This window comes from Muntiacus reevesi, chromosome 5, assembly GCF_963930625.1.
Source record: "Muntiacus reevesi chromosome 5, mMunRee1.1, whole genome shotgun sequence".
Lineage (NCBI taxonomy): Eukaryota > Metazoa > Chordata > Mammalia > Artiodactyla > Cervidae > Muntiacus > Muntiacus reevesi.
This window is the reverse complement of record NC_089253.1, coordinates 79367442-79511620: the sequence shown is the minus strand read 5'-3', so window position 1 is coordinate 79511620 and position 144179 is coordinate 79367442. Positions and strand designations below refer to the sequence as shown.

At 41.3% G+C, this 144179-nt stretch overlaps 2 protein-coding genes and 1 long non-coding RNA gene across 4 annotated transcripts; 1 reads left to right on the top strand and 2 right to left on the bottom strand.

The window, feature by feature from the left end:
- Positions 1-66439: 66439 nt before the first annotated feature.
- On the top strand, positions 66440-94491 carry SPMIP3 (sperm microtubule inner protein 3). Of its 2 annotated transcripts, none has more exons than XM_065935606.1 (4): positions 66440-66495; positions 75284-75379; positions 81149-81225; positions 92219-94491. In XM_065935606.1, exons 1-4 carry the CDS (start codon positions 66440-66442, stop codon positions 92308-92310), a joined length of 321 nt encoding a protein of 106 aa, XP_065791678.1. In that variant the 3' UTR covers positions 92311-94491. The 2 variants fall into 2 exon arrangements, with proteins under 2 accessions (XP_065791678.1, XP_065791677.1); XM_065935605.1 differs by having other exon boundaries at positions 81053-81225.
- LOC136169788 (uncharacterized) lies at positions 84450-89053 on the bottom strand. Its single transcript, XR_010663437.1, has 2 exons — positions 88780-89053; positions 84450-84745 (listed from the first exon to the last, which is right to left on the bottom strand). It is a non-coding gene; the product is annotated as an uncharacterized lncRNA (long non-coding RNA).
- A 322-nt stretch (positions 94492-94813) lies between the features above and the next one.
- ADSS2 (adenylosuccinate synthase 2) lies at positions 94814-126894 on the bottom strand. The gene is made up of 13 exons (XM_065935604.1): positions 126609-126894; positions 113185-113287; positions 112314-112382; positions 110368-110418; positions 109409-109475; positions 109017-109124; positions 107917-107998; positions 105086-105212; positions 103744-103898; positions 102491-102615; positions 101173-101270; positions 97276-97425; positions 94814-95961 (listed from the first exon to the last, which is right to left on the bottom strand). The coding sequence occupies exons 1-13, from the start codon at positions 126789-126791 to the stop codon at positions 95909-95911; spliced, it is 1371 nt and encodes a 456-aa protein (XP_065791676.1). The 5' UTR covers positions 126792-126894; the 3' UTR covers positions 94814-95908.
- Between the last annotated feature and the right edge of the window lie 17285 nt (positions 126895-144179).

Sequence of the window (144179 nt, the reverse complement as noted above, 5' to 3'; positions counted from 1 at the left end):
GAGTACCTTTCCTATGAACTGGGAATTTAGACTGTCTTACTGGGAGGTTTGTTGATGTAATCATCAGAACAAATCCATAAACAATATTTTTAGAAAGACATTTTTTAAAATCACAAGCACACAAGGAAACCAAGGGTATGCTCTTAATGACTTAGAAATTATGCCAAATCCTCAAAACCCAGGTGGCAGGTAAGGATGGAATTAAAGGAGGAAGCTACAGTAGGAGGCAGGACGGTGAGAAGACAGGGCCCCCAGGTGGAGTCCCCTGCTGGTGCTGCCCGCCAAGTGCACAGGGCAGGCCTGGGGAGCCATCACTGTGCCTGCTGTGGGGTAGCCTTGGGGGGCTCATGAGCTGGGACATTTAGGTTTGAAAGGTGTACCCCTGAAAAGGAGGGAGCCCTTTTGACACATCACCTCACAGCATGCCTCCCCCTCTCCAGTTCCCAGGCCCAGGCGGCACAGGCAACATGAGGAAATCCTGAGTGCAGTTTTGACCCCCAACCAGGAGACACCGACTACATGAGAAAAAACCAACCCCATGGGCGAGAGACATCAAGCTCAACCAACAGAACTGACACTGGTGGACCCCAAGGAGGCATCCTTCGGAGGAGACAAAGGGCTGGGCAACTGACATTCAAAAAAAGACCCAGGGAGGCCTGCTCCCTCCACTTTGCATCAGTAATTGCTGACGTGTCCACAGAACATTTCCTGCCCTACACAGTTGGGTTCATTTTCTGTGTCCCAGAGCTGGCCTCAGAATGCTCGAATCCTCAGGACCTACAGGCTCCACAATTTCTTCATGAATGAGGTCCCCATCATGTGTCTTTTCCCCTGGGATTTGGTCTGGGTTCCAGTCTTTCAATGTTTTTGTCCTTAAAAACTTTTACTGGTCTCACAGGGTCTCTGATGTCTGGAAACACATCTGAACCTTCATAAACACCTTCTGAATGAAGTGCACCACTTAGGCACTTAAGGGCACCAACGTGCCTCTTGAGTTCCATCCTTGCCTCCAGAAGGTTCATTCTGCCAGCCTTCATCATTTTGCAACTGAGCGACTGAACTCATAATTTTCTAGAGATTCATTTTTAATTATTAGGATTGTTGTTTTGTTTCTAGGTCACGTCCAACTCTTCTTACGACCCCATGGACTGTAACCTGCCAGGCTCCTCTGTCCATGGAATTTTCTAGGCAGAATACTAGAATAGGTAGCCATTTCCTTTTCCAGGGGATCTTCCCAACCCAGTGATTGAACCCACATCTCCTGCACTGTCACACAGATTCTTTACCACTGAGCCACCAGGAAAGCACAATAAATAAGTAAATAAAAATAAATATTTATAAAAGCAAAACTTAGTATGAGGAACTATCCAGTCATTCTGTAGTTCATATCCATTTTAATACATTTATCAGTCATAGAAGTAACAGATTTCTAGAAGCATCTACAGTTGGTCCTACAGCTACACTAATAGATGGTTCTTCTGAAGAGAAGAGTTGAGGCACACCAGTAATGTGATGTGTCTGCTGAGTCACCTGGGCAAGGCTGGGGGCACGGGACAGGGGAGGAGGCTGAAGGTTAAGGGCATGGTTTAGGAGGAGAAGAGAATCTCTACTGATTTTGCATTTTCTAATCATTTCTAATGAATCATTCTCAGGTTATTTATAGGCAAATGGTAGCCCAGGCCTAGGCCCTTGGACTAAGTCAGTTGTTCACATCAAAATGGTGACTTTCAAGTCTGGCACTGTAAACAAATACTTGTGCTGTTATTTATATTCTTTTTGTTGTTGTTGAAACTAATAGCTGGCTCTTTATTATTTTTTTCTTGACAATTTCTTATTAAGTACTGTGGATGTACATTATGTAAGTTTCAGGTGTACAACATAGTGATTCATAATTTCTAAAGGTTATGTTCCATTTATAGTTATTATAAAATATTGGCTATAGTCCCTGTGCTGTACAATATGTCCTTGCAGTTTATTTACTTCATAGAGTAGTTTGTACCTCTTAATCCCCTCCCATCTCCTTACTGGTAACCACTAGTTTGTTCTCTGTATTTGTGAGTCTGTTCCTTTTTTTTATACTCACTCAATTCAGTTCAGTCACTCAGTCGTGTCCAACTCTCTGCACCCCATGGACTGTAGCACACTAGGCCTCCCTGTCCGTCACCAACTCACAGAATTTACTCAAACTCACGTCCATTGAGTCAGTGATGCCATCCAACCACCTCATCCTCTGTTGTCCCCTTCTCCTCCTGCATTCAATCTTTTCCAGCATCAAGGTCTTCTCTAATGAGTCAGCTCTTCGCATCAGGTGGCCAAAGTATTGGAGTTTCACCTTCAGCGTAAGTTCTTCCATTAAACACTCAGGACTGATCTCCTTTAGGATGGACTGGTTGGATCTCCTTGCAGTCCAAGGGACTCTCAAGAGTCTTGCCCAACACCACATTTCAAAAGCATCAATTCTTCAGTGCTCAGCTTTCTTTATAGTCCAACTCTCACATCTATACATGACTACTGGAAAAACCATAGCCTTGACTAGATGGAACTTACATTCACTAGTTTGTTGTGTTTTTTGGATTCCACTTATAAGAGATATCATACAGTATTTGTCTTTCTCTGTCTGATTTATTTCACTTAACATAATGCCTTCAAAGTCCATCCATGTTATCACAAATGACAGAATTTCTTTCCTTTTATGGCTGAGTTGTATTCCATTGTAAGACATATATATGTATATATATACACATATATGTATATATACACATATGCATATCATGTCTTCTTTACCCATTCATCTATTGATGGATACTTAGATTGCTCCCATATCTTGGCAATTGTAAATAGTGCTGCTCTGAACATTGGATTCATGTATCTTTTCAAATTATTGTTTTTATTTGTTTTTTCAGATATATACCCAGGAGTGGAATTGCTTGGTATCATATGGCAGCTCTATTTTTAGTTTTTTGAGTAACCTCCATGCTGCTTACCACGGTGGCTGTACCAGTTTACGTTTACACCAACATTGTATGAAGGTTCCCTTTCCTCCACAGCCTCACCAACATTTGCTGTATCGTTGTTGACGATAGCCATTCTGACTGGTGTGATGTGATATCTTAGTCTTGTTTTAATTTCTAAGATGATTAACAATGTGGACCATCTTTTCAAGTGCCTGTTGGCCATCTGCATGTGTTTGGGGAAATGGCTACACAGGTCTTCTGTCCATTTTTTAAATTATAGTTTTTTTATATTGAGTTGTATTGCACTTTATATATTTTGGATATTAACCCCTCATTGGTCAGATCACTTGCAAATGTTTTCTCCCATTCGGTAGGTTGTCTTTTTGTTTTGTTGATGGTTCCCTTTGCTGTGCAAGAGCTTTTACGTTTAATTAGGTCCCATTTGTTTATTTTTGCTTTTACTTCCTTTGATTTAAGAAACAGATCCCAAAATATATTGCCTTGATTTATGTCAAAGAGGGTTCTGCCCATGTTTTTCTTTAGGGGCTTTATGGTTTCCAGTCTTACATTTGGTCTTTAATCCAATTTGAGCTTATTTTTGTATATGACATTAGAGAATGTCCTAATTTCACTCTTTTACACATGGCTGTCCAGTTTTCACAGCACCACTTATTGAAGAGATGGCCATTTCTCAGTTGTATACTCTTGCCCCCTTTTGTTGTAGATTAATTTACCATGAGCACATGAGTTTCTCTATGGGCTTTATATCTTGCTCCCTTGGTCTATATTTCTGTTTATGTGCCAGCACCATGCTGCTTTATTGCTGTAGCTTTGTAGCGTGGTCTAAAGTCAGGGAGTGTGAGTCCTCCAGCTTGATTCTTCGTTTTCAAGATATGTTTGCTATTTGAGGTCTTCAGTGATTCCATACAGATTTCAAAATGACTTTTTCTAGTTCTATGTTATTTATATGTATTATCCCACATCTAATTCTAGGCTTTAAACATCTTTCAATGCCTACTTTTTATACCATTCAACTCAGTCACTCCCCTGGAACATTCCAATCTCTTCTACATATAAGAATTCACTGCTGGCACTAGAATTCCTCTATGGCTGAGAACTGTCTTTGCTGAGATGATTACTTAGGTAGAAGATGAGCCCCACTCTTAAGGCCTCGTGCCATACCAATAATAATAAGGTCACAGCACTGCATGACAGATAGGGAAGACTGCACCAGGATGAACAGAATAAGGGGGGAGGGAAGGGACAGCCCAGTGGCACCATCAAGGACCCCCAAATCTTCAGCAATATCTTCTAAACACATCACAGTTTTGTCTGAATGATTTTCTCCTGTGAAAAGCAGAGAAGGAGCTGAGTCCCTTGTCAGGGTAAATGTGGTCAGGACTGAGGCAGCCCAGAGGAAGGCCAGACCTGGAACAGAGGAGGCCAGGGGACCCAGACCCCCCCTGTTAGCAGCAACCTCGATGATGTCTTCAGCCTCCACTAGCTTCAGAATTAGCAGTTTTCAGACCATTTCACCTGGACAGCCTTAACGGTCCAGGTGATGTCTGAGATGTCCATGATGTCTTAGATGTGGATAGGAATCTGTGTGCAAGGATGATAATCACCAAATTACATATAATACTGGGAATTTGGAAACTTGAATATACAATAGGAATCTGGTTATAGAAACAAAGAGAGAGCCAAGTGAGGAAATAATTTACGGACATTAAAAATTATATTTTCAAAGTCTATTTAATCACATGGAAACGTTCCTGCTCTAATATCGGAACAGAAAAAAATCCAAAATGTCATTGTTGTTATTAGTTTGAGTTTGTTTTGTTTTAATAAGTGGTCTTTGAAAAAAAAGGACTAAAATTTTAACACAGATTGTTCCAGAGTTTGTTGGATTACAAGTGACTTTTCTTTTGTCACTTTCTTTGTTTTACTTCCACATGATTTTCAAACTCTCCATAATGAGCAAAGTAATGTCACAATCAGAAAAAATCAACATCACTTTTGAAGCGTGGGAGTAGAGTTTGTTTGCATTAAGTGGTTTACTTGGCAGACACAAGAGAGATGAGCAAGAGGAATGCTGCCCTTAAGTGGTACTTGGTCTTGATTTATTTATTTTGGTTTAGGTAGAGACAGCATTTGTTTAGCAGAGATGAGAAGGACCTAGCCGCTTTTAGGAGAGCTTCAGGGTTGTCGGGGGTGGAAACACACACACACACATACACACACACACACACAGAGAAAAGAAAACGCCACAGTAGCTCCAGGTTCAACCCCTGGGTTAGGAAGAGTCCCTGGAGGAGGAAATGGCAACCCGCTCCAGTATTCTTGCCTGGGAAATCCCATGGACAGAGTAGCCTGGCAGGCTACAGTCCATGGGGTCACAAAGAGTCAAACACGACTTAGCGAAAGAGCCTGTGTGAACCATTTAGGGAGCCTAAGTTATACTGATTATAATAACCAAGTAAGAAATGACTGGCTGTTCTGTTGCTCTTTAACTGTGAGACTTTGGGCAAGTAGTCTCTGGGCCTGAGTTCTCACCTATATTATATAAAATAAAGGGATTAGGAAAGGTGATGTCTCGGCCCTTGCCTCTCTGGAGAGCCTGGGTTGGCCCTAGGCCATACGCCCTAACAGGGCGCATCTTAATTCTAGACACAGGATCTTGTTGAGTGGCTCTGCGTTCACCTTTCGCGACTTTTCCAAGTTTCCTCCCTCCTGGCATCAGCCTGGTTTGGCCTCCTCCTGCCGATGCGTGCGGCTCGGTGACGGCAGCTGAGCTGGGAGCAGAGCCCCATGCCAGCCGCCACCTTCCAAGAGGCCGCGTCTTGCCGACTACTTCCTGAGCTGCCCGCTGACCTCGCCTCACAGCTGCCTCCACCGTGCAGTCCTCCTGGCAGCCCTCATCACGACCGCAGCTGTGGCCTGCCGCCCGCCTCCCCACCGGGCTCTCAGACGCCTCGGGAGGGGTCAGTTGGCCCTGGCGCCTTTGCCATTGGGAGTCCTGGCACCCGCCCTTGAGAGCGCAGTGCGCTGTCGTGCCCTGGGGCCTTCAAAGGTGCCTCGCCCAGATGAGTCCCACAGGGCGGATAATCTCACCTCTTTTCACAAACGGGGAGCTGCGGTGGAGAAACTGCCTTGTCTTCCAAGAGGGAACAAAGACAGCGGATCAGCCAGGGCAGAAGCGAAGCCTCGGCACTCTCCCAGAGCAGCGTAGGCTTTCGTAATCGGTCATGCGTCTTTTACCTTTTGAAACTTTGTCGGATTTATATATAGCCTCCATCTTGTCCCTCCGAACTCGGCAGGGCTCACCATCAGTCACTGGGCTGAACACCTGGAACTCTGTGGGGATTATCATTAGAAGGATGCGAGGCCAGGTGTGGTTTTGGACCGGAGACCTATTGGAAGAGGGAGGATTTCTCACTTTCCAAGTTTGCTCTGCTCAAGTTAAAACAATTAACCTCCTTTCCCCTTCAAACAACTGTTCTCCGCAGCTCTGTACTAGCAAGATGCAAGCGGAAGACACTGTCAAAAGTGGACTGCGCCCTTCAAAATCTTCAGATTAAAAGGTAGATTAGATTGTCCCCAGGGCTTCTTCCTGCCACCACTGCCCTCTTTTCTCCACTAATTTCACCACTCCCTTCTGGACCTTACACCTCCTGAGAACAGGAATTTTCTCTAACGCTTTTGGTCGTGAAGAGATTGTAGCCAAGGGGAGCCTGGCCAAAGTCAGGCCCCCACATCGGGCCCCACACTCACCTCAGAGTTTGCCAGGCCTGCCCGCAGGGAGGAAGGACAGATGGCAAGGTTATTCCCACCCACCTGGGGTCTTAGCTCTCTTAACTGATGTAGCTGTCAGCACACTATTCCCCTTCTTGGGCTGCAAAATCTCCCAGGACACACACACACTCAAAAACTCTTGGAAACATTAATATTTTCAGGAAATCACACACCACCTTCTTACATTATGCTGATATTATATTACACAGCTAGCATGAATTGAATGCTTATTCCATTCTGGGCACTGTGCTGGCTGATTTTTATGCCCTAATGACTTCATTTAATCCTCACGATAATCCTATGAGGAGGTTTGTGGGATGAATCTAAGGCTTGTGAACTGAAGTGAATTATCCATGTCACCCAGTCAGGGAGGGGCAAAACCAGGACTTGAAACCTGGTCTCATCCGACAAGTGAGCTTTTCAGCCATCATCCAAGATCCTCTCCATGATGCAGGGGCTCAACTACAGGTGTCAAAGCATTGCTGGTCTGGTGAGGTAGTCCTGGCCAGTCTTGGCCCTTCCATCCCCAAGAGGGAAGCTGACCCTCACCCCTCTCACATAGCCTGGCCTTTTCCTGAGCTTACAGACCTGGACATGAAGATCCACCACTTTCAACCATTGCCCAGTTCTGGGCTTTCAGGTTATGGGAAATAATAGATCACAAAAAATGAACTCATCATCTTGCAAAAATGATCTAACTTAGTCATTCCCTCGTGGGTCAGATGGTAAAGAATCTCCCTGCAATGTGGGAGACCTGGGTTCAATCCCTGGGTTGGGAAGACCCCCTGGAGAAGGTCATGGCAATCCACTCCAGTATTCTTGCCTGGAGAATCCCCATGAGCAGAGGAACCTGGTGGGCTACAGTCCATGGGGTCACAGTCAGATACGACCGAGTGACTAAGCACAGCACACACAGTCATTTTCAAGTTTGGCAGCACAAGTCACAACTGCAGAAACTTTTTAAATCCTGCAGACCAGGTTCAACCCCACACCAATTAAATCAACTTTAAATTGGAACCAACTAGCATTTTTAATAATATTTTTTCAAACAAGCGCAAATTTACAAAACAGTTGGAAGTTGCTCTGGACTGAATGTCTGTGGTCTCACAAATTCATCTGTTGAAACCCTAACCCCCAGTATGATGGTAACCAGGAGGTGGGACCTTTGGGGTAATTAGGTCATGAGGGTGTAGCCTTCATGAATGGGATTAGTGCCCTTGTAAGAAGAGACATGTGGACTTGTTTCCTCTTTCTGCTCTCTGTGAATGAGGATACAGTCACCTGCCAACCGGAAAGCAAGCCTTCACCAAGAACTTGACAGTGCTGGCACCCGGGCCCTGGACTTCCAGCCTCCAGAACTGTGAGACATGGATTTCTGCTGATTAAGCTGCCCAGTCTGTGGTACCTTATTATAGCAGCCTGAACTAAGATACAAATACAATCCAAAAAATTCCTTCCTGAACCAACTGAGAGTAATTTGCCAACCTGGTGCACCACCTTCCCCAAACATTTTAGTGTGTTTCCCACAAACAAAAGACTTCATCCTATATAACCTCAATAGTGAAGTGAAGTCGCTCAGTCGCATCCAATTCAATAGAAAACCCTAAATCAGGATATTAATGTTGTTATAGCTCTATTAACTAGTCCTCAGATTTCATTCACATTTCACGAGCTGTCCAAATAACATTCTTTACAGGAAAGGGTCCAATTCAGAATCATGAGTTACAGCTATTGGTCAGCTGTCTTTAGTTTTCTTCAGTCTGGAAAATTCCTCAGCCTTTCCTTGACCTTCATGACCTTGACACTTCTGAAGATTATTTTGTAGGATGTCTTTCAGCTTGGATCTGTCCAACATTTCCTTACGAAGGGATCCGGTTCATTCTTCTTTGACAAGAATGTCACAGAAATGATGCTGTGTTCTCATTGCATCCTTTTGGGTGGTCCACTGTTTATTTTCCTGTTACCGATGACATTTGCTTTGATCATTTAATTAAGATGGTGTCTGCCAGACTTCTCTGCTGTAAAAGAACTCTTTTTCCTTTTGTAAATTAATTAGCATTTTGTGATGAGAGGCAAGAGGTGAGCTGCATATTGAGAGACTAACTGTCGGTTACTTTTACATCTCCTCAGGTGATTTCAGAGCGCAACCAGCTTGGAGAATCAGTGGCCTAACTTTTTCTTGTGAATACAGCATCAGCAAAGACAGGGGGCCTTTGTGACATGAGCTAAGAAGAGCCAACTGTATTAGTTAACACTTATTGAGGCCTATGTGCCATCCACTGTGCTAGTTACTTTATATGCATCATCACTGTCATTATAGCAGCTTATAGTTATTATTACCCATTCATTTGATAAATTCCTACTGAGAACTAACTGTGAGCCAAACACTCTTCTAGGTTCTTGAAATATAGCTGTGCACAAGAGACACAAAAATCCCTTTTCTTAAACTTATGTCAAGAAAAGAAAGACTGTAAGGCATGTAGAAATACACTTACCACAACACTTGATATATTATGTTCCCTTCAGTCCTAGCAAAGATGATGATGGACACTAGGATTTGGGGAGAATCATACTGAGTTAACAAAATGCCACTTTATACACATCAAGTTGGCAAAAATGAGAAAGCCAGACTATATCAAATACTGGTAAAGGATGTGGGGAAATGTGACCTTTGAACATTGTTGGTTCAAAGGTAGCCAGTGAGTCATTTCCAAGGGCATTTTCTACATGTATTCCTAGAACCCCAGAAAGCCACCTTTGGGTTTATACACTGGAGAAACCATCACAACTTCACAAAGGACATGTGTGTGAAGAGCTTCACACAGACTTGGATGCTGTCACAGAGTTGGAGGCAACTAGGGGCCCTTACCGGGGAAGTGAACAAGCAACATATGTTACAGGTATTCGGTGAAATACTTTGCAGTAGACAGAAAAAATTACCCAGACTACATAAAACATGTATAATTCTCAAAATCATACTGTTAAGCTCAAAATGAAAGAAACAGAATATTTATAGCACAACACTTATAAGAATTTTAAAACAGCACACAAAACAACACTCTGTATTATCAAGGATATCTCCACACACATATGTGTGATGGAAGGGGGGCTGGAAGGAGATGCATTAAATATATGTCTAGGTATGCACAGAGGGGAAGGGGAGGAAGAGGGTAATGGGACTGGAGCTGGGAGACTGAGTGAGAAAATAATAACTAGTTAAACAATAAAAGAGACTTGTCAGGACAATTCCTTATATCCTATGAATTTATGAGTGTGATCAGTTTGATTCTGTGGCTGACTTCATTCTGCCTGGAAGCAAACTAAAAGACAGTGTATGAATATCTTTCAAAAAATGTTATATAAGCACTCCAGAAAGAGCTCTCTTTCACCCAACCCTCTTCAAACCCAACTTCACAGAAGAAGCAGAGTCTCTGAAACAGACTGACAACATTTTACATCAAGCTGGCCTCATGAAATCAGGCCTGCATCAATGCTCACCCTGAACCAACCCAGGACCCCTAACACATGTTTTCCATGATGCCCTCCTCCAGTGACAGAGGGCCAGGAAAGAGAAAAGAGTTGCCCAGATCAGGAAATTGATCTTGGCTCTGCAACTTACTGGCTGTGAGAGCTTGATCAGGATGTTCACCTTCTTCAGATTGTTCCTCATCTCTCAAAATGGGAATCACACCAGCTATCTGAAAGGGCTGTTTGCAGAAATAAAGGAGATTCTGTATGAAGGAACATGGCCATGGCCCCCCTCCCTCCCTCTGGAGAACCTCAGTGGGACCTGAAGTCTCTTGTCCATAATTCTAAACATCCCCCAAATAGGCTCACAGTTGGAAGTGATGGGGATACACTCCCTCAGTCTCCTCGCTCTGGGCCATGTGGAGGTCAGAACAATGGCCTTCCACACGTGGCAGGGTGGTGGCTCCATCATGCATGGGCCCAAGGTAGGTGTGGGCAGCGAGCTCCCAGAGGAGGACTGTTCAGGGTGGCAGAGCCTTTTCTGAGCTGTTTGTCTCAAATGACTGGGCATTTCCTTTCCTGCATCTTCCTCAAAATAAATGACACTGCTTTTTACCTGTGCTGGAAGGCCTCTTGAGTTCTTCCTCCTGCCTCACTCCAAGTCTAATCACCAGCTCAGTCCTATTCATCCTTCCCCCGGGAGCCTCTCCGAGCCGCCTGGACCCCTTCCTGGGGACCTGTGAACTGGCAAGCTCTCAGCATCTTTTCTCCAGGAAGGCTGCGATAGCGTCTTGTTTTATCTCCCTGCCTCCCCCAGCCCCATCCTCCAGGCAAGAAGGAACCTTCTGACATGTGGTCTAATGTCTTCTTTACTACTCCAAATTCTCACAGGTTGCTCTAGACAAGCCCAGTTCACATCACTGCCTTCCCTCTCCCCTGCCCCAGTCTCACTGGATTTCTTCCCCTGGGAACTTGCCAAGGCCCTTGGCTTCACCCATCCATCCTGTGCCGGCTCTCCAGCTCACTTTGTGTGGCTGATCCTTGCTGGCTTTGGAAGCTCAGCCCTGCTCTACAGATTGGCCTTTTCTGATCACCCACTCTAAGGCCTCCTTACCACCCCACTGAGTCCCAAGGATGCCCCTGCTCATGGCTTTCAAGACATTTATCACAATCCTAGTTTGCTTTCAGCGTTCTTTAGTCCCTTTTTTACAGAACTTCTTTCTCCAGAATCTGGCAGGGTGCCAGAGACATAGTAAATCCTTGTGTGTGGGCGCGCTTAGTCATGTCCAACTCTTTGCAACACCATGGACTATAGCCCACCATGTTTCTCTGCCTAAGAGATTTCCCAGGCAAGAATACCGAAGTGGGTTGCCATTTCCTATCCCAGGGGATCTTCCAAACCCAGGGATTGAACCCCCATCTCCTATGTCTCCTGCATTGGCAGGCAGATTCTTTACCACTCAAAGTGAAAGTGAAGTCGTTCAGTCATGTCCGACTCTTTGCGACCCCATGTTGCCTACCAGGCTCCTCTATCCATGGAATTTTCTAGGCAAGAGTGCTGGAGTGGATTGCCATTTTCTTCTCCAGGGGATCTTCCCAACCCAGGGATCAAACCCAGGTCTCCCGCATTGCGGGCAGATGCTTTACCGTCTGAGCCACCAGGGAATCCTACTCTTGACCACTGGTGCCACTCAAAATACCAACATGGCCTCCTCAAAATTCATGTCCACCTGGAACCTCAGAATGTGGCCTTATTAGTCAAATCCACCTTACTTGCCTTCACTAATCAAGGTCATTTTAAGACTTGCACGTCCTGCAAGTAGCCCATAGCCTAAACAACAAGATATTTGCCCGAGGGACTTCCTTGGTGGCCCAGTGTCTAAGGCTCCATGCTCCCAATGCAGGGGACCCAGATTGAACCACTGGTCTGGGAATTACATCCCACATGCCACAACGAAGACCCTGCGTACCACCACTGAGACCTGGCACAGCCAAATAAAGCTTAAAATATATTTAAAAAAAAAAAAAAAGTTTGCCCAAGTTGTTATATAGGGACTTAGAGTCAGCAGCATCTAGTTGGAGCTGAGCTGGTTGAGACTGGATAGAACCATCAACCCTTCAACTGGGCATGTGCAACTTGGTACCCCTGTGAGTGTGCGTGAGCAGAATGATCACCCCTTTATCCAGTCACCTTTCCCGAACTTCAGCCTGCGCTGCTTCTTTACTCCTTGTCCCATAAGCACCCCAAGCTCCTTGCCTCCTAGGAGGTAAATTTGAAATGTTTTCTCCCATCTCCTCACATGGCTGCCTTACAAATAAGCTCACTCTTTGCTGCAAACTTCGGTATCTCTCTGTCTTGGTTTGCCGTGCCTTGCGCAAAATGAACCTGGTTCAGTAACACTTGGCTATATCCAGTCTGGGATCTTAGTTTGTTTGCACTAGGTCTGGTGAGCCTTTGTATTAGTTTTCCAGGGTGGCTGTAACAAATTATCATAAATTTAGCAGCTTAAAACTATACAAATCTGTCCTAGTTCTCTTGGTTAGAATCTCAACTCAGGTCTCACTGGATGAAAATCAATCATTGACTAGGCAAGTCTCTAGGAGAAAATCTATTTGCTTGCCTTTTCCTGTATTTCTTGCCTCGTGATCCCTCTTTTCTTCAGCCAAGAAGGGTCTGGTGGAGTCTTCTTCATATTGTATCCCTCTGACACTAACACTCCTCCCTCCCTCTTCCACTTGCAAGGACCCACCCAGGTAATTCAGGATAATCATCTTATTTTAAAAGTCAGCTGATTAATAACCTTAATCACATCTGCTACCTCAATTCCCCTCTGCCACTTAAACAGTAACAGTAATGTGTTTACAGTTTCCAGTGATTAGGGGGTCAACATCCTCAGGAAGCCATTTATTATGCTGCCTACCACACCTGGGAAACCAGATAAAATGGGAATGTCAACTATACTGCCAGGCAACTTTGCTTATGTTAAAATTGTCCCCTGATTGGTAAATCACCTAAGGACTAGGAGGAGCTATGAACCGATTATAAACAACTGAGTTGGGCATCATATCTTGGGCAAAGGGGGAATCCATTTCTTTGCCTTCCCCAGAATCTAGAGGTCATGACACGTCTTCAAGGCAAGCAGCGTGGCATCTCTCTGACTCAGCTTCTGTCGTCACATCTCTGACCACAGCTGGGAGGGGACAGTTATTCCACCTACCGCAGCCTTCCAATACCTCATGCCCCCTCTGTGGTCCAGAAGTGGAGGAGGCAAACCACGGCTCGCCCACACTGCTGGCCTCTGAGAGGACTTTGAGATATGCTCCCTTCCCTGCGCTGGGTGCAAGTCTGTGGTTCCTGGGCAACCTTGACCTCTGGCTATCCTCAGTGCTTCAAATTACCTGTGGAGGAGGTTGCCCCCTGGGAAGCCAGGTTTCCATTCTAGCCTTCAAGGGAAGGAGGAAGGTCTCTTATAACTTCAACAGTCTCTTATAACTGCAACAATATCCACAAGGCTTCCCCTGACTTTTCATCCAGATTTCCAGATTACAGAACATGTTTAGCCTGGGGAACCTCCCTAAACTCAGAGATCTGGTGGTCACCTACCTTCTCCCTAACGCACCTTTCCTGCCCCACCTGTCAGACCTGACTTGTTTGTAAAGCCATCACTTGTATCATGAATCTCTCTTCTTGACAACGTGCTTGGTGTCTGAGCCTCTGTTTCCTGGTCCTAAACACCCACTCACCATTGACCTGAGCCCCAGGACTCCAGACTCCCAGGAATCCATCCATGCACCGGTGCATTCAATCAGTATTTCTGAGTATGAAATCACAGCCAGGCACCACACAGAACAGAGCAGGTACAAACTCAACATGGAGCTTACAGTCTAGTCGGGGAAAGGTTGTTAAACTAACACAAGAAAAATAGAATTACTAAAGGTGAGGAGCTGTATGAAGCCAGTAAAGGATGCCATAAGAAAAAGAATGGGAAGAGTCTGCCTGCCATGCAGGAGACCTGAGTTCTATCCCTGGGTTGGGAAGATCCCCTGGAGGAAAGAAGGGCTACCCACTCCAGTATTCTGGCCTAGAGAATTTCATGGACTGTATGGTCCATGGGGTCACAAAGAGTCAGACGCGACTGAGCGACTTTCACTTTCAAAGGAGAAAGAGATGGCATCTCTGAGGAAAAGACATTGACACTGAGACAGAGGGTTGTGAATAAAGTGATGGAAAAGAGAGAGAAAATCAAGTGCAAAGGCCAGATCCCTCAGTCTTTCTCAACCAGGTTAAGCGTCTTGGATTTCATCCTAAGTTCAGGAAAGTCATTGTGGGGTTATTAAGCCAAGAAGAGGAAGAACATTATCTAATTTATATTTTACAAAGATCACTAGAGCTGATTGGAGAAGAGGCTAGTGCAGGTGGCAGTGGAACCAGGGGTCCCTTCTGTAAGCCCAGGATAATGGGGGGGTGACTTCACAGCTGCTATTTATGAGTTTTATGCCTTCATCCATCTTCACTTTGCTTTGTGATAGTGTTGAAAACCACTAAGTTTCTTCCCAGGTTAAAAAAAGGCAGGGACAGAAGTATGAACCCACTTCCCATTAACGGTCTGAACAGCTGCTGAAACACCTCCGGCTACAGTTAAAGATTCCAAATTGTGAACAGGTGAGACCAGTTCACAGGTGGTCTTTTCTGACCCAGTGAATGGTAATTTCAGTAGGTTGGCATCAACCCACCTAACAGGCAAAAGTCTAGTAGTGGGAGGGTCAAAAGGCCAAACAAAGGTTCTGGAAGAGGAACTTGGCACAACTACGAGTTTGCTCAACCAGGGAATTTATTAGGATGACTTCACAACTAAATCTGTGTTTCTACACAACAGGGGAGCCTCTTAAACTCCATGAAATAGTTTTTGAGTTTTAGAAGCACGTTTTTCTAGGACTTACCTGTGACCTTTCTGGTTACAAAGACGTTGAGCCGGGGCCCTGGTGTGCTGTTCCTCACCTACAGACTCACACATGTCCAGCTCCCAGAGCACAACAGTCAACCTCACTGAAAAACAGGGTCCAAACTGGAGGTACAAACTCTCTTCTGGCCTGAAGTCAGGACACAGGTGTGGCACTTTTGGAGACTGGCTTTGCCAGACAGAGGCTCTGGTTGGCTCTCCAGTCCCACCCATGAGCACCATGGAGCCCAGCACGGTCTTAATGATCATCTACTGGTTATTAATCATAGCTGCATACTAGATCTTTAAAATTATCCATATGAGATTCTGGAAAAGGCATAACTATGGACACAGTAAAAAGATCATTGGTTGCCTGGACTTCAAGGGGAGGTAAGGATGAATAGTGGAGTACAGAAGATTATGGGGGTGAAACTACTTTGTATGATACTATGATGATGGATACATCTCATCACACATTTGTCCAAATGCATAGAACATACAACAGCAAGACTGAACCCTGATGGAAGCCATGGACTCTGAGTGATTATGATGTGCCTCTGTAGGTCCATCAATTATAATAAATGTACCATCTAGTGGGGGTGTTAATGGTAGGGGAGGCTATGCATGTGTGGGGGCAGGAAGATACGGGATAACTCTGTATCTTCCTCTCAATTTTGCTGTGGACCTAAAACTGTTCCCAAAAATAAATTATATTTTTTAAAAAGTACTTTAAAAACTATTCTCGCTTATTATATGGTATATCCAGATGATGGAGTATTGTGTGTGTGAGTCACTCAGCCATGTCTGACTGTTTGTGATCCCATGGACTGTAGCCCTCCAGATTCCTCTGTCCATGGAATTCTCCAAGCAAGAATACAGGAGTGGATTGCCATGCCCTTCTCCAGAGGATCTTCCCAACCCAGGGATTGAACTCACATTTACTGCATTGCATATGGATTCTTTACTGACACATGCTACAATATGGAAAATACTTGAAACCCTTATGCTAGGAGAAAGAAGCCAATCCCAAAGGGCCATGTATTATATGATTTCATTTATGAAATGCCCAGGATAAGCAAATATATAGAGACAGAAAGTAGATTAGTAGTTGCTTAGGGTTTAGTGGAGAGGGAACTAAGAGTGACTGCTAATGGGTACATGGGTTTCTCTTGGGGGTGAAAAATGTTATAAAATTAGAGGTGGTTATACAATGCTGTGCATATCCTAAAACCCACCGAATCATACACTCTCAAAGGGTAGACTTGTTTTGGCATATGTACGATATCTCCACAAAGTTGTTAAAACACATCCACACCTGTGCCCTGTCCTAGCCCATTACTTCAGACTGTCTGGGGAGGAAGCCCAGGCAGCAGTGGATTTTTAAAACTCCCGAGATGATTCTAATTTCTAGTAAAAGCTGAGAACCACTGGTCTAGCCTAACCCTCTAGGAAGCGGCCGAGGACCCTGGGGTGGGAAGCTGTAGTGACTCCTACTCTCGCTTTGCCGGGTCAGCAGTAGGACCTAGGCGGCACAACCCTCCCTCCTCTGTACTCAGTCTCCAGGTTAAATGCAGAACAGATGGGGGTCTGCCTGACACTCCAAACTCCGTGCTCCCTGGCCTTCCTACCCCCGACAATGGTTCTTAAACTGATCTCTTTCCAAAGAACCCAAACCGCCTCATTTGTCAGTATTTCTCTTCTAATCCACTGCTGCCTCCTTTGCTCTGATTTCTGGGTCATTTCTCTAGCTGCTCTGCAGACTTCACAGCTCCCTATTCTGAAGGCCTACTTGTCCTGTTGCCTTCCAGTTAATTTCCTACCTATTATGAATTTGCATGTACGTTTAATACAGAGAATCATTTCTGTCTTCAGCTGTAAGGTTCTACCCATTCTATCTTTACAGTCAGAGAGGAGGAGCTATTCATCACAGGGGTCCCATTTGGCAACCAAGTGTAATCGGCTATTCATAACTTCCATTTTGAGCTAGATGACTGTTTAAACTTTAAGGGATCTTCACTACAAGTTAACATCCAGGGTGAGAATATAAAAAGCTTGTAGCATGTCATTTTTAGGAATCACTACTGTTAGGAAATTAGGAATGTGTTGCAAGCAAGGCTTTATCAGATAGCTTAAGAGAAAAAATAAAAAAGGCAAAGTCAAGCATTTTCAAAAAGAGGGTTTTTAAAAGTTTTTTAAATGTACAATTTTGTATATAATTTGATTGATAAAATTTGTGGACTTTTGTGTGTTCTGAGCACTGTTACTTGTAATACTTCTCAGTTGAAGAAAGTAATGGGGTTATTTTCATTTATATCTGTTTCCTTTCTCCCCTTTTAGATTTTTGACTTTTAAAGGTCAAGGGTCTTCTCATTCATCTGTTCATCTGACACCCCCCAACACACACATCCCCCACTGGAATCTGGTGCGGAATTGGGCTCAACGTGTTTCTAACAAGCTCAGAGCAGTGATCATCAAATGGAAATAGGGATGTAGGTGATGGGCTTAGAAACAGCACAATCAACCTATTTCTTATTGTTATATTACAAACTATATCTACTCAACAAATACTTACTGAGTTCTTACTCCGTACCAAGCACGGTTGTAGGATAAAGCTGGACAAAGCTGACAAATCTCTGGAGACACTTTCACTCTATTGAAAGTAAACCTCCACATGTGAGCTGGTAGGGACGTGAGGAATGAATGCTGGGGGAAATCAGAGAAATAAAAATAAAGATACTTACACCATTTCTGTCACTTCCTCCGTACTAAATTCATAGTTTCCTTTTTCTCTGGAAATTGAGACCAGAAAAAAAAGATTGAGGAAAAAAATTCTAGAATCTGAATGGTCATGTGAAGTTCCCATTTCACTTTCACATAATTTACATCATTTAATCTCACAGCCCCGAGGAATAGATGCATTATTCCCCTTCATAGTTAAAGAAGATAAGACTCAGAGAGGACATGTGATGTGCCCACAGTCACACAGCCCATGACATGCAGAGCTGGACCCAGTTCCCCAGGTCACCAGCATCCTGGTCTTGTGTCTTCACACTTTATCACCCAGGTTCCCAGGGAAACACAGAAGTCTGGGGCAGTTGGAGGTGTGGGAAAGGGTAAGTATCTTGGCCTGAACACTGAAGTATTGCTCTCAGAAGTGGCAGCGAGAGTAAGTATGAATGCAAAAGCAGGCCGGGGCCTGGCCACCCAGGCCATGAAGGATGGCTTTGCACTCATCTGGAGGAGGGTGTGCCCCAGCATAAACATTAGGAGCACCCCTTTCACCATCAGAAGTGTCAGGGACTTCCCTGGTGGTCCAGTAGTTGGGAGTCCAGCTGCCAATGCAGGGGACACAGGTTCAGTCCCTGCTCCAGGAAGATTCCACACGCCAAGGGCAAGTAAGCCTGTGCGCCACAACTACCAAGCCCGCACCCTGAAGCCTGTGCTCCACAACAAGAGAAGCCACTGGAATGAGAAGCCTGTGCGCTGCAAGAAAGAGCAGATCCCACTTGCCGCAGCTAGAGAAAGCCCACAAACAGTAGTGAAAACCCAGCTCAGCCAAAAATAAAGTTACTCTCATTTCTCCCCCTGCCCCCAACTCTGGAGAGCCCAGAGGTAGTAGAGTGAGCTGAGCAACAGGAAAAACTGCACTTCCCCTAAGGCTGCCGGTCAAGCCTCAGCTTTATATCTGCTGGAAGACGAAGCTCTGACTTTACATTCAAAACTGAAACTATCCCAATTACTGAAAGCTTGGGACTTTCAAGACTGAAGAAGTTATAGGCTTTGCCCAAAAGATTGTCCAGGAGTAGAAAAAGAATATCTGACCAAATGTATTTGAATGCAGTGATAGGAAAAAAATAATAATAATTTTTCTTCTGGTCATAAAACAGCAAGTGTCTAGAAAGGGGGGAAAGGATGTTCTTGAGTTACTTTAGTGAAAAATAACAACAAAAAAACACCCAGGATGATAAAGTGTATGGCCACTGCTACAGTCCAAATGTCTGTGTCCCCCCCAAAATGCACATATTGAAATCCTAACCCCTAAAGTGATGGCATTAGGAGATGGGGTCTTTGGGAGGTAATTAGGTCTTGAGGGTGGAGCCTTCATCGGTGCGATTAGTGCCCTTACACAAGAGATCCCAGACAGCCCCCTCACTTCTACCATGAGAGGCACAGTGAGAATGCAACAGCTATGAACCAGGGAGTGGGGTCTCAACCTCACTCAACCATGCCGGTGCCTTAATCTTGGCCTTCCAGCTCCTGAACTGTGGGAAATAAGTTTCTGCTGTGTATAAACTACCCAGTCTGTGGTATTTTGCTGTCGCTGCTAGAATACACTAAGAAAACCACTCCGTCTCTCAGCATGGAGGTGGGAATGAGACCTCAGCAACTGTCTTGTTTCGCTGGCTCTTGCCCTGACACCCTTAATTAGAGGCTATCTGACTTTGCCAAAGCCTCTCAATGTTTGTGGGGTCCTTGGAGTTTGTTTTATGTGTTCACAGGGTCCCCTCCTGTCCTTTGGCCGTGGCCCTTAATTGTTGGCTGCCCATGAAGGTCGGTGAGGGCTGCTACCAGACGCGTCACAGGTGTTGTGCATGCCTGGAGGTATACACCCCCACCCCCAGCCTGTGTCACATTTCATTACCTACATAGTGAGTCCTGAGTCTTGTGTGAAAGTAGAGCCTGCAATTTCTGCCTGCAGTGCCCTTCTGCAAAGACACAAAGACATGGTCATCAGAGCTTCCTCTTCATGCTCATTGTTTTTGTTGCTTCAACTCTTTTCCCCAGACTTAAACAACCTCCTCCTTCTACTCTAGCGTCTTCCATCATCCTGCTTGCTCAGACAAGACTGAATCTCAGCTTGATCTCAAGCCCAGACCACTGACAGTCTGGCTTTATTCAGCAGACAACAGGAAGCCTCTGATGGGCTTTGAGCAGAAGAGAAACCTCATCATTAAGAAGATTCATCTTGGCAGTAGTTCCGCAAATGAACTGGTGGGGGAGAGAAACTGCTCTTGCTTTTATCCCAGGGCGGATCCACTTCAGGATGACGGCACTCTGGTGCCACCTGGAGGCAGTCAGCCTCAATTACAGAAGCAGTTTCCTGAGAGCAGAGCTCTGAAGCCAGATTTGCACATCAGAAAGTCACAAAGTAACTTTTCAGCGCTGCCGGGAAATAGGCCTGTTTGTTCAAACAGGGCTAAAAGGAACAAAGTCTCGAGGATGAGGCTATGCTGGAGGCTCTAGGAACCATCTAGGCCTCCGTGCCTTCCTCCAAGGAGGCTGATTTATAAGGAGATTCTTGAGTTACTTCAGTGCTGAAGCCTCCCAGGATGGGCTGTAGACACACACCCCCAGCCCCTTACAACAGATTTGCAAATCAACATCTTTGCCAAAATAAAGGGTGGTCCTTGCTCAGCGGAAGGAAGAGGACTCACTCTTGTTTCAAGTGACACGTTCATTCCAGGTGGCTGGGCTCGCTTCCTTTAGAAGTCCTCACCCACACTGGAAAGAGAAAGTGTCTTGGAGGAAGACAGTAAAGAGGCTGTTATGGGGAGGGTGTTAGTGGAGAGCCCGCCCTGTGAGCCTGCACAGGTTTTTCCAGTAACTGTTTTTTTCCCCTAATGGCCCTGTGATTGATTTACAGCACAACCCAGGAAGTAAGTAACAAAGAGGGAATACTAGGATTGTAATGAAGCAGTTTCGAGAAGGGAGACTAGACCTGAATCTTTGAATCCCTGATTCTTTCTGCCCGAACCCACTGAATTACATACTTCAGTATATAATTCTTGTAATATTACGTAATTTGTTTCGCCTCTCTTTCAAAACAATTTCTTGTTCCTTATCAATTTTCTCCAGGTTACTGAGTCATGGAAGTTTTTTATGGCTAAAATTTCTTTTGCTATTAGCGCTATCTCCTTTTTCATAGCAATGTTTTCTTAAGAAAGTGTTTCATTGTAGACAAACAAGGTCATTTCTCTGAGTCTTTGCCAAGACTGCACTGGACTTTGGCTTCTGAAGAATAGGAACTTACAAGCAGCCTGAAATCAGTCATCCTGATTTGTGCAAGGTGAAAAGGAAAACTAAATTACTCACATAATACTCAAGCAGCCCTGTAAGGTTTATATTGTCATGTGCATTTGAAAGGTGATGAAATAGATATCAGAGAATACTTTGCCCAAAGACACAAAACTAGACAGCTGAAGAAGTAGGATTTTTAATTCTAGGGCTGCCTGATTTCAGAGCCAACTTGTTATCTACAGCATAGGAGTTTAGGCAGAGGAAATCCCAAAGTGCTAAAGACGGTAGTGTGAATCCTAAGGACGAAAGGAAAATGCGCTGGGTCTCAGGGCCCACGGGGAGGGGCTATGTTGAGGGAACCCCAGTGCTGGTGGTCCAAGAGAAGAGGTATTGGGGACAGAGAAAGTCTGGGCCCAGGAGGGTAACAGTCAGATCTGGGGTGGCCCCAATGGCAAATGATGAGAAAGAAGCCCTGGGAAGGATTTTGCCTGCAGTGTCAGTGCCTTACGTCTGCCACTGAGGTTCGCTCCACCCCTTTCTTCTCTTTTCTTCTGTCTGGTCTCACACCAGTCCACTTTCTTCTTCTATCAGTTTTACTTCATTGTGGATATCATGGTGGAGTCAGGGGAAATTCAGGCCTCTCTTCTGACTGAGCATAACGTAATGCCTTTCCCTTCCTCCTTTCATTAAGGGCAAAACATGCTATAAAATCAAAGTTCACCTTCTGCAACTGGCTTCCAGGAGAGTTATCTTTTCTGTGTTTTTCTTTTAAACTGTTTTCAAGTTTTCTCTTCCCTCCTGTCCTCTCTCAGAGGCCTTAGTGTTGAGGGACTGAGCTGTATGGAGGTGGGGGTAGGGAGCTGTCTCCCATGAAGGCTGGGATGAGCTTGGAATGGATTACACTGAGCAAATGAGTAACTTGAGCAAGTGAGTAAACGTAGGAAGGGCAGTGAGAACCAGGCTGGAGAGATGACAGGAGGTGAAAAGGAAAGACTGAAAAGGAACTTGTTGAGGTATTGGATTATAACTGGAAGTATAGTATAAGTTCATAGTTTTTAAATATATAAACATAAAAATATAAACCTGCATACATAAATATAGAAGATATATACAGATATATAGAGGGAGATACACAAAGACATATAAACAAATTCTAGCCCTGTCAGCTGAGAGGGCCCATGAATTATAGCATCCCAGTAACTGTGAGCATATGGACCATCTAACATTGATTTCTCCCTACCATTCTTCACTAAAAAGAACCAGGAATAAAATAAGCCTGGAACATGTTCTTATGCCAGAAAGTAACGAGATGCTTAAAGAATGATTAGGACATGTCAAAAGGACATAGGAACAAGCTGAAGTAGTTCCAACTGGCGAAATCTGGGACAATCTAAACATCAAAATGATATGCTAATATCTTACTTTCATTTATTAAATAAAATAGGAATCTATATTGATAAATGAATAAATAAGTTAATGGGAAAGCTCTTTCTTATAGTAGACTGCCAAGCTGTAAATGGAAACAAAATGATGAAGATAGAAAACCATCATATGACACCATTGTGGTGATTTATTCAGGTAAGTGTCAACAATGAATGCAAAACTGATTAGTGGAGGTTGATAAGGACTAGGATCTTGGTATCTCAGAAAATCTCCCCACAAAATGCTTACCATTACTAAAGATAAAGTAGTAACTTGATGAGAAATCTGGAAGATGCCTGCACAACCAAGCTATCAAGATCAATGTCCCATGGCTAGACAGGATGACATCTTATGCCATAATATGTAAAGTCCAGCTTCTCTTCCATGGTGTTGCTGCCAAGAATGAATAGTGAGGTCTGACCAAAAGGAAATATCGAATAGAACCATATCTGTGGACATCTTACAGAATAAAAGGCCTGTACTCTTTAAAACCAAAGGACATTGTCAACAGAGAATGGATAAAGAAGATGTGGTACATATATACAATGAAATATTGCTCAGCTTTTAAAAAGAATGAAATAGGAGAAACATACCGTATTCATGGATTGGAAGAATCAATATTGTCAAAATGGCTATACTACCCAAAGCAATCTATAGATTCAATGCAATCCCTATCAAGCTACCAATGGTATTTTTCACAGAACTAGAACAAATAATTTCACAATTTGTATGGAAATACAAAAAACCTCGAATAGCCAAAGCAATCTTGAGAAAGAAGAATGGAACTGGAGGAATCAACCTGCCTGACTTCAGACTCTACTACAAAGCCACAATCATCAAGACAGTATGGTACTGGCACAAAGACAGAAATATAGATCAATGGAACAGAATAGAAAGCCCAGAGATAAATCCTATGGACACCTTATCTTCAACAAAGGAGGCAAGGATATACAATGAAAAAAAGACAAGCTCTTTAACAAGTGGTGCTGGGAAAACTGGTCAACCACTTGTAAAAGAATGAGACTAGAACACTTTCTAACACCATACACAAAAATAAACTCAAAATGGATTAAAGATCTAAATGTAAGACCAGAAACTATAAAACTCCTAGAGGAGAACATAGGCAAACCACTCTCCGACATGAATCACAGCAGGATCCTCTATGACCCACCTCCCAGAATATTGGAAATAAAAGCAAAAATAAACAAATGGGACCAAATGAAACTTAAAAGCTATTGCACAACAAAGGAAACTATAAGCAAGGTGAAAAGACAGCCCTCAGATTGGGAGAAAATAATAGCAAATGAAGCAACAGACAAAGGATTAATCTCAAAAATATACAAGCAACTCCTGAAGCTCAATTCCAGAAAAATAAATGACCCAATAAAAAAATGGGCCAGAGAACTAAACAGACATTTCTCCAAGGGGGATGTACAGATGGCTAACAAACACATGAAAAGATGCTCAACATCACTCATTATCAGAGAAATGCAAATCAAAATCACAGTGAGGTACCATTACACGCCAGTCAGGATGGCTGCTATCCAAAAGTCTACAAGCAATAAATGCTGGAGAGGGTGTGGAGAAAACGGAACACTCTTACACTGTTGGTGGAAATGCAAACTAGTACAGCCACTATGGAGAACAGTGTGGAGATTTCTTAAAAAACAGGAAATAGAACTGCCATATGACCCAGCAATCCCACTTCTGGGCATACACACCAAGGAAACCAGATTTGAAAGAGACACGTGCACCCCAATGTTCATTGCAGCACTGTTTATAATAGCCAGGACATGGAAGCAACCTAGATGCCCATCAGCAGACAAATGGATAAGGAAGCTGTGGTACAAATACACCATGGAATATTACTCAGCCGTTAAAAAGAATTCATTTGAATCAGTTCTAATGAGATGGATGAAACTGGAGCCCATTATACAGAGTGAAGTAAGCCAGAAAGATAAACACCATTACAGCATACTAACACATATATATGGAATTTAGAAAGATGGTAACGATAACCCTATATGCAAAACAGAGAAAGAGACACAGAAGTACAGAACAGACTTTTGGACTCTGTGGGAGAAGGCGAGGGTGGGCTGTTTCGAGAGAACAGCATGTATATTATCTATGGTGAAACAGATCACCAGCCCAGGCTGGATGCATGAGACAAGTGCTTGGGCCTGGTGCACTGGGAAGACCCAGAGGAATCGGGTGGAGAGGGAGGTGGGAGGGGGGATCAGGATGAGGAATACATGTAACTCCATGGCTGATTCATGTCAATGTATGACAAAACCCACTGCAATGCTGTGAAGTAATTAGCCTCCAACTAATAAAAATAAATGGGAAAAAAAAAAAGAAAAGCTTAAACCAAAATACAATAAATAAATAAATAAAAAGAATGAAATAATGCCTTTTGCAGCAACATGAATGGACCTAGAGAGTGCCATACTGAGTGAAATAAGTCAGACAGAGAAGAAGAAATACTGTGTGACATCCTTGTATGTGGAATCTAAAAAGATGTAATACAAATGAGCTTATAACAGAGAGAGACTCACAGGCTTAGAGAAAGAACTTACGGTTGCTGGAGGGGAGGATGGATATGTACACACTGCTATATTTAAAAGAAATAACCAACAAGGACTTACTGTATAGCATGGGGAACTCTGCTCATTGTTATGTGGCAGCCTGGATGGGAGGGGAGTTTGGGGAAGAATGGGTACATATATATGTATGGTTCAGTCCCTTCACTCTTCATCTGAAACTATCCAACATTGTTTGTTAATCAGCTATACCCCAATACAAAATAAAATTTATTAAAAAACTAAAGGACATTAATGACAGAAAAACTCTGAGAAATTACTCCAAGTTGAAGGAGATCGAAAAGATGTGGCCATTGAATGCAATGTGTGTTCCAGGATTGACTGGATCTTGAACCAAAAGGGAAAGAGAGTTGACTGAGCTGGCAAACTTTGAAGGAGGTCTGTGGACTGGATGTTAATGTTGTGCTATTGTTAGTTCCTCATTTGAAGGGTTTGCATTAGCTTCCGAGGACTACCATTACAAATTACCACAAGTGGAACTTAAAATGAGAGAAATCTATTCACTGGAGTGTGTGTGTTCAGTCGCTCAGTCGTGTCCAACTCTCTGCGACCCCAGGGATGGTAACCCACCAGGCTTCTCTGTCCATGGGATTTCCCAGGCAAGAATACACAGCGGGTTGCCATTTCCTACTCCAGGGGCTCTTCCTGACCCAGGGCTCAAACCTGCTGTCTCCTGCATTTCCTGTGTCTCCTGTATTACAGGCCAATCCTTTACCACTAGCACCACCTGGAGGCTAAATCCAAAATTGAGATGTCAGTCAGAGTTCACTTCTGAAGACTGGGGGCAAAACTGCCCCATGCCTTTCTCCTAGCTTCTGAAGGGTGCCGCAGTCCCTGCCATTCCCGAGTCTGTGGCAGCATCACTTCAGTCTCTGCTTCCATCTTCACATGGCCTTCTCCTCTGTATATCTCTGGGTCCCTCTTTGCCCTCTCCTCTTCTTATCAGTCTACTGACTTTAGGGACCACACTAATCCCAAGTGATCTCATGTCGAGACCTTTAATTCCATCAGTCTATTTCAAAATAAGACCACATTCTGAGTGAAGGAACACTATTCAACCCGGAAAACTGTTGTATCCAGAAACACACTGGAGTGTTTAGGGGTGACAGGGTTTTGTGAATGCAGCTTGCTCCCAAAAAGTTCAGATAGTGATAACAAGGGACTCAATTCTTTGTGGAATATTCTCACAACTTTCTATACACTTGAAATTATTTCCAAATGAATCATTTAAATTTTTTAAAACCTGCTTTTGACCTTTATTGAAGGTTTTCAGGGGGCAATATTCAAGAAACAATAAGACAAGATGTTCAAGCTTCCACAGGTTCGGTCACCATTTGTCATCTTGTTTGAGGGTCTCAAAGTTTGGGGACAACCCTGCTTGACTGGGTAGGAAAGAGCATGAGAACCCCCATTCCTCTCAATGTCTTGCCCTTTCACATTTTCAGCATTTTCCAGGGCTTGAAATATTGTTTTGGTGTCAAGGAGATCAAATTTCAGAGGAACTGATTTAGAATTTGGTCATAACCATGAGAAGTTTGGGGCTTCCCTGGTGACTCAGATGGTAAAGAATCTGCTTGTAATTCAGGACACCTGGGTTCGATCCCTGGGCCTAGAAGATTCCCCTAAACTTGGGAATGGCTACCCACTCCAGTATTCTTGCCTCAAGAATTCCATGGACTGAGGAGCCTGGAGGGCTACCGTCCATGGGGTCACAAAGAGTCAGACACCACTGAGCGACTAACACACATGAGAAGGTTTGTTCAAGCAAAACCTAAGAGTGAGAGTAGGGGTTTATCTGGTTCATAAGAGTGGGTTCTGTGCCCTTGCTTCCAGGGCTGGGCACCTCAGCATTGTCCTAAGGATCACCCAGTGCCATATATGCTGCATGCCTTCAGCTTTTATTTTTAATTTGACTTTAGACTCATGTTTAGCCTTTTTGCTCTTACTTTGTCTGTCCTGATTTTCTTTTCTTCTTATTCCTAGCAAAGAAAAGTGAAAGTCACTCAGTCGTGCCCAACTCTTTTGTGACCCAAAACTCTTTGAATTCTCCAGGCCAGAATACTGGAGTGTGTAGCCATTCCCTTCTCCAGTAGATCTTCCCGACCCAGGAATCGAACAGGCATCTCCTGAATTGCAAGTGGATTATTTACCAGCTGACCTACCAGGGAAGCTCCTATCAAGGAAAGAGAAATACAATTCCTTTTTGCATCACACATGTTTCTGCTCTCAGTCTAAAATCTATCTCTGCATGTTTTTAACCTTTTAATCTAGCCCATAAAAGGATTTTGCCTTTTATTTTTCTACTTGAAATCTCAGACACTTTATCCTTTATTGTTTTTCATTACCTTTTGGATTTAATGGGTTGTTGACTGCTCTTGTTTTATTTTTCTTATGTTTAATTTTTACCTTTAATCTTTCAAACTTCCATTGCCCCTTTGTCATTCTGCCCTAATTTTCCTTCTTTTCCTTTTCTTCCTCTTCCTTATAATGACTGGCTTTGACAGTGACTGTTAAGAGGATGGTCCCCAGGGCGTGAGGCATTTAGAGCAGTGACCGTGCAGGTTGTCTTCTCCATCTGTCTCTCAAGCCTCTAGTCTGGTTCCCACCGTAGTCCTCACAGAATCCTTGCCCTGTCTTCAGAAATTTCATCCATTCCAGAGCTATGATTCTCTTAAAAATATTGTTTACATCTCACATAATCCAATCATCTGTGTTTTAAAGTCAGTGATCTTTAATATCTAACCAAACTTTGAATGAAACGTGCTGGTGACCTGTGACATTTCACAAGGTGAAAGGATAGGGTCAAGGAGGTCACAGCAGCCTGGCTGGCTGTGGTTGACCCATTTGGCCCTGAGCCCTGGATAGGAGTTCTGCAGAGGTACTGTCATCAGGCCCATACAAGACTTGTTTTCCTGTCTGTTTCCAATATGCTTATTTCCAAGGTGTGTCACCATCCTTTCAGGCTGGCCAGGAAAGGTTGCTGGGTGTGTGGTCCTCCAGGCTTCCCTCCAAAGAGAGTACTGGAAAAACTGACCAATGTGGAGGTTATTCTGAAGGAGTTTTTAAAATAACAACATAGTTCTCTCCAAGATGAACCTCTATTATCAGGATCCATTCTGTACCTCCCAGATGCACTTGGAAAATCTTAACAAGAGATGAATGGGAGTCTCATTTTCTCTCCACATCATAAAACATCTCTCATTCCCTACCCCTACATCTCTGTATCTGACTTTTGCCATTTCCTCCAGGATGGGATGGCCTTCCTGGTGGCTCAGTGGTAAAGAATCTGCCTACAATGCAGAAGATGCAGAATATTCAGGTTCAATTCCTGGGTAGGGAAGATGCCCTGGAGGAGGGCATGACAACCCACTCCAGTATTCTTGCCTGGAGAGTTCCATGGACAGAGGAACCTGATGGGCTACAGTCCATGGGGTGACAAAGAGTCAGACCTGACTAAAGAGACTGAGCATGGACATCAGGATGGAGTATTGGTTTTGTTTTACTGTCTTCACTAATCTATGGAAGAAGAGGAGAGTTTCAAAGACTCCTTCTCTTCCTGCTTAACTATAGTAGATATTGTCTCAAAGACCAAGGAACCAATGTAGGGGTAACACCAGCACCAAGTATGTCCATCATGATTGTACATTCAGGTTCTGGGGAAAGGACCACCAGATGGGTCAGTCAGTGGACTCCCTATAAGCCAGACTCAGGCCAGAATACCATTTATTACCTGGTCCTCATATGTCTCCATTCAAACAGGGGTGCCATGATCATGTTTTTTAACTCTGAGGGTGATCAATGTCATTATGCAAGAAAATAACCAAACAATCACTGAAGAAAGACTGGGACAAACATTACTACATATAATTGTGATGCTGTGGAGTTTTTCCTTGAAATAACCCAAGTTCTTCTTCAATCAGGGGGTCTGAACACTATCTCAGGAGCAGAAAATGGGAAAAGGATTGTGACTTTTGATTGTGGCAGCTGCCCCTGTCTGTCCTTTTACTTTTTTAGTTGTTAATATTGCCCGTGTTTGGTGCCCATCTATAGTGTCTTAGCAACACGTGTTCTATTAACCATCTCCATAACTGTGTAGATTTGGTCCCTTGGCTGACCAACTGACCTAACCAGTCACCTCCTACCTCCTGCAGCATGTGGTCATTGGGATGGGTTTTTCCAGCCTTATACTGTACAGATATATTATGGCCCACTTCTCTGACCCTCTGACCTTTCCCTCCACTTCCTGACGCAATATTTCTGGCACATCTACTTGATTTAACACGGGCCATTGCTTCCTCCAATCTTCTGGGAGCTATCTTTTGCTCTGTCTCCTGGGATCTTTGCCAGAGAGTTAAATCTTGTATCCCAGGAGAATGCTCCAGTATCTATAAGATTTCCCTTGTCCAACTTTATATTCTACCTCATAATATAAATATATACCCAGAATTTGTCTAAATGGGTTGGTAAGACAGCAGACATGGAAATGGTTGTTATGAAGGAAGACATTTATACTCACAGATACCCAGACACAGGAGGCATGACACACATGCAGAACCACATGGGGAAAGAGAAGGGATGGCTTGGAGTCAGAAGAAGGAAGAGGAGAGTATGACCCAGAGGCTTTGGAGGGTTTTCTTGGAAAGGAATAAGTGAGGCAGGTACTACTAGGGGAAACACAGACTGAAACCACCCCCTGGCCAGGTCCTATAGTGACCATTTGTTTGATTATTTTACAGCAGGAGATCCTGGTAAGGAACACAGAACCAACAAGCCACCACCAACCAGAAGATTCAGGAAAGGTCCAAAGGAGATGCCACATGTCCTACCAACCTCTCAGAATCCTCCTTTTTGGAATCTATCTTGACCAAGCAATGTGTGTAGCACCAGGAAAGACCCTGAGTCAAAATGATTGGCCAGAGACAACCTAGAAACTAATCCCATCATCATAAAACCCAAGACTGTGAGCCAGAGCAGTTTTCCTGGGTTCCCTTATCCTGCTGCTCTCCACCCGGGTGCCCCCCCCAGAAAAATCTCTTGCTTTGTCATCACGTGTGTCTCCTCAGAAGACGAGCCACTTCTGAGTGTTAGACAACAGCTCACTCTCAGGCCTTGGAAGGGCCCCTCCACTTCCTGCAGCAGTACTCTGAGTAGATTTAAGACTGCATACTTTGAATAATTTCCCCCAGGTTCTGGACTATAAGAGTGGTCCACAGTTGTCTCATACCCAGCCCTGGGGTGATGTCTTACAGCAAGGGAAATATTGGCTTGGTGTGTGGGAGTCTCTTAAAGGAGAGGGTTGGGGAATATGGGGCTAGGATGGATTGGTGTGCATATGAGAAGCGCATTTGCTCTCTCTAGGAATGAGTAGCCCTGGGAGCAGCAGTCTCTTCAGGATCAAGGACCAAGATGCCAGAGCACTTAGAATACAGAGAATATGAAAATACAGTCAAGACATCCCCCACTCTCCCCCTAGCCCCCATTCTCAGACTTAGCACTCTGAGAACCAGGCCTCTCAGTACACTGCTGGCTCCCTCCAGGAGATGTTGGCCAGGCCCTGCAGCCCCTTCAGTGTATAATTCCTTTTCTCCCTTAGCAAGTTCAGCACTTGGCAAGCTGGAGAATGGTCTCTCCTCATGCTAGTTATTGGCCTAACATCCAAGAGGACAAGTGAGGGCAGACGCTGATAAAGGTGCCTGCTGTCATACACGGGAATGGCCTCTAAAGTGTCTCAAGGCTTGTCGGGGTAGATGTTAGATCTTAATATGGAGAAGGGAGCTGATTCTGTGGACAGAAGAATCAGGATATTCAAGAGCAACAACCCAGACGTCTGCATTTTGTATGTCCAGATTCCATTCTTTCCACATGAGAGTCCTGACTTGGACAGAGCAACCTATCTAGGCTGAGTGTTCTACACTCTCTAGAGTTCTGTTGCTCTTTTAATTATAAATGCTGGGCTGGTCTTCAGCTTTTCTGCACTTTGCCTACAGGGGCTACAGATTCCTTTATATGCTGCCAAGAAAGCCTCTGACTTTTGTAACTACCTCGTAATCTGTGCAATCACTGTCAGCCTTTCATTTTCCAAAGCATCAATTGCCTCCCAGCAATAGCCATCTAAATCCATTGTCCTTCTAATTCCTTTTCCCCTTCATTTCTTAAATGTGTAATACATTTTACCTATGAGTGTATTCCTTTCATTGGCATATCATCCCAGTTCACTACTGGTCAAAGCTTTATCATTTGCACTGCTACCTTCTACCAGGGCTAAGACGGGCCACAACTACCAGTTATGAAGTCAACTTTGCCAACTGGACAATAGGTGCTTCAGCTACACAACCCCAACTTAGCATCTTCTTCTTGGACTATTGCTGGTAGCAAGAGGTACAGGTTGAGTCCCTGGGAAACAGACTGTGAGATGGAGATCAACATGCAGGAAGCTTATTAAAGAGTATGTTCTTGGGATTAACCTCCCTGGAGAAAGAGGGAAATGACTGCAAGGAGAAGTTGGACTGTGCTGTGGTCTCAACAAAAGCCTCAGCTGACCCCATGGGGAACTTTAATACTGGGATGCCCCTTCAGAGTTGTCATGATTTGGGGCAAGTCATTTGAGGCATTATACCCTCACAAATAGCAGTCATTGGATACAGGCCGCCCCAAGAAGAGGATGTGACCTTGAGCAGGATGGACCTCTGTAGCCAAGGGTAATTTCTGAAGAAGGCAAACAGCTCAGGGCTCTCAGGCAGCAGCACTCCTGGAGTCCTTCAGATCTGCAGGGGACGAGGAATGGGGCTGGACCATCCTGGATCTTGCAGTCTAGACATGAGCTATCATTTTTTTAAGGATTTTTTTTTAATTTTTAATGTTTTATTGTTGTTTAGTCTATCAGTTGTGTCTGACTCTCTGCGACCCCATTTACTGCAACACACCAGTCTTCCCTGTCTTTCACTATCTCCCGGGGTATGCTCAAACTCATGTCCATTGAGTTGATGATGCTATTCAACCATCTAATCCTGTCGCCCCCTTCTTCTCCTGCCTTCAATCTTTCCCATCATCAGGGTCTTTTCCCGTGAGCCAGCTCTTCTCATCAGATGGCCAAAGTATTGGAACTTCAGCTTCAGCATCAGTCTTTACAAAGAATATTCAGAGTTGATTTCCTTCAGGATTGACTGGTTTGATCTCCTTGCTGTCCAAGGGACTCTCAAGAGTCTTCTTCACCGCCACAGTTCGAAAACATCAATTCTTCAGTACTCAACCTTCTTTACAGTCCAACTCTCAAGCTTTTTAATGTGCTGTCTAAGTTTGTTGTAGCTGTTCTTCCAAGAAGCAAGCATCTTTTAATATTATGTGGACCATTTTTGAAGTCTTATTGAATTTGTTGCAATATTGCTTCTGTTTTATGTTTTGGTTTTTTGGCCCTGAGGCATGTGGGATCTTAGTTCCCTGGAATGGAACCTACACCTCCTGCATTGGAAGTTGAAGTCTTAACCACCGAACCACCAGGGAAGTCCCTGGACATAATTTATTTCAGCATGCTTAATCCCCCTTAAGGTGCATGCTATCTGCTTACACAGATGGTCTCTCTTTTAAGATTATATAACTCGTATTTACATTTCCTTCTCCATGACAGAATTAGTTAACTTTAGAACCTTAAATACCTGGATTTGTAATAGGTCTAAAAGGCAAGGAATAGGAATGGGAGCATCGATTTCCTATGGGTAACTTTTCTGGAGACAGATGTGTTAACCTAAATCAAATATTTCTCACACTTATTTAAAGAGCAGGATCTGGAGGCTCAGAATACAGAAGACTGATAATTTTGCTTTGAAGTACTTGAGAGAGATTGTTGGAAAGGATATCCCCCAAGATTCTCCTTTCCGCTATGAGAAGAATGTGACGTTACATTAACAGCTTGCCTGCGTAGATACAGGAATCACTTGCTAAGTTAATTGCCATTTGAGGTTTTGAAAGTAGGCAAAATGTGAATGAAACCACCCTTTGACCATTCTGGTTGTTTTCTCTAAAAGAGTTTTGTGAGGAGAAGTATTCCCTCTTGACACAGAGGCCATTTATTACAAAACATTTCTCTGTGTAAGATCACTGGCTATGTCCTGAAGATATTTTTCACAGAAAGTCTTGCCACAAAGGAATTTGACCTGTGTTTCCATAGCCACTGATCAGTGTCAAGGTTGCTTGGTTTCTCTGGAGCTAGGCCACTTCAGGTGGGAATAAAAAGGAACTATTTCAAGTTCAGACTAAGCACAAGGACTGAGAAGCCAGCAGGAGTTCCCTATGACTCCCAAGACTGAAATGATATGCCTATGGTGGCCATGGTATGAACATGGTCCACAGAAACTGGTGATGGTCCAGCGGTGCTCAGAGGCAGTGGGTAGGAGAGCCAAAGAGAAGACCTGAGTTTATGGGGTTCTTTTTCACTTTTATCATTTTACTTTGAAGTTAAAAGAAAAATAAATCAATTTTCAATTAAATTTTATTATTCATATCAACAGTGTAACAATAAACTATGTTTGGGTTTATCTTGTTGTACCCCCTCCCCTGCTTACGACACTGGTTTTTGGAGATAGAGAAGTGAAGTTCATGAGTTGGATCTGGACCCCACTTGTACATTATTATGTCTCAGAGGCACGGAGGTAGTTGTTTTTAGGGTGGTAAGATTTAGCAAATAAAAATGCAGATGGCCAGTTAAATTTCCTCTTGTTTTTGGCTGCACTGAGTCTTCATTGCTCTCTCTAGTTACTGTGTGTGGGCTTCTCATTGTGGTGGCTCCTCTTGAAGATCACGGGTTCCAGCGCATGGACTCAGTAGTTGTAGCGCACAGGCTTAATTGCTCCAAGGCATATGGAATCTTCCCAAACCAGGAACTGAACCTGTGTCCCCTGAATTGGCAGGCAATTCTTAACAACTGGATGACCAAGGAAGTCAAACCCAGTTAAATCTGAATTTCAGATAAATAATAAATAATTTTTCATACAAGTATATCTCAAATGTTGCACAGCACCCTATAAATCATATTCCATTGTATCCTGTATTTTGGACTTCCCAGTTGGTGCTAGTGATAAAGAACCTGCCTGCCAATGTAAGAGACAAGAGACACAGGTTCAATCCCTAGGTCAGGAAGATACCCTGGAGAAGACCACGGCAACTCATTCCATTATTCTTGCCTAGAGAATGCCATGGACACAGGAGCCTGGCAGGCCCATAGGACTGCAAAGAGTTGGACATGACTGAAGCAACTTAGCACGCACGCACACATCCTGTGTTTTACCTGGCAACCATATAGTATTTTCAAGTGAAAACTGTTAGGCTATGCTTGGGGATTTACAAGGTGAATAGGACCAACAATGTGACTGCCCATGACAAAAGAAAGGAAATGAACTGAACCATGAAAGAAGTGACAGTGAGGAAACTAAAACTGAGTTAGACAGCCAGACAAAATTGGACTGTCCGATTAAATAAAAATAAATTTTTAATGAACCTTACATGCCAAAATAAATCAGCAGACTTGGCTTGGCAAACAAGTGAGACAAAGAGCAAATAACTCCTGCAATGAGCATGTACTGGTTTGCAGTCCAAGAGGAGTAGGGGTGTGGCATGATGGCAGTTGCCATGCTTATTTCCAGTGAGAAATGAATGCTAATGTTGACCTGCGGTTTTAGAATTTTAAGAGGTAGGGCAAGCCTCCACTCTGATTAACTTATTCTCCATGGAGAGATCTGTCAGGAAAATCCTTTGGCCATTGTCAAACCAGAACAACAAAGCATCCAGGGGTTCTTTGGGGGTCCTTTGCACTGAAGATCAGTGCCAAAGGTCAAGTGCCCACAAGTCTCTCAGGGCAACAAATTCTGTCTCTACTTGCCCATTCAGGTAATTAGGGGGTTCCCTAAAGCTACAATAATTAAAACTGTGTACAACAGTTACAGAATAGAGATGAAAGAAATACTATTAAAAGTCTTTCGCACTTTCTACAATGTGATCATATGATAAAACTAAAGTATAAAGTGTTCACTCAATGACAGTGGGACAACTGGCTCACCGTTTGAACGAAAATAATTGAAATTGATTCCCTTGGAGAAGATTAACATAATTGTCTTTTACTTGGTCATCTAAAATCAGAGCAGTTATCTTCCTCAAAACAAAAAACACTCCCAATGGGCATTGGGTCCTGGAAGTTACTTCCAGTGAGTCCACTTTCCCCAGCATTTCTCCTAACTAGATACAGGGCCACCTCTAGATTTGATGCTTCAAGAGCAGGGGACGATGACTTCATGAAGTGGGCAGATGAAGGGGAGAATATAAAGGACGTGTATAGAATTGATAGCCCTGAAGAAAGCAATCATGAAATTCAACCTACAAACCCTTAGAGACTTAAACTTGCCTTCCTAAGCCAGTATACAGCCATTGCATATTTAAATACGTCAAGGGTTTCCCTGACTTCTAAATCCCTCAAAAGGTCAAGAGTGTCCCCAGCTCTGACAAATTTCTAATGAGACAATTATATATAAACATGTTATTTTTTTAAAAATAATACCTTACACCTCAGCTTTTGTTGTTTGCAAATCTGTACCCCACCATCACATATTATCACAGACATTCAATACATAAAAGAGTATGGAGTTTGATTCAGCAGATTAAGCTCTGTGACCCTGACAGGTTACTGCTGTTTCCTTGAATTCTGTCTCTTCTAAGAAGCAAGGGATGCACCAGGGGCTTTCTGAGGTTGCTTCTAACATGTGACTCTGTGATTCTATAATCACTAAAAGTGCCTTGTTTGATGGTCTAGTTGACATTTAGACAGGGCTGCTCAATCTTTTTGTTTAAAACATTGTCATTATCATTAACATAGTTGGGTGATGTTGCTGAGTCTGGGAAAACAGAACAAAAAACAAAAATCTTAATAGGAATAGTTTTGATCCTTTTTCACTGGATTTTCTGTCTCTGGTTGGACTTTTTTGGGTTTTGGAAGCAATTCAAAAAGATCAAAACTAGAGCCACAGCTCTTATATCAGTAATCAGAGGAAAAGAAAAAAAGTAATCAGAAAAAAAGAAACCAATCATTCACTTGATTCTCTTCCTTTTCCCTCTTGCACTGAGGCTGTTGAACTGGTTTGCCCAGCTTTGGAGTAATTGGTAAATTTTGTATTGTTTCTTAAGAAGACACTAAAAGAGTCGTTCCAAAACAGATTATGGAAGACAGTACAAGATCAACTTAAGTGTTAAGAATATCCAGTGTACCAATTCTGCTATAAATAGAATAACCATTTTCAAGTGAACCATTCAAAGATCGTGAATCAGAGATGACATATAACTACAGAAGTACATTTAGTTTATTCAAACGTTTCCTTGGTGGCTTAAAAAACAAGGTTTGTTTTCTTGGAGAGCATAGCACAGCTGTGACTCAGTCTTGACTCAAAGTTCCCTGATCATTTGACTTTCAGGAGAGAAAAAACAATTCAGTCTGGTTAATGAGGGGTCACCTTGAGCCAGCTTCCAGAAACGTGATAAAGCAGCTTTCCTGCCCCCACAGAAAATGTCACTTTTCTTCAAAATGTCACCTGTCCTCCAGTTTGGAGGAATTGGGGGCAAGTCTCACAACTGGGCAAAGAACACTCTCTGTGCCTCAATTTCTATGCCTGCTTAGCCTAAGATATGCTTTCTACTTCTCCTGCTGGCCTACCTTTATCATCAGGACAGAGGTGGACTGAGCATTAAATTGGTGACAGTCACATTACTTACCCCATGTATTCATCATAGTAATCCTAAGATACTTTTTTAGCCATCTTATAGAATTGGAGAATGAGCTGTCAGAGGGTCAACAGTTTTCTGAAGGCCTACACCTAATGAGTCAAACCAGAATTTTTGTGGGCAAACTCTTGTACAAGCACTTTAAAAGTGTCTGTTTTCTTTTAATCGAGGTATTATATACAAAAATATTTATCTATCTTAAATGAGAACTTTGATAAGCTTTAATAAAGATATGAAAGCTGGTAACCACCATCATTGTCTAGGTATATAGTAGCTCTCTCTCTCTTCAAAAAGTTGTTTGTATCATCTTTACAGTTGATCCCCTCTCCTCACCCTCAGTCACTGATCACTTTATCTCACTGTAAATAGAGGAAATAAATATCTTTTACTTAAAAAAGGAAATAAAAGGTATTTTATTTCATCTTATTGCCTTCCCTGGGACGTCCAATACTGTATTGAAAAAGATTAGTGGGCTTCCCTTATGACTCAGATGGTAAAGAATCTGCCTGCAATGTGGAAGACCTGGGTTCGATCCCTGGGTTGGGAAGATCCCCTGGAGAAGGGAAAGGCTACCCACTCCAATATTCTGGCCTGGAGAATTCCATGGACTGTATAGTCCATGGGGTCACAAAAAGTTGGACAAAACTGAGCGACTTTCACTTCACTTCAGTGACAGAGGACATCTTTGCCCTGTGCATGATCTTAATAAGAAGACTTCTAGTTTCTCCATTAAGTATGATATTAGCTGTAGGTTTTTTGTAGATAGTCCTGGTCAAATTGAGAAAGTATGCCTCTATTCCTAGTTAACGGAGAGTTTTATCATGAATAGGTACTGGATTTGTCAAACAATTTTTCTGCATCTATTGATTTCATAATCAGACTTTCTTCTTTAAGTCTGTGTGGAAAAGGTCAGTTTTCATTCCAATCCCAAAGAGACAATGCCAAAAATATTCAAACTACCGCACAATTGCATTCAACTCACACATTAGCTGGAGAAGGCAATGGCAACCCACTCCAGTACTCTTGCCTGGAAAATCCCTTGGACGGAGGAGCCTGGTAGGCTGCAGTCCATGGGGTCGCGAAGAGTCAGACATGACTGAGTGACTTCACTTTCACTTTTCACTTTCATGCATTGGAGAAGGAAATGGCAACCCACTCAAGTGTTCTTGCCTGGAGAATCCCAGGGACGGAGGAGCCTGGTGGGCTGCCATCTATGGGGTCGCACAGGGTCGGACACGAATGAAGCAACTTAGCAGCAGCAGCAGCAGCACACTAGCAAAGAAATGCTCAGAATTCTCCAAGCCAGGGTTCACAGGGTGTGAATTGTGAACTTTCAGATGTTCAAGCTGGATTTAGAAAAGGCAGAGGAATCAGAGATCAAATTGTCAACATCCTTTGGCTCATCAAAACAGCACAGGAATTGCAGAAAAACATCTACTTCTGCTTTATTGACTACACCAAAACCTTTGACTGTGTGGATCACAACAAACTGTGGAAAATTCTTAAAGAGATGGGAATACCAGACATACACCTTACCTGCCTCTTGAGAAGTCTGTGTGAAGGTCAAGAAGCAACAGCTAGAACTGGACATGGAACAACAGACTGGTTCCAAATTGGGAAAGGAGTACATCAAGGTTGTATACTGTCTTATATACAATAAGGTTATATTGTATACAGGGTATATTGTCTTATATAACCTGCTTATTTAACTTCTATCCAGAGTACATTATGTGAAATGCTGGGCTGGATGAAGATTGCTGGAATCAATGAAGCAATCAAACAATGAAGATTTCTGGAATCAAGATTGCTGGGAGAAATATCAATAACCTCAGATACACAGATGACATCACCCTTATGGCAGAAAGCAAAGAAGAACTAAAGAGCCTCTTGATGAAAATGAAAGAGGAGAGTGAAAAACTTGGCTTAAAACTCAACGTTTAAAAGACAAAGATCATGGCATCTGGTTCCATCACTTCATGGCAAATAGATAGGAAAATAATGGAAACAGTGAGATATTTCTTTTTTTTTTTAGCTCCAAAATCACTGAAGATGGTGACTGCAGCCATGAAATTCAAGGACACTTGCTCTTTGGAAGAAAAGCTATGACCAACCTAGACAGCATATTGAAAAGCAGAGATATTACTTTGCCAAAAAAGGTCTGTCTAGTCAAAGCTATGGTGTTTCCAGTAGTCATGTATGGATGTGAGTTGGACTATAAAGAAAGCTGAGTGCCAAAGAATTGATGCTGTTGAACTGTGGTGTTGGAGAAGACTCTTCAGAGTCCCTTGGACTGCAAGGAGATCCAACCAGTCCATCCTAAAGGAAGTCAGTCCTGAATATTCATTGGAAGGACTGATGCTGAAACAGAAACTCCAATTCTTTGGCCACCTGATGTGAAGAACTGACTCATTGGAAAAGACCCTGATGCTGGGAAAGATTGAAGTCAGGAGGAGAAGGGGACAACAGAGGATGAGATGGTTGGATGGCCTCACTGGCTCAGTGGACATGAGTTTTAGCAAGGGCCGGGAGTTGGTGATGGACAGGGAGGCTTGGCATGCTGCAGTCCGTGGGTTGCAAAGAGTTGGACACAACTGAGTGACTGAACTGAACTGAAGTGATGATTACATTACTTGATTTTCAAATGTTGAATCAGACTAACATATCTGGGATAAATCTCACTTGATCATGGTATATGATTCTTTTTATACATTGTTGGATTCAGTTTACTTGTATTTTGTTGAGGAGTTTTGCACCTATGTTCAGTGGTTTTCTTTCTTGTAATGTCTTTGGTTTTGATATCAGGGCAATGCTGACCTCATAAGATAGATTAGGAAGAATTCCTTTTAATAGTTTATGGAAGATATTATAGAGAGTTAGTCTAATTTGTTCATTCAATATTTGGTGGAATTCACCAGTGAACTCATCTGGGTCTGATGCTTTCTGTTTTGGAAGGCACCAAAATTGATTCAATTTCTGTAATATTCATGAAGAAGTGAAGTGAAAGTTGCTTGGTCGTGTCTGACTCTTAGCGACCCCATGGACTGCAGCTCACCAGGTTCCTCTGTCCATGGTATTCTCCAGGCAAGAATACTGCAATGGGTTACCATGCCCTCTTTCAGGGGATCTTCCCAATCCAGGGATCGAGCCAAGGTCTCTGGCATCGCAAGCAGGTTCTTTACCATCTGAGTCAGCAGGGAATCCCAAGAACACTGAAATAGGTAGCCTATCCCTTCTCCAGAGAAGCTTCCTGACCCAGGAATCAAGCCAGGGTCTCCTGCATTACAGGCGGATTCTTCACCAGCTGAGCTAATAGACATAAACCAATTTAAACTTTCTGTTATTTTGTGTGTGTGTAAATTTGGCAGATTGTGCCTTTCAAGGAATTGGTCCATTTCATCTAGGTTTTCAAATTTTTGGGTAGAGTTGTTCATCAGTTCAGTTCAGTTCAGTCACTCAGTCGTGTCCGACTCTTTGTGACCCCATGAACCACAGCATGCCAGGCCTCCCTATCCATCACCAATTGCCAAAGTCTACCCAAACCCATGTCCATTGAGTCGGTGATGCCATCCAACCATCTCATCCTCTGTCGTCCCCTTCTCCTCCTGCCCTCAATCTTTCCCATCATCAGGGTCTTTTCAAATGAATCATCTCTTCGCATCAGGTGGCCAAACTATTGAAGCTTCAGCTTCATCATCAGTCCTTCCAATGAACACCTAGGAATGATCTCCTTTAGGATGGACTGGTTGGATCTCCTTGCAGTCCAAGGGACTCTCAAGAGTCTTCTCCAACACCACAGTTCAAAAGCATCAATTCTTTGGCACTCAGCTTTCTTTATAGTCCAACTCTCACATCCATACATGACTACTGGAAAAACCATAGCCTTGACCAGAGGGACCTTTTTTGGCAAAGTAATATCTCTGCTTTTTAATATGCTGTCTAGGTTGGTCATAACTTTCCTTCCAAGGAGTAAGTGTCTTTTAATTTCATGGCTGCAATCACCATCTGCAGTGATTTTGGAGCCCAGAAAAATTAAGTCAGCCACTGTTTCCACTGTTCCCCCATCTATTTGCCATGAAGTGATGGGACTGAATGCCATGATCTTAGTTTTCTGAATGTTGGGCTTTAAGCCAACTTTTTCACTCTCCTCTTTGACTTTCATCAAGAGGCCCTTTAGTTCTTCTTCATTTTCTGCCATAAGGGTGGTGTCATCTGCATATCTGAGGTTATTGATATTCATGTTATTATTATTATTAATATCTGATATTAGTAACCTGTGTTCTCTCTCTTTGATTTCTTTTTAGCTTGTCTAAAGGTTTATCAATTTTATTAAACTTTTCTGAGAACTAGCTTTTGAATTTATTAATTTTCTCTGTTGATTTTCTGTTTTCAATTTTATTGATTTCTGCTCTAAATTTTACTATTTCTTTTCTTCTGCTTACTTTGAATTTAATTTGCTCTTTTTCTATGTTCCTGAGGTAAAAACTTAGATTCTTGATTTTAAATATTTCTTCTTTCTAGTATATGCATTCACAGCTAAAAATTTTCCTTTAAGCTCTGCTCTCATTGCACCTCATGGATTTTGAGTTGTATTTTCATTTTCATTTAGTTCAAAATATGTTTTAATTTCTCTTGAGGTTTCTTCTTTGATGAATGTTTTATTCAATCTCCATGTATTGGGGAGATTTTCCAGTTATCATTCTGCTATTGGTTTCTAGATTAATTCCATTGTGGTCTAACAGGAGATCTTGTATGACTCCCATTCTTCTAAATTTGTTAAGATGTGTTTTATGGCCCAGAATGTGACCTATTTTGGACTTGAGTGTTTCATGTGAGCTTCAGAAGAATGTATATTCTGCTGTTGTTGGATAAAGCAATCTACAGATGTCCATTACATCCAGTTGATTGATGGTATTGTTGAGTTCAACTATGTACTTATTGATTTTCTACGCTGTATCTATACATTTCTGATAGAGGGATGTTGAGATCTCCAATTATGATAATGGAGACATCTATTTTTCATTGCAATTCTATTAGTTTTTTCTTGACTCATGTAGTTTGATACTCTGCTGTTAGGCACATACACATTAAGAACTATTATGTCTTCTTTGAAAATTGACCCCTTTATCATTATGTAATGCCCCAATTTAGCACTGATAATCCTCCTTGCTTTGAATCCTACTTTGATTAAAATACAGGTAGCCTCACTTTATTTTTATTAGTGTTAACATGGTATATCCTTCTCCATTCATTTGCTTCTAATTTATATGTGACTTTAAAGTGGGTTTCTTATAGAAAACATATAGCTGGGTCTTGTTTTTGCCCTACTCTGACAAACTCTGTCTTTCATTTGGGGTATTTAGACTAAAGACATTAAAAGTGATTTTGAATATAGCCTTCTCTGGTGGCTCAGTTGGTAAAGAATCCACCTGCAATAGAGCAGACATGGGTTCGGCCCCTGGGTAAGGAAGGTCCCCTGGAGAAGGAAATGGCAACCCATTCCAGTACTCTTGCCTGGGAAATCCCATGGACCAAGGAGACTGGTGGGCTACAGTCCATGAGGATGCAAGAGTTGAACACAACTTAGCAAGCAGACCACCACGGATATAGTTGGATCATTATCTAACATGACTTTTACTCTTTTCTATTGGTTGCCCTTGTTCTTTGTTCCTGTTATTGTCCTTCACTCTTTTTTCTACCTTGTGCAGTTTTAACTGGGCATTTTATAAGATTCCATTGTCTCTCTTTCTTGGCATCTCAGTTATACTTCTTTATAAAAATTTTTTTTGTGGTTGCTCTATAGTTTGAATATACATTTACAAATATCCCAACTCTACTTTCAAATAACACTATATAACTTCAGGGTGAGAACAAGTAATAACAGCCTAATCCTAATTCCTCCCTCCATTCCTTGTGTCATTGCTGCCATTTATTTCACTTATATATAGGCACATACAAGCATATGTACATAAATATATACATGCATATGTAGGCATATATAATTGAGTACATTTTTGCTATTATTATTTTGAACAAACTGTTCAAAATATTGTTATATCAATAAAAAATAAGAAAAGTAAATATTTGTATTTTACCTTTACTTATTCCTTCTCTAATGCTCTTTCTTCATGTAGGTCTAAGTTTCTGACCTAAATAATTTTCCTTCTCTCTAAAGAACTTCTTTTAACATTTCTTGCAAGGCAGACCTACTGGCAAAATTCCTCAGTTTTGTTTGTTAGAAAAAAATTCTTTACTTCTCCTTCACTTTTAAAGGAAAATTTTAGAGAGTACATATTTTTAGATTGGACCTTTTCTCTCAATACTTTAAATACATCACTCCATTTTTTTCTTGCTTACATAATTTTTGAGAAGTTGCATGTGATTCTTATCTTTGTTCCTCTATAGGTAAAGTGTTTCCCCATCCCCACCCCCAGCTTTTTCTTTATCTTGTAAACTTTTTCCCCTTTATCTTTGATTTTCTGTAATTTGAATATATGTCTATGTGTAGTTTTTTGGCAGTTATCTTGCATGATGTTCTCTGAAATTTCTGGATCTGTGGTTTGGTATTTGACATCGATTTGGGAAGTTTCTCAATCAGTTTGCAAATATTTCTTCTGTCCTTTTCTTTCTTCTTCTTCTGATGTTCTAATTACATACACATTACCTTTTACAATTGTCCAACAGTTCTCGAATATTCTGTTCTGCTTTTTCAGTCTTCTTCTTCTTTGCTTTTTAGTCGAAGGTTTCTACTGCTATATCCTCAAGGCCAGAGGTTCTTTTAGACATATCTCTACTAATAAGTCCATCAAGGGCATTCTTCATTTCAGTTATAGGGCTTTTGATTTCCAGCATTTTTTTTTTTTTTTTTGGTTCTTTTTCAAAATTTCTACCTTTCTGCTTACATTGCTCATCTGTTGTTTAATGCTCTCAACTTTATCCATTAGAGCCCTTAACACTGTAACTATAGTTGTTTTGAATTCCTGGTCTGATCGTTCTAATAGCTTTGCCATGTCTGGGTCTGTTTCTGATACTAGTTCAGTTTCCTCAGACTGTGTTTGCCTTTTAATATGTTTTGTAATTTTTTCCCTTGACATCTTATTTGATATACCAGCTAAAAGAAACTGCTGTAGTAGAGTTTAGTCATGTGGTGAAGTGTGGGGCAAGGGAAGGCGCTCTAAAGCCCTATGATTGGTCTCAGTTTCGGTGAGCCTGTGTTGCTGGGTTATGAACTTCGCCAGTGCTTCTCAGTCGCTCCCTCTTAGGTGGGACAGAATGGCTAGGGTGGGCTGGAGTTGGGTACTTCCCTTCCTCTAGGTCACTTAGGCTCCAGCAGGTTGTACTCTGGTAAAATAGTTTCTCCAGCCTTGCTAAGAAGAACAAAATGCTCTGGTGCATTTCAAATGTTTCCTCTTCCCATCCCCCTGCCAAAAGCATGAGGGGATCTTTCTCCTATTTTCACAGTAATGTGGAACCCCTTTGTGAGTTTTTGGACTCCAGGAACTCCCTGGAGTTTTTGTCTCTCCTACTTGTCCACCCTGAGCCTTCTGTGATTTGTCGATAACATTTTAGGTTTTCCAACCCTAACACTGGTTCTCACGCAGTTTCTACTCCTGAGTTTCTGCTCCAGTAAGTTGTGATTCTCTGTATTCATCTTTCTGCCTCTCCAGTTTTGGAGGCAGCAGTCCTGTGACTTCACGTATCTTGCATATCTAAGAAGTCACGTTTTCAGTTTGTTCAGCTTTTCACTTGATGTCACAGTGAAATGAGTGGCAATTTCCAAGTACCTTACATATGGAATCAGAAACTCAAAGTCCTTAACTGATTGTTCTTACTTTTGTTAATCCCCTGAACTCAACCTAGGCAGTCTCTGGACAACGTTCTCTGGCTTTAATGACTAGGATGAGTGCACTCTCTATTTGCTTTCCCAGAACTCTGTGCTTCCTCTTGCCTAACAATTCATTCATTCTTCTGTCCAATAGATGTCTACTGAATAAACAAACTCCCAAGCACTGAAAAAGCCACTATGAATTTAAAAAGTCTCCTCTCTTGAGAAGCCTAGAGCCTAAGTGGGGGAAATTAGGCAATTACCATGATAACTATGGTGCATGACCCAACCATTACTGGTCATTGAAAGCTTTCCAGTAGACAGAAATATAGGAACCCTGAAGAAAATGATGAGTTAGCCAGGTGGAGAGAGCTTAGAGCTCATTTATTTCTATGTCTGTTTCCCTTTTTTGATTCTAAGCTTTTGCAAGACAAAGTCTAGTTCTTTTTCATATTATATTTGTAGCTCCAATGCACAATAATCATTTAAAGAAGCGAATAATTGAACTTTAATGACTGGACAATGAAGCAAAGTGTATATCAGGTTGGAGCAATAAAAGCACTGAAGTAAACTTTACAAAGTGTTCAGGGAACTGCAAATAACCTAGGGAGATTAGAGCATGATGTCTGTGTAGAGAGCTGGCCTAAATGAGATGGCGGCTAGTTGATGGAGAACCAGGAATGTCAAATGAAGGAGTTTGGTCCTTATTCGGCAGACAGTGAAGGGCTCAAAAAAGATGTTGAAATGATAGAAGCAGGTCAGTTAACAGAAGCAGTCCTCTCTAAGCACACACTGCTTCTTGTAAGGAGTGACTATAAGCAAGTAATTCCCAAATTAGTAGTGTTTCTAAATTCCACATCTGCAGCTAAAAGTTATTTTTAAAATTATACTCTTAGCTTCACAAATAAAGAATGAGTGCTGCCAAGTCATTTCAGTCATGTACGACTCTTTGTGACCCTATAGACCATAGCCTGCCAGGCTTCTCTGTCCATGGGATTCTCCAGGCAAGAATACTGAAGTGGGTTGCATGCTCTTCTCCAGGGGATCTTCCTGACCCAGGGATTGAACCTGCATTTCTTACTTCTGAATTTGCAGGTGGGTTCTTTACCACTAGCGCCACCTGGAGAATGTTTAAAATCCCTGATGCCCTGGACAAAACCCATTCTTTGGCTTGATTGATGAGGCCACACCTATTCCCCAGGATCACCTCTCCTGGGGCATCAGAAAACCCACCACACCTTAAACCTGGGAGCCCTGGGAGTTCATCTGGGAGTTCCAGTCTCCAGAGGCAGAGGGAAAGCTCTGAAGAAGCTGAAGTTTCCTTGTCTATGAAAAGAGAGCTTCCTGGGATACGCTCTCATTGTCAATGAGGCAATGCAGGAGCCTGAGGAGAACAGAACAGGAAAGGACAACACTGTTCACAGGAACATGAGTCCCAGTCAGGCAGGCTCTCCTTGGTATGTGAGGCCCCGCATCTTCAGCTGGTGAAGGCACCCCCAGTGTACCTCCTGGAATGGATTCAGCTAATGGAGTTCTACCACTGAATTAAATTTTTCATTTACAGCACTGTGAATAATTAATTTGGGGACCTTTGTTAAAGCAAAGAATATGAAGAAGGAGATTAAAATAGAGGAGAGGTAATCTGTTTTACTTTGATGCATATAAGTTGTTTAATTTTGAGATTCACAGGGGCGAGAACAAGAATGAAAGGCTAATATGATAAATTCAACCACATGCTTTGTTCAGCTTGCTCAGGGTACGGGAAGTCAGAAAGATTCCATTAGAAATCTGTTTTTTCTGGAAACTCTGGAAGACCTGCGTTTCCTGGGTCCACCCTCCCACAACAGCAGCTGTAGTGCCCGCCGAGCAGCAGTCGCCCCTGCGGGGCAGGGAGCCCTCCATACCCGCAACCCCTCTGTCCTTAGGCTCCTGAGGGCTTCCGCTCACTTCTGCCTGTCTGCCGGCTCCTCGCTCCTAGGGTTCTGAGTCTTCTGACCCCTCTTTCACAGATTCTTTAACTCCTCTCAACCCTCCTATTTCCAAGAAGAAGGTTCCTCTTGGTCTCTTTCCAAGCTCTTCACTCTCAGCAGGCAAAAGTGAGTGTTAGTTAAGCAGTCATGTCTGACTCTTTGCCTCTTGTCCTCTAGTCCTGAGAATCTCATTAAATTACTTCTACAAAACATTTTAGATAGAACTCTCAGGGGGCTCGCTGACCTTCCCATGGGTTACAGAAAATTAAAGACAAGGTTAAGAGAAATGAGGATTTTCTCGAGGTCTGCCTGCAGCCTATTTTGTAACCACAGTACACTTGGTAACTGGGCTCCCCTGGTGGCTGAGATGATAAAGAATCTGCCCACAGTGCAGGAGACTACGGTTTGATCCCTGGGTCAGGAAGACCCCCTGAAGAAGGGAATGGCAACCGACTTCAGTATTCTTGCCTAGAGAATCCTGTGGACAGAGGAGCCAAGTGGACTCCAGTCCCTGTGGTCGCAGAGTCAGACCTAACTGAGCAACTTACGCTTTCACTTCACACTTGGTAACTAGCACCATGCCAGCACACACTAGGTGCTCCAGTAAGCAGTTTCAGATGAACAAACAAACCTTACTATGGTCTTAATCAGTTTCCTAACTTAACCAGATGGTCTCCAAGGTTCATTGAGCTCTACTTTCTGTGATTCTGTGAGGACAAAGGAGAGTTTCAGGTGGCTTCATATGGCTGAATGACAGGATGATGGGCACAGACCTTAAAGTCTGCCAAATGTTAATTCCAGTTGACTGGAGCCTGTAAGCATTTGTTGCTTCTGTGCTAAATCTAGATATACAAGAGGTATGAGATGCAGAGTCTGCCTTCCTTATGATGGCAACCTCCTGCCACTAGGGAGTAAGGGTATCAGTTATTGAGACAGTAAGGCTCACTGGGATGATCCCCCCCAACCTTTCCTCTGTCTTGCAGCCCCCTGGGCCACCACCACCTGTGCTCTTTCGTCTTCTGCCCTCCTCTCTGGGAAGCTACTAGCAGCTCTCTAAAACAGAGCATCACGGTCTCCTGGCTAAGCACGTCTGCTGGTGGTTAGATGAGTGATGCCTCTGTAATTATGTGGGTTACAAATGGAGAAGCTAAAATGCTTGTTCTTCCGAGAGAGGCAAGCCAAACCTCAGATTACATTAGGATCCAGATGATAAACATCAGCTCCTTTCCTGGGTGCTGACCTTGGTCAGAGGAGTGAGGAAGAAAGCAAAGGAAGGCAGTGGAGGGTTAAGTCATTGTCAGCAAGGTCAGGGAGACTGCTGTCTATAGCTCTCAACCTCTCTTGTGAAGGTACTTATGGCATCAGCTATACTGTTACGTAGTTTTAACTGTATTATTGTATTGTATTGAAAATGCTGTCTTTCTGTAAGAGAGGTCAAAGTTCAATCAGAAAGAGAAGCGATTGTCCAGCCAAGCTGGCTAAGGTGGTAGCTGGCAACCCGGCAGCCCTGCCCCTCACTCACTGCTCTCCTCTACCAGAGCTGTCATTCCTTTGCTGCAAGAACTGAGGCTAGAGGAAAACAGGACCCAAGGGCCAGGCAGCTGGTTTTCTGATGTGCGAGCCTGCCCTGCCCCACAGCTCAGTGGCCCCCCTCCCCCAAAGTTGAGCCATTTAGTGTCACACTCAGGTCCTAGGATTCACTCTGATCTAAAGCAGGAGGACTTCAAACTCAACTGCCAGACCCAACATGAAGTCGGTGTACTTGCTGTCCGCATCGATCTGGTCCTGGAGACCAGGCATCATGGTTTTGTTGCTAGACTGTCTTCCTCCCCATCACATGATCTAGTTCTTACCATAGGCTCCTGGATATTTTTAATTAATCTGACAGAACACCCTCCCTATCACCACCACCACCCATGCCTCCCAGATCTGAGCTGGGATTCCTTCTGGAAAGAGGAGGGATGGGCTAACATTTGCTGATGGCTTCACTGCACCTGTGTTATCCCTTTCTGTGCTCACAGGACTCATGCAAAACTGACCTAGTCCCCAAATAGAGATGAAGAGCATTGAAGTCAGTGAAACTGAGACAATAAGGACATTTCCCAAGGTCGCCTGGCTTCTAAATGGAGGAACAGAAATTGAAGCACAGTCAGTTTGGCTTGAAAGCTTTATGTTCTTACCCCTCCACCCTGGGGCCTCCCACTGACTGAAGCCCAGCTCTAAATGCAGCTGTCTGGCCTGACCTGCCAGCCCCCTCTCTGACACCCAGCAACTTCTAAATGCTACTCACCTTAGATTTGCCGCAACTCTGTCCACTCCCTGGCTTGGGGTTCCCCTCTGTGGCACCTTGACTTCAAGCTGTTAACCAGCCTTTGGGGAAAAAAAACAAACTCTGGAGTCACATCTGGGCTTGGCCAATTCATAGCTTGCTCTGTGACCCTGAGCAAGTTTCTTAACTACTCTGAGCCTCCGTTTCCTCGTATGTAAGGTGTGATGTTAAAACTCACCTCAGAGAATGGTTGTACAGATGCGAATCTGACTACCCTTTAAAATCCTAAATTTAAAAGCTTGTTTCACTGTCCATGAGTCTGGACTCATTATTTTAAAAATCTTTGTTTTAAAGCTGAGTTAAGAAAAAAAAATAAAGATGACACTTGCAGAGGATTTCACAGATGATATTGCTATTGAAATCACTAAATTGCATTGCAGACAAAATAGGATATAATAATGTCTTTCTGGCATTTATTAAGAATACAGCCATTAGGCAACAAAGGCAGAAGAAAATTGCAGCATTCTGCAAGCATATCTTGTAACAATGCCTCTTTTTAGGAGGGGCCTCCATGACCACTGCTGACAATTTTCTTTCGGCTCCATCAATGTTTTTCGTTGTTTAAAGACACACATTAATTTAAAGTCTCCTCCCATTCTCTGTGCAAATTACAGCATTCAGATGAAGTGGCAGCTGCTGTAATTAAGACACAGTTAATTGCCTATCTCCTTAATTGCAATGATAGGATTTTGACAGTTTGGTAAATAAGAATTGTTTGGTTTCCTTTGGCAACTTCAGCCTTGTTTCCCATCACAAGTGCTGAGTCACTCACTTCCAGGACAAGGGCTGTGGTCCGAGGGAGCCGGAGTGGGAGAGGAATCGCAATTTACCTGCAGTTTCTTTTCTTTCTGCAGGAAACTCCCAGTGGAACCACCCAGTCCATTGCCCAATAAAATCCTCCCAGAAGTTTTCTCCACATTAATCCATCATCACATGAGAGAAAATGGGAAATCACAGAAACAGAAGGATGGGGTTGTGGGACAATGATTTGCTGCTGCTGCTGGGCATAAAAGGAAACGATGCTGTTTCCTTTCATAAGGCCAGAGTGTTTAAACATCCAAAATCAGGGTGCTACTGCATGCCAAGCCTGGTCTTCTGACCCACTCTTCCCACTGTGCTCACAGGATGCTCAATGGAAGCAGAGAAAATTGATGGTTTTGAAACAGACCATTGGGGTCACACGGACCTGGGTTCAAAGACTACCCTTACTGCTTGTGTAACTATGGGTGAGTTACTGACGGTTTCCAGGCCTTATTGGCTTCCCCTGTAAAATGAACTTTGCATTCCTCACCTTGTATCATTGTGAGAATTAAGAAAAATAATCTTACAAAGTCCTTCACAACCTGTCAGGCTTGTGGTAAGTTCTCGACAAATGGAAGTTACAGAGCAAATATGACTCTTTTCCCAAAATTTACATAAACAAAAAAAATTTTTTGCATTTCTTCTTTTCCATAAACTTAATTTTGACTGTGGCTTATGTTCTTATGTGAGCTTATGTGGCTCAGGTTCCCATCTGAGGCATTTCTCTCTAGGATCTTGCCATTTTCCAACGACACTATAGCAAGGAGCCAAAGTCCAAGTGATTAACATCAGAAACATCAGACATAGTGTTCAAAGCCTCGTAGGAGACAAGGAGAAATATTTACACTCATCTGCCATACTCTGTGGAGCTGCAAAGAAAGGAAGAGAAACAAAACAAGTTTCCACAAGAAAACGGTACAGATACTCACATCCTACCGTGGTTATTGTTAGCTCTGAAAACATGACTGTAAACTTTGTCTTGTGACAACCATGTTATTGGTCAATCGTTGCTTCCGACAGGCCACACTAGACTTGGGAACTAAAAAAGGATGTTAGTCATAGTAACCATTTGGCTTTTTCCCAGTGCCCTTGTGTTTGTACTCAAATTCCTGTCCTTTGCTAAGTATGAAGTGAAGGAAGTATTAGTATATAATACTTAACTCTTTCCAAAGAATGCATGAATGAGGAGGAGTGAGTGGATGAGAAAACCCTATTTAAAAACAAGATTACCTTTAAGGAAGATGTTTCTTGTCCTGTTCAGCAGCTATGTGGCTTTAGCTGTGATGAGATGAGCTTTAAAACGACAGAAACTTGAACTTCCCTGGTGGTCCAATGGTTAAGAATCCATCTGCCAATACAGGGGACATGGGTTCAATCCCTGGCCCAGGAAGATTCCACATGTGGTGGGGCAACTAAGCTCATGTACCACAACTACTGAGCCCCTGTGCCCGAGAGCCCATGCTCTGCAACAGGAGAAGTCACTGTGATGATAAACCTGTGCACTGCACCTAGGGAGTGGCCCCCTTCTCTGCAACCAGAAAAAGTTCGCATGCAGCAGCAAAGATCTAGCACAGCCAAAAATAAATAAGTGAATAAATAAAATTTTTTAAAAAAGGGGGGGTTCGGGATGGGGAATACGTGTAACTCTATGGCTGATTCATGTCAATGTATGACAAAACCCACTGAAATGTTGTGAAGTAATTAGCCTCCAACTAATAAAAAAGAAATTAAAAAAAAAAAAAAAAGAAGCCCAGTGTGCTTTCACCTAACCAAAGTTCAAAGTCAAGGGTTGTTTGCTGGCTCCAAAATCATGAAGGAGTGAGCTGCTTCAGACTTACTGTTCTATCACCCTAGATGCATGGCTTCCATTATGTGGTCCCAGGGCTGCTGAATCTTGAGAGGGCTTTGCAATTCCACATGGAACAATATTGTGGGTTTGAGGCAATCTTATCTAGATTCTAAGTGGCCAGACCACCAGTGACATCTGGATGTAACTGAGTGATGCGTATGTACTTGTCACTACACAGCCAACGACAGCAGCACACTTGAGCCCAAGACATTAGCAAAGCATTTGCTTCTTTCACTCCCTGCAGTCCATTAAAAAGAGCACTGGACTTGAAGTCAGGAGTTCAGAATTGAATTAAGAATCAGAGTTCAGCCATCCTATGAGTGATTTTGTATAGGTACCAGACAGAAATATCAATAGCGATTAATGCCTGATGAGATGTTACCATGCACTGCTGCTGCTAAGTCACTTCAGTCATGTCTGACTCTGTGTGACCCCATAGATGGCAGACCACCAGGCTTCCCCATCCCTGGGATTCTCCAGGAAAGAATACTGGAGTGGGTTGCCATTTCCTTCTCCAATGCATGAAAGTGAAAAGTGAAATTGAAGTTGCTTAGTCGTATCCGACTCCCAGCAACCCCATGGACTGCAGCCTACCAAGGCTTCTCCGTCCATGGGATTTTCCAGGCAAGAGTACTGGAGTGGAGTGCCATACATGTTACACATTTTTTTATCCTCCACAAAAATCCTATGATATACATAATATGATTATTGCCACTTTTCAAACTAAAGAAAGAGATTAAGAGATGACCAATGGAACTGGGAAAGTAGCACAGTGAGAATTTGAACCCTAGGCTTTGAAAGGTCAGATTTCTCACTCTATCCATCTTCTCACAAGGAGAAGATAATATGCCAACATCAGGCATATAGAGGCTGAGAGGAAAGTAAACAGTACATAATCACCAGGTGCCTACAAGGTCAGGTGCATGGTGGGGGCTTCCTAGAGGAAGAATGAATAGAAATTGGCCAGGCAGACAAAGAGGGACAAATGTTCTAGATCCAGGAACCAACAGATGCTATGGCATAGCCTTCATTGACCACAAAGTGGCTGCTGGGCTCCAGACATGTGTTCTCCCTCAGAAAGGTGTGGGTGGGAAAAGATGTCTCATTGATTAGTGAGGAAAAGACTGCTCAGCAACTCCCCAACAGACTTTGTTATGTCCCACTGGCCAGACCATGTCACAAGACTACTCCAAGCCATGAGGAAGGACAGAAATGCCACATTGCCTGTGGTTAGTCATGAATCATCCGCTGGGGCTGGGCCTGCTGCAGCAATAACAGAACTGAGGTTGTGTTGGCCAAGAAGGAAGCAGGGATGGGAGGTGGGGGGCAGACAGCGCATAGACTCCACACCGAAGTCACCATCCTCCACACCGAAGTCCAGGGGGAGAGGAGAACAGCGCAGTAAGACGAGTGAGAGGAAGAACTGAAATCATTTAGTGAGATACTAGAGGTGAGAGCTGAGAGGCCAGGATCGTTAGGTGTTCAGATTCATGGCTTGGGTGACTGGGCTGTCAGTGACTAAATTAATCAGGGAGCAGAGAGTTATAGCTGGAAGGCAAACTAATAAGTTGTATTGTTTTAGTCAGCCCGGACTGCCATAATAAACCACCACAGACAGAGAAGCTTGGTTTTTGTTTGTTTTTTGGCGGGTTTTTTCTTTTTTTTTTTTTTTGGTCTTTTTTAACAATTTATTTATTTTTAATTGGAGGATAACTGTCTTACAATTTCATGTTTGTTTCTGCCATACATCAACATGAATCAGCCATAGGTATACATGTGTTCCCTCCCTCTTGAACCTCCCTCCTACCTCATCCCCACCCCTCTAGGTTATCACAGATCTCCAAATTGAGCTCCCTGCACCATAGAGCAAATTCTCACTGGCTATCTATCTGACACATGGTAATGTATATGTTCAGTGCTACGTTCTCAATTTGTCTCACTCTCTTGTTTCCTCGCTGTTCTCTATGTGACAGGATAGCTAAAACAATAGAAGTCTATTTCTCACAGTTCTGGAAGCTAGAAAATCCAAGTTCAAGGTGCTGGCTGATTTGTTCCTTGAGGAAAGCTCTCTTCTTGACTTGCCTTCTCACTATGTCTTTACATGGCTTTTCCTTCATGCACATGCAGAGTTTCTCTCTCTTTTGTCTTTATCTTCTTAAGGGGACATTATATTCATCAAATGGGAACAGTGGGAGATTTTATTTTCTTGGGCTCCAAAATCACTGTAGAGGTGACTGCAGCCATGAAATTAAAAGACACTTGCTCCTTGGAAGAAACAAGCCTAGACAGCATATTAAAAGGCAGAGACATTACTTTGCCAACAAAGGTCGGTATAGTCCAAGCTATGGTTTTTCCAGTAGTCATGTATGGATGTGAGAGTTGGACTATAAAGAAAGCTAAGCACTGAAGAATTGATGCTTTTGAACTATGGTGTTGGAAAAGACTCTTGAGAGTCTCTTGGACTGCAAGGAGATCAAACCAGTCAATCCTAAGGGAAATCAACTCTGAATATTCATTGGAAGGACTGATGGTGAAGCTGAAACTCCAATACTTTGGCCACCTGATGTGAAGAGTCAACTCATTAGAAAAGATCCTGATGCTGGGAAAGATTGAAGGCAGGAGGAGAAGGGGATGTCAGAGGACAAGATGGTTGGATGGCATCACGACTGAATGGACATGAGTTTGAGTAAGCTCTGGGAGTTGGTGATGGACAAGGAAGCCTGGCGTGCTGCAGTCCATGGGGTTGTGAAGAGTCGGATACGACTGAGAGACTGAACAACAAAATATTCACCAAAGGGGCCCCACTTTCAATTGAATTCTAATTACCTCTCAAGGCTCCAACCCCAAATACCATCACACTGGGGAATACGGTTTCTACATATACATTTTTCAGATGGCACATTCATTCAGTCTGTAGCATGCATAAAATGATTTTATGACTCAGGAGACATGCTATTGCTTTGGGATTCTTCCCAGACTTTCCTATCTCTTAGTCTGATGGGACAATCAAACAATTAAAGCAAGTAAAGACATTTTTTACATAAGTTTTGTATGACAGTGAATTGTCAGCATCATGTAAATAGAAGGCAGTTGGAGTGGCTGCCTGGTCCCTTTTTCCTAGTGGCTCTGAACAGGCTATGTGAGCCTCTGTTCTGACAGATGGGCTGTGTCACTGTCATAACAATTTCAGTACCCAGTGGACCAGGAACCCCTGCTTCTGGGATCCCAAGACCTGTCCTAATGCTTGCCTTCCTGAGGCTTAGTGATTCTCATCCTTCCTTCAATTTTTAAAAATTTATTATTATTATTATTATTATTATTTTATTTTTTTTGTTGTTGTTGCTGTCCGTAGGCTTCCTCTAGCTGCGGCAGGCATTTCTTTAAGGATGACCAGATGCTGGCGAGATACAATGAATTCTGTCCAAACAAGTTCTCTTTCTGCTCCACACTACAGCCTTTGGAAACTCAGCTGTGCTTTCATCTACTTAAATATTTTGTGAAGCCTTGTCAAATGTAACAGACATGAATTTATAAATCTGCTAAACATGCATTAAGGTTATGAATGAATTATTGAAAGGAAAGCCCCTTCCATCTCACCGGACTCCTGTGATGACCATAAACTCCATTTCCCCAGGAAAAGAAAACCTGCTAGATAAGTACATGTCTTTATCAATAGTTTCTCAAAGCACTTCAGGAAATTCCCAAGAAACTATAATATCTGCACACATATGATGTATATGATAAACTGCCATGTATGGTAAACCCACAGCTAACACATACTCAACTGTGAAAAGCTGAAAACTTTTCCTCTAAGACCAAGAATAAGACAAGAATAACCACTCCTGCCACTTTTATTCAAAATATTAGTATTTTGTTCACAGTATTAGTTGTCTTGGCTATAACAGTTAGACAACAAAAAGAATGAAATGCATCCAAATTGGGGGAAAGAAGTAAAATTGTCATTATTTGCAGATGGCATAATAATATATATAGAAATAATAATTTTATGTATATATATTATATACAAAGCTATCAGAACTAATCGATGCATTCAGTAAAGCTGCAGGGTACAATACAAAGAAATCTGTTGCTTTTCTATACACCAATAATGAACTGTCAGAAAGAGAAAGCAAGAAGACAAACTCATTTAAAATTGCATCAAAAAGAAAAATACCTGGGAATAAACAACCAAGGAGGTAAAAGACCTATACTCTGAAAAACTATAAAATATTCATGAAAGAATTTGAGAATGATATAAAGCAATAGAAAGATATCTTGTGTTCTTGGATTGGAAGAATGAATATTGTTAAAATGTCCATACCATCAAAAACAATCTATAGATTTAACCCAATTCCTATCAAAATATCAATGGCATTTTTCACAGACCTAAAGCAAACAACCCTAAAATTTGGGTGGGATCACAAAAGACCTTGAATAGTCAAAATAATTTTGAAAAAGAAGAAAAAAACCTGGAGGTGTTACACTCCATGATTTCAAACTATGCAAGGCTATGGTAATCAAAACCATAAGGTACTGGGCAAAATTACAGACACAGAGATCAACGAAACAAAATAGAGAGCTCAAAAATAAACTCACCAACATCACTAATCATCAGGAAAATGCAGATCAAAACCATAACCAGATTTCAATTTATAGCTCTCAAAATGACTACAGGCATACCTCAGAGATATTGTAGGTTTAATCTACAGCAAAGAAGGTAGGACTACACATGCGGAAGAGATAGTATCTTCCAAAAAAATGGTGCCAGGAAAATTTGACAACTACATATGATAAAATAAATCTAGGCCATGTTCTTACACCATATTCAAAGATTGAAATGGATTATATACTTAAATGTAAGGTCTGAAACCATCAAACTCCTAGAAGAAAACATAGTAGCATGCTCTTTGGTATCAGTCTTAGCGATATTTTTCTGGATCTTCAGGCAAGGGCAACAAAAGCAAAACTACACAAATGAGAGTAAATTAAACCAAAAAGATTTTGCACAATGAAAGAAACCATCAACAAAATGTAAAGACAGCCTACTGGATGGGAGAAGTTATTTGCAAATGGTATGTTTGGTAAGAGGTTAATAGCCAAATATACATAAAAAATTTATATAATGCATTAGCTAAAAAACTAACAAACTAATTAGGGAAATGGACAGAGAACTTGAAGAAATATTTTTCCAAAGAAGACATACAGAGGGCCAATTAAATGTCTCCTTGATGCCTTCAGTAGTAGCAGGATGGAGCCTAATCTAGTCTTGGACCAAGCAGAGCTAGACTCATTTGTTCCAGGGGCCAACCCCCACTTCCTCAATTTTACCTTGCAAAGGATAGTGCTTGTAGCACAGCACCTCTCAGATCTTTGATCTTATGTTGTCTTTGGAATAATCTTTATAGAATATTCTACTGATTAAATAGTCTAGGTTACTTGCCACATGGTTTTCCTTTTCACACCAATTTTTATCCTTTCTTTCATGTACAGCTGGGCTCTCATACAGACCAAAGGATCTCTGTTTTTAATAAGTCCAAGACTTGAAAGGCATTACCTACCAAAAGTTTCTAACTCACAGTGCATCATAATACCCTTTGAATGATGTAAAAAGATCAAGTCCTATAACTCTGCAGTGAGCCTTGGCAGTACTTGGAGACAGCTAAAATAACTGCTGTCCTTAGAGGACTGCTTTTAAGAACAAGGAGGTCTCTACCCACTTCAGCCTAAACAGGTAACACCAGTTACTGCCCAGACCTCTCTCTTCCCACTTAGCGGTTGCATTGCTGAATAGTTGGTTGCATTTTGAATGCTCTAGGGACAAGAGCTCACAATGTAGAGAAACTTTGTGGCAAACCATTTTGTAAAGTGAGGAATTCTTTTGGAAACTGAATATTCATATCTCAATTTTGAATTATTTGAAGAGCTTTTTCTAGATCAACATTTTTTTCTTAGAAATGAGATATACCTATGTTAAGGCAACTGGCTCTTTATGATACAAGAACAAAGTTTAAAACCTATTAACTAGATTGCCAGGTTACTGAGTGGGCTGGTTGACTGATTCTTTCATTTATTTATTCACTCTAAAATATGCACTGAGCACTTCTTTGGATGGGGAACACTTTGCAAGACAGTGAGGTAGGAGGACAAGGAGGGGGAGGATAAAAACCATCAAAACAACATGGTTCTGGGATTTCCCTGGTGGTTCAGTGTCTAAGACTTCACAGTCCCAACACAGGGGGCCCAGGTTCAATCCCTGGTCAGGGAACTAGACCCTGAATGCCACAGCTAAGACCCAGCACAATCAAATGTATTAATTAAAAAAATAAACATGGTTCCAACATCCAGGAGCTTACATAACTTTAGCTGAGAGGCAAGACATTGTATGAAACTATTTTCTTACTCATTGAAGAATCTCTAGAGCCTTACTCAAGGCCAGGCACAAAACTGCCACTCATTAAATATTTTCTTAAATGATGAATAAATGAGTTCAGAAATCAATGAACCAATAAGAACCAAAGTGCATCACAGAATTAATCAAGGGCTCTGGGAAATCAGGGGCAGACAAGAGACCATTTGAAACTCAGAGTCCTAGTAAGACATTGCAAAGGACCTGAGGAAGGCCCTGAAGGATGGGTGGAATTTAGATTAGAAAAGGAGGAAAGAAACAACATTCAGGCAGCAAAATTCATGGTAAGATTTTGGGGGTTAGATGCAGGAATGTGGACGGGGAAGAGAGCAAGTGGGTAACCTTCTTGAACTGGGAACCCTGGTTTCCTGAGGAAACAGAAGCAAGTAACTCAGTTACTCAAAACCATTTTCTAAATGTCCTCTTATGACACACATGCTCAAAAGCAGCTGAGAGCAATTGCCCTGGCCACAGAGTAACTCTGCAGTCAGCGAGGCTACTGTCATGCTCTTAGCAGGGGCGGGTCATAGGATTCTGCACTGTCAGATTACTAGCACCTGGCTTTCCCCAGGGGCCCAGCTTCCCCTGGTACAAAGAGTACAGATGCCACACCTTCAAGGAAAGGGGACACCCAGGACTCTGGTGTTATGCAGTACATTTCGAAAGTAAATTGTTGCCATGTGTACACTGGATTATATGCCACTCCCTTCTACTTTCAAAAATTACCAGATAAACAACATCAGAGTCTAGGGACCCTGACACTAATATCCTGCCTCTGCCCTTCTTTGGACAGATGAATTAAATGATAATTTGTTGTGCTCTGCTGTGCTCAATTGGATCTGACTTTTTGCAACTCCCATGGACTGTAGCCTGCCAGGCTCCTCTGTCCATAGAATTCCCCAGACAAGAATACTGGAGTGGATTGCCATGCCCTCCTTCAGGGGAACTTCCCAACCCCAGGGATCGAACCCAGGTCTTCCACATTGCAGGCGGATTCTTAAGCACAGGGAAGCCCAAGAATACTGGAGTGGGTAGCCTATCCCTTCTCCAGAGGATCTTCCCGACCCAGAAATCAAACCAGGGTCTCCTGCATTGCAGACAGTTCTTTACCAGCTGTTCTGCCAGGGAAGCCTGATAACTTGCTAGTTATCATATATTAATGTTTAAGGGCCACAAACTGATTAACTTACTAGGTAATTGCTGCTGGATCCATTTGACATCGTAAACCTTTGATTTAACAAATCTTATTTTTAACTCTTTCCTACCGTAAAAGTTGGTGTCAGTTCTCACAAACTTTTTCTCAACCTTGAAAAGGGCATCTCCAAGCGGAGAGCTTCTCGAAAGTTTCCTATCTGGGAAAATGTCCTGAAGCAAAGGTGACTTATCCATTGTTAGAGTCTTTTCCTTTAGAATTCTGAAAGAGGGGAGGAGGGATGCAGCCCCTCAACTACCTGAAAGCAAACGTCAGAGGATTCTATTTCAGCAGTCACTGAGCTTCAAATTTACATTGCCTTGTGCGACTCTGATTCGTATCTGACTTCATCTCCTCTACCATGTAACAGGAGAGCAAAACCACATACTTTTGGCTAAATGCTTTTTCCCAGTACCTGGTACAATGCCAAGGGAAGGTAGTTGATCATTAAATGTTTGCTGAGTAAATCAATGAATCAGTGACACTAGAGGAGAAGGCAGACAGGCTTTGGAATCAGGCAGATCGGGGTTTTTGTTGTTAACTGGTTGTGCTTAACATGTGTGTGTGTGTTTAGTCACTCAGTCATATCTGACTCTTTGAGACCCCAGGGACTGTAGCCTTTGTCCATAGCTTTTCCCTGGCAAGAACACTGGAGTGGGTTGTCATTTCCTGCTCAAGGGGATCTTTCTGACCCAGGGATCAAACCTGCATCTCCTGCATTACAAGTGGAATTTTACCCACTGAGCTATTGGGGAATATATGACCTTGAACATGTAATTTAACATCTTCTACAAATTCAGGATACCAATAAACAACTCCCAGTACTCTTATGAAGACAGAGTGAAATAACACATGTGAAATGTCTAGTTGATAATAGATGTGAGCTGAGGACTAGTTTTTTTCCATCTCCTTTCTACCAAAGCATGATTGCTCTTTTTCAAAACTACTTCAGCTATTTTATTAATATTTCCCTTGCATTTCCAAATAAACTTTAGAAAAAACTTGTCTATATCTATTACCAAAAATATTGCGGGGAAGTTCAACCAGAGAAATCAAATCAATTTAGGGAGAATTGTCATCTTTACAATGTTGAGGCTTCCAATCCAAGAACACATATCTCTCAGGTCTTTGATTTCTTTCATTAGTATTTTGTACTTTTCAGAACATAGAACCTGAACATATCTTGTTAGATTTATGCATAGTATTTTTTCTTCTTTCTTTCTTTCTTTTATTTTTTTGTGCTATTGTAAATAGTTGCGTTATAAATTTTTTTTACTTGAAATATATTTATTTTTTATGTGTTGACTTTGTATCTTATGATCTTGTTAAAAAAGTTATTAGTTTAAGACTTTATTTGTAGATTCCTTGAGATTTTCTACAGAGTCAATTATGTCATTTGCAAATAGGGGTCGTTTTCTTTCCTTCCAATCTGCATGCCTTTTATTTCATTTTCTTGCCTTATTGCACTAAGACTTCCAGCAGCGTGTTGAGAGGTAAGAGTAACACCCTGTTTTGTTTTTGATTTTAAGAAGAAGTCAGCCTTTCACCATTAAGTATGATGTTAGCTGTAGGTTTTTATGGATGCTTCTTATCAGGCTGAGAAAGTTCCTTCATGACTTGCTAAGAAATATTACCATAAATTGGTAGAATTTATCAGGATTTTGACTGCTATTATATTTTATAAAATTTTGATTTGATCCATAATATACAATACCAGAAAGTTGCCAAAACAAATCCTGAAGTCAGCATGTTGAATATGTTGAATATTAACTTTGAGGAAGCTTGTTGGAATGTGCATCTCATATATATTTACCTTAGTTCACCTCCTGAACATCAGCATGATAAAAAATTCTATTATTAAATTTTAATTTCTAGGCCCTAGGGGTCTATCCATAATGATTTAGGTACCAAAATTAATTATTGAAAGTGACTAAAATCCTCCTAAGAAAAATTCATGAAGATGCCCAAACCTTGACTCACTTCTAGGAATGTATCCTAAGAAATTAATTCAACTGCATCAAACATATAAAAGCTCAGCATAACCAAATGTCCGACATTAGGGAGCTGGGTTTCATAAGTTATAACATGTTCAGTTGTTCAAAGAATATTTATTAAATGTCTACCAAGTGTCAGTTATCATCTTTGATCCTAAAGATACAGCTCTTAACACAACATTCAAAGCTCTCTTTCCGATGGGGAAGACAGACAAAAACAAGATACCTAAGTAAACATACAGTATGGCAGATGGTGATGAGGGTTTTGGAGAAAAATCAAGCATAGAACATGGGTGAGGAGTCCAGAGTGTGAACACGATACTATTTAAAATAGAGTAATAGGTAAGCCTCACTAAACAAAACAAAAAAACATTAAATATTAGAATTAAGACTATTCTGCAGCAGTGTGGAAAATTTTAATATACTGTATTAATTTTAACATAATTTATTGTTAAATGAAAACCAAAAAATATGAAATAGAATGCCTGCTGTGTTTTCAAGTTTTTAAGTATATATGCTATTTATGTTGCTGTTCAGTTGCTAAGTCATGCCCAACTTTTTTGCAACCCCATGGACTGCAGCATGCCAGGCTTCCCTGTCCTTCACTATCTCCCAAGGTTTGCTCAAACTCATGTCCATTCAGTTGGTGATGCCATCCAATCATCTCATCCTCTGTCACCCTTTTCTCCTTCTGCCTTCAATCTTTCCCAGGATCAGGGTCTTTTCCAATGAGTCATCTCTTCGAATCAGGTGGCCAAAGTACTGGAGCTTCAGCTTCAGCATCAGTCCTTCCAATGAACATTCAGGGCTGAGTTCCTTTAGGATTGACTGGTTGGATCTCCTTTTTGTCCAAGGGACTCTCAAGAGTCTTTTCCAGCACCACAGTTCAAAAGCATCAATTCTTTGGCACTCAGTCTCCTTTATGGTCCAACTCTCACATTCATACATGACTACTGGAAAAACCATAGCTCTAACTATGGTTTTTAGCTTAACCTTTGTTGGCAAAGTGATGTCTCTGCTTTTTAATACACTGTCTAGGTTTGTCATGGCTTTTCTTCCAAGGAGCAAACATTTTTTAATTTCATGGCTGCAGTCACCATCCACAGTGATTTTGGAGCCCAAGAAAACAATATTCACATTTTTTGTTGATCAGTCACTAAGTCATGTTTGACTCTTTTGTGATCCCATGGATTGTAGCCCACCAGGTTCCTCTGTCCATAGAATTTTCCAGGCAAAAATACTGGAATGGGTTGCAATTTCCTCCTCCAGGTGATCTTCCCAATGCAAGCATACAGCCTGCATCTCCTGGTTGCAGGGACACTCTTTACCACTGAGCCACCTGGGAAGTCCCACATATACACATATATATGTCTGTATATATATACATACACATATATGTATATGTGCATAGATGAAATACAAAAATTTAAAATAGTTGTTTATGGGTAGTTTTAATATTATTTTATAGAATTATTCACTCTGAGCATATTACATTTCAGTTTTTTAAAAAAAGAAAAAAGCTTAAGGTTTTGTAGAATTAATACGAGTTTGAATGAAAAGTAGGATGACAGTATAGACAGAACTCATATTTGTCCTGGAAGAATTTTACTAAGGGCACACCAGAAGGAGAATCTTCTATTAAAGTAGCTAAGAAATCATACATTTTAAAGGTGATAAAAGACATGTTGTTCGTGGTGCCTCTAACAAAAGTGTTGGCTGTGAATTTGTAAATGATGGCACGTTTAACATATGTTCATACCTAAGTCACATTCTGATTTGGTGGATGACTATTTTTTAAGATTAACTAAAATAAAATGCACTGACATATCTACTGCAAGCTACATTTTCTTATGTGTTCAAGAGATGATAGCTAACCACACAAAATGTGATCTGGTGCCCTGTATGCATGGTAGAGGCATTCTCTAAAGATGTAAAATGGCAAGGTCACCCTCCCAGACAAGGTCTGATTATTCTGGAAGCTTAGGCTTAGACTCAAAGTGAGTTATTAATGTGTTCCTCTGAAACGGTTTCTACCACAATGCCAAGTCACAGCCACCCAGGACTGATGTTCCCTGTGGTGCTGATTCAGAATTTCTAGGCACTGAGCAGTCACTCCATCATCAAAGGCACACTTGGTGTTGTCTTGGTTAGGAGCACAAATGTCCTAAATATCTTGCATTCTTCTCCAGCATGTCACTTCTAGTGAACTGAAATCCCAGCATTGATGTTTTCTGAGTTTAAGAGAGAGCTCAATTGTGTTTGCTCAGATTCTCTCTTTCATTCTTTCTGCCTTCTTTTTTCTTTTTTTAAATAAACACACCAGTGCTGAAAGTAAAAACACACTTTGTAATGAACAGATTCTGTTGGATAGCCAAACTGTTCTATTACGATCTTGTTTGAAACTTTTCAAGTTGCTTGAAGAACAGAGGTGAAGTAAAGCAACCAGCTGGCCTGTGGACAGAAGTCAACAAGTTATCGAAGGAAAAGAGGGAGATATCACACACTTTTTTTCCAGTTCTTCCTCCCTCCTGGTTACTGCTTCTTTTGTATTATCCCAGTTTTGTTTTGGCTGATGGTCAGGGTGCCCCGTGGTTGTTTTGATAGAGCACAGTCGTTAAGACAACTGTTTCTGGAGCTAGAGGAGTCTAACCATGGATTCTCAGAAGTTACTTTACTTCTCAGAATTTCAGTTTTCTTGTCAGTAAAGTGATAAACACTTAATAGGATTACTGGGAGGCTGATAGGAGTTAATACGTGTTGGTGGTGGTGGTGGTTAGTTGCTAAGTCATGTCTGACTCTTTCGTGACCCCATGGACTGTAGCCCACAAAGCCCCTCTGTCCATGCAATTTCCCAGGCAAGAATATTGGAGTGGGCTGCCATTCCCTTCTCCAGGGGGCCTTCCCAACCCGGGGATCAAACCCGTATCCTCTGCATTGGCGGGTAGATTCTTTACCAAAAACCCGTATCCTCTGCATTGGCGGGTAGATTCTTTACCAAAAACCCGTATCCTCTGCATTGGCGGGCAGATTCTTTACCACTGAGCCACAGGAAGCTCCTTAATACATTTTACTGTACACATAATACATGTTCATAAATAGAAACTCATATAGCCTCCTTTCTCCAACCTGATTTTTAGGTTAGAAAACACACATGCATCATTGTCTCACGTAACTCTCCAGAAAGATATCATAATCATCAATGTACTTAGCTGGTGCCTGAGTCTGTTAAACTGCTGTAACAAGCTTCAGAGGCTGAGTGCCTTGTAAACAATAGAAGTTTCTTTCTCACGTTTCTGGAGGCTGAAGTCAGAGATTGGGGTGCCAGCACGATAGGGTTCGGATAAGACCCTCTGCCAGGTTGTAGGGTGCAGACTTCTTGTATTCTCATATGGCAGACAGAAAGCCAGGGGACACTCTGAGGTCTCCTTCATAAGAGCACTAGCTCCATTCACGAGGGCTCCATGCCCATGAGATAATCACCTCTCAAAGGCTCCCCCTCCAAACACCATCACACTGGGGTTAGGGTTTCAATATATGACTTTCAGGGAGGACACAACTGTTCACACACATTTCCACTCTGGCGGGGCAAAGACTAACCACAAGCCACATGGGTCTCAGTACATTGTTCTTCTGCTACCCCATGTTGATGCAAATTGGAGGCCCAGCCGTCTTTGTATATACATAATATATACACCTTGTACAAAATTCACAAGGTACACCAAAGGTAAACTGTAAAAAAGTAAGGCTTTCTCCCACGTCTGTCCCCCGAGGCACTTAGTGTCCTCCCCATTGTAGACTCTTTCTCAAGTGAATACTTAGATGCGGTGGTTTTCTATGGCAAGTCCTCTCCAGTACATGCTAGTGCTACAGGTGCCAAGTCGCTCCAGTACATAAGCAGATGCAAAATGAAATTTTAGACTAGAAACATTATATATTATATGTTTAAACTGGAACCAGCAAAGGAAACAGAAAGGGTTCAATGTAGATAAAGAGACGGTTACAAAATCATTGGAAGTGTTGGAAAAGTAGGCTCTGGGGAAGGCCTCCAAGAAGCTTCTAGAACATCTTCACAAAACTGACCCATCATAAAAGCAGCTACCTGTGCCCTGATGAGGAAGTTGCTTCCAGACAACTGAGTTCAAGAACCTGGTCCCAAAGCTAACAGAACTGCCACTCCAGCTGCCTCTCTGCCCTCAAGAAGCTGGTGTTTGAACACTAAACGCAGCATTCAGCATTGCTTCAACATGATTGCCTCTTATACTCTCAAAGCTGGAGACTGGACACTGGCATTCTGCTGCAGAAAGAAACATCACATTGTCTTAACCAGTTTCGCCAGTAGAAAAAGGCAAAGAAGCAGAAATTAGCCCCTGTCTCATTTTCATCTTCCAAATCTCACTCAATTACCTCTGATTCGGGACTAACTCATTTCCAGAACTCTAGTATGAGGGCATGTGGAAGATGCAGTGCTTAGCCTACAAGTGGGTGCAGTAGGAAGATACCTCAAGAAGAGTGAGAAAGGAGGCTACATCTCCAACTCACACAGTACTTTTTGCTGCTAAAGAAAAGCATGCCTCTGTATATTGGCTTATGCTTTCCATTTCTTTTTGCTTCTTTTAGAGTTTATTTCCTGGGGCTTCCCAGGTGGCTCAGTGGTAAGGAATCTGCCTGCCAATGTGGAAGACACAGGTTTGGTCCCTGATCCAGAAAGATCCCACGTGCTGCAGGGCAACTAAGCCCAAGTGCCACAACTCCTGAGCCTGTGCTCTAGAGTCTAGAAGTCACAACTGTTGAGCCCACATGCCGCAACTAATGAAGTTCAAGCATCCACGAGCCCGTGCTCAGCACCAAGAGAAGCCACCACAATGAGAAGCCCGCGCAGCACAGTGAAGAGTAGCTCCTGCTCACCACAACTGTAGAGAGCCAGAAATAAATAAATAGATAAATAAATAAATTTTTTTTTAAAAAAAAGAGTCTATTTCCTTCCCTAAATAGTCTAACAGAAGCTATGAATGGACCTTCTACTTTCAAGACAGACTTTGTAGTACTAGGTAGTCATGCCTGGGAAATGTGTATAAACTTGCAATAAGAAATTTCATTTTAATTTTTTTTCAGAATCTTATCCATCATGACTGCCATCCGGCTACGAGAATTTATTGACCGCCACCCAGCAATCCCACCCAGGTAATGGTCTTCCAAATGCAGACACCTCCAGAGCTGCAGCACGGAAGACAAACTCCTGGGAGACTAGAATTATTCGCTCAGCTGCTTGCTCCCTGATTTAGAGACAACTGCTGCCAGAGGTTCTACTGAAGTTTCTCTGGGTTTACAAAAAGTTGTTCTTTAAAAAAAATCCTACATTTATGGCAGCATCCAAGCAACTGGCAACTCCAAATTTTAGTACTTAGTTATTTTCCACAATGTTTAGTCATCAAAGATATGTCCTTTTGCTTCCAGAAATCACTGAAGGAGAAAGGGAAGGATGCTTTGTTCTTAAAAAGATGTTCTTTCTCTTAAAAAAAAAGTCCTATTTTAGAGAAAGTATAGTGCCTACTCTTCCCTCCCTGAAACGCACATGTGGAGGAAGCAGGGTGGAGAGAAAGGGGTGGGTTCCAGAATTACTTGATTTCTGCCTCCCCACAAGCCCTTGGCTTTCCGAGTGTGTACTTGAGATTTTTGCCCACCACTGTTGGGCCTGTTTAATTGTGGTCTCATCTCCTGGGGAAAATGGAGACAATCCTCCATTGGCGGCTGCCGCCTGGAGCTAGATGGAACCAAGTCAGAATCACTGGACCTGACCTAAGGCAGCCCATGGGGAGCTGGAGGGCTGGGTGGAACACAGAGCAGAAGGCGCCAGGCCACGGATGTCCTCAGGCTGGGCTGCATTCAGCTCTCTCAGACTCATCCATCAGAGGCACGCTCTGCCTGCACCAGACTGGGGCCCCCACTCGCCAGCTGAGTGCTCCCCGTGGGCCAGGTCTTTGTCTATTTTCTGTCTCTCCTGCCTTGCAACATAGTGGACCAGTCCATCAGCAGGTTCCTCAATTCTGCCTCTAGGATGTATCTCCATTGGAGTGTTTTTCTTCATTTCCACTGCCACAACCTGGTCCAGACCACCACTGCCTCTCCCCTGTTCACCTGCAACAATGGCCACTCTGGTCCTCCTCCAATCCATTCTCCAGAGAGAACCCCACAAAACATAAACAGGATCAGAGCCTTCCATTGCCTAAAACCGTGCAATCTGGGACCTTTCTTGTCGTCCAGTGGTTGAGAACCCACCTTCCAATGCAGAGGACACAGATTTTATCCCTGGTCAGAGAACTAGGATCCCACATGCTGCGGGGCAACTAAGTCTGAACTCCACAACTAGGGATCCTAAGTGTCGCAACCAAGACCTAGCACAGTCAAAAAATAAAAAAACCAAACCCTGCAATTACTGCATTTTGCATGTAGCCTCAACACTTGCCAGGGCCTGCAGAGCCCTACACAAACAGACCCTGCTGATTTCTCCAACCTCCTCTTAGCTCCAGCCCCGTGATCTTTCTTGTTCCTTCAGTAGGCCCGCACCCTTTCATGTCTCAGGGTTTTAGGACGTGTTCCTTTCCCCTACATCATTGCCTTCTCGACTCTCTGCTATTCTTTTTACTTGGTTCAACCAGCCCCCTTTCACTCAGCATGTCTCCACTGTTATCAGCTGCTCCGTGAGCAGAAGATGGTACCATCCTGGCTGGGGGAGATGTCCTCCTTCCACCTACCTCATCACCTCTGTCAGTTCTCTCTCTCACACCTTTTTTGATTTCCTGTATGACTCCAATCATAACTTTCCATTATTTTCTGTTTCTTTATTTCCTGTCTAGATCACCCATTGGAATAATAGTTAACCCCCTAACAGTCCTTAATATGTGGCAGGCACTGTTCTAAGTATATATTAACTCATTTAATCTTCACAGTGACTGGGAGGAAATTGAGGCAAGGAGTGGTTAAGTGACTGTCCTCAGATTCCACAGTAGTGAACTAGCAGAAGTAGCATTTGAACCTGCTGGTCTGAAGCCAACATCTGTACTCTAGGTCACTGCCCTTGACATCTCCGGGTCTGCCCCCAGGGCGGGGCTTGTTTCACAGGCCACTCTGCCTAGCAGACTGCCACACTTGGTAGGACCTCTGCGCACCTTTGTTGGAAAACTGAAAATGAATGAATCAATGAGAAAAACTCATTCCGGCATGTGTTTGAGGTTTGGCTTCCTGGTGATTGACAGTATTGACAGGTCTGCCCTCTGCTGCTCCTCTCTGTAAGCATTTACCCAATTAATTCATCCTTAAATGCCTAACCCTTGGGCTATAGAAGGGAAAACCGAATTACAAACCAGGAGGGGCACCTCATAAAGTTAAACATTAAGTGATTTACAAGTACTAGTGACCACACAAAATTCTCATAAAAAAATTACATTAGATACAAATTATACTAGCCTTGTCACTCCGGGGCAAGACTGAGTATTGTGTTGACTTGTGGGGCCTAAGATGCTCCTGGAAAGATTACTTAGGTTGGATTAAACTCACTGTGGTGTGCAAAAGACAAAGAATTTGTGTTGGACTTAAAGGAACTTTAAAAACATTGACTGACGCAATCTCTGAGACATCAAGGGGCAGCTATGAAGGTCAGATCATCCTGCCTCAAATGATAGATGGCCACACCTATGAGATACTTCAGTCACCAAGGATGTTCACACATATCTTGTTGATTCTCATGTAGTCGTTAATGGAGATAGCATCACCCCCACTTTTTATTTTTATAATTAAAATTTTCATTTATCTATCTATTTATTATTGGCTGTGCTGGGGTTTTGTTGCTATGCAGGCTTTTCTCTTTGCTCATTGCAGTGCCCAGACTTCTCATTACCATGGCTTGTTTTGTTGCAGAGCGTGGGCTCTAGGGCACGCGGGCTCAGTAGCCGTGGTTCCTGGGCTCTAGAGCACAGGCTCACTAGTTGTAGCTCGCTTAGTTGCTCTGCAGCATGTGGGATCTTTCCAGATCAGGGACCACACCTGTGCTTCCTGCATTGGCAGACAGAGTCTTTACAACTAAGCCACCAGGGAAGCCCTCCCCACCCCATTTTATTGATGAGAAAACTGAGGCTCCCTCTTCCTTGAGATTTGTGAAGCCAGTAGAGTCTGGGGAGCGAAAGCATGAGGATGTGGGAACGGTGGTCTCCCACCTTCTGTACTTATCAGCTCTTGTCCTTAGTAAGAGACGTATTCCCCCTGAGCCTTTGTTACCTGACTGGGGCAGCACTTATCCCCACTCTAAATGACTGGGCCTGAGGAGGGTTTTCCTTATCTGAGTATGAACTCTCAGGTGGAAAGACAGTGTTTCTCATCACTGCAGCCCTGGCATCTGACACACTTTAGAGCCTGCAGTAAGCACTTGTTTTCCTGAACCGAAAGCAGCCTCCAGTTCCACTGCGGGGTCTACTTCTCTTCCTATTGCTTTGGTTCAGGACATCCACTTCCCGTCTGCCCACAGTGAATCACAGAGTTCACACAAAAGTAACGCTGAACTCTTCTCAAGAAGTCATCGCACCAACAGAGATGACTCTGGATGCGACATGGAGTTCAGAGAGCTGGGTTTGACTCATGCCTCTTGGCATTTATCAGCTGGGTGTTATTCAGAAAGCCCACTTAACCTCTGTGAGCCTTGGTCTCCGCTTCTGTAACAGGGTGTTGACAGTGTTTACCTGGCAACATGACTGTGAGAATTAGATGAGATCATCTCTGCGAAGCTTTGTAATGATGAGGCCCAGCACAGACACAGGGCTGCACCGTCACAGTGGCCTGGGCTACCGCAGGCCCCAGAGGGATCCTCCCCTTTGGGTGTTGAATTTTGCCTGCGGGGAAGCCCAGATCCTGCTCTGGTTACATTCACCCTCCCAGGGAACCGGTTTGCTCTTGTCTAGACTGAATGTGTTACCTCAAAGAGCCACGCTGTCAGGCACTGGTAAATACTGTCCCTGGACTCCTACTCCCACCCAGGGAGGAGAAAAGGCCTTTCTACAGCTGACTCAAGAATCTTATGAGCCAAGTCAATAAAGTGGGTCTGAGCAGAGTCCAGGGCAGGGCTCCCAGACCAGGTCTGGAGGCCAGCCCTGCTTTCCTACACATTAATCGATTTTTTCCTCACACCCAGCCCCTCCTTGGGAGAGGCCGGGTACTGTGCGGCCTCTGGGGGCACTGACTGCCGGGCCAGGCTAGGCGTTATCTCTTAGGAGATAAAAATTCTCTTCCAAACCGCTGACATGTTACCCCCTTCATCTAGAGCTTTCTCCTCTTGTAGGTGAAGATCACGGGGGGGAGGGGGGGGACCTTGGAAAGTCTACCCAAAGAGTTGGAATAAAAGCATAACACACCTTCATTCCTCAAATGACCACAACCCCACCCAGCCTTGCCTCCAACACCCACCTGCTTACACACTTTCCTACTCTCTCCACTTCAAAAGCTACCCGGAGAGGGACTTCCCTGGGGGTCTGCTGGTTAAGACTCTCCGCTTCCACTGCAGGGGCTGCAGGTGGGATCCCTGGTCAGGGTACTGAGATCTTATATGCTGCGTGTTGCAGCCAAAATAAAACAAATTAAAAAAATAAAAATTAAAAAGCTACCCAGGGAGACTCCCGAGGGACTTGGGGTGGGCACATTACCTGCTGCTGGTGAGGGGCTTCTCCAGTCGCAGATGGCTTGTACAGACCGTTTCTAGGAGCAGTGCTGAGGCTGCTCACCCGGACTCATGCCCAGGAGGAACCCAGAGCCAAACACAGCCTAGTGCAAATGGTGTAGCAACCGTGAGAAATCAGTGTTGTTCTGGAACTCCAGCTGGATGCTTCACAGAGCCTCCAGCGAGGTGATCTTCCCAAGGTGGGCCTTGGAAACCAGGCAGGCACCTAAGAAAGCTGTGTCTCACACTCCGTGCCCTCAAGAATGTCATTGTTCCCTATCATTGTGCCAGTTCTTCTTTCCTCTTACGACCTAATCCCCTGCTGTTATTTACCGTTCAGGGCTCAGTCATATTATCCCAGCCACTGGGCAGGCCCAGACAGACTGTGGTTTTTCTGAAAATTAGAGCTCCCTGAGGTCCTGTTTGCACAGACAGGCACATCCGCCCTGCTGACAGCACTTGCCTTTTGCACCAGCTAGACAGCAAAGTCCCCACTGCCCTCACACACTCCACTCTAATCACAACTCTGTCCAAGAGTTGGGTTCTATCATTCCCTCACCTGGAATCTCTTCCCTCTCCTGCTGCCTTGCTCAAACCCTAGACAGCCTTCCCTCTTTTCTGCCCCACTGACCCTTTATTCAGATCATGGTTTCAGCACATAAGGAGCACGATGAGGACAAGGACTGCTTTTGAGTCAGCTTTGTATCTGCAGAGCCTAGTAGTGTGCAGGGCACATTGTTGTCATTATTCAGTCACCTGGTCATGTCCGACTCTTTGCAACACAATGGACTGTAGCACGCCAGGCCTCTCTGCCCTCACCATCTCCCAAAGTTTGTCCAAGTTCATGTCCACTATACAGTGATGCCATCCAGCCATCTCATCCTCTGACACCCTCTTCTCCTTCTGCCCTCAATCTTTCCCAGCATCAGGGACTTTTCCAATGTGTCAGTTGTTTGCATCAGATGACCAAAATACTGGAGCTTCAGCTTCAGCATCAGTCTTTCCAATGAGCATTCAGGGTTGATTTCCCTTAAGACTGACTGGTTCGATCTCCTTGCTATCCAAGGGACTCTCCAGAGTCTTCTCCAGCACTACAGTTCTAAGGCATCAATTCTTTGGTGCTCTGCCTTCTTTACCGTCTTGCTCTTAAAACCATCCATGACCACTGAGAAGACCATACCTTGATTATATGAACCTTTGTTAGCAGAGTTATGTCTCTGCTTTTCAACATACTGTCTAAATTTGTCATGGCTTTCCTGCCAAGAAGCATTTGTCTTCTGATTTCATGGCTGCAGTCACCATCCACAGTGATTTTATAGCCCAAGAAGAGGGTATCTGTCACTACTTTCACCTGTATTTGCCATGAAGTAATGGGGCCGGATGCCATGGTTTTAGATTTTTTAATATTTAGTTTTAAGCCAGCTCTTTCACTCTCCTTCTTCACCGTCATCAAGAGGCTCTTTAGTGTCTCTTTGCTTTCTGCCACTGGAGTGGTATCATCCACATATATGAGGTTGTTGATGTTCCTCCCACCTATCTTGATTCCAGCTTGTAACTCATCCAGGTCAGAATTTTTCATGATGTGCTCAGCATATAGTTTAAACAAACAGGGTGACAGCAGACAGCCCTATCATACTCCTTTCTCAATATTGAACTAATCATTTGTTCCATACAGGGTTCTAACTGTTACTTCTTGACCCACATACCGGTTTCTCAGGAGACAGGTAAGATCGTCTTGTATTTCCATCACCTCAAGAGTTGCCACACTTTATAATGATCCACACAGTCAAAGGTTTTGGCATAGTTGATGAAACAGAGGTAGATGTTTTTCTGGAATTCCCTAGCTTTCTCTATGATTCAGTAAATGTTGGCAATTTGATCTCTGGTTCCTCTTTCTTTTCTAAGCCCAGCTTGGACATCTGGAAGTTCTTGGTTCACATAATGCTGAAGCCTAGAATGCAAGATTTTAAGCACGACCTTACTAGCATGGGAGATGAGTGCAATTGTGTGATGGTTAGCACATCCTTTAGTACCAGCTTTCTTGGGAACTGGGTTTAGGATTGACCTTTTCCAGTCTTGTGGTCACTACTGGGTCTTCCAGATTTGCTGGCATATTGAATGCAACACCTTGATGGCATCATCCTTTAGGGTTTTGAATAGTTTTTTTGGAATTCCATCGCATCCACTAGATTTATTAACACTAGTACCTAAGGCCCACTTGACTTTGCTCTCCAGAAAGTCTGGCTATGGGCGAGTGACCACACCATTGTAGTAATGCAGTTCATTAAGATCTTTTTTTTTTTGTACAGTTCTTCCATGTATTCTTTCCATCTCTTCTTGATCTCTTCAGCATCTACTAGGTCTCTACCATTTCTGGGTGAAATGTTCCCTTGATATCTCCAATTTTCCTGAGGAGATCTTTAGTCTTTCCCCTTTTACTGTTTCTTCTAGTTTTATGCACTGTTCATTGAAGAAGGCCTTCTTGTCTCCCTGTGCTGTTCTTTGGAAAGGTGCATTTAGTTGAATATACCTTTTCTTTTCTCCCTTGCTTTTTGCTTCTCTTCTTTCTTCAGGTATTTTTAAATCCTCCTCAGATAACCACTTTGCCTTCTTGCTTTTCTTCTTCTTTGGGATGGTTTTGTTCACTGTAGGATACATTATGCATAGTTAATAAATTCTGGTCAAACTGGAGGCATAGCTTAAGTTTCCATTCATCATTCAGCATGTACTTGATGAGCTACTCCATGCAAAACTATGTAGTACCTTTCACTAACTCTTCTTGAATTCTTATGACACCTACTCAGTAAGAACCTATGGAAGGTCCTCAAAGACCCCACATACCCCAAACTCTAGAGTCATCATCTCAAGAAGGGTCACTTTCCTGCGCTCTGTCTCCTGGTGAATGGCAGCCTGTTTCCCAACATCTGAAGCCGCGTCTTGCGCTGAAGCCTTGATGTACGCCTTCTTTTTCATCCTCAACCCTCTCTCCTAGCAGTCATCTTAGGCCTCTCCTTCCCATGTGACCTTTCCACCACAGAGTTCAAAGCTTCCCTATGTCCCACATACATTGCTATGATTACCTCCTGATCAGTCCTCGTACTTCTAGTCAGATTGTCTTCAGATTTGTTTTCCACATTGCCACCAGCAGAATCTCTCTTCAACAAAAATTGCATTCATCATGGATTTTCTTTAAAATCCTACAACAATTCCCTATTACCTATATCAATGGTTCTGCTTTTCAGATGACACACTCCATTGATTTATAATAAATATTTGTAATGTCCCTGCTACTCTCCTGAAATAAAATCTGTAAATAACATAATACAACTACATATAATTTTAAGATGTCAGTATAATGCTGTAGGGCTTCTCTGGTGGCTCAATGGTGAAGAATCCATTTGCCAATGCAGGAGACACGGATTTGATCCCTGGGTTGGGAAGATTCTCTGGAGGAGAAAATGGGAACCCACTCCAGTATTCTTGCCTAGGAAATCCCATGGACAGAGGAGCCTGGTGAGCTACAGTTCATGGGGTCAAAAAAGAGTTGGATACAACTTAGTGACTAAACAACAACAGCATTATGCTATAATGATCATCTAAAAGGAAAGTAATTAATTATAGAGAAGATGTATTTCAAAATGTAAGATCTGGGCACCATGAGCCCTCGGCTCCTCCCGACACTGCTGTGTTTCAGCTATACACACCCAGCTCATCTCACGCCCCAGTAGACTTCCCCCTACTCTCCACCTTACTCACTTATGCTTGTGTTTCCAAACATCCTCACAGCCCAACCCACCCAGGTAAGGCTGGAACCCCTCCTCTAGGCTTGCAAGTACCTTGAGCTTTGACCTTTATAGTGCTTCTTCATTTTTAGCCCCTATATATTTAATTATTAGAGTTTCTTTTGAAACACTGTGAAAGTTCATAAAAATATCAAAAGTAGAAAAAAATAGTATAATGAATCTCCATTTATCCATGCCCATCTTTCAGTAAATATCAACATTTGCCCCACTGGCTTTATATATTCCCTTATATTTTCTTGATATTTTGAAACTAATACCTGACAAGTCAAATATTTCTTTATGAATCCTGAAAAATGGATAACAAAAGACACCCTTATCAAGAGATTCCAAGGGTTTTAGGACCTTTGTGCCAGGAACTGAGGATAGAGACTGAATATATTTTGTACTATACCACAGCTGGTTTTCCTCTGTAAAGAGCTAGTCATATTAATTCCTTTTCTCTCATTCTCCTTCCCATCTCCACTAGTATATTCATTGTTCACCAAGGAAAAGATCTCCATGGTTATTACACTGGGCAGCTGGCAAGACTCCATTATGATTATAGTGTGAAGAGATCTCCCAGGTAAGACACTTTCCTAAATCGTAATATACAAAAATTTCACTAAAGTTAGACTAATAAATGAAAAGCTGGGAATCACAACTTGCAATGATAATAATAAAAGTAATAATTATTGTTTAATGGATACAAAAATTTGGAAGGAAATACAGCAAACTGTTGACACTGTCTTTTCATGAATAGTGAGATTATTAATATTTGTGTTTCATTTTTTATCTTTTTCTCTATTTTCCAGATTTTCTATGATGAACATATACTACTTTTATAATTAAAAATAAATATAAAATTATTTAAATCATCAAAGGAATGTAAGAAATATCATTAGTTTAACATTTTAACTCAAATAACTTAATCTTCTTGACACTCATTTTCCTTCTCAATAAAACCACAAATTTGGTCTAACCAGTTTCTGCCTTTCTGCAGTGATTTTAACAGAAGGGAAAAAAGCAGGCACTTCAGTGCTATTTTCTAGTTTTGGGAGGCTGTTCAGTTCAGTTCAGTTCAGTCGTTCTGTCGTGTCTGACTCTTTGCGACCCCATGAACCACAGCACATCAGGCCTCCCTGTCCATCACCAACTCCCAGAGTTTACCCAAACTCATATCCATTGAGTCGGTGATGCCATCTAGCCATCTCATCCTCTGTCATCCCCTTCTCTTCCCTCCTGCCTTCAATCTTTCCCAACATCAGGGTCTTTTCAAATGAGTCATCTCTTCACATCGGGTGACCAAAGTATTGGAGTTCAGCTTCATCATCAGTCCTTCCAATGAACACCTAGGAATGATCTCCTTTAGGATGGACTGGTTGGATCTCCTTGCAGTCCAAGAGTCTCTCAAGAGTCTTCTCCAACACCACAGTTCAAAAGCATCAATTCTTTGGCGCTCAGCATTCTTTACAGTCCAACTCTCACATCCATACATGACTACTGGAAAACCCATAGCCTTGACTAGACGAACCTTTGTTGGCAAAGTAATGTCTCTGCTTTTTAATATGCTGTCTAGTTTGGTCATACATTTCCTTCCAATGAGTAAGCGCCTTTTAATTTCATGGCTGCAGTCACTATCTGCAGTGATTTTGGAGTCCAGAAAAATAAAGTCAGCCACTGTTTCTACTGTTTCCCCATCTATTTGCCATGAAGTGATGGGACTGGATGGCATGATCTTAGTTTTCTGAATGTTGAGCTTTAAGTCAACTTTTACACTCTCCTCTTTCACTTTTATCAAGAGGCTCTTTTGTTCTTCTTCACTTTCTGCCATAAGGGTGGTGTCATCTGCATATGTGAGGTTATTGATATTTCTCCTGGCAATCTTGATTCCAGCTTGTGCTTCTTCCAGCCCAGCGTTTCTCATGATGTACCCTGCACATAAGTTAAATAAGCAGGGTGACAATATACAGCCTTGACGTACTCCTTTCCTTGTTTGGATGCAGTCTGTTGTTCCATGTCCAGTTCTAACTGTTGGTTCCTGACCTGCATACAGATTTCTCAAGAGGCAGGTCAGGTGGTCTGATATTCCCATCTCTTTCAGAATTTTCCACTGTTTATTGTGATCCACACAGTCAAAGGCTTTGGCATAGTCAATAAAGCAGAAATAGATGTTTTTCTGGAGCTCTCTTGCTTTTTCCATGATCCAGTTAGAAACATCAATTTAAGTAACTTATGAAATGTTTGATTTTAGGCAGTTTTCATCCATTCTGAATATCAATTGGCTTACCTGTTAAATAAAATAATTGATGTAAAATCCCAGAACGTAGTAAGCACTTAAAATACAATTGCTATTATTTTGAGTTCATCATCATAATATATTTTAGAAACTTCTTTTCTTAATTGCCTTTGATATAGTCAACTCCTGATTATTCTTCAAGTAAAGAAAAGGGAGCCATAGCAACGACAAAGTAGCACACAGACTAAACTTAATAGATGATCAAACTGGAAGTAGTTTTAGCTTTTTAAATTCTGACTCAACTTGATAAATAAGATGTAGCCAGAGACCTGACATGTCTTGCCTGACATGTAGCTGGTTGGTGTAAAAGCTGAGTTATGAATTGACCCACAGTTTCTGACTCCCAGTTCAAGGTTCTTTTTTCTAACTCAAATACATTCTTATATCAAAATCTTGTTAGGAGAATGATCTCTACCAGAGGATAAACAAGGAAGGAAACTACTGAAACTCTCTTCCAGAAGCCAGCTCCACAGGGCACTCTACACGTGTGTTCTATGGACTCTGACCATTCCCTTGGCTCCATTATCTGCCCCTCCTCCTACCATGGGATGCTCAGGCAAAGGGAACCTTGACTCTGACAAGACTTGAGCCTGCCTAAGATTAGTCTTAGGGGAAAAACTCAGTCAATGTTTTGTCAACCAACGACTTTATTAAACTTCTGACTAAGAATAAGGAAAAGACAAGCAAAAACAAAACAAACAAACAAGACAGGAAATCATGCAATTATTAGGACCAGGCCTAACTTCTTGTCTTTATACTCATGATTTAAACAGACAGATGCCTATGGCTTACCTTCCCCAGATATATTCTCCCACCAATGTGATATTTTCAGAATTAAAGTCCCCCTTTTGAGTAAAAGTATTATCTCCAGAACACCATCAGTATTCTTGAAAATGGAGATGATTCTGGTTCCATAGAAACATCCAGGGCAAAGTCAGAACAGCCTGCCAGTCTAGCAGGGGTGGGTGTAGGAGCAATCACCAGGATTCGGTTCGGGGGCCATCCATAGCTGTCAGTGGCACAGAAGTGACCAGATGACAGTAACAGGTGGAACACAAACTCACAAGAGACAGACCCATTCATCAGAAAGCAAATGTTTTGCTTGACAGCAGGAAACAAGCTTTCAGAGGAAAAGGAGTGCTTCCACCCACCATGTAAGGTACCCACTTTCTAGGACCAAGAACCTTTTAAGCACAAAACAACAGCAAGTAGAGGTGGAAAGGAATTCTTGGTGCTTCTCCACACCTGTCCTCAACAGAGCATCTCCCGCACATCCAGGATTGCTTCACTGTCCAGACACACAGTCAGAGTCTTGCTCTTTCTTTTCCTGAACTTCAGGCAGAGGCATCCCATTTCTGCTAACAAACTCTTCTCTTTAAAGAAGGCACATCACAATCAAGTTTTACCAAAGTATATAAAAATAATGTATTATGATTAAATAGTGTCAGTCACCCATTTCAGTGTGATTAATTATGGTTATACCATCAAGTAAGACGACATCCTACTCAAAATTATTGGATTAGGATGTTCTTAAATCTCACCCAACATTTAATCTTTTTCCCATCTCTAGTAGCTCACCTTCTCTACTTTACAGTTCAAAAATACACATGTTCATTACAACATTTGAAAACACTGATAATCAAAAATTTTTTTAATTACCCATAATGTCATTACCCAGAGATAGATAATATGTAGAATCCTCCAGATCTACACAAAATAGAATGAGATGGTATTTTGAAACCCTTTTTTGCCCAGTTTTATTGAGATATAGTTTATATATAACATTTTATTAGTTTAAGGTATGCAGCATAGTGACTTTATATATGTCATTGTTCCTGTTCAGTTGCTAAGTTATGTCCAAACTTTTGGGACCCCATGGACAGCAGTCTGCCAGGTTCCTGTCCATGGGATTCTCCAGGCCAAAATACTGGAGTGGGTGCCCATTTGCTTCTTCAGGGGATCTTCCCAACCCAAGAATTGAACCCGCATCTCCTGCATTGACAGGCTGATTCTTTACAGCTGAGCCACCAGGGAAGCCTGTACATATTGCAAAATGATTACTATAATGTTTATAAATATCCATCACCTCATAGAGTTACAATTTTCTTCTTGTGGTGAGAACTTTTAAGATCTACTTCTCTTAGCAACTTTCAAATATACAATATAGCATTGTTGACTATAGTCACCATGCAGTACATTATATTCCCAGAACTTATTTATATCTGGAAGTTTGTATCTTTTGACCATTTTCATCCATTTCCCCCAGGCCCCAAACCTCACCTCTGGCAATCACTATGTTGTTTTCTGTTTCTATGAGTTCAGTTTTTTTAGATTCCACATAAAAGTGAGATCATACAGTATTTGTCTTTCTTTGCCTCTTAGCATAATGTCCTCAAGGCTCATCTGTGTTGTCACAAATGGCAGGCTATTCATCTTTTTTAGGCTGAATAGTATTTCATAGTATATACATTTCACACATTTTTTTTCCATTCACTCATCAATGGACATTTAGATTATTTCAATGTCTTGGCCATCATAAATAATGCTGTAGTGAAGATGGGAGAGCAGATATCTTTTTTGAGATAGTGATTTTATTTCCTTTGGAAAAACACACAGAAGTGGAACTGCTGGATCATATGGTAGTTTTGTTTTTATTTTTTTTGAGGAATCTCCATACCACTTTCCATAGTAGATGCAACCAATTTACATTCCCATCAACAGTGCATGAGGACTTTTTTTTCCCTCCACATCCTTGCTACTACCTGTCATTTTTAGTCTTTTTGATGATAGCCTTTTTGACAGGTATGAGGTGATATCTTATTGTGGTTTTGATTTGCATTTCCCTAATGATTAGCCATGAAATTAAAAGACGCTTACTCCTTGGAAGGAAAGTTATGACCAACTTAGATAGCATATTAAAAAGCAGAGACATTACTTTGCCAACAAAGGTCCGTCTAGTCAAGGCTATGGTTTTTCCAGTGGTCATGTATGGATGTGAGAGTTGGGCTGTGAAGAGAACTGAGCGCCAAAGAATTGATGCTTTTGAACTGTGGTGTTGGAGAAGACTCTTGAGAGTCCCTTGGACTGTAAGGAGATCCAACCAGTTCATCCTAAAGGAGGTCAGTCCTGGGTGTTCATTGGAAGGATTGATGCTGAAGCTGAAGCTCCAATACTTTGGTCACCTCATGGGAAGAGTTGACTCATTGGAAAGCACCCTGATGCTGAGAAGGATTGGGGGCAGGAGGAGAAGAGGATGACAGAGGATAAGATGACTGGATGACATCACTGACTCTATAGACATGAGTTTGAGTAAACCCCAGGAGTTGGTGATGGACAGGGAGGCCTGGCATGCTGCGATTCATGGGGTTGCAAAGAGTCGGACACGACTGAGCAACTGAACTGAACTGAACTGAATGATTAGTGATGTTGAGCACCTTGATTAAAGCTTTCAACAAACTGGGCATGAAGGGAACATACTTCAACATAATAAATTCCATGTATGACAAGCCCACAGCTCACATTATACTCATCTGGAGGTACAGGAAGGTTATAACCAGTTTCAGGCTCATCAAACACCAGTATGCACCACAGTGGTTAGTCTGGTCAAAATAAAGCACTGGTTCCTTGGGGGAACTAAATATGCATACAAAAATTACATTTCAAAAGGGCACGGGAAGTAGCCATGCCTGAACAGATCCAGAGGAAGTTTTGATGCAGGTCACCTTCTATGACCTGTGATTAGAAAGGAGGAGGGATATTAAAGAGAAGAACAGGGGTCTGGAATCCTTAAACCATCTACTGACAAGTTTGCTAGAGCTCACCTTGGAGTTACAGAGTCTTGTCAATACTATCTTGGTAGCCTCTGGGCCACTTTTAGGGAATGAATTTCAGCTGATGAGAAAATGAAATGCTTTTCTTCTACTGGTGGGTATTTAGCAAGCTGTTTCTATTTTCATTCAGACCTCTCATAGACTTGGAAATTCCATCTAAGAAGAAAAGTCAGTATCAGCCTCAATTAGACCAACAAACTCTCATTCATTATATCAATTTTCGAAGACACTCAAAGCCTGCCGAACCATGGTATAAAGAAACCTCTTACCAAAGAGACTATTCTTTGCCATTTTACAAGATGGGTAAGTCAGATCAAGTGTTCTCACTGTCTGAGAGTAACTTTACCTGAGCCACATTTGAGCAACTCCTGTGAGCTTGCTGTCTCAGGGAGCATGTCTGGGACCTGTCACATTGGCAGGGAGGGGTATTCCCTTGTGTCTGGTGCAGGAAGAAGAATTTAGAGAGCTGCCCCTGGACTACATCCATCTTTCCTAGCTCCTCGTACAGGAGACTTTAAGGCTGAAAATTCATAAATGTCCTTGGTAGAAAGCAGGCTCAAGTCTGACCACTCCTCGGACCCCCCTTGTCACTCGACAAATTTGTTTTTGTGCCTAAACATACTGTTGAGAGGATCTTCCTCCTTTCATTCTATTTTAAATGGATTTATGACAATTATTTAATATTTGCAGATATGTTTCAAAAATTCTAAGTTCCCTCTGTAGTATGTTGCAGCCCGTGTATGAGGGGCCAAGGCCCCTCACAGATATGACCCTGGGGAGTACACGTGGATATGACCTTGAATTTGACTATATTCCTGTAATCACTGACACTTTGGATTTTAGTAACAGCATCGATTGCTCCACTGACAGACTTTCTAAACAAATGAACCCCAACACTTCTGGGGCTCTTACACGGTGGTGAGCATATATTTGGTCCTTCTAATAGCTCTCTGTAGTAGATGCTATTATTTCCCCCACTTTACAGTGACCAAGTTGGAGAGACAGCCCCAAGTCACAGGAAATAGAAGCAAAACCCAGAACCAGGTCACTTCAGACACAGAATTCAGCCCTAGCCCAAGGTCTGTGCTAGACCTTTAAGCCACTTTACCTCTGTCACAGCTGAGCATCACTTGTCCTACTAATCTATTCAACAGTTTTCTTTAAAATGAGCCACTTTTTTTTAAATCTTAAAATTAAAAATAACAAAACTAGTAGAAGGATGGTGAGAGGAATGAGATGGGGAATGGGAAGAATCTACCCCTCTTTTTTTCTCCCCTGAACAAAGAGCTGCAGCCCGGAGGGAATGCCAGAGCAGGGCTGGGACTCAGTTGCAAGGGGACAGGAAAAAACAGCCATTGGGAAGAGCGGGAACCCAGCAGAACCAGGCAGATCTCGGGGAGTGGAGCCAGGCATAGGGGTGGTGATGGATGAAGCTGGGATTGGGGCCAGGGAGTGACAGGGCGAGTTGGGATAAGAAGTTGCAAGCAGGCTAATCCGGGTTCTGGGAGGTGAGAGAAGCTTGGAGCCTGAGAAGAGAGGGAGCTGAGGGGATAGGGAGGAGGGTGAAGGCTGAGATAGGTCATTGGAGGAGGAGGTATGGAGTGGTAGCAATCAGGGGACCTTGGGAGGGTTATGTTAAAGAAAGTCAGCTTCAGGCAGAAGACACTACCTGGGGCTGAGGTGGAATTGGAAAAGAGAAGGGGTGGTTGGGAAGCACCGGTGGGGCTCCCATCCCTGTAGAAACAGTTTTTGGAGGTTGACTAAGTGTGAAATCTATTTCCTTTGTATGAGGGAATCTAGGTGACCTCTAGTTTCCAAAGTGATGGTAAAGACTTCTTTACCATTTCTCTGCTATAAGGAAGTCTTGTTAGACAGGCACAAGAAGTTTCTCTCTTGCTTATTTTAAAAGACAATCCCAAATTCTTTCCAAACCTATAGAATCAGGTGAATGTTTAGCAAAGAAAACACCCAGGCTAAGTGCCATGGGAGGAGGTAAAGGAAGTCCAGACTATGATCTCAGCCTCAGGAAGCTCACAATCTAACTGGGAAGATGAGGCAATAATGAGCCTATCAGAGGTTGCTGCTGCTACTGTTGAGTTGCTAAGTCATATCTGACTCTTTGCAAGCCCATCTGGCCTCTCTGTCCATGGAATTTTCCCAGCAAGAAGACTGGGGTGGGTTGCTATTTCCTTCTCCAGGGGATCTTCCTGACCCAGGGATCAAACCTGAGTCTCCTGCATTGGCAAGCAGATTCTTTACTGCTGAGCCCCCTGGGGAAAAGTACCAAGTAGAGGAGCATCAGTAGAAAGATGTGATCACTGGGGCCTAGAACAGCCAGGAAAGCAGAATGCACCAGTGGGGAACTAAGCTTCATCTCGATGGATAAGATTTGCAGGTAGAAAAAGAAACAGGGGGACATACCAGAGGCAGTGGATGAGAAGAAGGGGGAGTTTGTGGGGGGGCGGGGTAGGGGAGCAGGGAGGAACCCCAAGAGGGCCAGGTGTGATTGAGCAAGGTAGAACAGAAGTGGGAAGTAAAATGCAGATTGCAGAGTGGGCGAGAGTACCTGGAACTGAAGAGGAGCTACAGAGCCTGGAAAGTTGAATTTGCATAATCAGAGCCGTTATAGGATCAGAGTCAAGGGGGCAACCCAATCAGCTTCAGAGGATGTTAGCTTAGCATCCTCTGTCGGATGACTAGCTTAGCATCAGTCTGTCGGACTGCTTAGCACGGGCAGGAGAAGACACAGCCAGCAGGTGAGAAGAGCAGCTGGGAGGCGGTGGCAGAACCATGGATGGGGCAGTGCGAGGCAGGGAGCAGAATTCAGGCCTTAGAGTGCTACAGGCCTGGCACATCCCAGCTGTGTGGTGTCGGGCAGGACACTCGACTTTTCTGAACCTTCCTGTCTGTAAAATAGAGATTCAAAGTCCGAATTTTAGGATAATTGCTAAAATTTAAAATATTTGTCATGTGCCCAAGGTGTGCTAAGTGATTTACTCATATGCATGTCACACTCGCCGTTGCAATGAGTCGGATTGTCCCCATAAAGTAGGTATTTTTACTAATTCTGTTTAGCAGAAGAGGAAACAGTGGCTTAGAGACTTAAAAACCTGTTCAAGCAAGCAACTGCTAAGTCATCGGTCTAGGTCATGTGCAGAGATGTCACACTCCCAAAACTTGCTCTTAAATTGAACTGAGGAAGTTTCATGGGAAATGGGAAGACTCATATGGCAGAGCCTCAGGAGAGAGAAAAGATAGTACCGAATAAAGAATTCACAGGAGAGCAATGAAAGGTAATTGCACAGCCTCCCACTTGTACTGCAAGATTGTTAAAGCCTCTGATAGAAATATGGAAAATATGGTACTTGAAAGTGTGGCCTAGGATCATTCCCTGCTTAGTGAGGTTTGAAGCCTGACCGATTCAAGAGATAATTTATGTTGAAATATTCAGGGCTCCGTTGATTACTCATTGAGTGTATGTTAGTTTTCTATTGTGGAGTAACAAACCATTCCAAAACCTAGGAACCTAAAACATCAATAATGATCATTTTTATTAATACCTCTCATCGTTTCGGTGGGTTAGGGTTTGAGAACTGCTCAGGTGGGCAGTTCTTGCTCAGAGTCTCTCTCAAGGTAGCAGTCTGTGACAGTGAAAGCTTCATCATCTGAAGGCTCAACGGGGGCTGGAGGATCCACCCTCAAGGTGGTTCACTCATATAGTTGTCAAGCATGACGGCTCATGTGGTTGTCACAGGCTACTTGGGAATTAGGGTCTTGATTCTTTCCATGCTGAGCATCCTGATGGTGTGACAGTTATCTTCCACTAGAATGAGTAATTTGAGATGAAGATGCGAACTGCAATGTCTTTTATGGCTTAAACTTGAAGGTCATATTACAGTCAGCCCTGAAGCAGTGTGGGAGGGGAGTCGGATCCAAGGGCATGGATACCACCAGAGGCCAAGAATCATTGGGATCCATCTTGGAAGCTGGCAGCTGTAAGATGATTCAGTTACTGGTTGAACACCCAGTACAACCTATCTGCTGGGAGTACGGTGATCAGGATAAACAAGACATCTGCTTTCATGGAGCTGACATTCTAATGGGGGATATGGAGCATGAACTAAGTCACTTCAGTCATGTCTGACTCTTTGCTACCCAATAGACGGTAGCTGGCCAGGCTCCTCTGTCCATGGGATTCTCCAGGCATGAATACTGGAGTGGGTTGCCATGCCCTCCTCCAGGGGATCTTCCCCTCCTAGGGATCGAACCCATTGCCTGCCACTCGGCAGGTGGCATTTTTGTTTGTTTGTTTTACCACTGGCACCACCTGGAAAACACATACAGGGCATAAACGAGTCCATTTAAAAAGAACTTTAGACTGTAGTCCTGCTGTTAGGGAAGTAAACAAAGATGAATGTAGCCAAGGGAGATTACTTTTAACACTGCAGTTAGGGAATATCTGTATATAATTTTAAATGAGCCCTGGAAAATAACAATGAATCATATAAACAGCAGTAAGTGCTAAAGCCTGAAAGTTGGAAACGGCTTGCATGTTTGAGGAACACAAATGAGGCCAGTGTAGTTCGGTGGGTCGTCAGTGAGGGTGAGAGTGGTGAGATGCTTGGATTCTATTCTGAGAACAAGGGAAAGACTTGGAATAATTTTGAACAGAGGAGTAGCATATTGTTTGGATTTTTAAAAGACCAGTCTGCCTGCTGTTAAGACACTGGAGAGGAACAAGAGGGAGGGTCTACAGACCAGTGAGGACATTGTTTAGTAGATGAGACCAGAGATGGTGGTGGCTTGGACCAGCAGGGAAGACAAAGAGGAACAAATGGGTCCTGGAGATATTTTGGAGCTGACATCAGTTGAACTTGGTGATAGATCTGATGTCAAGCATATTTTCATTCATTCCTACATATTCCTTCAGTAACTAATTTGAGAGTATAACTATAGGCCAGTGTGCAAGGTTTTAGCAACACCATGTGAAGCAGAAATAGACCCAAAGTTTCTACATTCAAGGAGCTTCAATGGCGGAACCAGCATAGACATAAGCACAAAATTTCACTGGCCGTAAGACTATGAAGCAGAGTTTATGTGGTGTTATAAGAGCATATAACAGGTCACAAAAATGAGGAGTTGACAGTTGAAAGATGAGCTAAAAGTTAACGAGCAAGGAATGGGAGAAGAGCTTCATTAGGTGCAGTGTGTACAAAGGCACTGTGGGAAGAGCATGGCATGGCTGAAGAACTAAAAGATAAATGAGTGTGCTGGAGCCCAGAAGTCAAGAAGGATGTGGCTAAAGAGATGATAAGGTCAGGGAGGGCTTGGGGACCTCCTTGGTGGTTCAGTGACTAAAACTCTGCACTCCCATGCAGGGGGCCTGGGTTCAGTCCCTGGTCAAGGAACTAAATCCCACATGATACAAGTAAGAGTTTGCATGACTCCACTAAAAATCCCACATGACACAAGGAAGACCAAAGATCTCACTTGCTGCAACTAAGACCCAGTGGAGCCCAATAAATATTTTTAAAAAGAAGGAGGAGGGCTTTAAGAGCCATTTTCAGGTTTGGGGCCTCTAGCTTGAGATTACTGGGAAAGTTTTGAAAAGCTTTAACGGATTCATGCACAGTCACTTCAGTCATGTCAAACTCTTCACAACCTTGTGGACTGCAGCCAACCATGCTCCCTTGTCCGTGGGATTCTTCAGAAAGAATATTGGAATGGGTTGCCATTTCCTTCTCCAGGGGATTTTCCTGACCCAGAAATCAAACCTGCGTCTCTTATGTCTCCTGCATTGGCAGGCAGTTTCTTTACCACTAGGGCCACCTGGGAAGCCCCCATGTTTTAAGGGGGTGGAGGTGACACAGTTACAATTGCATTTTGAAAAGATTACTCCAACTACGGAGAAGAAAAAGGGACAGGATGGGGAGTAGAGTGGAGCCAAGATGGAATAAGAAGGGTCAGGAGATGATTGCAGGGGTTAGGCTGAAGGTTTTTTTTTTTTTTTTTTTTATTTATCACCCAATGTTCATAGTTTATTTTTTTTTTTTTATTTTTTTTTTTTAAATATTATTTTATTAGTTGGAGGCCAATCACTTTACAACATTTCAGTGGGTTTTGTCATACATTGACATGAATCAGCCATATAGTTACACGTATTCCCCATCCCGATCCCCCCTCCCACCTCCCTCCCCACCCGACTCCTCAGGGTCCTCCCAGTGCACCAGGCAAGAGCACCTGATTCATGCATCCCACCTGGGCTGGTGGTCCGTTTCACCATAGATAGTATACATGCTGTTCTTTCAAAACATCCCACCCTCACGTTCTCCCCCAGAGTTCAAAAGTCTGTTCTGTACTTCTGTGTCTCTTTTTCTGTTTTGCATATAGGGTTATCGCCACCATCTATCTAAATTCCGTATATATGTGTTAGTATACTGTAATGTTCTTTATCTTTCTGGCTTACTTCACTCTGTATAATGGGCTCCAGTTTCGTCCATCTCATTAGAACTGATTCAAATGAATTCTTTTTAACGGCTGAGTAATATTCCATGGTGTATATGTACCACAGAAGGTTTTTAACTTCAGCTACATCACTTTTAAAAATCCAGATGCCAAGGATATACCCAATATCAATTAAGTCAGAATCTCCTGGTGGGAGGAAGAAGGTCCCAGGCATCAGTAATTTGTAAAACTTCCCAGATAATTCCTTTGTACAGCCAAGTTGGGAACCAGTGCTTCAGGCAGCTGATGATGGGAGGCAGTGAAACCAACCAGGGTGCTAGGCCTTCCCCAAGCAATAGAAATTGACTAGAGGCCAGACAAGAAATTCAGGCAAGACTTTTACTGGGGCTCCTGAGCTAGCCGTAGGAGGGAGCAAGAACAAGTAACAGGTTCCCTTGTTCAGTAGATGGTAGAGCTGGTTCCTTATATGGGATGTGAGTAGAGGTATGCTCAGGGATTGGGCTTAGGTGTTTTGCCCACCTCTTTGGTGGTGGTGTGTGCAGGGGGCAGGTGGGGAGCCAAAGCTCCCAAGACACTCTTTTTGCTTCCAGCTCCTCAAAAGTGGCAGTTGGGATTTTTGCTCTTTTTGTATCTTGTTGTCTCTGATTTCCCCCCAACTGCCTGCATGCAGTTATCTTTAGTCTTTTCTCACTTCTCTGTATTAATACTTTGTTACTGGAGAAGTTTTTCCAGGTGTAAGCATTATAGCACCGCAGCAAAGGGCCCCAGGTCCCCAGTCTGCCTAGTAGCAGCACGCAGTGCATGCATCCCTGTGTGCTAAGTCACTTCAGTCGTGTCCGACTCTGTGCGACACCATGGACCATAGCCTGCCAGGCTCCTCTGTCCACAGGATTCTTCAGCAAGAATACTGGAATAGGTTGCCATGCTCTCCTTCAGAGAATCTTCCCGACCCAAAGATTGAACCCATGTCTCCTGCATTGGCAGGTAGGTTCTTTATCACTAGCACCACCTTAAAGGCAGAGGAACCAGAAATCAAATTGCCAACATCCGCTGGATCATCGAAAAAGCAAACGAGTTCCAGAAAAACACCTATTTCTGCTTTATTGACTATGCCAAAGCCTTTGACTGTGTGCATCACAATAAACGGTGGGAAATTCTGAAAGAGATGGGAATTCCAGACCACCTGACCTGCTTCTTGAGAAATCTGTATGCAGGTCAGGAAGCAACAGTTAGAATTGGACATAAAACAACAGACTGGTTCCAAATAGGAAAAGGAGTATGTCAAGGCTGTATATTGTCACCCTGCTTATTTAACTTATATGCATCATGAGAAATGTTGGGCTAGATGAAGCACAAGCTGAAATCAAGATTGTTGGGAAAAATATCAATTACCTCACATATGCAGATGCTGCTGCTACTAAGTTGCTTCAGTTGTGTCCGAGTCTGTGCGACCCCACAGACGGCAGCCCACCAGGCTCCCCTGTCCCTGTGATTTTCCAGGCAAGAACACTGGAGGGGGTTGCCATTTCCTTCTCCAATGCATGAAAGTGGAAGGTGAAAACTGAAAGTGAAGTCACTCAGTCGTGTCCAACTCTTAGCGACCCCATGGACAGCAACCTACCAGACTCCTCCATCCATGGGATTTTCCAGGCAAGAGTACTGGAGTGGGGTGCCATTGCCTTCTCCATATGCAGATGACACCACCCTTAATGGCAGAAAGTGAAGAAGTAAAGAGCCTCTTGATGAAAGTGAAAGAAGAGAGTGAAAAAGCTGACTTAAAGCTTAACATTCAGAAAACTAAGATCATGGCATCCGGTTCCATCACTTCATGGCAAATAGATGGGGAAACAGTGGAAACAGTGGCAGGTTTTATTTTGGGGGGCTCCAAAATTACTGCAGATGGCGACTGTAGCCATGAAATTAAGACGCTTACTCCTTGGAAGGAAAGTTATGACCAACCTAGACAGCATATTAAAAAGCAGAGACATTACTTTGCCAACAAAGGTCCATCTAGTCAAGGCTATGGTTTTTCCAGTGGTCATGTATGGATGTAAGAGTTGGACTATAAAGAAAGGTGAGCGCCGAAGAATTGATGCTTTTGAACTGTGGTGTTGGAGAAGACTCTTGAGAGTCCCTTAGACTGCAAGGAAATCCAACCAGTCCATCCTAAAGGTGATCAGTCCTGAGTGTTCATTGGAAGGACTGATGCTGAAGCTGAAACTCCAATACTTTCGCCAAAGAACTGACTCATTCGTAAAGACTCTGATGCTGGGAAAGATTGAAGGCAGAAGGGGCGACAGAGGATGAGATGGTTGGATGGCATCACCAACTCAATGGACATGAGTTTGGGTAAACTCTGGGAGTTGGAGATGGACAGGGAGGCCTGGTGTGCTGCAGTCCATGGGGTCACAAAGAGTCGAACACAACTGAGCGACTGAACTGAACTGAACCATCTTACATGGATTTTAGAGATACTTAGGTGGCAATTATTTTAAAAACAACTATCAGGCAGGCAAAGGGCTGGTTTGCAAGAGACCTAACAGAGAATTATTACGAAGCTGAGCACTGACTGAATTGAACTTTTGTTTAATTCAAGAAACTGACTCCTTGAAGGAGTATTTGGGGGAAGGCCTTTCACAGAATAAGAGAAAGTACTATTACAGTGTATATCAAGGTGTAAGATTGTTTTTAAATCTTATCCATTTGACCAGTCTTTGTCATCAGAGTTTAAGGGCCAAGTTCATGTCTAGATTAGCAATTTGCATTTCATGTTCAGTTCTTACCTCTTATTTGGGAACAGTTGAAGAACAGATTATATAAAGACCATGACAGATTATGGTTATTGGCTAAGAAATTCCTCCTCAGTAAAAGTTCTTTCTCAGCACACAGGGGTTCATTTATTTGGGAAATATTTATTAAGCATTGACTATGTGCAAGACACAGTAGAAGAGAAGATTCTGTCCTCAGGGAATCTATAGCCTGGAAGGGTGAGATGGCCCCTCAGATGAAAGTTGTACTTGTTTTATGCACCTTGGTGCCAAATAATTAAAAAATCTCATTCTTCCAAAATAAAATATATTCTTTTCATAGCAGTGTGACCCTTCGATTCTGACCTTCAGTTTTCTCACATGCAAAAAGGATAAAAATAGTATCTACCTAATAGAACTGAGATACCCATATAAATAATTTAGCATCATGCCTGTACACAACATTAAGAAACCTCCAAAGCTGTTAGCTATAACTAATAATCAAGGACAAACATATGCCACAATAAAAGTTTGTTTTTAAAAAAACCTAATACACTGGAATGGCACCTTTCACTGGGATTAATTTCTAAAACTAGGGCATAAAGTAATAATCATATATAATTAAGGTTATCCTTTAAAACTTCTTAATTGCCCAAAGTGATAATATTAAATAATACTAAATCATTAAATCATTTGGAATACATGGGATTCTTCAGCAAGTTGGTTACATTTTCTCTGTGGTTCTCAACTAATTTTTCACTTCATTTTTCAGCAATGAATTTCAAAGCAGTCATCACACACAAATCCACATGAACAATAATTTGACTTTTGTCAAATGATATAGAAATCTAAAAAATTGTTTCACAGTTCTTTCCATAGTATTCCCCACCCCCAAATTTGTATAGTATAATTCAGACTTGATTGCACTCACTGTCAGAAGGCATATATATGCACTAAGCATATAATAGCAGGAGAAATCCTCCCAAAATGTTGTTGTGTTCTTAAAACATTTACTGTCGAATTTACCTGGTTAAATGTATCTAATTCAGCTCCATTATAATTCTCATAACAAAGATCACTAAGGCTATCAAGTAGGATTCCTAACACTTCTAAACATCATTAATATATTTCCCTGGAATACAATGTAATCCTTAAGAAGGTCAGAGTTATTATTTAATCCAATAGTAAGCTTTGAGAAGTCATGTGGTTACCAACTATGGACAGCATCACATTTAGTTAAATCTGATTTTTAAAATCTTCCAGACATGGCATTTCTAGCTATATTTCCTGAGTAAATAAAATAATTCTTAATATTAAAAATGTTTATTTCTTTAAATGTTGTTGAAGTGCTATGGAAGGTGGGGAGAACAATGAAAAGATTAGGACTTTGGGGCCTGATAATTCTGGGTCAAATGTGGGCTCCTCCTCTCACAAATCCTGTAAACTCAGGAAAGTTCATTGATCTCTTTGAGGCAGTGATAGTATCAGTGGGCCTCTGAGGATCTGTGAATTTAAGGGTTAGCCCTAAATAAAACACCTAATACAGGGAATAGCACTCTACCTGATAAAGTTTTGTTACACTATCATTGAAACATTCTAGTCTTTGGTCCATTAGGTATAGATGCAATGATTGCAGTATCCAACCCAAATTCCTTGAACCCATACCTTTAGGTAAGCAGAAACGCTGGTGATTGTAGACAAGGGAATATAAAAGATGAGGGCACTCTAATGGGTCTGAATTTAGGGATGGTAACAACTACATTTTGATACAAACATGATACAAAGTGACCTATTAGGGCTTAAAGGGTGAAGCAGGTATCTAGAATTAGAATGTAAGAATACAAACTTATGCAATTTATTTCATTTTATTTACATTTTGGAATAATCTAATCACACGCCTCAATCAGAGATTTGAACCACAAAACCTTTTTGATTAAGCCCCTCTCCCCCCACATCTTTTAAATATATTCCTTTGTTTTAAACCTTATAAATCACTTTGTTATTGCACACAATTGTTGCTGAAAAGATAGTGTGTTAAAACTGAGTAGTCTTAAAATAAATCATTAATTTGTTTTATTTTTCAGATTGGGCCCGGAAATTAGCCACAGTTTCATCAAATCCTAGACCACTCAATTCACTGCCAGAGCACTACTGTTGTGAAGGGAGGTGGCTTTGAAAGAAAGGCTTTTAAACTAAAGTAACCATGGCATTTTGAACAAAACATTTGGCATTCTTAAGTGGCTCCTTTAGATTAAAATAATGGTTAACAGAAGTACTTTTAAGTGTGTATCCTGATGGCTGCAATCCTAAAAATATTTACACATTGCAAATTCTCTTCCAATCAGTTGGCCAGTCTAGGGCAGGGAATCAAGATCAGCCTTAAGAGTTTGTCACCTGTTCTTAAGGCCCCACTACCAGTCTTGTTGCTAATATCGCCAAACCATCTCACATTTAGTTCATTGGTTACATGTGGGACCAGTTAAGGAGATAAGTGCATCTGTTCAATAACTGCAACACTGTTAGGAAAAAAAAAAAGAGAGAGAAGAACCTAAAGATATAGCCAAGGAGGAAGATTCCTGGCATCACAGACCCTGAAGGTGCTTTGGATGCAGAACCCAGTATGGCAGAGGGCTACAGTGAGAGGATTAACTGAAAGTCTCCATACAGAAGAATCAACATCCCTATACTGACAAGAAAGCCTCACAACTAGTCACCAGCTCCCTAGGCAAAACGATAAAAGGTTCTCTAAAGAAATGTTCCCAAAGAAAAGAATCTTCATTCTGTTCTCTAGGGACTCCCCAAGCATAGTAGTTGGTCCCCTACTCATCATCCCAAAGTAAAGTCTACCAGTTAATAAACTACCCCCAAGAACAGTTATATACATATATATATATATGTATATATACACACACATGTATTAATATACATACATCTCCATTGCTTTAGTCTTAAGTTGTGAAGTAATAAATCAGGTCCATCATCTAACTAGTAAGCATGCCAGAGACAAAATGATAAACATTGGAAGTATTTTCCAAAGAAATATTTCACAGAACTTAAGACAAGAAGCCTCCCAAATGAAAGCTTTGCTTATCTTTCTACTGGTTGTCAGTGGTCTATTTGTTGCAGTTTGTTGTGTTTTAGGGACATATGTTAACTTTTTCCAAACTTTTTTCTCAGTTGTTTTTTAAAAATTTTGTTTAGTGTTCTTAAAATTTTACTTTGGTCAAATCTGTACATTATTTTCTTTAGGGTTTCCAAGTTTCCTGTTTTTCTTTAGAAGGCTTTAAGAGTACATATTTTCTGATATTACTTTTATTACTTAAAACTTTAAATTTTATTCTATTATAAATTTCTATTCTATGTTGAGATTATTTTGCTATCATTCTTTTTAATGTACTCTTTAAAAAAAAATAATGTATTCTTTTCCCAGTGAAATGGAGGGCTTACATTATGTTCCCACATATGTTGCATCTATTTCTGGAATGTCTAGTCCACTTCCCTTACATATCTGTTCTTTCCCATGACAGTATCACATACTTTGATTTTAGTAGCTTTATACTGCTTTAATATCTGGTGAGTAAAAACCTCCTCTCTCAACACATTCCTTTTTCAAAAATATCTTAGACATTCTTACATATTCATTTTTTCACCTAAGCTTCAATAATTTTTGTCCAGTTACAAGGAACAGCATGGTGATTCTGATTGGAATGGCATTAAATTCATATACTCATTTGAGAAGGAAAGGCATCCTCACTTAACTGTATTAATATATACAAACATACATACGAGACAGGTCCTCTCCACACTGAAGTATCTTGTTAGTCTTCATAGAAAACATGGTTTGGTTGTTTGGCTTAACCCTCCTCTGGCTTTTCCTGCCAGCCTCAGCGGCCTCACCAGTCTCTTGCTATTTTGTTCAGTTGCTCAAACTTCCCAAATTATTTCGAGCCTCTGGGTCTTTGCACATTGACTACTTTGTACTCCAGCCACTTATCTTTCTGGTCCGTTTAAATGCTATATCTACTAAGGGCCTTCTCTGACCTTTTCCAAATTTAGATTAGGTTCTCCTGCACAGCACTCAGTACTTTTCCATCGTAGCATATGTTTGCTTAGCATGCTCTCCCCACTACAATAAACTTTAGGAAGACTGTGTACTTATCACATACCTAATACCTAGCACATATACTTGATCAACAAAGATTATTTTAATACAGTTGCCTATAATTTTAAAAACTTAACTGTACCTGAAGAACATATTCTCTCAACAAATTTAATTAGTAACAGCTCACTTTTTTTTTTTTTAACTTTTTGGCTGCATTGCGCAGCAAGTGGCATCTTAGTTCCCTGACCAGGGATTGAACCCGCACCCACTGCCGTAGAAACGCAGAATCGCTGGACCACAAGGGAAGTCCCCAAACAGGTCACTTTATTTGCTTCTGGACCATTACTAAAAACATGTTTTAATAATGTGATGCTTATAGCCAAGATAACGGACTCTAAAAACTATTAATAAAAATACACTTAGTAAAGATAAAAGACACTTAGATCCTTTCAAAGATTCTGTTGCTGAGTTTTCCTCACTGTACCCCACAGACTACAAAGGTAAAACTCTGTCTTATACATACTAGTAGTATTACTATTATTTCTCTTATCAGAACAAAAACACAATACACAAAACATACTAGAAATAGTTGGTTCTTTTTAATCAGCTATTGATGGTATAATAAAATAAATTTAAGTGGCACCTAATTTAAACATTTAAAATAGTTCATTGAAGGATGATCTACAATGCAGTATGGTAAGCCAAATAGTCAAAATAACACCTTTTTTTTTTTTTTCAAGAAAGAAGAAATAAAGGTATGATCAAAATTATGACCAACAAGTTGGTTTCATTTAGACACTTATAGATGACTCTGTAGGCATACTGGCAGGCACGATGTTCAAATATCAACCCATTTGACTTTAGAAATAATGGTAAGAAAGCTATACATTTCAGAATTAATGTCTGAAATTAAAGAAAAATATCCACCAAATATCACAACAGATCTTTTAATGACTAAGTTTTTTAACAATACAATTGTTATTTTAGGGAACACTTTTTTCTTTCTTTGAACATTTAGCTAAATGTTCAATATGCTAAATAATTTACACAAGAGAAATAAGCTTTGTGTTCTGTACAAATCAGAGGACTCATGAATATAATCCCCTCCCATCACCAAAGCTCAAATTTGCAATGGTCTCAGCAGAAAATAAACAGTTCACAATTTAAACAGAATTTATAGCATTACAAAAATTTACAGGACTCCTCTCTTATCATTTTCTCTCGAACAACAAAGGTTACAGTGACAGAAATGAATGATCAGAATGTAAAAATATTTGTGCAAAACTGCATTAATTGTTCTTACCATTCAATAGAGGTAAAACCTATGAACACACAACAACAATAATGAAGAAAAACTACACTGAAAGTAATTCTATTTTAGATTTCAAACAACATTGATTATATTATTACTAAACATTAAAAGAAAACATGGCACCATGAGCAGCAGGAGCAACAAATGATTTGGCAATTATGCCAGCTAAGAAAGCTGACACTGGAAAATGCCAAAGTGTATCTCCACACCAGCCATCCATCTCAAAAGACTGGAAACAACTGTAGGGCTTAAAACTCACTTCAATGTCTTTATTCTTGGAATTTGTAGATCATAAATGACATATTTAAGAAAGTCCTTTCCCCGCCTCTCCAGGAGTGTTTCTTGCATCACTGGAAATCCTTAAAAGAGCTGAATCATAGATTCTCTGGATTTACCTACACCAATCCATTTAACTGGGAGGGAGAAAAAGAGTGTAAGAATAGTATTAATCCATGTATAATGTTGAATCTTTGGGATTAACAGATCCCCCACTTTTCTCAGTGTCACCATTTAACTTTCCCCCCATGTCTTTTGCTATCTTTTCCCTCTATTAGCAGATTATGCCAATTTCTAAACAGAATGTGCAGTCAACATCCAGGACAGGGTAGTATGCCTTAAAATTTTCCTGTTTTAATTGTACAATATTTACAACTTTTCAGTTCCTAGTGATTAGTAAAATACTGGCCCAAACCATTAGTGACCTAAAAACCTTTAATCAAATTCCTAATTAACTAGAAAAGATAGACATCTTTAATAAATGGATGACAGTAAGAGGACACTGAAGTGACACTGTAACTTCCATATCTCACAAAAACTAGAAATATCTGGAAGAGAATACTGTTTTAATTTGCACAGCCTGAGAATCTGGCTACTGTACCAGTCTAGGGGAATCTCTCCTCATCGGCACAACATGGGCAAACCTTTATGGCATTTTACAGATGTCACTGTTAAACTCACTGCTTTTTATATTTCAAAAGACATTGACTAAGTACAATGAGCAAACATGCTTACAAGATTTAATATCAAGCTGGGAGACACAGCTAGCAATATGGAAAACAAGATTCATGTTTGGAGATGAACCACAAATATAATCAACAATATAAAATCAGGTTAAGTGCATAATAGATTTTATACAGAGGATTATTTTCCACTCTACCTTTTGTCTCTGAAATCTCCAACAGTACCAAAGGGGAAAAAAGCAATGTTTTAAAAGAGAGATTTCACATGACTAGTTCATAGCCATAATTTAGTTATGTCTAACTCCTTGGCCAGCTTACTTTTTTTTAAATAAAGAAGTTTTACTCTTTATTCTTTCATTTTTTTCAAGTTGGATTTCCTATTTTCTGCATCTGTTATTTCCTAATATCTAGTCAAGAAACTTCACCAACTCTCAAGGGTAGCTTAACCTCAAGTGGAAAAAAAATTACAAACCAGTTTTGATGGTGGTAAAGACACAAGGATTTATTATTAAGAGGGAGAAAGGAATAAGAATGAATGTCATAGGGCAAAAAGAAGAAAAAAAAGACTAACAGAATTAAAAACAGGGTCAAAAAGGGTGAGAGGTAATATATTGTCTTGAGGCATGTGAAGGCTTAGAGAAAGATATTTTATCTTTTCCTGGGCATCTGTGCAAATCATAAGCACTCTACAGAGAAATAATCTGTTTTTTATCTGAAGATAGCTGAAATCAAAAGAAGAAAAAATAGTTGTTCATAAAGTATATTTACCTGGAATTTGAAGTTCATCTTCAATAAATCGAACATAGTTTTGTGCATTAATAGGTAGTTCCTTAAAAGTCCTTGCGTTTGATATGTCTGTGTTCCATCCAGGGAGAGTCTTATACTGAACTTCAACTTTATTTAAGACTTCTTGGTTTGCTGAAAGTTAAAAAATAAATATATTTGCCCATGGTGTACACTGCCTATTGTCAAATGAGTTTTTAATACATCACAGGTTCACAATCTCTTACACTGGAGCCAGGTAATGTTTTGAAATTTATATTTTTTCAGAATTTAGGGAGGTAGAAAAGTATACCATGTAGTATTTCATAATCAAACATTTTTTTGCAGCAATAGGATTATTCACTCTAAGTGGGTAGTATTATTAATTCTAACATCACTTCAAGTCAGGTTTTGCTGTCAAATGAGTTTTGGTGCCAAACTTAACAACTTTCAGTTTTCAGAGCTTTTTAGACTTCCATACTATGGACTGGGGGCTATGGATCTGTATAATGGCAGCAATGTCACAGAAAGAAGGCTTGCATACATGCTCTCACCTGGGAAATCCTCTATTGTTTTTGTGACTGTATACAAAGACTTAGCAGGAAAATTTCTTCATATCTCACCTAACCAGTTTCTCCATATTCCCTAATAGAAGCCGAAAATGTATTAAAACAAGGATAGTGTCCTTGACTGGGGGTAGTATGGTGGATGCTATGGTACACTGTCCAGACTTCCTTCTCCAGGATTCACACGCTAATTACCCAGCTACGGGAGTACTGCCTGCTGAGAACGCACAGCTCAGAATCTCCTCAGCTGTCTCCCTGGAGCAGCCCATACCGACTAATCAAAATGGGGATACGAAGGACCTGCCTATTTACCTTAACTTGGGGCTACTCTGGAGGACTAGTCTAGTCCCAGAGTTCCCCATGGGACCAACTGAGGGTTTTTCATGGAACTTCTTGGCAGTTCAACTTCTGCTTAATCCTATTTCTTCTCTCTCCCTCCGTTACAGACATTGTTGCTCAGAGCGCTTGCAAACAAACTACCTACACGTACATCTCTGTATCATAGTCTGTTTCCCAGGGAACCAAAAGTAAGACAACTGGTGCCAGGAGTGGCCTGAGGAACAAGGCTCTAGAATGGGATCTTGAGGCTGGATCACTGGCCAGCTGGCTGGCAATGAGGACGATTGCTAGTGGTAGAGAGAGTACAGTCTTTGGCATGTTCTAGTAGTACAACTGTCCACAGGAGGTGAACTGGGATGTCGTGGTGGGAAGTAAAGCACTGGCAATGAGCAGAAGGGAAACTGGGATTGAATGGCTCTAGATGGACACCGCTCATGAACTGGACAAAGACAATGAAAGGGTAATGAAAACACCTAGAGAGAATCTCATCTCCTATAATATAGCAGAGAGCAGGAACAGCTGAGGATCAGGCTGCGGACTCAATCATACAGATGGCAGAGCTCCAGAGAAAGCTGAACGCTCAAATCCAGCAAATCTGCTACAAGGCCAGATCCTGTTTGAGAAAAAACTGGAACCCTGAGACTTTTGAGACATTTGGCTGAATCTTTCTATAGATTCGCTGATGGCCTGCAGAATGGCTGAGGCTTCCCTTGGCTTGAGGATGATGCAGAAGCCTCTCAGGGCCTCCTCTCCTGACATGCAAACATAAGTTGGCCAAGGAGTCATGGGGCCTGCTAGGAGGAAAGGAAATATATTCTGAAGGATCTGTAGGACTGAGTCAATATTTACCAGTAGGAACAAAAGGAGTATGTACAGAACTGGATCCTAAAGGTACAGGATGAAAGGATTCTCCAAGTGGTGGAATAAAAAGTTTAATAAGAGAATATATGGATACGAGAGTTCTCTCCTATGATCCATGACACAATGAAAATGTATCATGTTAGGAATGTTTGTGGACACTTAGAGAAAGTGATGAACCACGCTAAGTCGCACTGCTTGTGACAGACCACAGAGAATCAAGAGACTCAGGGAGGCTTCTCCTTTCAGCCATGATGGAGCATATGGTTCTAGATGAACTTTTCTAGCATGCTGCTGCTTCTAAGTCGCTTCAGTTGTGTCCAACTCTGTGCGACCCCATAGACGGCAGCCCACCAGGCTCCCCCGTCCCTGGGATTCTCCAGGCAAGAACACTGGAGTGGGTTGCCATTGCCTTCTCCAATGCATGAAAGTGAAAAGTGAAAGTGAAGTCGCTCAGTCGTGTCCAACTTGTAGTGACCCCATGGACTGCAGCCCGCCAGGCTCCTCCGTCCATGGGATTTTCCAGACAAGAGTACTGGAGTAGGTTGCCATTGCCTTCTCTGTTTTCTAGCATAAATAACTACAAAACTGGACGAAATACATGACAATTCTTTCCAGGCAGTGGTCAATAGGTAATACAAATTGTGGTCTCTGAGAGGAAGAAAACTCAAGCAATTCCTGAAACTACTTAACTCTCTGCCAGGGATAATTTCTTGATCAAGGAAAGTCAGGACACTGGAGTCAGTAGGGAATGGGGGTCCCACTGACCTGAGAACATAGATATCAGATTTCAGGAAAGCTGAAGCAGCTAGAATCATCAAGGGCAAGCATCTGAGAGGAGAGAGCTATAGAGAGGGTATTCCTCCCCCAGAAATGGGTGTGAAGGTACCATGGCTAAAGCTCAACCATACACGCATGGTCCCATGGGAGGCTTATCAGATAGCAGCTGTCACATAGCTGAGTGGGACAAAGATTCCAGAGGTCAAGCAGTGCTGGTGAAAGGGAAGGGACAGGGTACATTGGAGCTCCAGCACTGCCAGGTTGGAAAGATCTCTTTATACCTTGTTAACTCTCCTGGCATCCAGCTGAGACAACAGAAAGGTTGTTCACTAAAAGTAGAAACCAATCTTTAGCTTGAAATCTACTACAGACTCTCCCTCACCCTGCCCGCTCCCCACCAACCCCCATCCACCCTTCAACAAAGCCTAAAACTAAGTTCTGCCAAGACCCACAGTGATAATTTGGAGACTGTCTCACACTAGGTTAGAGAGATTTGGGAAAACACCTTGCACTTTCCATATACTATACGAACAAAGTATAAAAAAACCAAGCTATATGAGGTTCAGGATGACAAGACAGTAATTCAACTGTCCCCTAAAACAAGAACCAATACTCTTCAGAGTAAGATAACAGAATCCAAGTCTCTACAACATATTATGCACAATGTACAATATTCAACCAAAAGTCATGAGACACAGAAAGTGACCCACAATCAAGGAAAACAGTCAGAAGAAACCAAACTGGAGATGGCCCAGATGTCAGCTAACAAATAATGACTTTAAACATGCTTCTAAGAACTCGCAGTTCTCAATTCCCAAGGACTGGTCAAAAACCTACCAGTCTACCAAGTTCCAGTAAGCTAGTCAATATTCCTTCATTTGACATATTCTTAGTCTTCCAGGATGACTAAACAATTTAACAGTTTCTATTTCTGGAAAATGGAAACATTTTTGGAACTTCCTGAGTAACTGAAAAACTCATATAACTAAAGATATGCCTGAAGAAACCCACTGGCTCTAGTAGGCTCTTTTGTCCTATCTCACATTTCTCAAGGAATGCCTACAGAGAGGTTACTTTCAGAGTAGGGAAGAGTAGGGAAGATAAGATTTGGGAGCAGCGTAACTGGGTCCAGTGGTACCCTGTCTCTTCTATCCCGTTTCAAGTGTGAACACAAGCTTGTCATGACACAGCACCCAAATCCACAGCAACATGAAACAAATGCTGTGAGTATACTTGCACTATTCCCAAAGGGCATTTCAAGTCTGTGGCTGTATGTCATAAATTATACAGAAGAGTTTTATGAATTGCTCTGATACATACACCTAATAATACTCTTTATACACAGCCTAAAAAAGAGTACCTGGAAAATGAGGTATAATTTCACCATCTAACTTGTATGCAACTCCAACTTTGATTTCCGTAAACATGTCCAAAATATCCAATTTGGTAAGTGCCAACCTAATTTTGGAAGAAAAGGAGATGTTAACAACAGAAGTAAAGGAGAAATCATACAAAGCTAAAAGCTCCAAAGCAATTCTGAAAACTGGTTAGAATTATATTTTAAAGCACACCACACATAAAACACTACAGGGCAATACATGCATATATTTTACTCTATTAAAAACAATGACTTAACTGATCTACTAGTGAGTCACTTTTCTAATAACTGTAACAGATTTTCACTGATTGATAGATCCACATCCTCTTGCTTAGTTTCTCAGGATCAACTAATACATATCCAGAGAGGGCTGCCTGGAGCAAAGGATGCATTCTGTGGCTGAAACAGCAAAACTGACTGTTCCATGTGAATGACAAGATACATGTACGATATATACACGTATGTGATCAATTCTCATTTCTTCACTCTCCTTTAACACCACCCTTCTGGTCAGAAATTGTCAAAGGAGAGGGAGGATCTCTTCATAACACATCAAATTCTCCCAATAAATTGACTGGAAAACAGTTTTCTAGGAAAATCTATAGAAATGAGATAAAACACTAGATCTGAGATTCTTGCCTACAGATTATTTTTTATCCTTTACTCTAATATTTGCTAAAAGTTAAGCCTGAATAACACAAACATGAATACATATTTAATTTATTATGTGGATGCAGCAATATTAACAGCAACTTTTACTGGGCATTTTTAGTGTGCCAGGCAGCATGCTATATACTCTCATCTAGATTTCAAAATACCCCTGTGATGTAGATAGTACTATTATTTAGATTTTAAAGATGATGAAAAAGGCACAGAAAGATTAACTTACCCATAGTCACACAGCATAATGTATGGATCTGATATTTGAATCCAGAAGTCAGATGTCAATCAAGCCTATCCACTAAATCAGTTACATTGCCTCCCCTCTGATATACATACTCTATGTTGCTCCATCTGTCTACCTACTCACCTTTCTACCTGCCTGTCTTAACTTCCCTCTAAACTTATATGCATGTAAGAGTATCACGATTTTCTCTCCCAACCTTGGATGTCTAGGGAGAAAAACTAGGGTCTCTCTCCTGATGCACCCCTCCCCTGTATTTTGGTCCACTTCTGAACTGCAATTTCATTTGGAGTGAAATTTTTGTATTAGTGCACTATCTCAAGTTTGCACTCCACAAAATTTAACCTGTGGTCATGAATTGTCATTTATGAAATAAGTGTTTCTAAGAATACTCACGCGGTAAATCCATTAATCATATGAGCATATTTGAGCAAAACAAGGTCCAACCAGCCACATCTTCTTTTCCTTCCTGTCGTTACACCAAACTCTCTACCCCTTGTTTGTAATAATTCTCCAATTTCCTAAAGAACAGAAAATAAAACTTTAGGATTAGAATACCAACACTCTAAATCCAGTAGATCATATAACAAGGCATCAAGTTTCTTAGGGATAAACGTCTTTCAGAAAAAATAAGTTGGAAGGAACAATTTCACAGAGATAGATTTTATGTGAAGGAGGCATTATTTGAAATACATCCACTTTTGCCTTTATCTTTTAACCACTATTTTAAGACCAACCTTTTTTTACATTATATAGATAACTTCTAAAAATTTGGATTAACACAAAAATTATAAATATTGCATATTAAAAACTAAGCTGCTAATAAATATTTACTAAATAGATAAGTTAGGCCAATTTGTTCTAAGAACTGTAGTTTGATGATTTTCCTGAAAACCATAAGGCAAATTCCCATCTACTAGTTGCTACCACAATGTCCTTTCGAAGAAAATTAAGGTTCAAAACAAAGCTCAAAGTTCTAAGCTACAGCCACTCCCTACAACCTGATTTTCCCGTCTATCATCTACCTATTCCTTAATTTACACCTTTCTGATTAAAGCCACACATATTCTGACGGAATTACAACTAAAACCCTGCTTTATCAGGTTTGAATTTTAGCCTTGTCTGTCTGTGTGGCCTGAGGCAGTTACTTCAGTTCTCCAGGCCTGTTTCCCCATATGTAGAATAGGGATGGTAACAGCACCCAGCTCCCAGAGTTGTTGTGAGGATAAAAAGAGCTCCTAAGTTTACAGCAATTAAACAGTGGCTGGCCTGAGGTCACCACAAAGTAAAGAGTGGGCTATGATTAGACAATGTCTGGAGGTCACTGTCCTCAACCTTGACTCCTAATAAGCTCTTGGTGAAAGATACCTGTTATTTTTAAATTCTCCCTCCTCTACTATCTTAATCCCCTTAGTAACCCACCTTCACTTGCCTGCAATTACAGTTACCTTTAAGGGCCCACTAATCTCTCCGCTTTTGTTGCCAATCTATTGCCACTAACAATAAAGGTATATGTAATTTTCTTTAAAGTTGCACTGATTAATCTTGCAAATTAAGTGAAATGCATAAAAGACAATAATTCATTAAGAAAAAAGCATGAGTTTTCATTTTCAAACTTTTGAATCAAATTTACTGAGAAACAGGCTTACATTGTCTTGTTCTGTAGGAAAGGCACCAATACCAACTCTAGTTGTATAAGCTTTCACAACTCCATACACTTCTCCAACGTTTTGAGGGGGCATACCCAAGCCAGTACACACACCTCCAACTGTACAGTTTGAAGAGGTCACAAAAGGATAAGTTCCTAAAAACAGAAACAAACAGTAAAATATACACAAACGATAGACATTATTATTTTTTAAAATTCTGCATTTGAGTATATTCTAGGTATTTGACAGACTTATGGAACCACCCTTTCAAAGCCTCGATGTTTTATTCCTGATTCTTTTTGTCTGCAGAGATAAAAACATAGGTGGCTAAGCTTTAGCTGCAGTGCTATACTACAGTCGCTCCTTGAGTACATGCAATTACTCAGTTCTGTCCAGTAGGTACTCAACTAATTTAATGCCAAAACTCTGGTGTTATCCTACTATGTAGATTTATATTTTATACTTTCCTGTTAATTTAAAACAGGAGTAAAGTTATTTTACTCCCTTGCTACGGATACCCCAGCAGCCTGGAGTGACAAGAGTACACGAAGAATTCTGTGGTGTTCCACGTTCTATGACCTTTCGATCTCTCTTCAGGGAATAAACCCCAGAAATGACAAGAGTAAGCAAAGGTGTACTTCCTACCCCCTCCAACCCTGACCCCAAGATCCTCTTCATTCTTGAACTATCCCCTGTGCTAATTAGACACTGCTTTCTTTCCAGATTGGATAGGCATATTACAGTATCAAAAATATGTATCTACTGTATAGAAATACACCTTAATTGGCTTACTTGGAGTCAAAAGTCAATGAAATGTTAGTAACAGCTGAGAACAATCAGTCTTATACTGAGAGATCATCTTTAGCTTGAAAGGCCAACAAAGTTTGAAGATGATAAGCATTAAATTTTTAAACTCAGCATCTCTCATCCAGGGAACTCTAATTAACTAATTAAACAGACTTCCATAGATCTTAGGATGTGCATGCTTAGCAACAATGTATACTATTAGCTCTTGCTAGTTTTTAAAATTGAATTATAGGTTCTTTCACAGAATTCATCTAATCATCTTTCAGTTCCAAGGAAATACAGTCTGGAATTGCTATAAACCAAGCAACAAAAATTCCATTGACCCAAAGAGTGATTTCATTTTTCTAATGAACTGCAAAACACAAAATATTCCTTTTTTAAAAAAAGGGTTAGGATAAGATGACAAACTTTCATCATTCCTGAATATACAAGCAAAAAAGCCTTATTCTAAAATCCTTTAATGCTAACATTAATTATGCATATCTTAAGCAATTTAGGGCTCAGTTATGCTCCCTGTAGGTTATATCTCACTTACCGAAATCAATATCTAGTAGAGCTGCATTTGCACCTTCTACCAAGATTTTCTTCGGTGGTCCATGGAGAGCTTCATACAGGAAATAGACTCCATCTCTCACCATTGGTTTAATCCTTTCCATATAACCCTATATACAAAGACAAAAACCAAGTTTGATGTATACTAATAAATTTACAATGTAAACTATCTGAGTAAAAATTACCCAACTTTTGACAGTGAAAACTGACAACTGGAAAGGAGAAAGGGATTGGTGACAATGCTCACCCTATTGCAATATTTGGCATGTCTTTGGTCTCTCATGCTGATTCTCCAGAACCAGAAAAGAGATACTATTTGAAGAGAAGTAGAGATACAATGAAATTCAAAGGTTCTACTTCAACCTCACTGCAAATAATGATAACAATCTTCTGAACTGCCCAGTACTCATACTTCATATACCAGTTTTTAGGAAAATAAAAAGAACTGAATATTGTGCTTTTATATTTTGTAGGTATTAAAAAAGCAGCACTTAGAGTCCATATAACCATAAGTGCATTAAAGTCTTTCTCAAAATGTTGTGAAGGCCACCAGTGACATTGCCAAGCAAGCGTCAATAATTGATTATTAATATTCTTTTCCCACTGTATTCCATTACAGTAAAATACCTTAGCAGTATTATTAGTAATATCAAATACTAACTCACATAAACATGATAAAACTTTCTCAAAACATGTTTAAAGTATTAATAATACTGCTTAATTCTAGAAATTCAATTAAAAATATAAACAAGAGTTCCCCCAAGGCCTGTAGTATAACTGCAATAAAATCTAGTTTCAACCATGTTTAAATGTTTAGCCAGACCAGTATGGAAATTCCAAGATCCACTCATGAACTCACTGAGATGTTATACCTATTGATGGACATATAATCCCCCTCTGGCTCTAGTCCCCAGTCTCATGCTTCTTCCTGTTTTAGTCCTTTTTTTTTAATGCCTGAAATGACTGTACCATTCATCATGTTCCTCAAAGTCCCGGTTCAACATACAGCAGTATCCCCCACATATCCTAGGGGAATATGTTCCAAGACCCCCAGGGGATGCCTAAAATCACAGACAATACCAAACTCCACCTACACTGTGTTTTCTACTATCCATACATACCTATGATAATATTTAATTTTTAAATGAGGCACAGCAAGAGATGAACAACAATAACCAATAATTAAATAGAACACTTATGACATTATACAATAATAAAAATTATGTAACACACTGTTACACTTTTGCAACAGCAAAGCTAGCACAAATTTCTTTTTCCTTCTTTACAGTTTCATGGATAGAAGACTTATTCTTATTGTAGACCTTAGCAACCACAGCATATTTTTCTCTTTCCTTATTAAGTCAAGGACTCTCACTGTATGGTTTCTCTTTGGTGTATCCAAATTGCCAGCATCACTGCTCTTGTACCTTTGGGCCATCAGTAAAAGGGCCACTTGAATATAAGCACTGTGATACCAGGACAGTCAATCTGGCAAGGGAAATGGCCAGTGAGCGACTAACGGGCAGGACGCACTGGACAAAGGGATGACTGATGTCTTGGGCAGGATGGAGCAGGACAGCAAGAGGTTTCATCACACTACTCAGAAAGTCTCAAGTTTAAAACTTGAGAGTTGTTTCACAGCTGACCATAGGAAACTGAAACCACAAAAAGCAAAACCAAGGATAATGGGGGAATACTGTTCATCACCTATTAAAAATCTTCTTACCTAATTCTGGTCATTATTATTCATCTACTTTACATTTATATGGAATATGTATAAAATAGAATTGAAAAGATACACCTTTTATTAGCATGTAAATATTTTCAAGTTGCTACTAACAAATTTAAAATATTTGTTGCATGACAGAATGAAAACAAAGTGGCAGTCCATTCTAAGCAACAATCAATATGCTGAAATCCAAGTAACTAACATTCACACTGTCCCTTGAAGGTCACTTTTTCAAAAGAAATTCAGTGAGTAGGCAGACCTAAGGTCTGCTACAATTCTAAAATGACATATAAGGGATGTAAATTCCTATTCAGTTCTGGAGCTGATGTCATACTTATTCACAGGAAAGAAAGAGTAATAGTCAGACACAAAGGAAGCAGCTGGAAACTCCAAAGATTTTGGAGGAATGCAAGGGTGGAGAGGATAGGCAACTTGATTACTGACTAACTTAGGCACCGACTGTGGTCCTAAACTTTGGTCAATCACCTTCTATGTCTCTAAAGAGCACAGTGCTAAAGAAACTGACCCTCTGGGGTATCAATCCTAAATGTGCTGGTTAGCTTTAAAAGTTATCATCTCTCACTTGTCCCTTAGTTGATCTATCCTCCAAATGCTTATGAGCGATTTTTATATAATACAAAGTTAGTCCTTTTTTTCTGCTCAAAATTATTGAGTAGCTAACCTTCCTATTACTACATGTAAGATCAACACAAGACTTATGATTTAGTTCCTACTTGTCTAACTTTTTGTGACCTCATTCACTGTAGCCTGTCAGGCTCCTTTTCAAGTACTTTATTCTTGCTCCCTGGTCCCCACTGGATGTTTTGTTAAAGCCACATCACGTAAAGTTACTCAAACATGCCACGTCCTTTTAGGCCTGTATACTTTTAGACTTAAAAATACAAACTCACTTTACTAGTTCTTACCTATAATACTTTACACATATCTGTGTGGCACTTATTAACCACATGTTCTTCAATCTTGTATTTTCAGTTCCTAATACAAGACTGAATGAATGAAAGATCTAGATGCCATTTTGGCAAACAAGTTTTAAGAAGAACACTATAAATGTCAGAAAGCATTACCTTGAGTTTTTGTAATTCACCTTCAATGTCTATTTCCAAAGTAGGGTATATAGATTTGTACTGGTTAGCCAGAACTTTGAACCTGAGAAAAAACAGATAAATCAAGACCTTAGCTCTGTTTTAAAATATTCTGAATAATTTCATTCTATTCAAATGATTTCTAGAGTTAAGTGGTCTTAGTAACAATCCCCAAAATGAAGTTACACTCTGAGAAACAGAATCTAATTAAGGTCAGTCATATGAATAAATGATACATTCAAAATATTTTTTACTGATAGGAATATCAACAATATAATTAAGGTGATGTGTGTGAGAGGCAGGAGGAGCAAGGAATGACTAAAATCTGTAACCGCAAGACTTAAATCTGAATTAATTATATTATACTCTGTGAAAGATAAAAGGGAATGGTCTAAAATTATGCTTTTAGGACAGTCAGCAGCAGACATTAGCAACAGGTCACCAATATTCTCACTAGAGGTGCCCTAACAATGCAGACAGACAAACTGCTGACTGGAAATGGATACAGTAAGTGATCTTTGATGCTGTTATTAGATGCAACCAACTAACTCATCACTGAGTCACCATATAGTTTTCTAATGATTATTAGGTTTCCCATCTACAGTGATTAAATGTCAAGATGGCACTCTTATTTTTCAAGCTGAGCTTGATACACGTTATTTCACAAGTATCTGATAACCTAATTATTTCTAGGTGGAAGGACACAACAGTGTCTTTGAACTTGAAAATCTGAGGATCAAGACCCTAGGATATGGAGACCCCACCATAGCACTGTCACATCCCCACAGAAACATGTCTATATCTCAGTAAAGCATTCTAGATCCCAATCCTTAAATATAATTTTGGCTTTGTCTTTCTGGGGGTACTCATATGATATCGACATCATGTTATTTTCATGAAGTTAATCTCAAATTAAGGACCAATTCAAATGTAATAAAAAACAACTTTAGTATTTCATAAGAAACGAAAAAGCCAACCACCACGAATCAACTAGAATATAGATTTTTATCAATTTGCATATTGAGTTTTAAAAATTCTAAAAATCCATTTGCTCTTTCCATTTCAAAATACAAGACAGTTACCTCTCAGAGAAGCCATCAAAGTCAGAAACAAGATCGCACATCCTGAGTCCACTCCGAGCAGCTTTGGAAGAATAAACTGGGCCAATGCCCTTTTTTGTGGTACCCAAACTTAAAAATAGATCAAAACAAGCTCTGAGTTAGAAAAGAAAGATCCAGTTTTTAATGGTCAGTTGACCACAAAGAATTAAGTTACTATGAGTGTTTTCTGTTTATGCTATTTTCTTTATGCTTATTTTCATGATCTTACTGATTTTCTCTGAAATCTAAACAGGATAGTCTAATAGCTATTTTTCTTAAACTTCTGGCCTAGAATTCAAACAAAAAAAGACTAGATATGCTTAAAACTGCACACACACATCCACCCACAAAAACCCACAAAAAATACAACATACTTTTTTCCTGCTTGTTCTTGTCTCTGTTGTTCCTGGATACCATCAGCTGCTTGATGAAAATCAAATACTGAGGGAGAAAAAACAAAATCAGCTGTTATTGAATCAAAAGTAATGTAGGAAAGCAAAATGTATTTTGTTTTAAATTACTTAAGTTACAAATCCCTTCAGCCTAGCTTCTTTATGACAAATACAATCCTAACTGGTATATTATTATGAAAATATACCTGATCATTCATTCCTATTTATTGCAATCTATCATATTTTTACAAATGAGTCCTTAAGACAGTAATTTTGGAATACCCTACCCTACAATTCTATAAAGCTCATTTTACTAAGATATTCTCTGCATATTTTAGACTCTAGAAATTTGGGGGTTATGTTGATCATCTCCCTCTTCTCTTCCTCATAAGCTAATAGTGGAGATAATATTAAAAAAAAAATCAAATCCCAGAGAAATCAGGAGAGAAGAAAAAAGACAAAGAACAAATAGAAAACAAACAGTAAATATAAACCATACCACTAATTAACTATACTAAAAGTAAATAGCTTAAATACTCCAATTAAAAGGAACATTATCACAATGAATAAAAAGCAAGGTCCCAATATACTTGTTGACAATAAATGAGCCATAAATATAAAGATATAAATAGGTTAACAATACGTGCAAATAAATGCTCTTTGTATTTTAACATGGCTTATTTTCAAATAGAAGTAGCAAAGCCTCTTGAAATACTGCTTATTCATTTGATTGGCTAATTCTTTAGAAACAGGTAATCTTAACCTAGTCCTTATCAGAAATAGAAGAAAAAAATTAATAATATTTCATGTACTTGAACTCAATTGTTACAATTCATCCTACTTAGTTTTCAATAAAATTAAAGATCAAATAATCTATGAAATGCTTTCATATGTTTCTGATAAAAACACAGTTATATATAAATGCACTACATCCCCCTTACCAATATGAGCTCTGTCAGATATGATAAGCCTTTTCTCCCAGCCTTCCAGACCTAGAAGGAAGGGAAAAATAGACATGCTTAATTGAACATTTGTATAATAATTTTTAAATCTTAATTTCCTTAGAAATACAATGTTTAAAAATGTTTTTCACTGAAGTAATCATTTTAGTATCTTTTCTTCTGCATAGGAAATATGTTTAACAAGAATTTTCTCATCTATCATTATACAAACTCATTCACAAATTCTACCTTTCTAAATGTTTTGCTCTAAGCTGCCCCAAATTCAAGCCAGCCATAGCCACATAAAACACTTTTAAGCACCCAAAAACACAAATGGTACAAAATATTATTTTGTCAGCAGTGGGGAGTGAGGAGCAGAGCATGGGGAGAATTTTGAGAAAGGGGAGTTAATTTTGGGAATGGTGCCCTTTCCCAAGACAATTACAAAAAATGTGATTAAACAAAATAATAAAATGCTCTCACTATTCTTCCAAAGTACTATCAATTACTGCACTTATCACACTGAATTATAAGAAGATCTATGTATCTTCCCATTTAAGTGGGAATGCTTGACAGTAGGGGTCATGAGTTTTCATAGCACTGGGTCTGGCATCCAATAAATGTTCAAAGAAAATCACTGTTGAATGAATAAATAAATGAATTTAAATATATTTCTTTAAAGACAGAACCTTGGGTTATATGTATTCTAAGGATAAGCCACCAGATACTAATTTTCAAAATTAGTACTTGAATATTAAAAAATTACTTTTGATAACATTCAAAGATTTGTTTTAAAAATATTCCTTATAAAGAAGATATTAAGCCCCCCATAGTTGTTGACATGTAAATACATATATATTCTAAAGTTAGCTTAGGCATTACTATAAAGTAAATATTACAAAGAAATTCAGTAAGGTGGATTCAGCTGGGTTAGGCAGGGCAGAAGGAAAAAGAGTAGGGCAAAACTGTAAGGGGGATGAAGAACAACGGAGAGTAGCATGGGAGCCTCAACCTGACCAATTAAAGAAAGCAGACACAACAAACAGGTAACATTTCAGGGAAGACTAGAGACAGAAGCAAGACAGGATTCTCCTAAGTCAGATTTAGTTATCAGGAACACTTAAGGATGGATGGACTGCTACTTTTATGCATGAAAGATAAACTTTAAAAATTTAATAGGACTTAGTACATTAAATATGAGTTAAGGGGAAATTACACTAATGATTTTTCTCAATTATGTTTTATTTGTATTGTCACAGTCCCCTCAGACCATAGAAAGGCAGCCAAATTGAATGTAAATAGACTTCCAAAACTCCAGAAAAGATTAGAGAAGGCAGGAAATTAAGTCTGTTTTTTTTTTAAACCTGGAAGTGGATACACTGCAAAGAAGCATTTCCTTCACTTGGAGGGAGGGATCTAAACAACCCTCTTTTGTCCTGGGTTGTAGTAACCAAGGGACTTCCAGATCCTCTAGGAAATGAGGCTAATGGTGTACAAAATGGGCTACAGTGGCTTCCTGAAACTGCCTTAAGCTAATTTTGGTTTGTGCAGAAAAGGATGCTAGCAAGCTCAAGTGACAAAATGAGCTTGGGAACTTCCTAGAGTCGTGCCACCAACATATAGTAATTCTAGCTACCTAAAGATAAGGTTTGCAGACAACCAATGTGTAAAAAAATCAAGACTTACACAATGAACTTGCTATGCTTGTCTTTTGTTTAGAACACTGATTATAATGAATAAAATTTAATAAAAATTTATTAAAATAAATAAAAATTATGACATAAAAATTATGTCCTACAATAACCTGCAATTTTAAAGTAGAAGATAAAAATGTGAAGTTTTTTCTGGAATGAGAATCCCTTTAAAAGTTTACCCACTCATCCAAAAAAAACAAACAAACAAATAAATAGCTGGTTACCAGACAAGGTACACTCATTCTTTCATACCTTTTCCTTTTTGAACATTTTTTTCTGCTTCCTCAAACAATCCAGGTAGATGAATCACCACACCATTTCCTTAAAAAAAAGAAAAACACACATACACACAAATAAACAAATCCCAACTTTAAACATCTATATTTGTAATACATAATGATATTTAAACAAAGACATTTACAATAACCCTTATCTAGAATAGTAGAAGAGTGATACACTTTGATTAGTAGAACATTCCAATTTACCAGGGAGTTACCACAGAAATGACTCCAAGTCTTAAATAGTAGTAAAATGTAAATACACAATAGAACATAATACACATAATACAAAACACTTAAAACTACACTCAAGAAACTTTGAAATTTCTTTGAAATGAAGTGAAACTGTTATTTTGAAAGGAACCAGTTATATAGTTTTAGGCAAACTGAACCAGATCACAGTGTTTCAACTTGGGAACTCAAACCAATTAGTGGCCATAAAATCAATTTACTGGGTTGTGATTAGTATTTTTAAAAATAAAAGACTAGAAGAGAAAATGTCAGATTGCATCTTATGTTACAAGCATTCAGAATTCACCCATGAAACACAGACTTCTCGCTTTTCTTACTAAGCTTCATAGTGCTTGGAAACCTGATTTGATGATCCAACACTTTGCTACACAGTTAAGAATGCCAATAAGAAATAAATGCAAAGTAATCATTCCAAAAAGTATTAGGGCTAAAAGATGTGTTAAACAGTCAAAGTCAGGTATACTCCAGGAGGTACCATTGTCAGGATTAATAAGCAATCAATAAATCATTTGATTAGAGATTAAGTTTAATGAAAAATAAACACTATTATCAACTGGGGGAAGAAAATCCCTAAGTTCAGTTTACATACTTACCAATGAATGCAGTAACATTCGGGTTAATTATTCCACTGGGTAAAAGGTGAAAGTCATACTCCACAGAATCTACAACAACTGTATGGCCAGCATTATTTCCTCCCTGAAATACAAGATTGGGAAAACTAAACCTAACAATGAATATGGCAAGCAATATAACTCCTTCCAAAGTGAATTAATGATCTAAAATGACGTTCCTTGAGGCAACCCCAGTATTGGCCACGAATACTTGTTCTCTCGAGGCTCCCAACAGTCTGGTCATCCTCTCTCCTCCCCCCTACTTTAGTGATTATTCCTAACGGGATCTAGAAATTGGGGGATTCAGATTTCTGCAAGACATATCCCGTCTTAAAAAGAGAGAAAAAAATGAAAAAAGTACAGGGAACAATTAGCTTGTTATTCTGTTTCTGGCACTATGTGGAACATGTAGCAATCTACTTAATTATCCATGACACTGATCTTTAAAATATCCTTAAAATTGAAAAAGTAATCTATCCTAACTTGATAGAAATATTCACACAATTCTCATTGTCCTAAAAGTGTGATGGGCAACTCTGTGACCTAAAATTATTATTCTTATATGGATTTATCAACTAGGATATCTCCCAAGCAATTCCCTTAACTATTAGCTATCCTGAAGACTAATTTTTAAATTTTAAAATCAGTCTTGTGAGCTTGGTTAGTGACCAATTCCTTGAATCTGCTTGTCTCTGGCTAAAGTAATACACTGGGTCAAGGAAATTCTAAAGCTGAGCATCACAGTACAAATCCATGGTGAAACTTCTACTCTATGAAACAAAATGTGAAACTGAATTATAAAAATCAGGTACAAATGAGACAGTATTAAGTGACCAGACAATTTTTCTAATTTCTAAGTTTAAAAAGCATGAGGAAAAGACACAAATCAATTTGATTATGTTTAAATGTCTACAGAACACTAACAATAATTTAAAAATAAACAACAAACTAGGAATATATCTGAACAAATATAAAGTTTAACAACATCTCTGCAGGACGTGACTGGTTTAACTTGATCACAAGGCTACCAAAATTACGCACTTTTACCGTCATCATGAACTCACAAAAATGACAGAAAAATAGGTCCTGCAAAAAAAAATCTTCAACAAAGCAAATACTTATTTACAGTGTTTTGCACTGTACAAAGAATTCCTTGCTTAAAGACTAGAGTTATGTCATGTATGTTTAAAAGAAAAAACAAAGACTTGGCAGTGGTAGCCTGTAGTCTACCAGATAACAGGTAGGCGACAAGACCCAGGAAGACAGAAGCAGGGATTTAAGCAATACCTCCTTCACTTGATACCATCAAAGGAACAGGTGAATTTTTTTTTTTTTTTTTACTATTTACTTATTTGTAGGCAACATCTGCATATGGATACAAAAGGCACGGAAGGACGCACAGTAAAAAGTGAAGTCTTTCTCATACTCTGCTCTCCCCTTCCCTGCTACAAGGCTGACATTACCACCAGCTTTTTGTGTCCTTCCCTAAGTAATTCTGCATATACACACACATATTTGCATATTCCACCTATGCAAACAGTAGCAAAGATATGGACCTGGGCAAATTGCTTTTCTACTTAACAAACCTTGAAGCTCATTCTATAACCTTGCGAAGAGAAAAACCTCATCCTTTCAACAACTGCACTGTATTCTTTTTTATAAGGACACATAAATTTATTAAACTGGTCCCACAGAAAGGTATTTGGGCTGTTTCCAACCTTTTGTCTTTATTAACAATGTTGCAATACACTTCCTGGTACATACTTTATTATTATTTTACCCTTGGCAAGTTTATCACCAACTCTGACAGAATCTTAAAACATATATTACATAAACTAAAGAATATGCTGAAAAAAAAAAGAACATATTGATCTTAGTCTTTCTTAAATAATCCACAGGACAATTCTTCTTTGGTTTTTATGGCTTTTCTTTCATTCTATCCCTCATACCAGTATTAGCCTTTTTATCACAACTTTTTGTGATTTAGGAAACTTCCCCCAAGTTTCAGGAAAAATATTTTCAGAGTGTGAAAACTCATTAAAATTTCTTCAAATCTTAGGAAAATGTTAATTTGTTATTATAACTATTTACTCTAAATTGTTATATTAAACTGTTATAAAGTACTGGTGACTTTGAAACAATCAATAAAGTGTTATTATTTAAGCAGAACCAGTTTTCTTTTTAATTCATCATTTGCTTAATATAAAACAAACTACTTTGTAATTTTAATGTAGACTTTTAAAGTAAGTCTCTTTACACTTTTTTTTTACACCGTTGTTTTTAAAGATATAGTAATATAGTCATTTGGAGAAATAATTTTTAACTCAGTTGTTCTTGTGTATAACAAAGCCTACTTCTCTCTTAGATAATATCTTACAAAGACAGGACGTAATGATGGAAAGATAGTAGCTGATACGTTTGTTTGAGACATATCATTGTGACTGGTGATAAATGACTTTAGGGTGATATATTGGTTTAATTCTTTGAGCTCTTCCAAGTTTACACACGTGGTGGTTCAGACTGGAAAAGTTCAGCTGCAAAAGGCTTGAAATCACACTTTCATGAACAGCTTGCTCATTCAAACATTAACCAAGATTGTTCAATAACCAATGTCTTGTTAAGGATTACTATATGGTTTAAATCCCACTTAAATTGATTGAGTAGGAAAATATGGTTAAATATACCCAAGAATAACCCTAAAGTATCCTGCTGAGGAGTTAAGGGAGAAAATGTGTGTATTAGTTAGTTTGTCACTAGTGCCCTACAAGGGTTGGGGTGTAAAAGCTTCTAATCTTGAAATACTTGCTGGGCCAAAGAGTCCTGAGGTGAAATGAGATGGGGCTACTCAAGGCATTTTTTGACAAATCTATATACGGTAAAACTTTTAGTATAGGGTCATTTCACAAAAAGCCTCAGATGAAGCTTCAAATTTCAATTACCTGTTTGGATGCCAACCTACAATATGTATAAATTTTGTGTGCAATGTGCTTAGTCGCTCAGTCCTGTCTGACTCTTTGCAACCCCATGGACTGTAGTTCCTCTGTCCATGGGATTCTCCAGGCAAGAATACTGGAGTGGACTGCCATGCCCTCCTCCAGGGGATCTTCCCGATCCAGGTATCAAACCCAGGTCTCCCGCATTGCAGGCAGATTCTTTACCATCTGAGCCACCAGGGAAGCCCATAAATTGTGTGGAATATACAAAACTCTTCTTGGGAGCTGAGGAAATTGTTCTGAAACACAGGTCCAAGGAGGGGTCACACGTTAGCAGCAGACAGCAAAATAAGCAGGTTTCAATAGAACTACCATTGCCAGTCTCACCCAACCACCAACACCCATGACCACATTACCAGGGCAGATACAGTCCTCCTTCTGTATCCACAGAAGATTGGTGCCAGGACCCCCAGGGACACCAAAATCCACAAGTGTTTAAATCCCTTCTATAGTGTAATATTTGCATATAACTTATGCAAACCCTCAGGGATACTTTAAATCATCTCCAGATTACTTATAATACCCAATACAACATAAATGCTATGTAAACAGTGGCCAGCATAGCAAATTCAAGTTTTGCTTTTTGGAACTTTCTGGATTTTTTTTTTTTCCAATTTATCTTTGATTGACAGTTGGTTGAATCCTTGGATACAGAACCCATGGATATGGAGGGCCAACTGTACTCTGAACTGCAGACTCCCACATTTGTGATGGAACAGCTTCTCACATGGGCAACTCTCTGTAGTATGTACCTAGATAAGTAGCAAGGACATATATGTTTAATTATGTTTCATGTTTCTCCTAACTAGTGCTGGGAAGGCCAGATAAATGATGGAAGATAAATATATCTCTCGTTCTACTTTTAACAGATGCCTCAAAGCAAATTTGGAAAAGTATCCTCCCAGATACAACATTAATCACATATTTATATTAATAGTTATATGTAACTACCTCTTGTTGCTTTGCTAAATTCCCATAACACTTATGATCCCACTCATTCATGCAGCATTTAAAAAATACTTCTAAATATCACAGCTGTATATTTTATACTACTTAAGTAAAAAAACACAGTATGTTCAATTGTTATAGAAACAAGGAGCTGTGGAACAGTAATTAATGCTGTTTTGCAGATCAACTATATCAATCGAGAAAATATTTCTTAATGAATTTCAGATGTCTTCACTTTTGAACATTTTTAATTTTAAAATATACCATCTAAAACACCATTAAACAAATCAGTGGGGCTCAAAAGTGGCTGCATATTGCGTGGCAAGTCTCTTTGAGGAAAAACATAAGTTTATAATGCCTTATATATTTTTCTTACATTATATAACAAGAACAAATGTAAAATTCAGTGGGGATATAAGATGATGAATATAAACTCTTTAAATACAAGGGCTCAATACTTCTTTGCTTCCCCTACAGTGATCAATAAAGTTCTAGACACTGTTAGTACTTATTTGATATGGACTAATTAATGAGATGGTTAGACAGCACCACCGATTCAATGGACATGAACTTGAGCAGACCCCGGGAGATAGTGGAGGACAGGGAAACCTGGTGTGCTTAGGGTCAAAAACAGTTGGACAAGAGTTAGTAACTGAACAACAACAATGATAATTTTAGAAAAGTAAAACTCTACAATTCTTTGAAAATAAAGCCATTCTACCACCTCTTCAAAACAAAAGGAAATTAACAATATTAAAGTGAAGAATATGTAAAAGGAAAAAATCCAATCATCCACTCAGCACTCACCAGAATCACAAAAGCATCCTCTAATTTGGTGTTTATTTTACTGATTTTCTTTGACCATTATTCTTACATGAAGATTGAATGTAAATATTAAACAAGCTTCTTAATGACAAAAAAACAAAACAAAACTGTACCTCACTGAAATAAATTAGAATATTATGATGGACGTGGGGGAGAGCAGAACTAAAATTCTATGTTCTCCAAGATGAAGAGCAAAGTTTCTTGTATATATATTTAGGGTTTAAAAACCAACACAGCTAAGTCTCATTATTTTAATTATAGTTAAAACAATAAAAACCGATGTAACACCAAACATTTTCCCTCCAGAAGAGCAACAAAGGTCTACAATGTATTAGAAAACAACTTACAAAGGAGAATAACCCTGAATTGTTTCCTCATTTCTTATCTTCCCATGTGAAATGAACTGAAGGTCAGTTATACCTTCAGCACATTGAGTCCCTCTGCCTCCCCCCCCCACTTACTTCATAAATCATAGTGTGTAATCATCTCCTCTGGCCACAGTAATTGATCCAGAGGAGGAAACCTGATCCAGGCCTGAGCCAATCAAGCTTCTCTCGGGAATTTGCTTGTGAGAGTTGAGAGATGCCTATCACCTAACAGAGTATCCTGAAGGGAAAGGTGGCCAGTTCTGCCTGCTGAGATCCAAGGAGCTGCCTAAGGCCAGGCCACTCCAAGGTTTAGCCACATAGGTCTTCCTTTAAACACAGCTCCATTTTGCTTAAAATAGTCTCTTTTCCATTGTTTGTAAAGAATCCAAATTATTTACAAAGCAAAGTCACTGCAAGATAGTATGTATACAGCCCATTCTCTAAACTCACATCCTGCACTAGTAATAACTGAATATAAGATTAACTTATGTACACCTAAAACTAATACTGTAAATCAACTATTCTTTAATTAAAAACTAATTTCTAAATTTTAGTATCTATGCCGTCAAGAATAAACCTCTAAAACATGGTACTGGAGGACACAGGGATAATATAATATTATTTAGTTGTTTTGTAACTGTTCTCTTAAATATCATAAAAGGCATTATAGACTTATGATTTTCCTCAGAGACTTGCCACACTATGAAGCCACTCTGGAGCTCCACTGGTTGGTTTATTTCTTGGGGCTTTAGATCGTATATTTCAAAATAAAAATATTTAGGTCTTTCATACTGTTTTCATGTATACTTTTTTCCCAATTTGATTTTAAACTTAAGAAAGTCAGAAGACAAGTGTTTTAAATTTTCTTTCCATAGTTCCTCAGAACCAGAGGCTATCAAGCCCAACTCTAGAATAAAAGTTTGGATCAGGAAATGCTGTTATATGTTAGTTTCTAGGAAGGTCCAGGACAGGAAAGAAAAGAAGAAAGAAAAAGAAAAAAAATTTTTTTAGCCTGGAATGAAATGACACTAGTCTGCAAAAGTGACTCCTGAGTCTTGACTTAGTTTGCTACTAGGTCTTCCTCTTTCCAAAATCACTCCAACTAAGTGAGTTTCTGCTGTGAGAGGAGATGGAAACAGTCAGTTACAAACCTGAAACAATAGTGTCTCTTTTCTATCTAATAGGAAGAGTGCTAAGGGCTAACAATTTCACGCACATAGCCCAGAGGCATTACACAGGCCACTTAGTTTGGCCTCCAAAATAGTCTGTGTCTTCTCTTTGTCCTTGTTCCTCTGAATACATGAATACTATACTGTAATCACAGAGTTCAAAATGAACATCAATCAAAAAAAAGTCAGAATAAACACTATGGATTACAGCAGAGAGCAGCAATGCCTCAGATCCATGCCTTTGAACTATTCTAGCAACCAAAAAAGGGTTCCCACTTCATATCTAGTCTTCAAGCTCCTCAGAAACCTAACAGTCTTTTTGAGTTGGTGCTGTATTACCTGTGCTGTTTTTCTTGGTAAAGACTGTTCCGGCCTGTGTCCCGTTGTTGATTTCACTATTTGCCAAAACTAAAACACAGCAATCCGCAGCAATAAAGGAATCATAAACAAGGATGACTGTTCTTTTATAAAAACACACAAATAACTGCAATTAGCTTGTGATTCCAAAGTAGAGCAGGTTTAAGTTACCAGCAGTAAGCTGATCAAATTAAACTATTCAACAGTAACCAGACACGCTAGATAGGAAAACATATACAGGATATCTGAATTTCTTTTTAGCAAAGACATCCCAAGTGCACTGCTAAGTTATCTCTTAAAGGCTTAAGATATCTGCTTTACCTTACAGTATTATATTTACCTTCCAGTTTCACACACAGCTAAATGTCACATGGAAGACAAAAATCTCAGGTACCTTGTGTTTTGTACTTTAAATTACATTATAAAACAACTCACGAGGAAAACGGAAAGAGGAATAGACTTGGAAGATCTCAGGTTCCTGATTAAGAAGCTCCAGATTCTAGGTGCATGTGTGTGCTCTAATATACACACTTAACAAAGGTCAGAGATGACCAGTCATAGATAGGAGGATCATACATGCAACCAAAAAATGCATAAACCAATGTTACGCAGCTCTTTATAAATGCCAGATAAAAACTCCCCTAGTCATTAAAACACTTAAGGAGATATTTTCTTAAAACACACTGACACTGAACTGCAGATTTCAAGTCAAAAAAATTTTCTCTCATGAATAAAACCCTTCCTTTAAACAGGTTTTCAAAACATAATACAGACAAAAGTCCCATTTTAAAAAATGTCACGGGACCTCCTATTTTTTAAAGAGGAATTTTATTACATTGAATTAAATATAATTAAAAGTTGGTTCAATGTAAAGAACCATTCCATCTTGGAGCCAGAGTAGCCATGGGAACTGTCCTCTATTAACTGTCCTTTTTGTTTTTTTTAATTGAAGCATACAACAAACTGTGGAAAATTCTGAAAGAGATGGGAATACCAGACCACCTTACCTGCCACCTGAGAAATCTGTATGCAAGTCAAGAAGCAACAGTTAGAACTGGACATGGAACAATGGACTGGTTCAAAATTGGGAAAGGAGTACATCAAGGTTGTATACTGTCATCCAGTTTATTTAACTTCTATGCAGAGTACATCATGCCAAATGCTGGGCTGGATGAATCACAAGCTGGAATCTTCAACCCTGAATATTCATTGGAAGGACTGATGCTGAAGCTAACGCTCCAATACTTTGGCCACCTGAGGCTAAGAGCTGATTCACTGGAAAAGACCCTGATACTGGGAAAGATTGAGGGCACGAGGAGTAGGGGGTGACAGAGGATGAGTTAGTTGGATGGCATCATCGACTCAATGGACGTGAGTTTGAGCAAACTCCTGGAGATGGTGAAGGTCAGGGAAGCCCGGGGTGCTGCAGTTCATGGGATCACAAAGAGTTGGACACAACTTAGCAACTGAACAACAACACACAGTTGATTCACAATGTTGTGTTAGTTTCAGGTAGATGGTGAAGTGATTCGTTATACACACATATACTTTTTCTTCAGATTCTTTCCCCTTATGGGTTATTACAAAACATTGTGTTCCCTGTGTATATACACTTTACTGTTCTTTTCAAATGCTTTCCCCAGACAATACTGAATACCTCAACATCCCTTTTCCCACTGATAAAAAGTATTCTAACATCACCAATCTTCACTTACTGTTATGTAGCTAATCCACATTAATCTTTGGTGTCAACACTGACTTACTCCCCAAAACATATGTAGATTTGTATCCAATTACTGTTAAGTAAGCTATTAAGTATATTATCAATTTACAAGTTCACTCTAGATTTGTTCTAGGCAACAATTTTTCCTAAAGATACTTAAAACTAGCAAACTAATCTACCTTTTCTCACCAAAATTAAAGAAATAGAATAATATTGGTCAGACTACTGAAGATAATTTCATATAATTAAAAAATTTATGCCTCAAAAATAAAGATAATGCCGTATTATCTATTCTAATACATTAAGCTTAAACAGTGAACAACTTGGGACATCCTCATCGACCAAACTTTGAGATCTACTGCCCTCAGCAAAGAAAAACTATTTACTAGAAACACATGGCAGTCAACTGAAATTTGTTGAGGAAATGCACAAAAATTATACAATTATCAGTATCTATTTTCTCATAGATAAGAGATAAAACTTTAAAGGAGTAAAGCCTTTGAACATAATAGTACAACATAAAAAAATACTAGCTAAAAATACGATGTAACAAATGTTAATCCAAGGAACGCTGGGGATTCCACATTAAGCTCACATCAATGGTCAGGTAAATTGCCCAGGAATATATTAAAAATAATAAGGCTTCCCCAGTGGCTCAGGAGCAAAGAATTCGCCTGCAATGCAGGAGACACAGGAGATGTGGGTTCAATCCCTGGGTGGGGAAGATCCCCTGGAGGAGGGCATGGCAACCCACTCCAGTATCCTTGCCCGGAGAGTCCCATGAACAGAGGAGCCTTGTGGGCTACTGCTCATAGGGTCACAGTCAGACACGACTGAAGCGACTGAGCACGTAATAAGATAACACAGGAAAGGGCTAAACTACGGAATTCAAAGAAATTTCTAAGGGTGATCCAGGTCACCCAATATATATTTGTTGAGTATTTACTTCCTCCCTGCCTCATATGGCTTCCCTAGTGGCTGATTGTAAAGAATCTGCCTGCAATGCAGGAGACCTGGGTTCGATCCCTGAGTTGGAAAGAATCCCCTGGAGGAGGGCATGGCAACTCACTCCAGTATTCTTGCCTGGAGAATCTCATGGAGAGAGGAGCCTAGCGGGCTACAATCCAAGGGGCTGCAAAGAGTCGGACACAGCTGAGCGACTAAGCACACACTGCCTCATGTAGTACTGGGTGCTATGGCAGAAAACAAAAAGGGAATGAGTCCTCTTTCTGAGAAACCTACATTCTAATAGTACTAAATCACTTCGGTTGTGTCCAACTGCATTGGCAGCTGGGTTCCTACCACTAGCGCCACCTGGAAAGCATTCTATTAGGGAAAGCACAATAATCCAAGAAAGTAAGATTTAACCAAGTACAACATGCAGTGGTAATCACTTATGTACAATCTTGGAAAATACCATATATAGAAAACAATCCTGATATGAGACAAACAAACAGCAATTGTTATAAAACTGGAAGAATGGCTTACCTTAAATGCTAATTCTCCAACAGCTTCAAAATTATGGGAGGTGGTTTAGAAGTTAATTTTAGCTGTATAAGGTCAAGGCATTAAAAAAACACTGAAGTTATTTTCTTTTAAATTATCTCTCAACCTTTCTGAGTATTTCAAGGAGAAAGTCTCAGTTGTTGCTGGTACGTCTTTTCCATTTCTTTATCACTTGCTAATAACTGGTTTCAGACCCTTCAACAGATACCCGAATCTAGCTACAAATATTTTTTTCACTGTGCTTAGTTTCATGGCCAACTTTACATACAGCATGTGACAGGACATACTTTCCCTTTATAATTAATTTTACTTAGTATTTCCTCTTTATATTAACATTAAAACCCTGAGGAAAAACACAAAGAAAGGAAATACTGTTCTAGCTACCCCATCACAGGCAACTAACCTCACGCCTGCCATACACAAGACTACCAAGCTTTACGTTCACCAGAACAATAAACAAGCCTATGCTTCAGGCCTGATATAAAGTACGATAGTCAAAATCTCTGTAGTTTCTATCCGACGAAATAAAGAAAATAGAGCCTAATTTACTTTGAGGGAATTGCGGTGAGGGGACAGTAATAGACCTTCTAATAAAACTATCTTAGTGTTGCTAGGAAGGGGCCTTCCTATTTCCATATTTTAACCTTTTGAAAAACCCACACTAACACCCTTCTCCATCCCCACCCTGGCAATACTTTTCTAAGTAACAGTTATCCACTAGACTATAAACACCTTGTGAGCACAAGCCCTGCCTTTGTCAGCTAACTCTGGGGCTAAGTGGTCCCCTATAGATATTTATTATGAGATTGTTAGATGAATGAACTATGCCAGAAATTGGTCCTATACTACTACTTCTCTTTTTCTTACAAGACCTATTGAATTAAGTCATCCTTCCATGCAAGTCCTACACACTAATTTAAGGATCTAAAGTTTAAGTATCTGACAAGTTATAGCTTCCTATAAATCTCAAATCTAAAATGATGATGAAAATGCCACAAGCTTTGTACCTACTCTTTCCAAAGACATTTTATATTTAAAATAAAGTTAAATGCAATGTCAGTTTTTCTTTTAAAAAACTGTACTTTTATTGGGAGAAATTCCTTATTTTATGATTCCATTAGAGACGCATTATAAGTATACCACTTCTGGAGAAACACTATAAAATTTTGAGTTTATGGCATGAATATGACAAAATATACTGATTAAACTCTAAAAAGTGCATATTATTTTCAATAATACACAAAACTTAAATCATCAAACAGAGCAAGCCTAGTCCAAATTGTCCTTCCAAAAGTTGACCCTTCCCAGCTTTCTATACATACTTCTTAAGAATTTCAACAATCCATAACTGTCAATTTTATAAGTCAGGAGAACTTCACTAAGAGATGTCAGCTTACTGGGACTGACCAGATAATGCAGTTACCAAAGTGAATCACAACAGATATTCTTAAATCTATTCATTTATCTACTGGCATTAACAAGACATAAGAATCCTTTGGGTTCTTAAACACTAGACGAATATAAATTTTTAAAATTATATAAGGAAGGTAGTAAAGTCAAAATTTTACAGGTGAGTCAAGTCTGTTTAACAAGTCTGCTCATAAGTTTCTCCTCTATCTTCACGTAACATTCTAAAGCCAAACTTGGCTCCTTCTCAATCACTTCTCTCCAGACTTTCCAAGGGCATCAGATCAGGTCAGCCCATGACTCCCTTCAAGACTACTTTTTACAGTAACATGGTAATCCCTCTCCAACCAACAAGCGAGTTCCACTTCTTTTCAAAGTGATTATTAAAATTGAGGCTCTTTTAGAATAAACACAAAACGGTTACATCCCCCAAAACTACTTACAACCTATATATACTCTGTTATTTATGTTAGCTATTTCTGTATAAAAGAATTTGCCTGCAATGCAGGAGACCTGGGTTCGATTCTTGGGTTGGGAAGATCCCCTGGAGAAGGAAATGGCAACCCACTGGAGTATTCTTGCCTGGAGAATCCCATGGACAAAGGAGCCTAGTGGGCTACAGTCCATGGGTTCGCAACAGTTGGACAGGACTTAGCAACTAAACCACAACCATTTCTGTATAAGAAAGATATCAGAAATGACAGTGAAGTAGATAAAGGGGTCTCAACCTCTCCTCCCGCCCAGAAAGAGTTAGGTATTCCCAGACTTTGCCACAGCACAGCAACATAGAATCTTAAGAGAAAAGGAAGGTGATGGTCAGTCTTCTGGAGCAGCTCCTACAGCAGTGTGAGGCAACACCTTCAGGAGTGTCATGAAGTAACCTGTGTGTGTAGCCAGAGAGGTGGGAGAATAGAAGACTGGAAGAGAAGTGGTGCTGGTAATACTAAGAAGCAACTGGTGCAACAGCTATCTTAACCCAGAAATGGGCAGGATGGATCTCCTCATGCAAAAAACAAGATTTTCTCATTTAACTTTTGATGTACCTATGATTACTTTTTTCTGCTTGCCAGAATGGTACTCAGTTTTAGGTAGAACACTTCTAATCAAGCAGGCCTACGAACTTGTTAGAATGCACACAGCATTATTATATTATGTCATGTACACAGTTCATGAAGAAGAAACATTCTTGCAACCTAAACAGCAGTTAACTTCAGACATTACATTACCATTCGTTTTGAAAGGGCTTATTGCTCAACTATTTCGAATTTTGAAATTCGTAACAGTTACCTATGAGCCCTTAGAAAGGCCTAGCCTCTAGGCTGCTTCAAAGCAAACGACAAATAGGAAGGCGGCTTACACTGAAAACCACGTGTCTCCCGGTAGGAAGTATATTACCATTCCATTTCCCGAAAGTTCACTCTAGGTGTGAGCGTTAACAATATAAATATTTCTAAATACTAGATTTGACACGTGTGTCCTTTCACTTGCCTCACTCGTAAAAGAGCTGGGATTCCTACCTTTAGGACCAATAAGTAAAATTAACCTTCCTTAGTATACCGGGTACCCAGTAAAAGACGGGGCCATTAAACCGCCCTAAAGCCCAGAGGTGGGTTCTCACGTCAACAAAGTGGACCCGAGGAGGCAAAGCTCGGAAGCTCGGGCCTGCAGGTGGGGGAGTGGCGAGTCTGCATTTTTGGGCGTTTTTTTGAGGATGGGTGATGACGGGGACGATTTTGCGGCCCCCTAGGGTCTCTGCCCGGAGTGGCCAGCAGGCCTCGGGCGGTAGCTCCTCAAACTCGAACGGTCTCCCATCTCCACCCCAGCCCATCCTGGGTTTGAGCACTGGTCCTCAGACCGAACACTGCAACTCCCCAGGCATCGCGCATCTCAAAGGCTCCCAGAGTCAAGCCGCATTTTCCTCCAGAGCCATCACGAGCCCTCAACCCGAGACCCAGGTCAGGGGTCTCCGACCTGCCGCCATTTCTCCACGTCGCCGCAGCTCGTAGAAAGAGGAAAAGAACCTCAAGGTGACACCTTATATCGGACGGTGGATGCGAGTTCTGGGCCCGAGCTCAGGCGCCGGCTTCCCGTCAGAGCCCTGCCGCCTCACCTGGCAGCGGCACACGATGTCGGCGTCCTGCGCCAGCAGATCCACCACCTTCCCCTTGCCTTCGTCGCCCCACTGCGCGCCGAGCACCACCGTCACCCGGTTCCCTCCAGGCCGCGCCCTGGGGCGGCCGCAGTCGCCGTTGGGCAAGGAGGATGCCGCCGGGTTGGTCTCGGCAAACGCCATGGCTCCGGAGACACGAGGAGAGCCCGAGGGGGACGCGGGTAGCTGGGAGCGCACGAAGTGAATTGCTCTGCGGCCGCCAGGCACATGCGGAGGAAGAAGGAGCCAGAGCCAGCCCGCCCCCGCCCCGCCTGCCGGGTCGCCACCCTCCAGCCAGGCCCGCCCCGCGCTCCCGCCGCCCTCTCGGAGGGGCACCAGGACCTCCTCGCGCACGCCGGCCTCGGCAGCACAGCTCCAGAAAAAAGCCACGCCCCTTCCGCGGCCGGGCGCGCCCCTCCAGTGCGAACACGGAACGGAAAGGACGGGGGCGGGGCTTCGAGCGCGCTTCAGCTTCAACGCCCCGCCCACCAGCCCTTTCTCGGGCTTTTCAAACTGGAGAGGCGGGGAGGTACGTGCCAGTGCGTCAGACTACAACTCCCGGCAGCGCTCTGGTCGAAGTGGTGTGTTCCGGTGATTTGGTGTCTGCCATCTGCACGTTTCAGTTGGTGAAAAATGTTTGTTTTTAAGTTGTTTCTTAATTTGCTTTTATTAAGGAATGAGATAGTGTATACAAAATACGAAAGGTGGAATTTCAAAATACAAATGGGATGAAATTGGAACATACTATAGTTTAGAATTGGAAAGTAAAGGTCTGAAAGAACAGAGATGCAAACGGGCATCAAAAAAGGGCAAACTCGAATGTAAAGCAGTAATATAGAGGTCATTGGGCCTGAAAATCTACAGAATACGTAGAGTCCTATACCTTCTTATTAGAATTAAATGCCGATGTCATTATAGTGTATGCCAGAATACAATAACAACCATATGAGGTAAGTAATACTATCATCCTTATTTTACAGGATTTAAAAGTTAGTTAACTACCTTTAGTGAGGAGTGAATTGGTACCTAGATGGTCAGTCCAGAGCCCATGTCCTCTCTGTAGTATTTAGTGTTTCAGTTGCCATTAGATTTCCAAAAGTAAGTAGGTAAAGTCGCTCAGTCGTGTCTGACTCTGCGACCCCATGGACTGTAGCCTACCAGGCTTCTCCCATGGGATTTTCCAGGCAAGAGTACAGGAGTGGGTTGCCATTTCCTTTTCCAGAAGATCTTTCCCACCCAGGGATTGAACCCGGGTCTCCTGCATTGTAGGCAGACGCTTTCTGTCTGAACCATCAGGGAAGTCATTAGATTCCCAAGCATACTATAAAACTAAAGCTCATTTTAAACGGAAAGGAAGCCCCAAAGGGGAAAGATCTCATGCGGGTACCACTCCGAGCAGATTGCCTAACAAGGAAGAAGGAAGATAAGTATTACTTTTCTTCTGGGATAAGGGAAGACATTTTTCACAAAGGAATTTTATCTCTTGGTTTTAAAAAATGGAAGGCAGTTTCCTCCTTTGCCCCAGTAACAATGCTCTAACTTTTGAAATCTTTTTGTCACTTTAGTTAAATGAATAGTTAAATATTATTTTACAGTGATCTGTGATCCTATTTAGTCACGTCCAAAATTTTTGATATTTTTGAAAAACTTCCCCCAAATCAAGCTATAATTGAAGTCTTTTTGACATTAAACTAACCTTGGGATTTTTTTTGGAGGGCCCCTGGAGCATCTCAGAGGATCTGTTCTCTCTGTTTATAAAAACTGAGATATTAAACTAACTGGACTTATTTGGGAAATTACATGGAAAGCATTGTGAAGTAAATAATACTAAGCCTTCTTTATATTGCATCTGTATAGATATGTGTTATAAATGCTTCATAAATATAACATTCCTTGAAATCTGATCTATCGGGTGTATATATCTGATATATCTGTATACCAGTCACCATTCCCATGTGGTACTAATGATAAAGAACTTGCCTGCCAGTGCAGGAGACATAAGAGACACAGGTTCTAACCCTCGGTTGGGAAGATTCCCTGGAGGAGGACTCAGTAACTCACTTCAGTATCCTTGCCTGGAGAATCCCATGGACAGGAGCCTGGTGGGCTACAGTCCATAGGATCACAAAGCGTCAGACACAGCTGAAGAAACCTAGCACACACACACATGCACCATTCATAATTCTAGTTATTATCTTAAAATGTGTGTCATAGAACTTAACAAATTCCTTTGTCCATACTATTATAATGAGCTCTTATTGGACCTCTAAAAACGGACATTTAAGTCTTTTGTCACCATAGAGAGTTAGTTTTACTCTGATGCTTTGCATCAACAGAAAAAGAGACACAGAAGTACAGAACAGACTTTTGAACTCTGGGGGAGAATGTGAGGGTGGGATGTTTTGAAAGAACAGCATGTATATTATCTATGGTGAAACAGACCACCAGCCCAGGTGGGATGCATGAGTCAGGTGCTCGGGCCTGGTGCACTGGGAGGACCCTGAGGAGTCGGGTGGGGAGGGAGGTGGGAGGGGGGATCGGGATGGGGAATACGTGTAACTATATGGCTGATTCATGTCAATGTATGACAAAACCCACTGAAATGTTGTAAAGTGATTGGCCTCCAACTAATAAAATAATATTAAAAAAAAAAAAAAAAAAATAAGAACTGGGAACACATCAGTGAACAAAACAGGCAAATACCCTTGCCTTCACAGAGACTGTTCTAGTGGGAGAAGACATACAATAAACAGTAGAAATGATAAATAAGTGAAGTATGCAAAGTGAAAAAAAAAAAAAAATATTCCTATAAAAATGCTTCATCTTCAAGGAGAATCGTGGAAAAGACCCCGCCCCCCTGCAAATAATTAGAATGCAGATTTCTGACCATAACACTGAACTAGGTAAAAACTTATAAAGCTTTAATGGAAAATTGATTGATTCATAAAGCCGCTAACCCAAGATCAACAAGAATTACAGGAGACTGAATGAACAAATGAGGATGACTATAATTCATATGATTTTTTATGCCGGTTCCCTAATGTTCTGCTTTTCCTGAATGAAGTCTTTTAGAGGATGATTATAATCTTTATGACTTCTTATACTAATCCCCTAATTTTTACTTTTCTGTATTTAAGGAAATTTTTCTCTTAAGCGTCTGTCACTTACACTAGTTGTAAGCAAAGATGAAATATTCATCTTTTCCTACATGATCCCTTCAGAACTTGGAAACTCTTAAATATTCTTTTCCTGACAGTACAGTTAGTTATTTACATGAATTCAGTGAGAACCTGTTCTTATAACAGTATACAACAGGAAATATTAACTACATTGCCAAGGCTTTGACTGGAGTGTCATATTTGAGAGAGAGATACATAGACTCAGATATGACCAATATTAAGGAATTGCTTGGAAAAACTAAGCCTGGCACCTTGCTTGTAAGGTTCCAGCACAGGAATCTTAAAAAGAACTTATATGGTCAGTCACTACTCTTGCTACATTTATGTAAATAATCAGGCCAAATATAATACAAACAAATTAGTTTTACTATGATTTTTTTGATAAAAGGGAGAAAATTATGGACAGAGAAATTATGTTTGCACCTTTGTAGATATTAGATTCTTGTCCTGTTAATTTTCTTTCAAGTTTTGTTATATACCTATAAGCTGGACTAGATCCTAAAGTCTTGTTTCCTCAAATATCTGATTACAAATCTCCAAATTAACATTTCCAGCTTTTTCCAACCCTTCTGGTTTGGAATCGATAAGAATAAAATTTGTGAATTTCCTTGGACACAAAAGTCCTCCTCACTACCCAGATGCGCCAAAACACCTTGGGTGTTTTGAACCTTGGGTAAACATCTCACAAGGAAATGGCAACCCACTCCAGTATTTCTGCCTGGGAAATCCCATGGACAGAGGAGCCTGGCAGGCTATAGTCCTTGGGGTTGCAAGAGTCCAACACAACTTAGCGACTAAACAACAGTAAACCATCTCACAGTTAAAGAAGACCCCACCTGGCATCCCATAACAAGCTCTGAAGACCACTGAATCAAACTGACCAGGAACTGAAGGAGATAACAGTTGAAGGACGCATCTTTTTTCCCAAGATGGCTGGACCAGGCTTGTGTAACTTTTCCCTCTATTATTATTGCCTTATCCTCTCCCTCTTCTTGGAAAGACAATACTCTTGTCCACATTTTCAATCTACTACAAAAGGGGGAAACTTATCTAATGGGTTTGCCCCTAGAGAAATCAGTCTATTCACAATAGTGGTGACCCTTTCCTCCATCCTGTAACACATTTTTCACTTGTCCCAAGCACTGTTGCTAATTTCACTCATCAATCACTTGACATCAGCTGCAGAGTAAAACATTTGAAGCTTCCCATTCATTCACCTCTTAAAAGAAGCCTACTTGACTCTGAGTCTGCCTCCATAGGGAGAGACTTTCTCCTCTGGGTCAGAATAAGTTCCAATGAAAGCATGATTCACACTCCCTAACATTTGGAGAGCTAGTCAATTCCACAGCCAAAGCATAGCAGCCCAGCAACAATCACCTGACTCATTAGCTAAAGTAGTTTTGGAAAATTGCATATTCCCTCATTACCTACTTGCTGAACAAGAAGGCATTTTTTTCAGTAGCAAATACTACCTGTTACACATAGTTAAATGCCTCTGGAGAGATTAAAAACTCAATCATAAAAGATCAGGAAACTAGCTCATTGGTTACAATAAATTTCACCTGATGATCCCTAAGGTTTTTTTTTTTTGTTTGTTTGTTTTAAACCTACTTAGTGTTACCTTTAAATTTGGGCTCCTGGTTTAGAACCATAATACAAACTGAACTTATATTACTTTTAACTCTGCTTTGCATAATAATTTTTGTGCTCGTTAAACCTTTGTAAGAAGGACGTATACCCAATGTAACTGAGCAGGACCCCATGAGGCCTTGTGGGGTAGATCTCACTCTTGCATGTCCTCCACTTGCCTTCCCTAAGTTCCAAAGAATAAATTTAATCAGAGAAGTGAGAAAATGCACAAAGAAAGAAAAACAATCAAGCAAGACAAAATAATAACAGTTTAGCCATAAAGTCAAGGATCTTTAGCTCCTTCTCAAGGGCTATAGCTAATATTCTGAGCTATATCCCTTTGAGTTGTTCTGCAGCTAATGAAATCCCCTCCAAGTGGAGGAAGTTAGCTATATGCTGCTCATAAGTGCATAGAAACCAAGCCAGTTGGGAACCAAAAGTTTGATGATGTTGACTCCCAATTAGCTTACCACCAGCCAGTCAGAAGAATTTCCATGAGCTGAGCATGCACCCCACAACTCCCCTCCCTCAGCTTATCTTTAAAGAACTTTCCCTGAAAGCCATCAGGAAGTTCGGGTCTTTTAAGCGCTACCTGCCTGGACTCCTTGTTTTGTGCCCTCCAATAAGCACCACACTTTCCTCCACCACAGTCTGATGTCAGTAGATTAGCTTTATTGTGCATGGGTGAGTAGACCGAAGTTTGCTAGGGTGGTAATAGCCTACCAGTTCAAGATGATCTCCAGTGTTTATGGCCTTGATAAGATATAGACTTTAGATGGGAAATGCCTGATAGTTATCCCTCCTACTTTTCTTTGTTCCTCAAATGTGGTCTCAATGATTTCCAATCTGCACTTTCCCTCCGACATTGGGCACAGCTATCAAGAAAGCTCCTCCCTGGCACTAAGGACCAAAACCTCTAGATCTGGAAAACCTGACTCTTGGTCAAGCATGCTCTCAAAGGAAGATGGTGACCAAAGGGGGAAGTATGAAAAGAAAGGAACCGCCATCTTCAGTGGAGTCAGAAAGCCCTAAAGAGGGAGCTCTCACCCACCTGCCACCTGTTGCAGTCTGCATAACCAGCAGCAAGAAGGAAGAAAAGAATGTTAATTTTTTTCTGGTATAAGGGAAGACATTTTTTCACGGAGCAATTTTATCTCCTGCTTTTTTTAAAAAAAAATTATTTGTTTATTTTTGTGGGCATGTCAAGTCTTAACTGCAGCACACAAGATCTTCATTATGTCAAGTTGTGGTGTGTGCTCTTTAGTTGTGGTGATCACAACTTAGTTGCTCCAAGGCATGTGAGATCTTAGTTGCCCTACCAGGGATCAAAACCACATCCCCTGCATTGCAAGGCAGTTCTTAATCCCTATCTCCTGCTCTTAAAAAAGAAAAGAAAATCCCTCCCTTACCCAGAAAAAATACATTAACTCCCACTTGCATCCAATGAGAAACTGCCACAGCCTCCGACTCTGGCTCTTCTCCAATGAATGTTTGTTCAAAACAGCTCTAGCAATTTCCTTCTAAAACCTAACAAAAGCAAAACCCTCTTTGTTCTCTAGACTTAATCCATGATTCACCATAGCTGAATTGTAATTCTCTGCTATTCCCATTTTGCTGATAAAATAACTGACTTTTATTTTTGAGGTTGACAGGTGATATAAAGAAAAGGAGAAGGAAAAGTTAGAAACAAAATTATAGGGACTTTCCTGGTGGTCCAGTGGCTGAGACTCCATGCTGCCAATGCAGGGGGCCTGAGGTCGATCCCTGGTCAGGGAACTAGATTCACATGCCACAGCTAAAGAGCCTTTGTGCCACAGTGAAGATCAAAGATCACGCATGCCACAACTAAGACCTGGCATGGCCAAGTCAATAAATTTTTAAATTACTATAGAAAAAGAAAAAAAAGTACTTGTAGGACTTCCCTGGTGGTCTAGTAATTAAGAATCCACCTGCCAATTCAGGGCCCAGGGGTTTACTCCCTGGCCTGGGAAAATTCCACATGCCCTGGAGCAACTAAGCTGTGTGCCACAACAACTGAAGCCCATGCACGTAAGTCCCGTGCTCCACAACAAGAGAAGCCACTGCAATGAGAAGCCCACTTACCACAATGAAGAGTAGTTCCTGCTCACTGCTGCAACAAAGACCCAGCACAGTCAAATATAAAAAAAAAAATAAATAATTTTCTGAATTACTATTAGAAAATCCTATCAGGCATTAAAAAAAAAAAAAAAATCTAGGGAATTCCCTGGTGGTCCAGTGGTTGGGACTTGGTGCTTCCACTGCCAGAAGCCCTGGTTCAATCCCTAGTCTGGGCACTAAGATCCTGCAATCTCCAGGGTGCGGCCAAAACAAAGGGTTTCCCTGATAGCTCAGTTGGTAAAAAAAATCTGCCTACAATGCAGGAGACCCCAGTCTAATTCCTAGGTCAGGAAGATCCGCTGGAGAAGGGGTAGGCTACCCACTCCAGTATTCTTGGGCTTCCCTGGTGGTTCAGCTGGTAAAGAATCCACCTGCAATGCGGGAGATCTGGGCTCGATCCCTGGGTTGGGAAGATCCCCTGAAGAAGGGAAAGGCTACCCACTCCAGTGTTCTTGCCTGGAGAATTTCATGGACTGTACATCCACAAGGTCACAAAGAGTCACCAAAACAAACAAACAAAAGAAAGAAAAGTCTAAACTTGGAAGCAATTTAGATAAAAGAAATAAATACAAATACCTTGTAAAAGGACTAATTTTAACAGGTGTGATGTAAAGAAAAATATATTTACATCAAGAAAGGAGGTTTTATGATGTATGACAGAAATCAAACCAATATTGTAAAGCAATCATCAAATAAAAATAGATAAATACTAAATAACAAATAAATCTAATGAGAAAAAAAAAGAGAGAAGGGTTTGTGTAATTTCCACAAAATAACACTAAGGATGTCACTGTTTCAAATGTATTTATAAGCTCTTGGTTAGAGTGCAGTCTCTTCAATGGAGGGGTGGAAGGACATTTGTAACTGGCCGACTCTGCTAGCAGGTGGAGTGGATACCCAATGAGGAGAGGCAAGGAAGAGAAAATGATCTTGAGTTCAACTTTTTGAGTTTATGGCTAAGTAGCTTCATTTTCATCATTGGTATGCCCACCTTCCATAGGACACAACGTTTGAGTTGTTTCATTTGGGGCAGTGACAGGCAATGAATAACCATGACTTAGCTTTGTACATACAAGGGTTTTCAAAGTACTTTCTTGAGTATTCCCTCTCATCTTATCCCTTCACCAGAGGCATCCAGTTTAGAGCTGGCAACCTCATAAAACCCAAGGGTTGAGACCAAAGAATAGTTTTCAGGGTTCCAAAGTTAACCTTTGCACCCTGGACTTAAACCTCTTTTGCCACCTGAGCATTAAGTTTAAAAATATTTCAGGATACAGTTAGTCCCTTACATATGAACCTTCAGGTTGTGAACTTTCAAAGTTCTGAACACACATTCCCATGTCCAGTCACATAAGTTAGTTCACGTGTCTGGCATACATTGTCATGTATGGTTGTGCAAGTGGTTGAGCTTTTGTGTCCTTTAGAGTACTGTATAGAGTACAGTAGACAGTATCTTTATTTCAAGTCCAAAATGTACGGAAGCAAGAGTGATGATCACCGGAAAGCAGTGGTGATGTAGCTGGAACTGCTAGTAAACAGCTGTTGTATTCCCAGGTGGCGCTAGTGGTAACGAACCTGCCTGCTAATGCAGGAGACATAAGAGATGTCTGGGTCATCTTCCTGTCTTCCTGGGTCAGGAAGATCTCCTGGAGGAGGGCATGGCAACCCACTTCAGTTGCCACTCTTGTCTGGAGAATCCCCATGGACAAAGGAGCCTGGCGGGCTACTGTCCATGGGATCACAAAGAGTCAGACATGACTGAAGCGATTTAGCATGCACTACACTTCTCAAGGTACCTTACTGTAATATTAAAAATGTTTTCTTTATTTTTTATCTTTGCTTATTTTTTTATGTATTCTTTTGTGTGAAAAGTATTATGAACCTATTACATTATAGCCTGTCCTTTGGCGTAGTGGGATAAGCCTCTACTCTGGACACTGGTCCTGGCCCACTGACCACAGATTTGTTAATTCAGATAACTGCTCCAAGGGTCACAAAAGAAGCAGAAAATTCACCCTACCTGGCTACTTTCCTCACTGAGGTAGCTCCTATGATGGGCAGACTTCCCAGACTTCTGTTCCTTCACCCCAACCCACCCTAGACCTTCCTAGATGCAGAGGGGAGTTTTCTAGAATATTGGCAACAGTTTCACAGTTCAGTTTAGTTAGGAACAGTCCTCCAAGACAGCCCCAGAGCCTCCACAGGGGTTCAGGCCAGAGGTGGGAATCCTGAGATTCTGGGAGGCACTGGGGCCTGTGTCCACACACAGCCCTTGGTGCAGATGAGCTTGTAAAGTGTTCTAACTCCAGAATCTCTGCCTCCATGAACCCACAGACCTGAACTCCATCTTCTGCCTCCTCAGGGTGTGGAGGACACAGAGTCCTGGCCCTAGAGACTCATTCTCCTAGGGGTCCAGGGCTCCAGGGTGCCCTAACTTTGCATGTGGGGCTCTGCCCCTTCCCAGATCACCCCAGCCAGCAAGACAGGGCGCTAGGCAGTGGGGTTTGGCTGCTTGGTATTGACTTTCTCTAGAAGATCTAGGCTTTAGCCACCTTTGTTCTCAAGCCCTGAGTAAATGAAGAGAAAATGAGGGTCTTGTGAAGTGTAAGAAGGCCTGAAAGGGCATCCAGTAAAGGGAACTGGGTAATGAACTACTAGGTTTCAGCCTCAGGGGAGGAAAGACAAAGGGGTGCTCCCAGGAAAGGCTTTTGAAACCCCCCTCCCTTCTCAGATCATACCACTGCTCTGCTTCCCCCAACAGCATGAGTATGACTCTATCCCTGTGGACCAGGCTGGGGTGCAGATGGGGTGTCTGCTGGGAACTTGACTGCCAGTAGTGCAGATGGCACTATGCCCAGCAACTAGGGAGCTAGTAGTGACTCTTTCAACACCATCAGTGAGACAGGACTGGCAAGCACTGGGGAGTTCCCCACTCCCAGCCCATATTTTTCACAATCCCCAAAATCTGCTGGGGGTGCTGCTTAGGAGGAAAAAACTCTTGTAGTTCAGGCAATCACCCAACAAGAACAGCAATGAGGTCTGTTGCTTTCGTCTAGACTCTGTCTTCCAGGAGGGGTCCTGGGGGCTTCCTGTGCTGAGCGGGAGATTAGTCAAAGAGCTCTGCCTGGGAAACTGCTAAATATTTGAGTCAGGGGTCAGACTTAGAAAGAGGATTGCAGAAAAGAGTGAATATTAAAGCAGAAACTTTAAACCACCCTTTCCCTACCCTCCAGCTCTCAGAGATAACAATTAAGTTTAACTGAAAAATGAAAGTCGCTCAGTTGTATCCAACTCTGTGGCCCCATGGTCTATTCAGTCCATGGAATTCTCCAGGCCAGAATACTGGAGTGGGTAGCCTTTCCCTTCTCCAGGGGATCTTCCCGACCTAGGCATCGAACCGAGTTCTACCTACATTGCAGGCAGATTGTTTATCAGCTGAGCCACAAGGGAAGCCCAAGAATACTGGAGTGGGTAGCCTATCCCTTCTTCAGCAGATCTTCCCGACCCAGGAATTGAACCAGGGTCTCCTGCATTGCAGGCGAATTCTTTACCAACTGAGATATCAGGAAAGCCCTAAGTTTAACTGAAATGGGTTCCTTAATAGGATGCGGACCTATATGAACTTGGCTGTTGTCGGCTCCCAGGGAGTCTCTGCATCTGGATTTCCTATTTCTTGTTGTTCAAAACATTGCCCCTCCCCTATCTTCCTAAAGACATTGTTGAAGATATTAAACTGTGGATGGAGTTTCTGCATTAGTCTGTGTTCTTATCTGAATCAAAAGTCAAACGAGATTCCCCTAAACACATCCCTGATTCCTCACTAAGCAGAATGAAGTGGCCATGATGGGACGGGACAGGAAAAGAGATCCCCTAACTGTCCTCCTCACAGTTCAGATGTGTGCATGCTAAATCGCTTCAGTCATATCTGACTCTGTGAGACCCTATGGACTGCAGCCCACCAGACTCCTCTGTCCATGGGATTCTCCAGGCAAGGATAATGGAGTGGGTAGCCATGCCTTCCTCCAGGAGATCTTTCCCACCCAGGGCCTGAACCCGCATCTTACGTCTCCTGAATTGGCAGGTGGGTTCTTCACCACTAGGGCCACCCAGGATGCCTCACCGCTGAGGTTAAGACTGGGCTTTAGAAGTGGTTCTCGGGAGTGCCATGTGCCTCTCACGCCCTGCTCTCCAGTTCTACCTGGAGGAACTCAGCAGAAAGGGTCCTAGTGCCCGTGTCCCCACAGGAGAGAAGACCTTTCCTCCCCGCGGGGCAGGGCAAAAACTGGCAGGTATCCGCAGCTCTTCCCGAGCAGCTGATATTTGACAGGGAAGATGCTGTCAGCCATTCTGCCAGAGGCCACTACACTGTGTGGAAGGAGATCCCTATCCCGCGCTGGACTGGATCCAAGAGCTGGTGAGCAGACCATGTGCCCTTGGCACCTGCAGATCAATTCATTCTTCTTTTTTTTTTTCAATGCATTCTGAACAGTATTCTTGGAGTATATCCTGGAGAAGTCCATGCACAGAGTAGCTTGGCGGGCTACAGATCATGGGGTCACAAAGAGTCAGACACAACTGCATGACTAACACACACACTACCTCTTCTCTGGCCTGGAGTATGGACTGGGTGGAAGAAAGGGGACCCAAAGGCCCGTGACTGGCGCTGGTTTCTCTAGCCTGTCTGGCCACTCGGCTTCCTCTGGGGGAGCTGCATGTCCTGAGTGTGGATCCAGGGTTAGAAGCCTGAGAAACATGCTCTGCCTTGAGTCTGTGGGCTAGGGCTTCCCACCTTGCTGGTTCCTTGCTTTGCCAAGCCTGACGGTCTGATCCAAACCTGTTTTGGTCTTTTATTCATCTCTAGCCCCAGCAGATGGAAGGAAGCTGCCTCAGCAGTTCAGCTTGTTGTTCTTAGACTCCTAAGCAGGGCTTTCCAGCTGGGAGAGGCTCCTGTTTAGCTTTAGCTACTCTTCCAGCTTACTCTAACCCTTGCCTGAGGCCGAGAATACCAGGACTGAGGCCAGCTAGGAGCCAGTACATTGTCACTGGTCTTCTAGACTAGAGGGACTGTCCAGATATGCTTTCTGCTGCTCAGAGACAGAGGATTTGCTGGATATCTGAAGAATGGGATTCTGTGTGAAAGTAAAACGAAGTACTCACTAAGCTTAGAGCCTTCTTAAAAGGAGAATGTTTTTAGTTATCAATTTACATAAAGCCTAATTCTTTTATCTTTATCTTTTAAAAAATTTATTATATATTTGTTGTTGTCGTTCAGTTGCTCGTTCATGTCCCAACTCTTTGTGACCCCATGAACTGCAGCACCACCAACCTCAGTCCCACTCTCCTGCAACTAGGTGGCAAAGCCACAAAGCTGAGAGGGCTCAGCTCTCTGACTACAAATCCTGTGTCCACCTGACCCTCATCTCCCCTCTCCTCTTCATACACACAGTACTGCCCTTCGAGGTCCTCTCTCTCCCCAGAACTTCAAGCCCCTTCTAAGTATTCTCTTCTCACATCTCTAGAGGTGAAGCAATAGAGCATGAGAGAACTTTCTGGAGTGATGGAAATTTCTATATTTTTGGGGAGGTGGAATTTCTATATTTTGTTTGGTTTGATGGTTCTATAGGTATATACATTTGTCAAATCATTAGTTGTATATACAATAGTATGTATATACTTAAGTATAAATTATGCTTGAAAGTTTTGTGTTTAAGTACAGAAGTGAATACAGTTGTAGTTAGGTCACAATAGTTTTGTAGACAGGAAATCATTCTGTCAAGAGAAGAGGGCTGGGGAGAGATGATAATGCCATCTGCATCCCTAATAGTGTTATTTCCTGATCTTCTATAGCTTTGGGGGGAAACTGGCTCAGTATCCTGCTGATGGATTGGCTTTCTGTTGCTATGACAAGAAATCCATGTTGGAGTTTGCTATCTACCCAGCCTCTCAAGTGTCCAAAGCAGTTGGTAGCTCCATCCTTACCACCATTCCACCCTGAAGCACTTGGACTGTGTCTTCATGTAGACAATGAAGCTATCTATGGTATCTGTCACTGTAACCAGGACATCAAGTGCTCAACCTACATCCACCTCAACTGGCTCATAAGCCAGATTGTTCTTCAGTTGCCTCCTTGCATTTGGATAGTGCCCTCAATGTGAACCCCACAGAGTCCAAGACCAATCTGGCGCCTACCCCCACATCCACTTTCCCTTGGTGACCCACTCACATGTTGTCTCAGCTGAGAAAGACCATCATGAGCGGCTCTTGGTGTCAGGGGTTAGCAGTGTCTGCTCCAAAGCCCCCAATCAGATGGGTCAAGTGTGACCCTCACCACGGCAAACCATGTCCTGTTCTACCATGGAGATGTGGTACCCAAGCATGTGAATGCCGCCATTGCCACTCTGAAGACCAGGTGCATCATCTGGTTTGTGGACTGGTGTCCCATGTGTTTCAAAGCAAGTTGGGGGAAAAGGGAGGGATTAGCATGCTTTTTGTGTACCCACTGAGAGGTGAGATTCCTGTAGAACTTCAGGTACTAAGGATAGGAGAATCAGGCAAATAACAGCCTTAGAGGCTGTCTTTAACTTAATAGATCTCAACTTGTCTGGAACATCTGAAATAATTTTTGAAGTGCCAAAGAGCCTGTTAGACAAGAAGATCGATAAATTCTACTCTTAAAGGGGTCTCTAATAAGAAAGGAACTATTCTTCCAGGGTCTAACCATATATAGTTTTAGAGATCAGTGCATTAGTCAAAGTGCATAGCAGTAGCTAAGGGCTAAACTGGATGGCCCTTTCCAGCTCAGCTCAGATTCAAGGAGACTTCTCTTTAATGTATTTGAAAAACCCTTAGCCAGGTAGGAGGGCATACTTGTGCTCTCGAAGAGGAGGGAATCTCATGGGGCCAGGCTCTGCCTCTGGCAAGCCTGAGCGGAACCCAACCCAGCCCTCACCAGAGGAATAAGACTCATTCTCTTGACCTGGTTTTACCTGCTTTGATTTTCAGATATTCAACTCTAGCATATATAACTCAGAAATGTGCGTCTGCTTTTTTTTAGGTTCCAGTGAGCCTTGCGAGCTTTTTTTTAGGCTCCAGTGAGCCTTTCCAGGGGCTGCCTGGAAATGTTACTCATGGCCTTGCTTTGAGTTCAGGGAACTAGTTATTAGCATTAATCTAGGAACTAATCCCCAACATCTGTGAGCCCTGCTTGATTGACCCCAAGGAGGGATTTGCTGAGAGAATGGTGTCCTAGAGCCCATTAGTGTGGTGCCTGGGCCCATGGCTTTGACCCCTACCATGGCGCTGCATGCATTTAATAGAGGCTGTGGGCCTATGTGACTGTCAGTCTCCTGGTGATGGGTCTCTTTTTCTGGTTTCCCATTTTCCTCTATCATTGCAATTCCGAGTGTAGAAGTCTGACAGTCTCCTACTTGGTTTTCCCCCACTGTTACTCAATCCTTAGAGTCCCAAGAATACAAGGCCCTCAACCTACTTTATTGGGTTGTCTTAATTCCTTCAAAGCTCTAACATTGGCATATGTCTTTCTTATTGCCCCTCCTTCCTTCCATTTCAAGCAGCACAGGTCTCCCTAGTAATAACTGTTGACTTTAAAGCTATTCCTGGCAGACTCTTAACCTCCTGACTCCTCTAGGACTCAAAGGGCTTGGGTTTGAGGTGGAGTTAAGGAAGGGAAGGAGATTACGAAAATCTGCCTGGTGCCTCATGGATCTGGACCTATATGTATTTGGCAAGTACGTCTAGCCTGCTCTTCTGTTCTTTTTCTTATTTTTAACTTAAAAAATTATTTTCTTTCTTTTTTTTCTTTCTTAACTGATTTTTCTGGAATTATAAACTCTTCTCCCTTTTCTTTGTGTTTTTTAAAAGATCCAGAAGAATCTTTGTTAAATCTGTGCCTGGGCTCAGCTCTCTCCCTTGCTCCCATCTCCAAGCCCCAGACAGAGTCATCTCAAAAGCTTTTTCACTTACTTGTCTGCCTGTGGACTGGGAAGATTTTAACACAGTCTCTGCATGGTAGCCTTAGAGTAGCCAGAGTTCTTATATAGTAGCTCAGGGTTCCCAGAGAAAGTGTTTCAAGAGAAACTAGCAAGAATGGCCTGACCTTTTCTGACTTGGCCTGTCACTCCCACCACATTATGTTTTATCAAGGGAGTCATAGTGGCTGCCTGGGCTCAAGGGGAAAGGCATGGACTCTACCTCTTGGTGGAAGGACTGTCAAAGAATTTGTGGACATTTTAAAACCACTACAGGTACTTACGGGCAGTGGCAGGAGGGAATTATGAATAGATTACCAGAAGTTTTCTCTCTCTTGTAATAGTTTTTATTCTCATCTATAATATAGCATGCTTGTAAATTTTTCTATGATTATAATGTATTTTTACAAAGAGAAAAATATTTTCTTTTTAAAAGGGTACTGTTAACTGTTCTTGAAAAACCAAAAGGGTTTCTACTAAGACATCCATAACATGTCACTGTGTTGTGGTTTTTTACACAGCTCTAAGGAGCTATTTCAGGATTAGGCTGGGGTCCTAAAAACCAAGATAACCCACCTGGACAGGGCTCTAACTGGCAATTCTGGCTCCCAACCAAATGAATTAACTGCCTTATATTAAACATTAATTTCTTGATTTCCACCCCAATCTAGAAGGCCTCATTGTATTCCAAATGTTACATCCCGTAACCTGACCCTAACAAATGTCCTTGGCACTGCAATGAGTAAGTTAAGACCAGACACAGGCACGTACACAAGATCCATACACGGGGATATAAAGTCTGTGGGTCTAATTTACAGGTTTTCAACAAAAACAGAAACGTTGAGGAATAGAGGGAACCCTTTGAATAAATGGTTAATAACAGTCGGACAGTCACTCAGTTCAGTCGCTCAGTCGTGTCTGACCCCATGAACTGCAGCACACTAGGCTTCCCTGTCCATCACCGACTCCTGGAGCTTGCTCAAACTCACGTACATCCAACCATCTCATCCTCTGTCATCCCTTTCTCGTCCCAACTTCAATCTTTCCCAGCACCAGGGGCTTTTCAAATGAGTCAGTTCTTCACATCAGGTGGCCAAAGTATTGGAGTTTCAGCTTCAGCATCAGTCCTTCCAACGAATATTCAGGACTGATTTCCTTCAGGATGGACTGGTTGGATCTCCTTGCAGTCCAAGGGACTCTCAAGAGTCTTCTCCAGCATCACAGTTCAAAAGCATCAATTCTTCGGTGGTTAGCTTCTTTAGTCCAACTCTCACATCCATATATGACTACTGGAAAAAGCATAGCTTTGACTAGACAAACTTTTGTTGGCAAAGTAATATATCTGCTTTTTAATGTGCTGTCTAGGTTGGTCATAGCTTTTCTTCCAAGGAGCAAGTGTCTTTTAATTTCATAGCTGCAGTCACCATCTGCAGTGATTCTGGAGCACAAGAAAATAAAATCATTAGTCAGGTGAGACTGCAAAAATGGTTATTTTGCACTGTACATGGGAACAGTGCAAGGGAAGCTGGTGTTCCTTTGTTGGATGCTGCTGGAGGGCAAATGCTTAAGTAATTTTTGAGTTTTTATCCTTATATTTTACTCTGCTTACATTTAGTTTAGATATGACTTCACACCTACCATACAGAGGATAGGCCAGAAATATTTTTAGGGAAACATGTCCACGGAAAGTTACAGTTGATACTGAAATTCAGGTTTCCTGGTTCCTGAGTTTTGATTTTTATTTCTTTTTGCCTCTGCCTACTCCTATTTTCAATTAGGGTACTCATTTAAACATTAGTTGAGGCCAAAAAAAAAGTGACTAAAATGACCATATAACAGGAAGAGAGACTATCATATTTTTTTTATGTCCTCAGACGACATTTCAGAAGACACAGCAAAGGATAGTGTTCAGATACATGTTTTATTAAGCCAAGTGTTGGTAGGATGGGGAGTGGATTTGTTCTCGATTAGTGCTCCTTCTCTGTCAGCAATGCCTGCCTCTGTCAGGGACACCCTATAGACTACAGTATGGCCAAGAGTTCAGAAGTGCAAACTCCAAGGAATTTAATACACGCTAGCAGTTGGTGGCGCTAGTGGTAAAGAACCTGCCTGCCAATGGAGGAGACATAAGAGACGCTGGTTCGATCCATGTTCCGGAAAGATCCCCTGGAGAAGGGCATAGCAACCCACTCCAGTATTCCTACCTGGAGAATCCCATGGACAGAGGAGCCTGAAGGTTTACAGTCCATGGGTCACAAAGAGTTGGACATGACTGAAGCAACATGCATGCACAGCAGTTCTCATGGATATGCCTGCTAACATTTGGGGAGAGGCTTACTCATCCTGACCGAAGCATTTACCTTTTTTGGACTAATGTCAATCCAATATTTTTAAATTAAAAAAAATTACTTTTATTCTGACTGCCGACATCAGACTAGCATATTGAGGCCGTCCTATTTTATTAGAGTTTGAGGATGCATTAGCAGTGCATCATGAAGTGGGAAATAGCAAGTATATTGGCAGCAGCCCCAATGATGAGGAACAGAGTGATACCAAAACTTGCTGGCATTGTATTTTGTAGTATTCTGGGGGCAGCT

Coding starts and splice junctions, on each gene's coding strand:
- SPMIP3 (XM_065935605.1), top strand. CDS start 66,440: ATGACTGCCATCCGGCTACGAGAATTTATTGACCGCCACCCAGCAATC. Junction 75,380..81,052: donor AGTGTGAAGAGATCTCCCAG/GTAAGACACTTT, acceptor ATTTTCATTCAG/ACCTCTCATAGACTTGGAAA. Junction 81,226..92,218: donor TTTGCCATTTTACAAGATGG/GTAAGTCAGATC, acceptor TTTATTTTTCAG/ATTGGGCCCGGAAATTAGCC.
- ADSS2 (XM_065935604.1), bottom strand. CDS start 126,791: ATGGCGTTTGCCGAGACCAACCCGGCGGCATCCTCCTTGCCCAACGGC. Junction 107,999..109,016: donor TTTGATGGCTTCTCTGAGAG/GTAACTGTCTTG, acceptor GTTTTTTCTCAG/GTTCAAAGTTCTGGCTAACC. Junction 97,426..101,172: donor AATTATACCTCATTTTCCAG/GTACTCTTTTTT, acceptor TTTAACTTTCAG/CAAACCAAGAAGTCTTAAAT.